This window comes from Oncorhynchus kisutch, linkage group LG17 (assembly GCF_002021735.2).
Source record: "Oncorhynchus kisutch isolate 150728-3 linkage group LG17, Okis_V2, whole genome shotgun sequence".
Taxonomy (NCBI): domain Eukaryota; kingdom Metazoa; phylum Chordata; class Actinopteri; order Salmoniformes; family Salmonidae; genus Oncorhynchus; species Oncorhynchus kisutch.
The window spans coordinates 42,752,449-42,896,627 of NC_034190.2; the positions used below are offsets into that span (position 1 = coordinate 42,752,449).

The 144,179-nt window shown below is 42.4% G+C and overlaps 5 protein-coding genes and 1 pseudogene across 22 annotated transcripts in view; 3 read left to right on the forward strand and 3 right to left on the reverse strand.

The window, feature by feature from the left end:
- LOC109907120 (tuftelin-like) overlaps window positions 1-11,384 on the forward strand; it is a 13,500-nt gene extending 2,116 nt beyond the window's left edge. Inside the window, exons 5-11 of one of the 2 annotated variants that reach the window (XM_020504899.2) lie at window positions 1,247-1,342; window positions 5,281-5,391; window positions 7,062-7,285; window positions 7,601-7,706; window positions 8,065-8,148; window positions 8,265-8,365; window positions 10,556-11,384. In XM_020504899.2, coding sequence (XP_020360488.1) covers window positions 1,247-1,342; window positions 5,281-5,391; window positions 7,062-7,285; window positions 7,601-7,706; window positions 8,065-8,148; window positions 8,265-8,365; window positions 10,556-10,664 — 831 coding nt within the window. In that variant the 3' untranslated portion in view covers window positions 10,665-11,384. The remainder of the gene's footprint in view (window positions 1-1,246; window positions 1,343-5,280; window positions 5,392-7,061; window positions 7,286-7,600; window positions 7,707-8,064; window positions 8,149-8,264; window positions 8,366-10,555) is intronic. The other variant, XM_031793864.1, reaches the window with a different exon arrangement.
- A 946-nt stretch (window positions 11,385-12,330) lies between these two features.
- On the reverse strand, window positions 12,331-16,189 carry LOC109907704 (uncharacterized protein C1orf43). 2 transcript variants are annotated; one of them, XM_020505828.2, is made up of 7 exons: window positions 15,741-16,189; window positions 15,194-15,295; window positions 14,933-15,041; window positions 14,765-14,818; window positions 14,481-14,647; window positions 14,342-14,400; window positions 12,331-14,189 (listed from the first exon to the last, which is right to left on the reverse strand). In XM_020505828.2, exons 1-7 carry the CDS (start codon window positions 15,798-15,800, stop codon window positions 13,982-13,984), a joined length of 759 nt encoding a protein of 252 aa, XP_020361417.1. In that variant the 5' UTR covers window positions 15,801-16,189; the 3' UTR covers window positions 12,331-13,981. The 2 variants fall into 2 exon arrangements, with proteins under 2 accessions (XP_020361417.1, XP_020361418.1); XM_020505829.2 differs by having other exon boundaries at window positions 15,194-15,308; window positions 15,741-16,153.
- An 11,007-nt stretch (window positions 16,190-27,196) lies between these two features.
- On the forward strand, window positions 27,197-104,637 carry LOC109907707 (ubiquitin-associated protein 2-like). Of its 14 annotated transcripts, none has more exons than XM_020505830.2 (30): window positions 27,197-27,433; window positions 34,936-35,082; window positions 43,385-43,462; window positions 48,338-48,448; window positions 48,670-48,844; window positions 49,098-49,193; window positions 52,695-52,749; window positions 56,986-57,030; window positions 59,701-59,807; window positions 65,213-65,275; window positions 65,396-65,448; window positions 65,804-65,889; window positions 67,984-68,161; window positions 73,242-73,437; window positions 73,686-73,975; window positions 74,220-74,392; window positions 74,587-74,695; window positions 74,898-74,934; window positions 75,269-75,467; window positions 79,609-79,675; window positions 79,821-80,142; window positions 83,585-83,685; window positions 94,659-94,712; window positions 94,888-94,969; window positions 95,394-95,614; window positions 97,050-97,155; window positions 98,738-98,863; window positions 102,925-102,995; window positions 103,169-103,372; window positions 103,484-104,637. In XM_020505830.2, exons 2-30 carry the CDS (start codon window positions 34,981-34,983, stop codon window positions 103,577-103,579), a joined length of 3,603 nt encoding a protein of 1,200 aa, XP_020361419.1. In that variant the 5' UTR covers window positions 27,197-27,433; window positions 34,936-34,980; the 3' UTR covers window positions 103,580-104,637. The 14 variants fall into 14 exon arrangements, with proteins under 14 accessions (XP_020361419.1, XP_020361421.1, XP_020361422.1 ...); XM_020505832.2 differs by having other exon boundaries at window positions 103,172-103,372; XM_020505833.2 differs by having other exon boundaries at window positions 83,597-83,685.
- An 878-nt stretch (window positions 104,638-105,515) lies between these two features.
- hax1 (HCLS1 associated protein X-1) lies at window positions 105,516-114,003 on the forward strand. Of its 2 annotated transcripts, none has more exons than XM_020505846.2 (7): window positions 105,516-105,895; window positions 106,285-106,514; window positions 106,910-107,142; window positions 107,306-107,369; window positions 111,841-111,971; window positions 112,274-112,388; window positions 112,725-114,003. In XM_020505846.2, the coding sequence occupies exons 1-7, from the start codon at window positions 105,822-105,824 to the stop codon at window positions 112,796-112,798; spliced, it is 921 nt and encodes a 306-aa protein (XP_020361435.1). In that variant the 5' UTR covers window positions 105,516-105,821; the 3' UTR covers window positions 112,799-114,003. The 2 variants fall into 2 exon arrangements, with proteins under 2 accessions (XP_020361435.1, XP_031649723.1); XM_031793863.1 differs by having other exon boundaries at window positions 105,680-105,895; window positions 106,285-106,538.
- Window positions 114,004-121,278: 7,275 nt separating this feature from the next.
- LOC109907710 (zinc finger protein 687b-like) lies at window positions 121,279-132,339 on the reverse strand. 2 transcript variants are annotated; one of them, XM_020505847.2, is made up of 10 exons: window positions 132,280-132,339; window positions 129,078-131,450; window positions 128,587-128,882; window positions 127,754-127,938; window positions 127,145-127,321; window positions 126,679-126,841; window positions 126,187-126,525; window positions 124,719-124,831; window positions 124,349-124,445; window positions 121,279-124,124 (listed from the first exon to the last, which is right to left on the reverse strand). In XM_020505847.2, the coding sequence occupies exons 2-10, from the start codon at window positions 131,434-131,436 to the stop codon at window positions 123,546-123,548; spliced, it is 4,308 nt and encodes a 1,435-aa protein (XP_020361436.1). In that variant the 5' UTR covers window positions 131,437-131,450; window positions 132,280-132,339; the 3' UTR covers window positions 121,279-123,545. The 2 variants fall into 2 exon arrangements, with proteins under 2 accessions (XP_020361436.1, XP_031649714.1); XM_031793854.1 differs by having other exon boundaries at window positions 121,580-124,124; window positions 128,587-128,843; window positions 132,280-132,328.
- Window positions 132,340-132,562: 223 nt separating this feature from the next.
- On the reverse strand, window positions 132,563-134,828 carry LOC109908493 (26S proteasome non-ATPase regulatory subunit 4-like; annotated as a pseudogene).
- Window positions 134,829-144,179: the final 9,351 nt, after the last annotated feature.

Below are 144,179 nucleotides of genomic sequence, written 5' to 3' on the forward strand. Positions count from 1 at the left end.
CATTTTGCCAAATTTTTTGCACGATTACTTTAGTGCTTTGTTGCAAACAGGATACATGTTTTCAAATATTTATATTATGTACAGGCTTCCTTCTTTTCACTCTGTCAGTTAGGTTAGTATTGTGGAGTAACTACAATGTTGTTGATCCATCGTCAGTTTTCCCCTATCACAGCCATTGAACTCTGTAATTGTATTGAAGTCACCATTGACTTCATGGTGAAATCCCTGAGCGGTTTACTTCCTCTCATGCCACTGAATAAGGAAGGGCGCATGTATCTTTGTTGTGACTAGGTGTATTGACACACCAACCAAAGCATAATAACTTCACCATGCTCAAAGGGATATTCAATGTTTGCCTTTTATTTTATTTACCCATCTACCAATAGGTGACGTTCTTTGCGAGGCATTGGAAAACCTACCTGGTCTTGTGATTCAATCTGTGTTTGAAATGTACCGCTTGACTGAGGCACCTAAGAGATAATTGCATGCGTGGGGTACAGAGATGAGGTAGTTATTCAAAAATATGTTAAACACTATTATTGTCATGCCTGCTCCTGCTTCCCCTCTCTGGTGCTCGAAGGCGCCAGGCTGCCTTTTATTACACACACCTGTCACCTTCATTACACGCATCAGCACTCATTGGACTCACTTGAACTCCTTCACGTTGTTGATTGCCCACTCTATATCTGTCTGTTCCTCAGTTTTGTTCCCCCTGTCAGCACTTTTGTCGTAATGATGTTTTGTTCCCCCGTCCAGACGCTGTTCTTGTTTTGTTTGATGTCCATTTTCCGTCAAATGTTCACTCCCTGTACATGCTTCTCGTCTCCAAAGTCAAACCTTACTCTTATTGCACACAGAGTGAGTCCATGCAACTGATTATGTGACTTATTAAGCACATGTTTACTCCTGACCTTTAGGCTTTAAGGCTTGCCATAACAAAGGGGTTCAATACTTATTGGCTCAAGAGAATTCATCTTTCATGTTTTATTAATTTGAATACATTTCTAAAAACAGAAGTACACTTTGACATTATGAGGTATTGTGTGTAGGCCAGTGACACAAAATCTCAATTGAATCAATTTTAAACTCAGGCTGTAACACAACAACATGTGGGAAAAAATATATATAATTTCTGAAGGCACTGTAGCTAATTTAACTAATTCTTATACATTCTAATACTCAAATACAAACAAAAAGATACAAATACTGATGAAATAACTCCACTAACCCCTGCTCTATCCTTCAGTTTCCAGCCAATGGTTACAAAGTCAGTGTCACCCTGCCTACCAACCCAGCAATTGTCACCAATTGTAAAATTGTTGGGACTGAGTCAGAAACAAATGTAAGACCTTATTTGCATATCAACATTTACTCAAACTTTTGTTCTCTTAAATATTTTGTTTGTTTGCATCAGTTCCACATTAGTGCTTTATAGAAAAAAAAGTATTTAACTACTGTGTAACCCTTAAAAACATACATTTTCACAAACTACATCCCTCTGTTTTTTTAAATGGCTGCTGGTCTCCATTTTAAAAGTATAGTGATATAGACTACCCACAGAGAGGTCACACACACGCTAACAACATATCCAATTTCAGTGCATCACAACATAGCATCCTGTAAAAGGACACCAGACAGCGATTACCTACAGTGGTGAGAGAACATCTGTAAACCCTTTAGAGTTTTACTGTATTTCTGCATAGATTTGACCTAGTCTAAATAATAGATCAAGTTAACCTGATTAAACAAAAATCAATTGTACTTTTTAAATGATCCAACATTTAACTTCTTTGTCTGAAAAAGTTTATGAACCTCTAAATTAATGAGCTCAATTAAGTGTATTAAAGTAATCAAAAGATTAGTATATGGTCCTGTATTCCTTGCATTCAATGACTACATGAAGCTTGTAACTCTTACCAACCCGTTGTATGCATTTGCATTTGGGGGTCACCATTCAGTTCAATACCGGAACTGAATAGTGAATGGTGAAAAATGTCCATTTTGGAGTCACTTTTATTGTAAGACAGCATGTTAACATGTTTTGTTGTAGTAGTGTTCAGAAACATCTTCTATTCTTACTCACAATAAAACTGACTCCAAAATGCCACAAGACATTATTCACCATTCAGTTCAGGTTGGGAAAAACTTAACCCAAAACACACACAAAAAAACCTGCAAATGTATACAACGAGTTTGTAGAGTAACAAGCTTGATGTAGTCATTGCACGCAAGGAATATGGGAACAAATACAAAAATGTTGATTACTTTATTGAGCTCATTAATCTAGAGGTTCACATGCTTTTTCCAACAAAGACATTGAATGATGGATCAATTTGCTCAATAAAGAAATATAAAAGTAATTTAATCAGGTTCACTTTATCTTAACAGCTCTTAACCAACCATGCTATTTTTGTTATTTTTTTTTGCATTGATCGTAACTTGTTTTACTCATAATGTTGCTGCTACCATCTCTTATGACTGAAAAGAGCTTCTGGACATCAGAACACTGATTCCTAACCTCAGATTAGACAAAGAGTTTTTCTTCAATGAGTCGGATGGGAGGGACACCCAACCAGGCCCAGATCCCCGTCATTCTCTAGAAAAGGAAACAGAGATTTTGCAGAAAAAGATCAGAGTGCCTTGTGAGGATCAGGAGACGAGTGTCTAATCTGCCTTTGCCTTCCGTCCTGCTACCTAACGTTCAATCGCTGGAAAATAAATGGGACGAACTGAAAGCACGTATATCCTACCAACGGGACATTAAAAACTGTAATATCTTATGTTCCACCGAGTCGTGGCTGAACTACGACATTACGAACTTACAGCTGGCAGGCTATACACTCTATCGGCAGGATAGAACAGCAGCCTCGGGTAAGATACGGGGCAGGGGCATATGCATATATGTAAACAACAGCTGGTGCACGACATCTAAGGAAGTCTCAAGGTTTTGCTCGCCTGAGGTAGAGTATCTCATGATAAGCTGTAGACCACGCTATCTACCTAGAGAGTTTTCATCTGTATTTTTTTGTAACTATCTACATACCACCACAGACCGGTGCTGTCACTAAAACCGCACTCAATGAGCTGTATATACCACCATATGCAAACAGAAAACACTCATCCAAAGGCGGCGCTCCTAGTGGCCAGGGATTTTAATGCAGTGAAACTTAAATTAGTTTTACCTCATTTCTATCAGCATGTTAAATGTGGAACCAGAGGGGAAACAATTCTAGACCACCTTTACTCCACACACAGAGACGTGTACAAAGGTCTCCCTCGCTCTCCATTTGGCAAATCTGACCATAATTCTATCCTCCTGATTCCTGCTTACACAAGCAAAAATTTAAGTAGGAAGCACCAGTGACTTGTCCTATAACAAAGTGGTCAGATGAAGCAGATGCAAAACTACAGGACTGTTTTGCTTGCACAGACTGGAATATGTTCCGGGATTCTTCCGATAGCATTGAGGAATACACCACATCAGTCACTGGCTTTATCAATAAGTGCATCGAGGATGTCGTCCCAACAGTGACTGTACGCACATACCCCAACCAGAAGCCATGGATTACAGGCAACATTCGCACTGAGCTAAAGGGTAGAGCTGCTGCTTTCAAGGAGCGGGACTCTAACCCGGAAGCTTATAAGAAATCCCGCTATGCCCTCCTGACGAACCATCAAGCAGGCAAAGCGTCAATACAGAACTAAGATCTAATCATACTACACTGGCTCCGACGCTCATTCGAATGTAGCAAGGCTTGCAAACTACTCTCACTAAGTTTGCTGATGACACAACAGATGACAACGACGAGACCTGACCATGTGGTGCAAGGGCAACAACCTCTCCCTCAACGTGATCAAGAAAAAGGAGATGATTGTGGACTACAGGAAAAGAAGGACCGAGCACGCCTCCCATTCGTATCGACGTGGCTGTAGTGGAGCAGGTTGAGAGCTTCAAGTTCCTTGGCATCCACATCACCAACAAGCTAACAAGGTCCAAGCACACCAAGATAGTCGTGAAGAGGGCATGACAAAACCTATTGCCCCTCAGGAGATTTGGCATGGGTCCTCAGGTCCTCAAAAGGTTTTACAGCTGCACCATCGAGAGCATCCTGACAGGTTGCATCACTGCCTGGTATGGCAACTGCTCGGCCTCCGACCGCAAGACACTACAGAGGGTAGTGTGTACAGCCCAGTACATCCCTGGGGCCAGGCTTCCTGCCATCCAGGACCTCTATATCAGGCGGTGTCAGAGGAAGGCCCTAAAAATTGTCAAGCCATAAGACTTCTGAACAGCTAATCAAATGGCTACCGGGACTATTTGCATTGATTTATTATTAGGACATAGATAAAGAGCTGATCACATGTTATGTGAAATCTATGCAGAAATACAGAAAATGCTGAAGAGTTCACTAAGTTTCTCTCAGCATTAGTAGGAATAACAATACATTCTAAGGGAATGCACTGTATGTCTGGACAGTGACTGTATTATATGACCTGTCCTTTGGTTAGAGTCTTGTTACGATGCCTTCCGATTAAATCAAATCACATTTTATTGGTCACATATGTTATTGCTAGTGTAGCGAAATGCTTGTGCTTCTAGCTCCGACAGTGCAGTAATATCTGACAAGTAATATCTAACAAATTACACAACATATACCCAATACACACAAATCTAAGTAGGAATTAATTAAGTCTATATACATAAGGACGAGCGATGTCATAGCGGAACGGACTAAGATACAGTAGAATAGTATAGAATACAGTATATACATATGAGATGAGTAATGCCAGATATGTAAACATTATTAAAGTGACTAGTGTTCCTTTCCTTATTGTGGCCAGTGATTTCTAGTCTATGCCTGTAGGCAGCAGTCTCTAATGTGCTAGTGATGGCTGTTTAACAGTCTGATGGCCTTGAGATAAAAGCTGTTTTTCAGTCTCCCGGTCCCAGCTTTGATGCACCTCGCCTTCTGGATGATAGTGGGGTGAACAGGCAGTGGCCTTGATGATCTTTTTGGCCTTTTTAGCCATTCTAAACTGTGTTAATGTTAGGGAACACAATACATGGTGTGGTATTTTATTGGGAAAACCAGTGTGTTTAGCTGGCACCTGACATTTACCTGACACACCAACCCATTTAGGTGGCCTTTTACCTCAAGCAAATATGGAAATGGTATGCAAATGGAATGTCAGCACCGAGCACTCTGTATGTTTGTGTTTACTCTGTGTTCAAGTTCATTGAGCTTGTACTTAGCCTAATCTATGTCTCTCTCTTTAAAGGTCAGGGAGAATTCAGAGGACAGTGCAAAGATAAGGGAGGTGAGCAAGCGCCTGTATGCCCAGCTGAAGGAGTCAGAGAAGAGACACAAGGAGGAGAGAGACAGAATGCAGGTCGGTGTATGGATAGATTCTCTCTCAAAAGTTTGGACACACGTACTCATTTTAATTTTTTTCTTTATTTGTACTATTTTCTACCATGTAGAATAATAGTGAAGACATCAAAACTATGAAATAACACACATGGAATAATTTAGTAACCGGCAAAAAAGTGTTAAACAAATCAAAATCAAAATGTGTTTGAGCCAATCAGTTGTGTTGTGACAAGGTAGGGTTGGTATACAGAAGATTGCCCTATTTGGTAAAAGACCAAGTCCATATAATGGCAAGAACAGCTCAAATAAGCAAAGAGAAATTACAGTCCATCATTACTTTAAAACAAGAAGGTCAGTCAATTCAGAAAATTTCAAGAACTTTCAATGTTTCTTCAAGTGCAGTTGCAAAAACCATCAAACGCTATGATGAAACTGGATCTTATGAGGGCTGTCATAGGAAAGGAAGACCCAGCGTTACCTCTGCTGCAGAGGATAAGTTCATTAGAGTTACCAGCCTCAGAATTTGCACCACAAATAAATGCTTCACAGAGTTCAAGTAACAGACACACCTCAGCATCAACTGTTCAGAGGAGACTGTGTGAATCAGGCCATCATGGTCGAATTGCTGCGAAGAAACCATTACTAAAGGACACAAATTAGAAGAAGAGAGTTGCTTGGGCCATGAAACACGAGCAATGGACATTAGACAGGTGGAAATCTGTCCTTTTGGTCTGATGAGTCCAAATTTGAGCTTTTTGGTTCCAACTGCCGTGTCTTTGTGAGGCGCAGAGTAGGTGAACGGATGATATCCGCATGTGTGGTTTCCACCGTGAAGCATGGAAAAGGAGGTGTGATGATGTGGGGGTGCTTTGCTGGTGACACTGTCTGTGCTTTATTTAGAATTCAAGGCATACTTAACCAGCATGGCTACCACAGCAGCGATACGCCACCCCATCTGGTTTGCGCTTAGTGGGACTATCATTTGTTTTTCAACAGGACAATGACCCAACTCATCTCCAGGCTGTGTAAGGGCTATTTAACCAAGAAGGAGAGTGATGGAGTGCAGCATCAGATGACCTGGCCTCCACAATCACACAACCTCAACCCAGTTGAGATGGTTTAGCATGATTTGGACCGCAGAGTAAAGGAAAAGCAGCCAACAAGTGCTCAGCATATGTGGGAACTCCTTCAAGACTGTTGGAAAAACATTCTAGGTGAGGCTGGTTGAAAGAATGCCAAGAGTGTGCAAAGCTGTCATCAAGGCAAAGGGTGGCAACTTTGAATAATCTAAAATGTAAAATATGTTTTTGATTTGTTTAACACTTTATTGGTTACTACTTGATGCCATATGTGGTATTTCATAGGTTTGATGTCTTCACTATTATTATACAATGTAGAAAATAGTAAAAAATTCAGAAAAACCCTTGAATGAGTAGGTGTGTCCTAACTTTTGACTGGTACTGTAGATTGACTGGTACATTGATAAGAATGACCTAGAAGTATTACTGTTGACCCCTAAAGACTGAGTGCTCAGTTATTCATCGTTGATATTAGTATTGGTATTTGCATTTAAGCCATCCCAGTCCACAATTGAATATCCACTGATCATGTAACACATTTGAACTATTTCCTGACCATTACTGTAACTAGATTTAATTGGGAACTTTACTTATCTGGCTCCCCCTGCAGGCTGAAAGCGATGAGTTCAGCCGGCGCCTCGACGAGCAGTCAAAGCACCTGCAGTGGGTGGAGGGGGAGGCGGGGGAGCGAGGTCAGAAGGTGGAGGAGTTGCAGAGGCTGCTGGGGGGCATGGAGCTGGAGGGTGCTGTCCTGAGGGGCAAAATAGCCGCCAGTGAGGCTGAACTGCTGCAGCTGAGAGCAGCCAAGGAGGGGGTGCAGGAGAAAAAGCAGAGGTGAAGAGGCTCTGTCAAATCAGTCATAAAACTGAAACGTAGATTGTCTGCACATAGTACCACATATACAACTCCTACACTACTGTACATGAGTTGTATATGAGATACTATACAAACATTACAGTCCTCAGCAGCAGGCATTGCTACTGTATGGACTACATCGTTAATGAATTGCCATATTTATCCAAGATACTTAAAAGGATACTGTATACTCTCTTTAAACTTTGGACCCATAAATATGGCAAGTTTATATATAGTGTAAATATTATGGTAATTATGCTTATGTAACCAGTGGGTTGTGGTGTGTGTTGTCAGAACTGAGGAGCTGGAGAAGGAGCTGGCTGTCCTGAAGGAGAAAATCCATCACCTGGACGACATGCTGAAGAGCCAGCAGAGGAAGGTCCGCCACATGATCGAACAGGTGAGAACACACACATATGGATGCATGGACGCACGTACACACATGCGGCAGATACACACAGGTGGATGTGCACATACAAGCACATACACACACAATCATACACAAACACAAACACAAACACACACAAACCCTGCATGCGTAGCAGTCATCAATGGGAAAATGATATTGAAAAGGAGGGATTAGAGGGTTCCTAATTGCTTTGGTTTGTAAAGGCAATAGAGAAGTTACTGTAAGCCAAGCTAAACTGTTTGCTGAAACAGAACACTCATCATGAATAAGTGATGAAGCATCCTCTTCTGTGGAAGTTAGAGTGAATGTTGGTTTTCCTCTAAGTATATTTGTTTTGTTTGTGTTACAGCTGCAGAACTCACGGACAGTAATACAGGAGAGAGAGAGAGTGATCAGGGATCTAGAGGAGAAGGTGGCTTTTCTGGAAGCTGAGGTCAGTACTCATACAGCTATTTGTGTTGTGGTGTGTGTATGTGTGTTTGAGGGATAGGGGTCCCTGTGTTTAGGTCCCTCTCTGTCTGAATGACCTTTGACCCCTCTCCTCTCCAGAACACAGAGATGCGTGACCAGATAGAGTACTTCCTGGAGGGTCAGAAGCCTGCTTCTCCGCCCACCAAAGAATGCAAACCCACTCCCCAGATTATCTACAGGTGACAACAACACCTTCCTGTCTCTTATCTCTATAGGGCCGGTTTCCCGGACACAGATCAAACCTATTCCAGGACTAAAAAGCTATTGTAATGGAGATTTTTCATTGAGTCAAAAAATATATATATATATTTACACAAAAATCAATTCAATTAATGTGTGGTTATCTTCATGAACAACACAGCAGCAACACAGTATAATGTTCCAGGATAGAAATGAGGGCCAAGGAAGTTGGTATATTTCTGTTCTTTTGCCCACCTTCATCAATGCACGGAAATAAGTCACTTCCTTCAATCTGAGTCATCGAGATCAAGTCCTGAGCAGAGGGAGATAAAGATCAAGAGAGATCGATAGAGGAAGTGATAAAATGAGCGAGACAGCTGGTTGGTGTGTGTGTGTATATACAGTTGAATTCAGAAGTTTACATATACTTAGGTTGGAGTCATTAAAAGTCATTTTTCAACCACTCCACAAATTTCTTGTTAACAAATTATAGTTTTGGCAAGTCGGTTAGGACATCTACTTTGTGCATGACACAAATAATTTTTCCAACAATTGTTTACAGACAGATGATTTCACTTATAATTCACTCTATCACAATTCCAGTGGGTCAGAAGATTACATACACAGTTGACTGTGGCTTTAAAAAGCTTGGAAAATTGGCTTTAGAAGCTTCTGATAGGCTGTGAATTTCAAGGCCTACCTTCAAACTCAGTGCCTCTTTTCTTGACATTATGGGAAAATCAAAAGAAATCAGCAAAAAGTCTGGTTCGTCCTTGGGCAGAACTGAAAAAGCGTGCGTCAGCAAGGAGGCCTACAAACCGAATTCAGTTACACAAGCTCTGTCAGGAGGAATGGGCCACAATTCACCCAACTTATTGTGGGAAGCTTGTGGAAGGCTATCCGAAACGTTTGACCCAAGTTAAACAATTTAAAGGCAATGCTACCAAATACTAATTGAGTGTATGTAAACTTCTGACCCACTGGGAATGGGATGAAAGAGATAAAAGCTGAAATAAATAATTCTCTCTCCTATTATTCTGACATTTCACATTCTTAAAATAAAGTGGTGATCCTAACAGGGAATTTTTACTAGGATTAAATGTCAGTACTTGTGAGAAACTGAGTTTAAATGTATTTGGCTAAGGTGTATGTAAACTTCCGACATCAACTGTATACACTACCGTTCAAAAGTTTGTGGTCACTTAGAAATGTCCTTGTTTTTGAAAGAAGCACATTTTTTTGTCCATTTAAAATAGATTAGAAAGAGGAGTGGGAGGTCCCCGGTGCACAACTAAGCAAGAGGACAAGTACAATACTGGCCTTCTAGGCAGAGTTACAAAGAAAAAGCCATATCTCAGACTGGCCAATAAAAATAAAAGATTAAGATGGGCAAAATTACAGTATTACCCTAGCATTGATATTGATATCTGTTGGTTCGTTGTGATTTGATGCCTGACATACTCTAGATAAACCCGATGGTAACAAAGCACTCTGGTTACAGTGACAGGCCCAGTTCCATCATTACTTTATTTTATTTATTTATTTTATTTTTTATTTTTTTTTACCTTTATTTTACTAGGCAAGTCAGTTAAGAACAAATTCTTATTTTCAATGACGGCCTAGGAACAGTGGGTTAACTGCCTGTTCAAGGGCAGAACGACAGATTTTGTACCTTGTCAGCTCGGGGATTTGAACTTGCAACCTTTCGGTTACTAGTCCAATGCTCTAACCACTAGGCTACACTGCTTGAGGCATAACCGCATTTGAGTTTTATGTGTGCGTTATTGTCTCTCTCAACTTTTCCCAAAATTGATATCTAGAATTGGTATCTAGAATGGGAATTTGGCCAATATATGGTATGACTTGATATAAGAAAGAGTGAGCTCATTTTCAAGTCGGTGCTCAATTGACACCTTTTAAAATAGTTGATGGCTGTGTTTTCTAGTTAACCCCTGGGAGAGACAATCAAGACAAAGCAGTTACTCACACACACTGGGGGAGTTTTCAGCACCCAGTTCCGTAGCCTATTTAACCAGGATACGTCTGCTTCAGGGTCCATAGGTCACATTCCTGTGTTTGCAGTGCACCTTACACACACAGTTGCTTGCTGTTGCATGTTAACAATAAGATGTCTCTGATTGACGGTATAATGTTTTTTTCTCCCCAATTTCGTGATATCCAATTGGTAGTTACAATCTTGTCCCATCGCTGCAACTCCCGCACGGACTCGAGAGAGGCAAAGGTCGGGAGACATGCGTCCTCCAAAACACGGCCCTGCCAAGCCACTCTGCTTCTTGACCCACTGCTCGCTTAACCCGCGACCCAGCCGCACCAATGTGTCAGAGAAAACACCGTACAACTGTCGACCGAAGTCGGCTTGCATGCGCCCAGTCGCTAGAGCACAATGGGACAAGGCCATCCCGGCCGGCCAAACCCTCCCCTAACCCGGACGATGCTGGGCCAATTGTGCGCCGCCTCATGGGTCTCCCGGTCGTGGCTGGCTGCGACACAGCCTGGGATGGAACCCGGGTCTGTAGTGATACCTCTAGCACTGAATGCAGTGCCTTAGACCGCTGCGTCACTCGGGAGGCCCCCATTGATGGTATAATTTCAAAGGAGGTAGTTTAACGGACTATTACACCCTGCATGCATATAACTTGCATATAACTTCTGATGATTATAGTGTGTCCCCCAAATGGCACCCTATTCCCCCTTTTGGACCCTGGTCAAAAGTAGTGAACTACATAGGGATTATGGTTGCATTTGGGACGCAACCATTGTGTGGTATTTTCCTATACCGTTAGTACCACTTTTGCTGTCTGGTTTAAGAGCTCTTATTTTGTGAAACAAAATATTTTTTTCTGTTACAGTTATGGGCCCTTTTACAAACCAAACATATTTAATGTGAAAACCGTCCCTCTGTCTATTGTAGATATAAGTTGTGTAGTAGCTTTGTGCATGAGGTCTTTGTACTTTTATCTGTGTCTTTGTTTGTCAAAATAAAGCTTATTTAAAGTAGTTGAAAAAAAGTTCTTCCCTCCTTTTTCTGTCCCATATGTTTGATGTCTTTAGAGAAATCAAAAAAGCATTATAATAGACACTTTATTATGGAGGGTGATCAGTGCCAATTCAAAATTGCAATTCTTAGATTCTGAATTGAAATGCGAAAATTATAAATGGGTTTATATTTTCTTATCAATGTTCATGATTCTTGCACCAATGAATTTTCAATGTTAAAATAAAATGAAAATGGCTGTTTGAAAATTGGAAAAGGTAAACGGAAATTCTAAATGAAAATGGTAAACAGAAAATGGCAAATGATTAAGGGAAAATTGTAAATGCAAAGTAAAATAGAAAGTAGTTGTTTTAATTTTCCAACTGCCCAATTTAGCATTTTCACTTTTTATTTTCAAATTCCTTCCTGGAGGTGTGAACCAGGAGAGCAACAAGACATCCATCACCATGCAGTGATACATCCTAGCCATGTGACACTCTGTGCATTGACTTTAGACTAGCGTAACTGACAGGGTTCGAACCTTGTGTCCTATACACCAGAAGAACAACTTAGCCTGCTAAACCAAAGCCTAAGAAATGTATCTTGGGGAGCCAATGCAATTTTTTTGGTCTCAGGCAAAGTTACTTATCACATGTGCGAGGTCATTTTGTCATGGCTAATCCTGTTCTTTTCGCTAAAACATATCAATACTGCCAAATTAATTGTTTTTAGGATTTTTTTTAAATTCTCCTTGACCGTCTAGCTTTTATTTTGGTGATTGTTAGTTCTCAAAGATTATATTATCACACCTATAATATATACAGTTCTGGCCAATTATGAGCGCACCCTTGCACTTTTAAATAATTCGCTATTTCTTCTCAAATAATAAATCATAAACACCATGGTAGTAGATTTTCAACATTGAGGAACCAATTTTATTTTTGTCAACTTAAGTTTCCATTTTGTTATTAAAGACAAATGACATGGACAAAATTATATGTAACCTGGAGCTAGTACAGCATAGCCTTTGGCCAAGAACACTCCAGGCTTCTTGTAGCCATCAATGAGCTTGCTGCACCTTTTAAATGGCAATTTGGCTCACTCTTCAGCAGCAAACTGTTCTAAGTCTTCAATGTTTGAGGTGTGATGTCCACTATACGTCTATTACTTCATTTGGTCATTGGTAAACATAGGAAGACACCACTGCTGAAGGAGACTAGAAAACCTGAATAAACTTGTCAAAAACCCACCCAAACAACCCTAAATCCCAGGTGAAATGTTGTGGACCAATGTTTGAGCTATTTGGCAGTATAGATCAGTGCTTTGTTTACCGACAACCAAACAAAGCAGTCAAGGAAAAGAACACCATCCTTACAATCAAAAATCGGGGAGGTTTAAAGATTCTGTGTGGTTGCTTTGCTGCCTCTGGTACTGGGGGCCTTGAACGTGCGCAAGGCATCATGAAATCAGCAGATTATCAGGTGTTTGAGTCCAATGTTCAACCCAGGTTCCAAAAAAATGGGTGTCCATTTGGCTCCCTGAGTCAATGCCTAGGCTTCAGCTTAGCAGGCCTATGCTTTTCTGGTGCGCAGGAGACCTGGGTTCTCACCCTGTGTGTTGGTTACTCTAGTCTAAAATCAATGTACAGAGAACCCACATGGGGGTGTGGTGTTGCTCTCCTGGTTCACGCCTCCAAGAAATAATATGCATACACTTTGAAAATGAAAATTGAAAAAGAGAAAATGATTAATTGGGTAGTTGTAAAATGAAAAACAGCCACTTTCAATTTGCCTTTGATTTTCTGTTTACCATTTGGCTTTTTCTATTAACCATTTTCACATTTAATTTTAAATTTGGAATTGAATTGTGGCATGAATCGTACACTGATATGAAAATAAAATGTATATCTACTATTTTCACATTCCTATTTAGCATTTAAGCTTTGCATTTTCTAACTGGCATCCATAGTTTGTAAGCACTGTTCCTTGAATAACTGCAGTGGACCATGTTGCTCCCCAACTTGCTAATGGCATCTAGTGGAAAAATCTAAACACACTGATGGAGAGTAATTTAGCTCCATTCCATGTGTTAATCTCAACACAAGATCACATACACAGTTCAGATTCTACATGTAAAAAAAAAAAAAGCTTTTGAAAATATAAATATATTTTCTTCATCTATACAAACAACCAATCAACACATACATACATGTGAAGTTTAAAATTCAAGTGCAGGGGAAACTAACAGTTGTAATGCATAACTGTTGTACAATGGTCTTTGTCCTTAGTGTATGTGTCAGCACCAATACATTGAAGTACCATAGACTCGTAGTAGATTCCTGGGATAAAGACCCTGATATGACGATAGGACTATTCAAATGCTTTGTATTATCGGACAATTCTCCTTATTGCCAATGGAAATAAAGTAAAACGTACATGCAATGTGATCTTCCGCAAGCTTTAGTATATACACTACATGCTTGATCTGTTACTATGTTTTTGGTAGTCCCCATAGCAAAGCTGTGGTCAATTCCATCACAATTCCAATTATTGCTATTGAATACAATTCCTATGGATTCAACAAGCAGGAATTGAAATGGAACTGACCCAACAGTCACCTCTCACAGGGTGCTCTCCAGTGTGTTGTAGTTGTCCTTGAAGCTCTTGAGCTCCAGGAAGTGCTTTGGCCTCTTGCTGCGCTGGCTGGTGGAGGGCAGGTAGGTAACTTGGATGGTGGGGGGGGTGCTGCGGGCTGGGGAACCGGTCAGGTCCTTGGCTGCTGACTGGTGATGCTGGTCCAGACTGGTGGTGCTGGAGTAGGCTTTCACACTGAGGAGAGAAGAGAGAGGGTAGTGTCAAACTCAAATTAAATGGCATGATAACGTGAGAGTGAAGATTTCTGTGACATGATGGAAGACATCTCTTCCTACTGATATATTTATTTGTTGAGCAAACACATTACTTTTTGTAATAATACTTACACATCAGCCAGTTCATTCAGAGCATCCTGGTATTTCATATATTCCTCTTCCCCAAATACCTAAAACACAGAAAGTCACTTCCACTGACGAACACTGTCAACACGAAAACAGTCAATTCACAAAAACAAAAATCACAAACCCCTGTGCCATGACGTGCACTGTCATATCCCTCCAACAGGTTGTCAATGAGGGTGCTACGGCTGCTCTTGATCAGAGAGTGGGAGTTACGCAGATCCAGCAGCCAGTTGCGGAAACTGCGTCCTGTGATGGCGTTCGGGTTGCGGCCCATCTCCTGCAGCGGGATCCCTGGGGTTGGAGAGGGGACAGATAATTACAAGAAAGAGGATAACGTATGCCAATTGGAATGTACAGCCATGCTTTAAACCATAGGTATCTTAAAATCTCTCTACTATCGGCTCTTACCCGAGTCCCGAATGGCATCTAGAGCCTTCATCCTGTACAGGTAGTTGTAGCAACCTGAGAATATCATGGAGGTCATTAATGATACTATTACAGTACTATAAAAACACAACATCTTGTCCACTACAGAGAACAAATTTGTTGCATGTATACATTTGAATGGGGACTTACTGAACTGTGTCCCGTGCTTCAGCCTATCATCCTCCTCAGAGAGCAGACGCGGCTCGAAGCGGATTTCCTGAACCTTGGACAGACGTGCGTCAATCTCTTCCCGCAAACCCTGCAGAAACACCAACAAGGCTCAAACCATCAACATACAAAGATAACACATACTATGGTATTAATCTGTTTGATTGATTGCAGCATAGAGTAGGATAATCATAAATGAGAGAGATGACCGAGAGGTTTGTCTCTGACAGCTGAGGGTCTTGCCTTGGGTGCATTGTGTCCAATAGGGGCATGGGGTCCTCTGCGGGACCTCATAGCAAAACGCATGATCTGCCTCTTGACGAAGATAAATAGCAATACAAACACCTGTGCAAAAAAACTATCCAAGTCAGAATGTCAAGACTATTAGCAATAAGCAATATTAGTATAGGCTACTTTTTTTTTAAATGCACAATTCATACCAGTTTGTGCTAATTATAAGTAATTTTAAGTAATGAAATATACCCCGATTGTCTAAGGCAGGGCTCTCCAACCTTGTTCCTTGAGAGCTACCGTCCTGAAGGTAACTCTCCATGAACAGGATTTGAGACCCCTGGTCTAAGGCATGTGACATGCAACAATATATCACAAAGAAGCTGTAACATTAACGTTAGATAGACCGCTAACTGTTGTTAACCTATTCATCAGGGGCTATTTGTATGCAGCTTAGCTGGCTGGCTAGCGGTACATCTCTCACGGATTGCACCCAATGATGTGTACATATAGCTAAATCATTGATTGCGCCTAGTAATGCATTTAAAATATCACTTACCAGGCTGCCATATGCCATAACTAGCACTACATTCACACCGGACAAAGGCGACTCGGCCATTCTGAAATGTCCTTCTTCAGAGGTGTCTTGGGTTTGCTACATTACCCAGATATACTTTTGATGAGATGGGAAACTCCATATAAATAGTGTTAACGCACAGGCGTTGTCAATGGGCCGCGCAGTGCATTCCGGGTGATTCTGGGACAAGGGGAGCTCTCTTGCAAGGCGTGAATGGGAGCGCTAGCTACAACAATTTCGTGAACAAGAAGTACAACTTTACAAATATTTTCAGAAATGTGAGATAATTAACGTTCTCTGTAATATCTTATAGTTTGGAATCATACTTTCGAGGAAAATAGCAGGCTAATCAACTCATATCCTGACTTTGAGAAGGGATTGAGCGACGCAGCATGACAACATGAACACGATTGGTCGACAGCCTGCTGGGTGGGTGGGGCGTTATACGTAGGTCCATATATTGCCGATGGGATTCCTATCTCCTCTTTTCTCATATTTTTGCGTTAGATACTAGATCTAAGGGTTGGCTGGCTTGATCCCAGGAGACAGTGAATCAAACATTGAGCCAATGTATGAGTGATATTCCAACGAAACAGTGTATTGATTTTGAGTCAAGCTAGCTACACATTCAATCAAATAACAATTGTGAAGAAGACACATAGCTAGCTAGAATTGTGTAAAAAGAGATGTTCTTCTTCGATGCGGTTTAAAAAATAAAAAAAGGGTTTAAATGTAACCTTTATTTAACCTAGGCAAGCCAGTTAAGAGCAAATTCTTATTTACAATGACGGCCAAAGTCGGACGACGCTGGGCCAATTGTGCGCCGACATAATGGACACCCAATCACAGCCGGATGTGATACGCCTGGATTCAAACCAGGGACTGTAGACTGTAAAAAAATGAATCTGTCCCAAATAGCATCCTATTCCCTAAAATGACGACGAGCTCATGTCTGAAGGAGACGACACCTGCGAGGGTAAAAAAAAAACGCCCTGTTAAGAACTTTTTATTTATTTAAATATTTTTTATATATATTGACTTTCTCTGGCACCAAGCTGCATTGCCTTAGACCGCTCCGCCACTTGGGAGCCTACTCTGGTTTAATGGCGTTTGGCATCCAATAAATGTTGCATTACCGCCACCAACTAGACTGGAGTATAACTCCCTTATACTTTGCATGAAAATAATAAGAATATATATATATATATATATATATATATATATATATATATATATATATATACATACATATTTATTTACCAGTCATCTAACCCTACACTCATTAAAAACCCTCCACCCTGGGCCTCCAGAGAGGCGCAGCGCTGTTATGCACTGCAGTGTGTGCGGCATCACTACAAACCCGGGGTCAATCCCGTGCTGTGACACAGCCGGCTGTGTCAGGTGACCTATGAGGCGCTGCACAATTAGCCAAGCGTCGTCCGTGTTAGGGGAGGTTTTGACACCCAGGATTTCCTTGTCCCATTGCGCTCCAGCGACATCTGTGGCGTGCCAGGTGCCTGCACGCTGACTTCGGTCACCAGTTGTGCAGTGTTTCATCTGACACTTTGGTGCAACTGGCTTCCGGGTTAAGCGTGCAGTGTTTTAAAAAGCAGTGTGGCTTGGCAGGGTCGTGTTCTGAAGGACGCATGGACGCAAGGACCTTGTTTGGTAAAAGTACCAAACAACCAAACAAAAAAAAACACCACCCTACTCCACTAAATCTAACTAGTCGTACCTCAGGCCACCAGCCTGAAAGGACGGGACACTACCACTTAATACACCCTGTAACTCCTCTGACGTCAAATCTTGTACATCCAAATAGTTCTCTGCAGCTGCCACCGCAACCTCAATTGTCTGCGACTAACGTCCCATCCCTGTAGTATAGTTTATAACCATTGCTATAAACAAAAAAAAATCCAATCTTACTGAAGCATACAGCATATCACTTGTTGGCTTATCCCTCTGTACTGGTACAGATCTACTATTCACACTGCTCCTAACTGATATATCCTAGCATCACTTTGTTGGGCAAAGACTCAACATCAAAACTCAAAAGAACAGACAAAGACTCTTCTGTTTCTCCACTCACGCCACCCTGTCCGTTGCACCAAACAATGAGCATCAAGAAGACTAGGAATCTTCCCCTTCAGTTGATCCTCTTTTATATTTACCGCTACCCCAGTAATCACCTCCTTTCAATGGCACCCTTTTCTTGAGCACAAAACAATTCACATCTCTTGTCCCCAGTCGTTTGATACGGAGCACCTGCTCCCTCTGACCAGCAGAAACACAAACAATTATCACAATGCCACTTTCGGGTCATAGTAGTGGGGAAGTAGTTTTGGGGTGAGGTGCTACTTGGGGAGTTTTTGCCCGCGCTGCATTCGGCTATATAGGTCCGCTAATACAGGACTATTGGTGGGGAGCAGGTAGCCTTGTGGGTAGGAGCGTTGGGCCAGTAACCGAAAGGTTGCTGGATTGAATCCCCGAGCTGACAAGGTAAAAATCTGTCATTCTGCTGCTGAGCAAGGCAGTTAACCCACTGTTCCCCGGGCACCGTGGATGTTGATTAAGGCAGCCCTCCGCACCTCTCTGATTCAGAGGGGTTGGGATAAATGTGGAAGACACATTTCAGTTGAATCCATTCAGTTGTACATTTCCCCTTTCCTTTCTTTAAACACCCAAAATACAGTTGAAGTCGGAAGTTTACATATACCTTAGCCAAATACATTTAAACTCAGTCCTGACATTTGATCCTAGTAAAAATTCCCTGTTTTAGGTCAGTTAGGATCACCACGTTATTTTAAGAATGTGAAATGTCAGAATAATAGTAGAGAGAATTATTTTTTTCAGCTTTGGTTTCCTTCATCACATTCCCAGTGGGTCAGAAGTTTACATACACTCAATTAGTATTTGGCGGCATTGCCTTTCAATAGTTTAACTTGGGTCAAACATTTTGGGTAGCCTTCCACAAGCTTCCCACAATAAGTTGGGTGAATTTTGGCCCAATCCTCCTGACAGAGCTGGTGTAACTGAGTCAGGTTTGTAGCCCTCCTTGCTCGCACACGCTTTTTCAGTTCTGTACACAATTTTTTCTATAGGATTGAGGTCAGGGCTTTGTGATGGCCACTCCAATACCTTGACTTTGTTGTCCCTAAGCCTTTTTGCCACAACTTTGGAAGTATGCTTGGGGTCATTGTCCATTTGAAAGACCCATTTGTGACCAAGCTTTAACTTGGTGTCTTGAGATGTTGCTTCAATATATCCACATCATTTTCTTGCCTCATCATGCCATCTATTTTGTGAAGTGCACCAATCCCTCCTGAAGCAAAGCACCTCCACAACATGATGCTGCCACCCCCGTGCTTCACGGTTGGAATGGTGTTCTTCAGCTTGCAAGCCTCCCCTTCTTCCTCCAAACATGACGATGGTCATTATCGCCAAACAATTCTCTTTTTGTTTCATCAGAACAGAGGACATTTCTCCAAAAAGTACGATCTTTGTCCCCATGTGCAGTTGCAGACCGTCTAGTCTGGCTTTTTTATGGCGGTTTTTGAGCAGTGGCTTCTTCCTTGCTGAGCGGCCTTTCAGGTTATGTCAATATAGGACTCGTTTTACTGTGGATACAGATACTTTTGTACCTTTTTCCTCCAGCATCTTCACAAGGTCCTTTGCTGTTGTTCTGGGATTGTTTTGCACTTTTCACATCAAAGTACATTCATCTCTAGGAGACAGAACGCGTCTCCTTCCTGAGCGGTATGAAGGCTGCGTGGTCGGTCCCATGGTGTTTACACTTGCGTACTATTGTTTGTACATATGAACGTGCTACCTTCAGGCGTTTGGAAATTGCTCCCAAGGATGAACCAGTTGTGGAGGTCTACAATTTTGTTCCCCAAGGTCTTGGCTGATTTCTTTTGATTTTCCCATGATGTCAAGCAAAGAGGCACTGAGTTTGAAGGTAGGCCTTGAAATACATCCACAGGTACACCCCCAATTGACTCAAATGATGTCAATTAGCCCATCAAAAGCCATGACATAATTTTCTGGAATTTTCCAAGCTGTTTAAAGGCACAGTCAACTTAGTGTATGTAAACTTCTGACTTCAACTGTACATATTTTTATTTTATTCAGATTTTTCAGGGGGTGTGGCAGCATCCTCAGCGCCCCTACTTCCCACGGCTATGCTTTGGGTTACCTTCACCGATTCCACAGCACTTAACTACGTTTTCACCCACCCTGAAACCACAAATGAATCAGACAAAAGGCAAGGGTCCACTTTTTCCAAAACTGTCACTACCGTCACAGACTCATCTTTATCCTGACGGTGCAAAGCCTCGGGCTCCAAGAACTTTACCACACCTACCACCTCTGATACTTCGCCCTCATTTACTTCCATTTCTCCTCATCTCTTTGATCCAGTGTACAGCTCACTCTGCTTACACTTTCTAACATTCTTCTTCAACAAACCATCTCCCTTTTTTCCTCAATTTTTAACCAATTCAAGCTCACCCTCTTCCTCCCTCTTCCTCTCTTCAACCTCCTCTGCCTCTCTTTTCCCCTCCATTCCTCTTCCGTAATCCAAGTATGCGTCTCATGATAATACAGCACTTCTCCTCACGGGCGCCACTTTGGTTTTAGAGGTAGGGTGTTCTCCCCCAGAATTTGTTTGGGTATCTAAAGCTAATTTTCAGAAATGTTACACATTCCAATATGGCATCTCTATTTAGAACAAAAAGTAAGCAAAAATGCCCACAGTCATCAAGCAGGTAAAATATCATTATTAAATATGTTTAAGTGATTCAGAAGACTGAACAAGATCAAAGGTAATTCAATAATAAATATTGTGTTGCACCTTTAACCAATAGCCTAACATATTAAGAACTCTTGAAAAAATACAAAGACTTTTGATTGTCTTTTGTAAAACGTCCTCTATATCAAATTTCAGCCAGACCGACCAGCCAGCTCGAGCCGCCTGAACGCCCGACCCCCACCAGTCTTGTCAATAACTCAATTCTCTCCAAACAAAATTTCCTTGCCAGTTCACACCTTCAATTTGTTTTATTCCCAAGGGAAAGATTTTGAAAAAACAACAACAAAAAACTCTGCACCTCAGACATTAACACACAGAAACAACAAATCCTCCATATAATTAATCTCATAGGACTAATAGTACTGTAGAGCTCTTTTTACTTTTTTTTTACACAATATAGCTCGGTAGCCTCGTCCTGACCCTAGGGGTCCACCACCCTGCAGTGCCCCAACCCAACACATCCCACTCACTTTTAGGATCTTAGTGAACATTCATTATTGGTTACGGGTGTGTTAGGCTGTTAATTGGTTACACAGTTTCTTCAAATAACAGTCTCCAGTATCAACATTTCCAAGCAAACAAGAACAGGGAGAAGGGAGACATGCTGAGATAAAATAACATACTCTTTGTCCATTTCAGCCAGCCTTCACAAGACCATAATATACAGTATGTACATATGTCCCGTTTTGTGTTTTACACCTCCGGCAGAGGAATTACATTTCTCAGTGCTTGATAATCAGTTTCACTGGCATATATGTTCTATGGATGGTCTTAAACGGCAGTAATTTATGTCTGAGATGATATGAATATGACTGGTCATTCTAACATATCTGATCTGTATTCATTCATCACCATCAATAGCTTCCAGGTCCAGGTCTTCCTCACATTTTTGTTTTACATGTTTTGTGTCATCGGGAAAAGCCTCTATCAACCCTTGATAAAGTTTTGAAATCAACTTTGGAAGTTTGTCAGACTGCCTTAAAATAACATCTGTCTTGTCCAGTGTTTACTGCACAGAGAGAACAAAGTATTGTATCTCCAAGAATTCACCTCACCTCCATCACAGACTGGTCTTCCCTGGCTGCCTGACCCTGTTGAGACCCCTGTCACCATCTGATCCCCCTACGGTCAGACAAACGACTTTGATATTAAACATTTTTTGTTGTCTGACAGATTATTTGGAATCGGTCTTCTTTCTGCTTTGTATGCGTTAACCTTGTGAAGTCTCTCCCAATCTGTCTGCTGGGATTTCCTGTTTGGTACTCTGCTTGTTGCAGGAGGCCAGTGGACAGAGCTGGGAGGATCGTCAGCTGATGTGGGGTGGCCACATTAGCCAACACTCTCTCTCTCTTCCCTGACTGGCAGGCTGGCTTCCATCTCCTTTAGTTTTTTTGGTCTGTTTCCACAACACCCACACACTGCATACACTACTGATCATACAGACATACACTGCTTATGTTACATTTTTGTATTTCTTACTTAGTTTAATAAATGTATTAAGTTTTACCTTGAGGTCATGTGTGGTCTCCCTTTGTTGTGAGCCAGGTTGTTGTGAGCCAGGTCGTAACACTGTGGGGGCTCGTCCAATTGGAGACTTTGGTTATATGGGAGTATGTTACTTGTAAATTTGGCTAATTTAATTGGGTTGGCATTTGGTTTGGACCCTGTTTTGTGTAGGGGTAGTAATTGGGGCCAAATTGGGTTCAGCTGTGTTACTGTAGTTCTTAGAATGCAATGTGGTACATTTGTTTGGCAGTCTTTGTTAAACAAAGTTTGGGCATGTCACTGATTTGTCGTAGGATTTTTCCTTGATTGTGTAAGTTTTGGTGGATGCCGGATGGGAAGCAGCTCTTGTCCCCAGTGTTTGCCATTTTTTCTATTTCCATTGGTGTTTTAGGTGCTGGTACATGTGTTACATTGCTTTGGTAAGGATGTCTACTTCAGTTGGTAGGAACCACATATCACCTTGTAGGTTTCAGGAGCTGATCTCCTTTTAAGATCAAGTCATTTTGTTTTCTCCCTAGTGTGGTGGATACTGCAGGTAGGGTCAATTTGTGATACATTGCCTTGGGAGCACTTCCTTGGCTTCAGATCAGTCACTGTATTTTCTGTTGCCTTTCTGATGGAACCAGTGCATAAATACCCCCTGGCGGTATCTGCACGAAGACTAGGTTTGCAATTATATGGTCCGTTAGGTTTATTAGTTAGAATAGGGCTGGGGCAGTACCATTTTTGTATTGGTTGCCCTTCACATTATCAGTGTACACTATATACCAACACTAGTTATGTTGTCTTTTGTCTCAGTCTAAATTGGTTCTTTTATTTGCATTTATCATGGCTAGTAAATTGATTGCCCGTCTGAAGCACTTTTGGAGCAGTGCACTAAAGAGCAGAAAGCACAGACTGCTGAGCACTACAATATTGGATCATAAGCAATTGAAAGACATTATGAAGACGAGTCTAAAAGCCAAGAATTCAGTACCAGTGTGATGCAACTTTATATTAGTGAGCAAAAGGTGAACTCCTAGTGTGGCAGCAGTTCTCAGATGAGTGTCTTGATCTGTAAAAAATGTTTTTAATGGATCCTGGTAGTCATACTAAAACTGCCCTTAAGGAGTATGCCTCCCCTCGCCAAAAGTTTAAAGCTGAGAGCAGATCAATGTTCTAACGTTGATCGTGCCGTACGAGATAGAAATGATCTGAACAGAGTTTGTAACTTCTGTCAAGGTAAGGGACATTGGAAAAATGAATATCCTGTCCTCAAAGCAAAAAATTCTGGTGGCAACTCAAAAGTACAGTTCTGGCCTAGTTATGTCACTTAATCCAAGTTCTATATCTCAGCTTGAGAAGCATGCAGAACCTTCTGGAAAAGCCAGGGCTTCTGACTGTGCTGCACACGTTTCTGAGGATTCCATCTCCCTGGTAGGACGTGATGAGAGGATGCATGTCAAAATCTTGAGACGCATGCTCTGTGGAATAATTTGTTTCTGAATCTGTATTGCCGTTCAGATGCAGGTGATTCTATACTAATTTGTGGGATGGGGTTTGTTTTTCCTGTGCATACATTGCAACTTGACTCAGATCCTGTGAAAGGAAAGGTTGGTGTCCCCTCATCTACCAGTGGAGGGTATTGAGCTTAGTCTGGGTAACCAGCTAGCTGGTGTACAGGTCTGGGCTGGGGTGCCACCAGGTTGTGTGGTTATACAGCAACCCCCTGTTATCCCTGCTCCTGAGTTAGAGAACTCTCCGGACAGTCCAGTTATCTATCCAGCTTGTCAGCAACTGAACAAAATTCTATGTCTGTTATAGATCCACTTGACTCGCCTTTGCCTCAGCTTCTCGTGGTGATTTGGAGAAGGAACATCAGGATGACCCCTCTTTGAAGGAGCTATTTAAGTGTTCCCAGCTGATAGGATGGAAAGCTCTGCACAAGGTTACTCGATTCAGAACAGTATGCTAGCTAGCAGGTCTGTGCTTTATGGGGAAAACTTTGTAGGTGATCCCACCATGCAGATTGTAGTGCCCTCTAAGTTTTGCCAGACAATGCTTCAAATCTCCCATGATCATGTTGCTGGACATTTGGGATTTAGGAATATAACTGTATTTTGCATTACTTTTCTAAGGTTTAAACGTGACATCTCTGCTTACGTTAAAACATGTCACACATGCTAGTTGACTGGTAAAATTAGTCAATTAAACTTGCTGCTCTGTATCCTATTCCTGCCGTTGGTCAGCCTTTTGAACATTTGGTCATTAACTGTTGGTCCTTTGCCCCGCTCTAAGTCTGGCAGTAGCTATTTGCTTAGTGATGTGCCTTGCAACCAGGTACCCTGCTGCTTATCTGCTACTCACTAACTACCAAGTCTGTTGGGAAGGCTTTATCTCAGTTCATCTCTGTATTTCATATTCATTCAGAGTGACAAAGGCTCTATTTTACCTCACACATGCTTGCACAAGTGCTACAGCAGCTTTGTGTCAAGTGTAACAGTCCTCTGCCTATCATGCACAGTCTCAGGGTGCATTAGAATGTTTTCATCAAACCCTGAAGTCTCTCCTGTGCATACCATATAGAGCTAGATTGTGATTGGGAAGGTTTGCCATGGTTACTGTTGGCAGCTAGAGAAGTTGTCCAGGAGAGAATAAGATTGATTTGTTTTTTGGAAATTCAGTGTGACCCTCTAGCTGTGTTGCAGGACAGGTGGGGAACAGAGCCACCACTAAATGTATTCTTCTGTCAGTGGTTTAGACTGGTAATATACTGTTCTCTGCTGGTGAAATGGCAAAAGAGAAACTAAAGTGCACAAGTAAAGATAAAGCATATTTATGACTGTTGGTCTGAACGTAGACAATTTAGCCCTGGTTTCCAGGTTTTAGCTGTTACCTATTGTAGGTTATCCTTTTCAGGTGATGTTTACTGGTCCTTCCATGGTGGTGCGCAAAGTGTCTGAACAGAACTGATTGCAACTCCTAAGTGCAGGAAGGCCACCCAACTTTTTCATGTGAATTTGGATTGTTGAAACCTTAGTACTCTTGTGCATCGACTCCTGTTAAGTCAGGTGATTATTTAACTTAGTTCTGCTCTTTCTGCATTCTCAGTACGTTGTATGAGGAGAGTTCAGCTCCTGATGCTGTTTTGCAAGGCCGTTTGAGACGTTCAGGTTGGGGAATTTGCATGCTCTGCTGCATTTGGATGATGGTAAACATACGGTAGTTGGTTGAACACATTGAAAGTTATCCTGCACCATTTTCTGATACGCCCTCTCGTACTCATCTCATTGACCATGATGTTGGAGATGCTCAACCAATAAGGCATCGCTTCTACCATGTTTCTCCTGACAAGCGCAAGTACTTGACTTCTGAGTTTAAGTGCATGATGGGTAACAATATTACTGAACATTCTTCTCGTTCCAGTTGGGCTTCACCTTGTCTGTTAGTCAAGAAGCCTGCATCTTTTAGGCCATGCAGACTATCGTGAAGTTAACATTCCAAAGCCTGATTCCTTTCCTCTTCCTCGTATTGTGTTGATCAAGTGGGTTCTGCACAATTTGTGAGCACGTTTGATGTTCTAAAAGGGTACTGGCAGGTCCCCTAGTTTCTGAGAGCAAGGGAGATATATGCTTTAATCACAAACTCTGGACTGTGTTCTTATACACAGTTATGCCCTTTGGTTGCGTAATGCACCTGCAACATTTCAGGGCCTCATGAACCGTGTCTCTGGTCTGGACAGATGTGGGATGTATTTGGATAATGTGGTCATTTTATAGTGACACCTGGTCTCTGCATGTCCAACGTATACAAGCACTGTTTGATCGTTAATCTGGCCAAATGTGAGTTTGCACTTATCTGGGCAAAGTGGTCTGTCAGAATGTGGTTCGTCCAGTGCATGCCAAAGTGGAAGCTGTTGAGCAGTGTCCCATCCCATGACTATGAAGGAGCTTATGCATTTTCTCGATTATGGTTGGTTATTAATATGAATATGGATAGTTATGAAAATTGGGTGTTTTGCAAATGTTGAACTTATAATATGGCTACTAATACTGGAAAAGCTAAATCAAAGTTCAAGTATACAGATTTGATGATATTCTTGCAGAAAAATATAACAGAAATGTCTCCTTCACGATTTGCCTAAATATACCTGGGTGACTTCACACTAAATGTCATGTAGTTTCCTCATACTTCAAGTTATCTGCCTGAACCTTTGCACATACACTGATGCCATCTTGTGGACACCATCAGAATTACAACCAGAGTGATGGCTAGATTTGGGACCTTTCTGTTGCATTTCAAAGATTGTGGTAGAAAAATGATTTTTTTTAAAATTTTCTTCTACCAGATCTATTGTGTGATATTCTCCTACATTCAATTTACATTTCCAAAAACTTCAACGTTTCCTTTCAAATGGTACCAAGAATATCCTTGCTTCAGGGCCTGAGCTACAGGCAGTTCATTTGGGTATGTCATTTTAGGCAAAAATTTGAAAAAAATGGAGACTATCCTTATTAAGGCTTGGGTGCAGTATATTTGGTTGGACAGATGTCAAGTTGCATTTTTGAGAATGTGAAGACACTTGTGTTCTGCCCCAGTGCTTGTTGCCGCTGGTTTGAATGATCTGTTCATACTCCATGTACAGTACGAGTCAAAAGTTTGGACACCTACTCATTCAAGGATTTTTATTTGTTTATTTCAACATTGTAGAATAATAGTAAAGACCAACTACATGAAATAACACATGGAATCATGTAGTGACCAAAAAAGTGTTAAACAAATTAGCTTTGCGCACACTTCCGAAGTGTGCAAAGCTGTCAAGGCAAAGGGTGGCTACTTTGAAGAATATAAAATATATTTTGTTTAACACTTTTGGTTACCACATGATTCCATATCTGTTATTTAATCGTTTTGATTTCTCCGCTATTATACAATGTAGAAAATAGTACAAATAAAGAAACCCTTGAATGAGTAGGTGTCAACTTTGGACTGGTACTGTACATTAGCCTTATAGTGGTCCTGCTAAACACCCAATCAATAAGACATATCGGACAGTCTAGGATAGGTAATCACTATAAATATTTTAGTTGATCTATTTCATTGCAGTTCTTAGAGGTGGGTGACCACGTGTCGAATGTCTAGCTTCCTTGAAGCTCCCAGTCAACCACATGACGGAGCTATATGTAGAGTCAGAGTGGAAAAGAAACAGGTACATTCCAAGTCCCTCGCTTATTGTCTGCGCGAGTCGGTTCGGCATAATTCCTCACATAGATACGTGTATTACTCTAGAGGTTTTATTTAGTCGAATTCCGACTAGGAGGTCGACAGAGAGACCGCTTGGTCGGTTGTGTTGCAGAATCAGACTTCAACTGGGTTTCTGGTCAGTACATCATTTATTTACATTATTTTGGGCCTACGGGCCTACCTAGAGCCTCTGTGTCGTGTGTGTGTGTATATACAAGAACACATCGGTAGCGTTTCTAAAGGGGTGTCTTGGTTCTGCATAGTGCAATTTGTGCGTTAATTACCACGTTAATGTGCGGCCTATGCGTCTGGGCTCAATAGCATGCGGTACGAATGAACATGTGGATAAGTTAAGCTAACGGTGATGATTTGAGTGGTTGAGAACAATCTAGTTAGCTAGTTGCAATGCTGATTGTTAGTAAGTCTTATTTTCGCCATCGTCGAGGTTGAGAAGAACGGAATCTCATCGACAACTTCGATAAAGCTAACGTTAGCTGGATGTCCCCTAAAAAATGACATGGCACCTTAGCTAGCTATATGTTAGTCAACGTCAGGTATTTCAAGAAATATAATTGTTTCGAAAACATTGACTAACTCGTGGTTTTAGTTAAATAATATTCATGGAGTTTATGTAACGTAAGCTAGCCTAGTTAAGCCAAAGACACCAATAGCTAGTTAGCGCGCTAACGTCAGCTAAATAAAAACATGTTGAGAATATATCCGTAGTGATGTTGCATCGTTCGCTAGTAGACACCATTAAAACATGCTTAGCTAGCAAGCTACCTAGTAGTTATTTTTAGTTGTCGTTAGCTAGCTAACTTCCCAGCAAATGTGGGACAAACGTCATTTGCCTGGTCTCAATTATTTAACGAACTCCCATTTCATCGGACAGCATTTGCATATACGAGTTAACGTTACCCATTTAAAGTGAATTAGTTAACGTTAGCTGTCCAATTAGCTTACTTGGTTACAACCAAATTGTTTAAAATTAGTTAGCTAGTTAACCATCACTTTGCATGGGTCGTTACCACAACCAAAGTCATAAACCATGTCTATTTCCACAAGTTCACTAATGAAAATTAGGGCTGGGAATTGCCATGATACGATATTCTCAGGTTCTTAAGTGCTACTACGATTTAATTTAACATTTTATTTAACATTCATATTTACAATGACGGCCTACCAAAAGGCCTCATCCTAGGATTAAAAATAAAATATATAAATATAGGACAAAACACACATCACGAGACACTACATAAAGCCAGACCTAAGTCAACAACATAGCAAGGCAGCAACACATGACAACACAGTATGGTAGCAACACATGACATGGTACAAACATTATTTGGGCACAGACAACAGCACAAAGGGCAAGAAGGTAGAGGCAACAATACATCACACAAAGCAGCCACGGAACTGTCCAGTAAGTGTCGATGATTGAGTCATTGAATAAAGAGATGTGGGATAAAACTGTCCAGTTTGAGTGTTTGTTGCAGCTTGTTCCAGTCGCTAGCTGCAGCAAACTGAAGAGGAGCGACCCAGGAATGTGTGCTTTGGGGACCTTTAACAGAATGTGACTGGCAGAACGGGTGTTGTATGTAGAGGATGAGGGCTGTAGTAGGTGTCTCAAATAGGGGTGAGTGAGGCCTCTGAGGGTTTTTAGAAATGAGCATCAACCGTGTGTCTGTCTTGCGATAGGTATAAAGAGATGACCAGCTTCCAGAGGAGTATAGAGTGCAGCAGTAGCGTGCCGTGGTTCTGGGGCCTGGGCCTTCAGTGAAGTCCTACACAGTCCCACCCGAATTAATCCACCTCTTATTACCATCATTATGATGCCATGGCTCTAGACACTATACATTTAGACAGAAATGCAGTATAACCAGGCGTTGCGTCACCTTGAAATTGACATTTTTATTCAGAGAATTGCAGGGGAAGAGTACAATACCTTTTCATTGTGCAGCTTCGTTGCCCTGTGCGCTTGTTCGTTGAGCTGTAGATCCACTCGGGTGTCCCCAAAAGTTTTCAAAAGCACCATTTCTTGTAAGTGCCCAGCAGTGCTTTGGTGTCTCGTTGCTGCCTTGGTTAGACAACTCAGGTTTGCAAAGCCAGTGTGGCTCCAAACACCAAATCGATCACTTGCAAATAATAGGCATTCCCAGCAGTACAGTTTGCAGTGCTTCTCGGAGCCTGTGAGTCATTGATAGCGCCCACAATTGAGTGGCGAACGAACCCCTTTCCCGCCTGTGACAGGCTTTGTAGCGTCGGCGTCTACCTCTCCTGACAATGTTGAACTTTTCTTGAAAAGTTTGTCTTGAGAATGGCGTTATAATTATATCCTTGACCAAATCGATATCTTCTCCTTCTGCCATTGTGGGTTGAAAAAACAGCTTAGTAGTACGCGAATTAATTTGTTCAATTTCAGTTTCCTAGTTCTGAGACCTGCCCATATAGGACCTGCCTCTCAATATTGGTAATCCAATCAAAAGACGTGCACGCACTACGCCTGCTAGCTGGCTCCTGTGTAACACTGGAGCCAGCCAGCAGGTGTACAATAGCCAACTCTAAAGCTGATTGGTTGACACTAAATTTTAATTTCCATTCACTTTAAGCTACAAGCGCCCCGCACTGTTGATTCTGAAGGCCTGAGGGCAGATTTTAGACCCCTGGCAACACATGATGGCTGAATATGATTGGATAAAAGATATAACATAAAGACCAGCCCTCAATCTCAACCTGGGGCTGGAAGCAGTGCAACCAAGAGGAACGCTATGAAATGAAGAGTGTAACTCTTACTCTGGGGAATAATTTAATACATATTTGTGAGAAAATATATTTAAAAAAAAATTATATTCTGATGATGTTTAGGCCAGCAGAGAAGGCCTTGCTGGCCCTGACGGCCCACCACTGGAGTGTAGTGATTGTGTCCTATAAGGAGCATTGGTGGCAAATCTTATGGCCGAATGGTAAATAACGTCTGTCTGCTTGAGAGCACCCTTACCTGCCAATCTATAAATTGTCTCTGTAATCTAGCGTGGGTAGGACGGTCATTTGAATCAGGGTTAGTTTGGCAGTTGGGGTAAAAGAGGAACAATTACGATAGAGGAAACCAAGTCTAGATTTAACTTTAGCCTGCAGCTTTGATATGTGCTAAGAGAAGGACAGTGTACCATCTAGCCATACTCCCAAGTACTTGTATGAGGTGACTACCTCGTGCTAAACCCTCAGGTAGTAATCCCACTTGTGGGGAAGGGCATTCTTTATGCCAAACCATATAACCTTTGTTTTGGAGGTGTTCATAACAAGGTTAAGGGTAGAGAGAGCTTGTTTGACACTAAGAAAGCTTTGTTGTAGAGTATTTAACACAACATCTGGGGCGGGGCCTGCTGAGTATAAGACTATCATTTGCATATAAATGGATGAGCGCTTCCTACTGCCTGAGCTATTTTGATGTAAATTGTGAAGAGCATGGGGCCAAGGATCGAGCCTTTGGGTACTCCCTTGGTGACGGGCAGTGGCTGAGACAGCAGATTTTCAGACTTTATACACTACACTCTTTGAGAGAGATTGTTAGTAAACCAGCCCAAAGACCCTGCCGAGACACCAATACTCCTTTGCCGGCCCACAAGAATGGAATGGTCTACCGTATCAAAAACTTTGGCCAAGTGCTGCTATTTTTATTGACAACATTGCTTAAAATCAAGGGCAATGGTGACATCATTCAGGACCTTTACAGTTGCAGTGACACATCATAACCTGAGCGGAAACCAGATTGCATACCAGAGAGAATACTATAGACATCAAGATAGCCAGTCAGTCGATTATTGACAAGTTTGGTCAACACTTGATAAACAGAGCAAAATGGTAATAGGCCTATAACCGTTAGGATCAGCTTGATCTCCCCCTTTAAATCAAGGATGAACCGTGGCTGCATTCCAAGCAATGGGAACCTCCCCAGAAAGGAGAGATGGACTTGGCGATGATAGGGGCAGCAACCTTAACTTCTTAGGGCTGCAATCCCGTTAACGGGATCTCTATGACAACAGCCAGTGAAAGTGCAGGGCGCCAAATTCAAAACAAGAGAAATCTCATAATTAAAATTCCCCACATGTATCTTATACCGTTTTGAAGGTAATCTTGTTGTTAATCCCACCACAGTGTCCGATGTCAAATAGGCTTTACAGCGAAAGCACCACAAACGATTGTTAGGTCACCACCAACTCACAGAAAAACACAGCCATTTTTCCAGCCAAAGGGAGGAGTCACAAAAAGCACAAATAGAGATCAAATTAATCACTAACCTTTGATTTTCATCAGATGACACTCATAGGACTTCATGTTACACAATACATGTATGTTTTGTTCGATAAAGTACATATTTATATACAAAAATCTCAGTATACATTGGCGGGTTACGTTCACTAGTTCCAAAAACATCCGGTGATATTGCAGAGAGCCATCATTTTACACAAATACTCATAAATGTTGATGAAAATGCAATTGTTAGACATGGAAATATAGATATACCTCTCCTTAATGCAACCGCTGTGTCAGATTTCAAAAAAACTTTACGGAAAAAGGAAACCATGCAATAATCTGAGAACGGCACTCATATTTTTTATTTTTTTTAATCCGCCATGTTGGAGTCAACAGAAATCAGAAATAACATTAAATATTCCCTTACCTTTGATTTTCATCAGAATGCACTCCCAGGAATCCTAGTTCCACCATAAATGTTTGATTTGTTCGATTATGTCCATTTATTTATGTACAAGTAGCTACTTTTGTTATTGCGGTTAGTACACAAATCCAAACGATCGTGCAGGTCCAGCCGAACGTTGGACGAAAACTTCAAAAAGTTATATTACAGGTTGTAGAAACATTTCAAACTAAGTATAGAATCAATCTTTAGGATGTTTTTTTATCATAAATCTTCAATAATGTTCCAACTGGAGAATTCCATTGCCTGTAGAAAAGCAGGTCGCTTTCATGTGAAATGCGCATGACCAGGACCTAGTTCTCTGCCAGACCACTGACTCAAACAGCTCTCATCCGGCCCCACATCACAGTGGAAGCCTCATTCAAGTTTCTAAAGACGGTTGACATCTAGTGGAAGCCTTAGGAAGTGCAACAACCAATATCCCACTGTGTATTCAATAGGGGCTGGGTTGAAAATCGACCAACCTCAGATTTCCCACTTCCTGTTTGGATTTCTTCTCAGGTTTTTGCCTGCCATATGACATCATTCAAACAGTTTTAGAAACGTCAGTGTTGTCTACCCAATACTACTAATACTATGCATATATTACCAACTGGGACTGAGGAACAGGCCGTTTCCTCTGGGCACCTTTCATCCTAGCTACTCAATACTGCCCCTGCAGCCATAAGAAGTTAAAGAAAGGGTCTAAACCATCTGAGTTTCAGGAGCTCCTTGCGCACCTCGGACTCAGTGACTGCTTGCAGGGAGAAACTTTGTTGCGGGGCAGGGGAAAAAGAGGGAGCAGCATCGGGGATAGTCGCATTAGAAGGTGTGGAGGATGAGAATGTTGGACGGGATAAGGAAATGTTGGACGGGGATGAGGAAATTTTGGATGGGCAAGGAGGCATGGCGGCGTCAAATAGGAATCCTGACTTAATGAAGTGGTGATTAAAGCTCAGCCATGTGCTTCTTGTCAGTAACAACCACATCAACATTAAAGGACATGGGCAGTTGTAAGGAGCAGGGTTTATTCTCCAAGTCTTTAACCGTTTTCCAGAACTTCTTGGGGTTAGTCCCACAGAGAGAGAACTGCTCCTTAAACTAACTAACTTTGGCCTTCCGGATAGGCTGAGTGCGCTTTTCCCCCTCATTTGCCTGAACGATATGTATTGCTATTCTCACGATTCTATACAGAACAGAAATATAAACGTAAGATTCAACAAGTTCAAAGATTTTACTGAGTTACAGTTCATAGAAGGAAATTAGTCAATTAAATTAATTGGGTTGTAATTGATGGATTTGACATGACTGGGCAGGGACGCAGCCATGGTGACTTGGCAATGCATAGGCCCACCCACTGGGGAGCTCGGCCCAGACAATCAGAATGAGTTTTTCCCCACAAAAGGACTTTATACAGACATAAATACTCCACCTCATTCCGACTATCCTGCAGGTGAAGAAGCCGGATGTGGAGGTCCGTGGTAGCGGTTGTGTGTCTGGTTGGATGTACTGTTAAAGTCTCTAAAATAATATTGAAGGCGGCTTATGGTAGAGAAATTAACATTCAATTCTCTGTCAACAGCCCTGTTGGACTTTCCTGCAGTCTCTGCATTCCAATTGCACACTACCTCAACTTAAGACATCTGTGGCATTGTATTGTTACAACTGCACATTTTAGTGGCCTTTTGTCCCCAGAACAAGGAGCATCTCTGTCATGATCATGCTGTTCAATAATTTTTTGATATAACACACCTGTCAGGTGGATGGATTATTTTGGCAAAGAAGAAATGCTCTCTAAAAGGGGTGTAAACAAATGTGTGCACAACATTTGAGAGAAATACACTTCTTGTGCATAGGAAACATTTCTGGGATATTTTATTTCCGCTCATGAAACATTGGACATGTTGCATTTTTATATTTTTTGAACAGTATTTTTATGGCTATTTAATGTTCCAAACAGATTGCTCACCATATGCAGCAAAGGTAAAAGGAGAGCCAGGAGAATGAGTTTTGAACTGTCATGAAAACAAATTATCTTCCTATTTAAAAGGATGGTGGACAAGCTATGAAGGAAAAATAGAGGTTTTTGGTACAGGAAACTTGTGCTATTTTTTTTTGTGATATTACAAAAATGAGACTAATATATATATATATTATTTCTAAGTATTTAGTCAGCCACCAATTGTGTAAGTTCTCCCACTTAAAAAGATGAGAGGCCTGTAATTTTCATCATAGGTACACTTCAACTATGACAGACAAAATGAGAAAAAAAAATCCAGAAAATCACATTGTAGGATTTATAATGAATTTATTTGCGAATTATGGTGGAAAATAAGTATTTGGTCAATTAAAAAGTTTATCACTACTTTGTTATATGCCCTTTGTTGGCAATGACAGAGTCTAAATACTTTTTTGCCCCACTGGACAGTATTTACTGTGAGTTTGTCAAACCGTTTGGGGGGGGACGACGAAGTTGTTCCTGTGAGAAGTACAGGCAGGGTGCGCATTACCCTGTGGCTGATTACCCCAAGTTACCCTAAGAGTTAGGCCTACATTATATTCCTGTGTTTATGCAAGTTTTTTGGGACATACAATTCATCAATAGGATGCTGATTAGTTAAAATATTTACTTTTGGGATCTCGCTAATGATTAGTCCAATAGGGTAAATGTAGCCCCATGCTTCAGCCAAATTATTTATAGCCACTATGCTGCATCATTTGGACTACATGTGATAATGTTTATTGCTAATAGCATACCTGATAGTATAAGCATGGTCCTGTATATTACGAATTTGACCCATCTTATTGTAGAAATCATGTTTCGTTCATTTAGGTTGTGGAATGTCCTTTTAAAGTCACCATAACTGAGCTTCTTAGTCTGGGAGGACCCTGGACCCCTTCTATTTGCCACAGAACCTCACTCTCCCATTTTTCTTTTGCAGGTGTTATTCCTTTGTAAATACTGTTATTTGTATATACTGTAAACTATGACCCCAGTGGGCGGAAACCGAGCCCACGGCAGCTGGGAGCAGCAGACGCAGACAGGCCAGACGCAGACAGGCCAGACACAGCACAAGCAGAGGCCTCAGGTTGGTACCCGGCCCTCGACCCTGCTGCCCACACAGGATGTCATGCACTTAGTCACCTCACACACTGACCCAACAGCTGATGCATTTGTTTTCATGGTGAAACACATTGGAAGTGGTTCTGGATGATTTTACATTGGGGTGTGTCCCACATGACACCTTATTTCCTAAAGTGCACTACGAGAGCCCTATGGTCAAAAGTAGGGCCAAGACAAAACCAGTATCGCGATACGCATTAGTATCATGGCAAGGAATCACAACACAAAGCAGATTGATCTTCTTAAGGAAAACAGCCCTAAAGTTTGAAACAAACATGTTGTCATCCAAACTATAGCACACAATATTTTACATACAGCAGGTTTTTAAAAGACCGAAGAGACTGGTCTGCTTCGTGTCTTCATTTTTGCCATGCAAAAAACATTGCAATTACAGCCCTAGTCAAAATCAGTGCACCATTTTAAGGAATAGGGTGCCATTTCGGGGAGCACACACCAACAGCAGACGCTTTAGTTTTCATGGTGCAATGCCGTAGTTGGAAGTAGTACTCAGTGTTGTCCACAGGTATCTGGAGTAGCCAGCCAAATAAAAAAAAAGTAACCAGCCAGGCCTCCCCTGAGCAAAAACATTTTTTGCCGCCTGACCCATATTTTGGTGCCTCTGGTACATTCTAAGGGTTCCATCTGAAATACACAGCAAAATGATTGAGTACTTTATCAAATTTACCTCCCAGATTAAGAAATGTGATATTTTATTTAACCTTCATTTAACTAGGCAAGTCAGTTAAAGAAAAACTGTGAGAGCTGGAATTCTTACTTGATTGGTAGGTGATCAAATACTTATGTCATACAATAAAATGCAAATTAATTACTTAAAAATCACACAATGTGATTTTCTGGATTTTTGTTTTAGATTCCGTCTCTCACAGTTGAAGTGTACCTATGATAAAAATGACAGAACTCTACATGCTTTGTAAGGAGGAAACACTGCCGATTTTGCAGGTTATCAAATACTTGTTCTCCCCACTGTGTGTGTATACATACATACATACATACATACATGAGGTTGACCGATTTATGATTTTTCAACGCTGATACCGATTTATTTGATGATCAAAAAAGGCCGATCCCGATTAATCGGTAGTTCAGTTACCTTTGTTCCTGTACCCAAGAAATCAATGGTGGACATATCGAAGCAAGTTGTGACAGCAGACTGGAATAGGGAGAGATTGAAAATGCCGTTAACACTCCAGCCAGCTGGTCTGCGCATGCTCTGACATGGAACCCAAACCATCTGTGCTCGTGCACTATCGTGCATAAATTAATTTTGTCCCCCCACACCAAACACAATCACGAAACACCGGTTAAAATATCAAAACAAACTCTGAATCAATTATATTAATTTGGGTACAGGTCAAAATGCATTAAACATTTATGTCAATTTAGCTAGCTAGCTTGCTGTTGCTAGCTAATTTGTCCTGGGAAGTTATGTTACCTGAAATGCACAAGGTCCTCTACTCCACCAACTCTACTCTAATCCATACATAAAACGGTCAACCGACTCGTTTCTAGTCATCTCTCATTCTTCCAGACGTTTTCTTCTCATGACTTTATATTGCGGTTGGAAACTTTCATAAATTCGGTGCATTTCCGCCACTGACCTCGTTCGTCTTCAGTCACCCAAGTGGGTATAACCAATGAGGAGATGGGAGAGGCAGGACTTGCAGCGCAATTTCCCTTTGTAGACCTTGCCGCTTGTCTCGTGTCTAAGCTGTTGAATTGCGACTCCACTTTGTCTCTACTGACTTTTTGCCTGTTTGTTTGCCTTACGGAGGGAACTACAAATATACTTTTCGTATTTGACCATATACCCAGTCACCTTGCATTGGTTAAATGCGGTGGATCGCGCTTTCAGGTTTGTGTGAATGCTGCCATCTATCCACGGTTTCTGGTTTGGGTAGGTTTTAATAGTCCCAGTGGGAACAACATCCCCTATATACTTCCTGATGAACTCAGTCGCTGTGTCCGTGTATACATCAAATGTTTTTCTGAGGCTACCTGGCACATGTCCCAGTCTGTGTGACCAAAACAATCTTGAAGCATGGATTCCGATTGGTCAGTCCAGTGTTGAATAGACCTTAGCGCTAGTGATGCACCGATATGACATTTTTGTCCGATACCGATATCTGATATTTTCCATGCCAAATAAAAACAATACCGATATTTAACATTTTGCGCCCTCTTAAGCATTCTAGTACAGTTAAATAGTTAACACACAAATGGAAGCAGCGGTCTAAGGCACTGCATCTCAATGCAAGAGGCGCCACTACAGTCCCTGGTCGAATCCAGGCTGTATCACATCCGGTCGGGATTGGGAGTCCCATAGGGCGGCGCATAATTGGCCCAGCATCGTCCTGGTTTGGCCGGGGCAGGCCGACTCAAAACCAATTTTTTTCACTTACTTGCTGTGCTGTTTCGTTGTTCAGTCGTTTCATTCTCAACCAGGATTTCTATGGAAGGCCGTTTGGGTCTTTGCGTGTCAAAAAATGTTCTATTTAAGACTATTTGACATGTCAAATAAGCTTGTTGACCAATCAGGACCTGAATATGATTGCGTGTCACAATTTAACGCGTTCATACATTTTTTAACGTAGTTATTACACATTGATTACACTCGTATTTCAGATGTCATAACGATTCATCGATACGTATGCTATGATGCTGGTAAAGTTGTCTCGTGCACCTAGAGTACTGGTCATAAATAAAGCTAGCCAGCTCATGGATGCAAACAATCTGTTTCAGTTGCTATAGTTAACTAGCTAACTATAGCTAGGTGTCATCTAAAATAATCCTAATTTATAAGACGGTTCTTATTTGATTAATGGTGGTCGGACCATCTATGTTGTAGCTAGCCACAAAAAGGATTAGCCACAATAGTGGACTTTGAGGTTAGCCTTCAAAATAAAATGATGACATAATTATACTATTTGTATTAATTTGCATCACTGTCAATTACATACTTGTATTTTGAAGGCAAACTGCAAATTCCGCTATTGTGCCTAATCCTTTTTGTGGCTAGCTTCACAACACAACCCAGTCCGGTCGAGCCTCACTAGCCAGATGACGCTAGCTGACTGCTTATACCGTTAGCTTTGGGCAACAGGGTTAAGTAGCTGACTAGCTATTTATTTTCATGAACTGAAGTTCAATTTCACTAGGCGAACAACAAGTGCATTTTACTCACAAGGATTCCTAAATCATTGCTAAGAATAATGAAAATGACTGCAGTTTCTACTGGTCATTGTTTTCAGGCTAGTTGTATTGGTGCTAGCTAGGTACCACGCTAAAGCTAGCTACCCCCAGAAGTTGCGGTCGAACAAATGGTGCTGTATTACCAACGCGGTATTGTAAACACATCGTTCGAGGACGGTGTTTGCTGACTTTTTTGTACAGCTTTGACCGTGCTAATATATATTTTTTGACACGCAAAGACCCAAACGGTGTTCCATAGTATGTATGTCGTGAAGCTAATTACCGTGATGCTATTACTGTGTAACTCTGGTAGGGCAACATCGGAAAAATAGCGCACTTGGTAGATTTATCCGGTGCTCGACCAGTCGGCGAAAGCCAACATCACCCACGACAGGGAGCGGTTGATTGTCAATGGCAATGAATTCCATCATCTTGGCTTTAATGGATTTCGCCTTTTGAGTTTTCTCGCTGACATTTTGTTACTCTTTCAAAAGACTCCTTGACTTGTTGACTGCTTAACACACAGCACACATTGTGGGCTAGTTTAGGAATGCTGTGTTGCACGTATTGCGCAACATTTTATGTGGGGTCATTACGTCATGTAGTTATATAGGTAAGCACGTCAGCTTTGACATCGGTTTTGCACATCGGGCGTTAAACTAGACCTGGGCCGATAACGATGTTGGCATTTTTAGCTAATATCGTCCGATTCTGATAAGTTCGCCGATATATTATGCATCCCTACTTAGCACGGGTACCTTGTGTTTCTGTCTATAGGAAGGGGGGAGCAGAATGGAGTTGTTATCTGATTTGCATAAGGGAAGATTGAGGGCTGTAGCCATGCCAGGAGGGAGGGTAACAATGGTTGAGAGTGGGGGAATATACATGGCTGTGACTAACCAAAGATAATTCTCTTTGGAGGTAATACGGTCAGGCATTTCATTGTGAGGTATTCTAGGTCGGGTGAACAAAAGGACTTGATTTTTGTACGTTATCACAATCACATCATGAGTAGTCAATCATGAAACGGAGAGTTCCCGGAGAGTTTTTTATTCCTGTCTGTGCGATGTACTGAGAACCCAGCTGGCCTTATGGATGGGGACAGTTCATCCGGAGAGAGCCATGATTTTGTGAAACAGTATGTTACAGTCCCTGATGTCTTTCTGGAAGGAGATCTGGGCTCTGAGCTCATCTACTTTATTGACCAGGGGCTGAACATTAGCGAGTAATATACTCGGAATCGGTGGATGGTGTGCACGCCTTCTGGATTCAGACTAGAAGTCCACTCCGTAAACCTTTTCTCCACCGGTGGCGTCTTGGAGCAGCCTCTGGGATAAGTTCAATTTCCTTGAGGGGTACGTACAAATGATCCAATTCATAAAAGTCATGTTTCTGGTCGGAATGCTGGTGAGTTAACGCCCCTCTGATATCCAGTGGTTCTTTCAGGTTGTGTGGAATGACACAAACGTTAATATAAGAAATAACAACAACAACAAAAATCAGTTGGCACACATTTTAAGGCCTATACAGTGCATTCGGAAAGCTTTCAGACCCCTTTAATTATTCCACATTTTAAGTTTCAACCTTAATTTAAAATAATTTTTAAAAATCAATTTTCAAATATCTAAACACAATATCCCATTATGTTAAAAACAGAAATTTTTGCTAATGTATTTGAAATAAAAAAATTATATCACATTTACATACAGTTGAAGTCGGAAGTGTACATACACCTTAGCCAAATACATTTTAAACTCTGTTTTTCACAATTCCTGACATGTAATCCTAGTAAAGATTCCCTGTCTTAGGTCAGTTAGGATCACCACTTTATTTTAAGAATGTGAAATGTCAGAATAATACTAGAGAGAATGATTTTTCAGCTTTTATTTCTTTCACCACATTCCCAGTGGGTCAGAAGATTACATACACTCAATTAGTATTTGGTAGCATTGCCTTTACATTGTTTAACTTGGGTCAAACATTTTGGTTAGCCTTCCAAAGGCTTCCCATAATAAGTTGGGTGATTTTTGGCCCATTCCTGACACAGCTGGTGTAAATGAGTCAGGTTTCTAGGCCTCCTTCCTTGCACACGCTTCTTCAGTTTTGCCCACACATTTTCTATAGGATTGTTGTCAGGGCTTTGTGATGGCCACTCCAATACCTTGACTTTGATGTCCTTAAGCCTTTTTGCCACAACTTTGGAAGTATGCTTGGGATCGTTGTCCATTTGCGACCAAGCTTTATTAACTCCTGACTGTCTTGAGATTGTTACTTAAATATATCCACATAATTATCCCTCCTCATGATGCCATCTATTTTGTGAAGTGAACCAGTCCCTCCTGCAGCAAAGCACCCCCACAACATGATGCTGCCACCCCAGTGCTTTAACAGTCTGATGGCCTTGAGATAGAAGCTGTTTTTCAGTCTCTCGGTACCAGCTTTGATGCACCTGTTCTGACCTCGCCTTCTGGATGATAGCGGGGTGAACAGGCAGTGGCTTGGGTGGTTGTTGTCTTTGATGATAATTTTGGCCTTCCTGTGACATCGGGTGTTGTAGGTGTCCTGGAGGGCAGGTAGTTTTCCCCCGGTGATACGTTGTGCAGACCTCACTACCCACAGCCTTACGGTTGTGGGGGTAGCAGTTGCTGTACCAGGCGGTGATACAGCCCGACAGGATGCTCTCGATTGTGTATCTGTGAAAGTTTGTGTTTTTGGTGACGAGCCACATTTCTTCAGCCTCCTGAGGTTTAAAGAGGCGCTGTTGCGCCTTCACCACGCTGTCTGTGGGTGGACCATTTCAGTTTGTTCCTTGATGTGTACGCCGAGGAACTTTAACTTTTCACCTTCTACACTACTGTCCCGTCGATATGGATAGCGGGGTGCTCCCTCTGCTGTTTCCTGAAGTCCACGAGCATCTCCTTTTGTTGACGTTGAGTGTGAGGTGGGCCCTCACCTCCTCCCTGTAAAGCCATCGTGTCGCTGTTGGTAATCAAGCCCACTACTGTTGTGTCATCTGCAAACTTGATGATTGAGTTGGAGGCGTGCATGGCCACGCAGTCATGGGTGATCAGGGTGTACAGGAGAGGGCTGAGAACCCACCCTTGTGGGGTCCCAGTGTTGAGCATCAGCGGGGTGGAGATGTTTCCTACCCTCACCACCTGGGGGCGTCCCGTCAAGTCCAGGACCCAGATGCACAGGGCAGGGTCGAGACCCAGGGTCTCGAGCTTAATGACAAGTTTATAGGGTACTATGGTGTTAAATGCTGTCCTGTAGTCAATTAACAGCATTCTTACATAGGTATTTATCTTGTCCAGATGCTTTAGGGCAGTGTGATTGCGTCATCTCTGGACCTATTGGGGCAGTAAGCAAATTGGAGTGGGTCTAGGGTGTCAGGTAGGGTGAAGGCGATATGATCCTTGACTAATCTCTCAAAGCACTTCATGACGACGGTAGTTTCCCATGATGTCAAGCACAGAAGCACTGAGTATGAAGGTAGGCCTTGAAATACATCCACGTGTACACCTCCAATTGACTCAAATGATGGCTAGGCTATCAGAAGCTTCTTTAAGCCATTACATTTTCTGGAACTTTCCAAGCTTTTTAAAGGCACAGCCAATTTATTGTATGTACACTTCTGACCCACTGGAATTGTGATACAGTGAAATAATCTGTCTGTAAACAATTGTTGGAAAAATGATTTGTGTCATGCACAAATTAATGTCCTAACTGCCTAAACTATAGTTTGTTAACAAGACATTTGTGGAGTGGTTGAAAAATGAGTTTTAATGACTCCAACCTAAGTGTATGTAAACTTCTGACTTCAACTAAGTATTCAGACCCTTTATTCAGTACTAGAGTTGAAGCACCTTTCGCAGCGATTACATTGTCGACTCTTCTTGGGTATGATGCTACAGGAGTGAGAGTCCTTTTAGGTTCCTTTTGACGTACTCCAAGAGGGCTATCCTGTGCCTTTTAGTAGTGACTTCCGTTTGGCCACTCTTCCATGAAGGCTTGATTTGGTGGAGTTCTGCAGAGATGGTTGTCTTCCTGGAAGGTACTCCTATATCCACAGAGGAACTCTAGAGCTCTGTCAGTGACCATTGGGTTCTTGGTCACCTCCCTGACCTTATACACAGGTGTGTGCCTTTCTAAATTATGTCCAGTCAATTGAATTTACCAGAGTTGGACATCAATCAAGTTGTGGAAACATCTCAAGGATGATCAATGGAAACACAATGCACCTGATCTCAATTTCAAGTCTCATAGCAAAGGGGCTGAGTACTTATGTACAGGTTTTTCTGTTTTTTATTTTGAATAAATTTGCAAAAAACAACAACCTGTTTTTGCTCAGTCATTTATTTAGAATAAGACTGTTACGTAATAAAGTTGAGAAAGTCAAGAGGTCTGAATACTTTGCGAATGCACTGTATATGAGTAAAATGGTAGTACAAAAGAACCCTGAAATTCTCTCATGAACGATGAAGCATTTTTCTCTCCACTCCGTGTAATGAAATTGAACTTACAACCAACCCCAGTGCACAGATAACACTGCCCCGTGATGCGGGGCAGACTGTCAAACCAGCAGTGTTTTTCTGTCATCACTCGCTTGATGACTGACAGGGCGACACCTGTCCTAACAATGGATAGCTAGGAGATGCATATTGTTCCTTCTAGTGGAGAGGGCTCGGACAACTTTTATTTCTGACTAGCGAATTGAAAAATTACCTAAGTCATTTAAGTGGAAAACACTGAGTTCTGTATGATTTTATGTTGTCAGGATCACCCACCTGTGCATTTTTTGACTTGGGGCTCTATCCAATCTGTATCGCTGAAGCGTTAGATTGCGCAATAGAAATGTAAAGGTAATTTCCGATTGAGCAGTCATGCAGCATTTGCCGGATTGAATAGACCCTTTAATAGTGATGGAAAAGGTACACGTAGTACCGAACCAATTCTTAATGGGTGGATAAACGATTGTCATTGAGATGACATAAGAGACGCCTTTAAACAACTTTGTGGTGACTTAGAAGTTGATGTTTCACCCTTTCTCCACACAGGCCACTGCTGAGCAGATCCGACTCGCGCAGATGATTTCGGACCACAATGATGCTGACTTTGAAGAGAAAGTCAAGCAGGTGAGAACTTAGCCTTCCTTTCATCACATGTAGCATCCCACTGCACTTTTAGACCCTTTTTGCTGCCTGAAGGGAGGTCCGTTACATTGATGTACATTCAAAGAGATCTAGTATTGTTCCAGGGTTTCCCTTTAGGAAATTTTGGCGCCAGCCAACGTGTCCGGGAAATTTTTTATTTACTAATCATTTGAGAAATTTAACGGACCCCTTCATTACTCATCTCTAATGTGTATATACTGTATTCTATGCAATCTACTGCATCTTGCCTATGCTGCACGGCCATCGCTCATCCATATTTTTTATATGTGCATATTCTTATTCATCCCTTTACGTTTCTGTGTATCAGATAGTTGTGAATTTGTCAGATTACGTGTTAGATATTACTGCACTGCTAACCATGTGTATGTGACCAATAAAATGTGAATTGATTTGGTGCACAGCCCATTAATGAGTCCGCCCACTGTGCTTAGAATGACGGAAATCACATTTAGATTATGGTAATGCATCTTAACAGAACATGCAACTCATGTAATGAAGCAGCCAATAAAACATCACTTTCAAACATTTGCCAAATTTTAATTTGCGGGGAGAACAGCTCACCTGGGAAAACACCATTTGAAACAGCGCATCTGATAGCGTTCCATATGTGACCGAAGAAAATCGCTGTTAGAAACCTAGATAGAGGGGGAATCTAAGATGCAACAACTAGGATGGGTTGCTAATACGACTAGGCTTGTGTCTTTGGCTTCTAGACAATGAAAAAATGTTGATAAGAACCAATAGAACAGGAGAGAAATGGCATAGCTATGAGTCCAATAGGGAAGTAAATGGAAGTACTGTTGCCAAAATTATGTAATTACTCCAGTCTATACAGAAATAATCATTAAAAATACTTCACCAGAAAGCATGTCTTAGCCACAGAGGAATTGAGGATCATTAGCTTCTATAAAAAAATTGCTGTGGATTGTTTGAAATCACTAGACGTAGGTCTATGCCAATTCTCCATTTACATATTTCACCAGTAGTAAATATGTCGTTAATCCCCATTTGTGTAATGCATGTTAATTAGCCAATTACAGTTATCATTCTGAGTGGAAATGTTGTTTGCAGAGTTCACAACCTGCTGCACATGCGATAAACCAGTTTGGGTTTATTTCATAACCATAATCTACGAGATTTGTCAATTATTTCATTGTCTTTTGTTTTGAGTGCGCAATGTGCAAGTGTCTGTTTTTTCTCTGTCCTGATAATGTTGAGAGAGTGCGTGCAGCTGAACACGCATAGAAGTACCTGACCTGCTGTGTGGAAATGTAGGAAGCCGTTTTTTTTTTCTCCATCCATTGCGAATTATATATTGAAACTATAGTTCCTCACAGTAAGTTTTTAGAAAAATCTTTACAACAATCTCCCCCTCGATAAATCACCCATCCTCAGTGTGAAAGGGCAATGGAAGTTGTAGGCCTACTGCTGTGGTTCCATTCACTCATATCTTTAGCCGCCAATGGATCACAATGTCTCAATGTGTCTATATGGCTGGTGATCTCGCATACGTTGACTTTTAGATTTGTATCATTTTGATTCAGATTTTTATGATTAACCAGGGGGCAATGATTTTGAGAAAATAAAACGTTATTATTGAAATGAAACTGTTCCACGAAAATGTGTGTGAATTGTAGAGATCGTAGGAAACTCACACGCACCTATGAAGTCTTTTTTTTATTTTTTATATAAAAGAATTGCCTCCACATTTCCATGGTTGGAGTTTGCCTATTGGCTACTTTGATGCCAGGTAAGACATGCCTCATAATATGAAATAAAAATTCAGGTTTCAAACAATTAAGTATGTCTCCAACTCACATTGTAAAGTGGTGGGTAATGTGCTGATAGCCTGTTGCTTGCACTTGAATTGTGAATGGGAGGCGCTCTTCAATTACCCGTTGAGAAATAAAAATATTAATGCTTTAATCATGCACCAAAACTGTTTTTAACACGCAATAGTATTTAGAATTGTTGTGCTGGGCTTATAAAACACACATTTTACTCTAGCAGCAACCAGCTGAAGAGCTGCAAAAGAAATCCTTCTCAAAATAGCCTTTGTATGCTTTTCGCATGTGATAGTTGTTGAATAAATAAGATGCATGATGACAAATTTTATTTTATTGGCCAAAAGCTGCCAATTGCCAACTAATGGAAACCCTGTAGTAGAGGTCGACCGATTTTATGATTTTTCCCATGCCGATACCGATTATTGGAGGACCAAAAAAGCCGATACCGATTTAATCGGCTTATTATTATTATTATTATTATTATTATTATTATTATTATATTTTTTAAATGCGTATATATATATTTTTTATTATTATAATTTTTACTTTTTTAAATTATTTAAATTTAAATAAAAAAAATATATGTATTATTTGTAATAATGACAATTACAACAATACTGAATGAACACTTATTTTAACTTAATATAATACATAAATAAAAATAAATTTAGCCTCAAATAAATAATGAAACATGTTCAATTTGGTTTAAATAATGCAAAAACAAAGTGTTGGACGTAAAAGTGCAATATGTGCCTTGTAAAAAAGCTAATGTTTGAGTTCCTTGCTCAGAACATGAGAACATATAAAAGTTGGTGGTTCCTTTTAACATGAGACTTCAATATTCCAAGGTAAGAGGTTTTAGGTTGTAGTTAATATAGTATTTATAGGACTATTTCGCTCTACCATTTTTATTTCATATACCTTTGACTATTGGATGTTGTTATAGGCGCTATAGTATTGCCAGTGTAACAGTATAGCTTCTGTCCCTCTCCTCGCCCCTACCTGGGCTCGAACCAGGAACACATCGACAACAGCCACACTCGAAGCAGTGTTATACATAGCTCCACAAAAGCCGCGGCCCTGGCAGAGCAAGGGGAATAACTACTCCAAGTCTCAGAGCGAGTGACGTTTGAAACGCTATTAGCGCACACCCAGCTAACTAGCTAGCCATTTCACATCGGTCACACCAACCATTAGGCTGATAGGCTTGAAGTCATAAACAGCGCTGTGCTTGCGAAGAGCTGCTGGCAAAACACATGAAAGTGCTGTTTGAATGAATGCTTACGAGCCTGCTGCTGCCTACTGCTCAGTCAGACTGCTCTATCAAATCATAGACTTAATTATAACATAACACAGAAATACGAGCCTTTGGTCATTAATATGGTCGAATCCGGAAACTATCATTTCGAAAACAAAACGTTTATTATTTCAGTGAAATACGGAACCGTTCTGTATTTTATCTAACGGGTGGCATCCCTAAGTCTAAATATTCTTGTTACATTGCACAACCTTCAATGTTATGTCATAATTACGTACAATTCTGGCAAATTAGTTCACAATGAGCCAGGCTGCCCAAACATGCATGACTCTGCGTGCAATGAACGCAAGAGAAATGACACAATTTTACCTGGTTAATATTGCCTGCTAACCTGGATTTCTTTTAGCTAAATATGCAGGTTTAAAAACATATACTTCTGTGTATTGGTTTTAAGAAAGGCATTTGTGTTTATGGTTGGGTACAGTCGTCCAACGATTGCTTTTTTTCGCAAATGCGCTATGTGGATAGGGCTATATTGAAATCTTTCTTACAGAATAAATAGGAAAGGCATAAGCATGGTAGCAATTGAAAGGGAACAGTTCTGAGATTATGGGACAATTTATTAGACAAGCTGAGGACACAACAGGTTCACCTACCACAAGACTGAATCCAAACATTATACGGTTTTATGTGGATTTTACATTTACTGTACTTTTTGCCGCATTTATTGATTACGAAATCTGAAAATACTCCATTTATTCAGTAACATAACAATATTCCTGGAAAGTATGCGGTAGGAGCAACATAAGACCAAAAAATTACAAGGGTTTGACAGAGGACTAACTGGTGTCTCCCAAGTGGCAACACACCTCTCCAAAGTGTGCACAGTTCCTAAGTAATTTCAATGTACTTTTATGACTCAAAGAAGAGTGTTCAACTACAAGGTCCTTTTTTTTTTTTAGCTGACCTAGCTGTGTGGTTTCGGGACTAGAGCAGGCACACTTGTAGTTTTGTTCGGAATTACAACCCTACATCCCCGCCATTGCACCTATTACTTTTTACGCAATCCAAAAACGGACCATTTTAAATTACAAACTGGGTCAGGTGGGCGTCATTTCAAAGCTTGTTCTATTGCCAACATGACTAGCTAAGTTATCAAATACAATCATAGTGTTAGGCTTTCACAAAGCAATTCAGAGATACTCATTTGTAATTGTGGTGTGCATAGGAGTCATGAGTGCATTCAGGTGCGTGTTACTTCACAATAGACAAACGGGCTCATTCTGTTCAGATCAACCCAGGGTATGATGCCATCTCATCTTGTATCTACATCAGACATAGTAATGATAAATGTTGACACTGTATATGATATAGAAATGTGAAGTGCACATTTGGAAGGGTGTTTGGCTTGTTTGTATGACATCAAAGTGGTATTTGTTAAAATTAGTCTCATCTTTCAAAATGCATCGAGTCCTCTTAATTTACAGCATTTCCCTAATTTCCCAGTCAATTCTTTTTGCAAAAGTTGCCAAATTAGGAGGAGGTATGTGGGCAACTTCTTGTCATGTGCAGTGTTCAAGTTCAGAACGGCTGTCAATCAAAATCCATATAGCACTGTGAAGCGCAGAGCCTAAGCTCTGATGTAATTTATAGCATGTACAATCGCTGCGTTCCAATTTAGGTGCTTATCAGTGACCAAATCTGCCATTTTCAACCCATATATCGGTACGAGTGTATTGGGCTACATGGCAATATACTCACTGAAGATTCTCATCTGTTTTCCCCGTCCAGCTGATTGACATCACAGGCAAGGACCAGGATGAGTCCATGATCGCGCTGCACGACTGCAACGGAGATGTCAACAGAGCCATCAATGTGTTGCTGGAGGGTAGCCCAGATACTGTGAGTTTGGCCTTTGTCAGGGCTTATGAGTTGGACCAAAGGGAGGGAGTTAACAAGGTTACCCATCTAGCTCACTACAGGGCGAATCCTAACTTCCACTTAAGTCAATTTTCATTTAGTCTTGCATTCCTGTCAGTGGGAGACTACGTACAAATTTGACTTAAGTGGAAGTTAGCTTTTGCCTAACTGAACCCTGTCGGTCACCTCACCGGTCTCCTCAGGACTCTTGGGAGATGGTGGGGAAGAAGAAAGGAGTGTCTGGTCAGAAGGAGCCTGGCCACGCTGAGACCGGAGAGGAAGGAAAGGATAACCGGGAGAGGGGAGCAGAGAGGGACGTGGCACGTCGTAGAGGTGGGGCCCCACGCAGGGGCCGAGGGGCCAGCAGGGGACGAGAGTGTGAGTAGAGAGCGCATACCTTTGCATTGTCATGGGAAGTGACACTGGCACCCCAGTGTAGACCCTTTGTGGCTCCTGCCGTTGTCATGGAGGGGCAGTGTGTGCCACAAATATTCTCACCGTAGACTTCTGAAGAAAAAACCATTCCCGCATTATAGCGACTTAACCGACATTCTAACTTTCAAACCTAATTTCTGACTTCACACGCATCTGTTTTCCCTCACTACCTCATGCATGTTCCCTCTCCTCTCAGTCCGTGGACAGGAGAATGGTCTGGATGGCGGAAAGGCTGCTGGGATAGCAGGCAGGGGTACAGAGCGAGGCCACAGGGGGAGAGGCAGAGGAAGAGGTAAGTTTCTCCACTACATAGAGTGCATTCGGAAAGTATTCAGACCCCTTGACTTTTTCTACATTTTATGTTACAGCCTTATTCTAAAATTGATTAAATAGTTTTTTCCCCTCACCAATCTACACACGCTATCCCATAATGACAAAGCAAAAACTGAATTTTAGAAATGTTTGGTAAAAAAATAATATTACATTTACAGAAGTATTCAAACACTTTACTCAGCACTTTGTTGACGCACCTTTGGTAGCGATTACAGACTTGAGTATTATTTGGTATGACACTACAAGCTTTGCACACATGTATTTGGGGAGTTTCTCCCCTTCTTCTCTGCAGATCCTCTCAAGCTTTGTCAGGTTGGCTTGTCTCTCAGTCCCTGCTGCTGGAAAAACATCCCCACAGCATAATGCTGCCACCACCATGCTTCACCGTAGGGAGGGTGCCAGGTTTCCTTCAAACGTGACGTTTGGCATTCTGGCCAAAGCGTTTAACCTTGGTTTCATCAGATCAGAGAATCTTGTTTCTCATGGTCTGAGAGTCCTTACAGCCTACTCCACGTGGGCTGTAATGTGCCTTTTACTGAAGAGTGGTTTCTGTCTGGCACTCTACCATAAAGGCCTGGTTGGTGGAGTGCTGCAGAGATTATTGTCCTTCTTGAGGGTTCTGGCTCTCCCGTCTCCATAGAAGATCTCTGGAGCTCTGTCGGAGTGACCATTGGGTTCTTGTTCACCTACCTGACCAAGGCCCTTCTACCCAGATAGCTCAGTTTGGTCGAGCGGCCAGCTCTAGGAAGAGTCTTGGTGGTTTCAAACTTCTTCCATTTAAGAATGATGGAGGCCAGTGTGTTCTTGGGGACCTTCAATGCTGCAGACATGTTTTGGTATCCTTCCCCAGATCTGTGCCTCGACACAATCCTGTCTCGAAGCTCTACTGGCAATTTCTTCAACCTCATGGCTTGGTTTTTGCTCTCACGTGAACTGTGGGACCTTATATAGACAGGTGTGTGCCTTTGCAAATCATGTCCAATCAATTGAATTTGCCACAGGTGGACTCCAAGTTGTAGAAACATCTCAAGGATGATCAATGCAAACAGGATGTACCTGAGCTCAATTTTGAGTCTCACAGCAAAGGCTCTGAATACTTATGTAAATAAGGTATTTCAGTCTTATTTCTAATACATTTGCAAAAATATCTTACCCTGTTTTTGCTTTGTCATTACGGGATATTGTGTGTAGATTGATGACGATTTTTATTTATTTAATCCATTTTAGAATAAGGCTGTAACGTAACAAAATGTGGAAAAGGGGAATGGGTCTGAATACTTTCAGAATGCACCGTAATATGGTCCATGGGTTTCGGCGTGAAGAGCTTGTTGATTGGACTCCTGAAACGAGCTGTGTTCAAATACTCACACTAACCGCACTATTTGTGACACAAATTGAGTATATAGTATGCTTATTGGCCATTGTATGGATATAGTTAGTATGCCAAAAGTTCCCGGATGTTGTGCTAAATTTGCCAAAATATGAAGTATACACGCAGTGGACACTATCTGTGCTTTTTGGGCCCATAATGTAATTCTTCAGAAAATGGGCATTGCTTCACAACGTTTTCAGATTTGAAGAAATTGTCGGAAAATATGCAGCCGACGAGAGCGGATACAAATTCGTTGCTTTAACTAATTATGACAAATGTTAACAAAATGTTGAGCAGTGTAATTAAGTAATGTCTTTTCAAATAAGTTATGTTACGTGTTATGTTGGCTGACAATTTGTTAGCTACGCTATCGTTACGAACCGCACAGCATATCATTACAACAGTATGTACCAGGTATGTTAGTTACCTACTGTAACATTAGTAGGCTGCTCGTACAACAAACTTGCCAGTATATTTTCTTTATGCTCTCAAACTAACTACTCAACTTTTATTTACTTGATTATTCACATAATTTATAGCTTAGCTAAATGGGATAGTCGTACAGGTCGTAAATTCGCTCTGGCTACCTACCCAGATTTCAGAGCACTCTCATCTGACTACCAGAGGCAGAGCGCAGAATAACTGATGAATTTACAAACGCTCAACACCTGTTGAATGTGGCTGGTATCATTAAACATCGTCAAAAAAAGTTATTAAATTGTTGGCAGCATCAGTTAGTCACCAACGCTCTGGATAACATGAAAACAGGTTAACCAGCTCTGCTAAGGCGAGTAAAATGATCAGCTTGAGATGTTAGCCAGTTAGCTTGGGTGCTTGATTGCCGTTGTGAGTTCAGAACGCTCAGATCAACCCTATTCCACAGCCATAGTGTCAAGTGTGCGCTCTGTCCGTTCTTAAATTCAATCTGACAACGCCCTGAATTTACAAATGCTCAGAGCGCACTCTGGCATTCCAGATTTGAATTTACGAACACACCCGAAGTCTAGCTAGTAATTTGTTATGCTAACAAGCTAGCAAGAGGTTGCATAGCAACAGCATCAACTTCTGATAGACAGGCAACTGAAAGGATACCGTTTGTTTACAGAATAATAAAATGAACTAATAGTATGTAGTGTATACTCATTATGTTAATATGTATTCAAACACAGCTAAGGTCTCAACATAAACTAAGATTAATGTCCCCTCTAGAGTGTCAAAACAAAGATATCATAGCATTCCAGGGCTCCAGACTAACCTTTTACCCTGGTGGCACTGGTGCCACTAACTTTTTCATTTGGTGGCACCAGCCCATGATTTTGTAGCACCAAACATAATTTTCTTGTTGTCACGCAATATAAATAATTGGTTACCATCTCATAAAGTCACTCCCAGATCTTTATAAAGTGTAAATAGACTACTGAGATGGTATTCAAGAAATATGTGTTTTTTTCCTAACGTCCAAGCAGGAACGCATGAGTCAATATATTTTTATGTTCACCCTAATCTCATGATTGTCATTACATTTTGGGTTGACAATTAGGTTCTTACATTTTACTGTCAAAATAGGGCTCCAAAATGTTCAAAATAAATAAATATAGCATCCATCTTTATGTGCACTAATATGACAGGCTAATTCACCACCTGAGGAAGTAAACTCAAAACACATTAGCTAGATTGTAAACTCTAAATATAATACCTACTGCTAGTAGCCATGTATTATTCTAACAGTAAATTTGAGGCCTGTTATATTTAGGCAATGGCCTGTGTGCATTTTGCATGCTCCGTAGCTCAATGCCATATCTGATATCTCGATTGTAAAACTGTTCCCTATTAGCTCAATATTGACGTATGACAATAATGCACTTTACTGTTTCACCAAATCATGGTTTTAGCCGCCCAAAAAACAAGACTTTGGAATGCGGTGACTAGGTAGAATGTGCAGCTTGCACCGATTCCACTGTTGTAGGGTGCGCAATAAGATTTGAATATGCATTCAAGCAGGCAAATGTTCCACAAGGACAATGCATTGTATTTTCTGTAGTGTTATGTTTTTTTTCAATAGTGTAACTTGCCTGTCCCTCTCTCTAGGGGAAGAGCGTGAGCGAGGCAGGCGAGGGAGCAGGTTTTCAGCACAGGGCATGGGGTAAGTGAACACCTTTGCTGCTCACAGAGAGGGATTTATTTTCCTGCATACCTGTTGCCATGGTCACCAGAGAGCAGGACCTCAGCCTATTGTTAAGGCTTAATACATTGGCCAAATCAAGTTGAAATGCGGGGCTGTACATAAACCCTCATGTAACTCCACTGAGCTCTTCTGTCTCTGATTAACGGATTTGCATTAAAGTCAAATATAGATAGACCCACACCATATCTGTAACTCAATGGGTGGGCATTGAGATTGTTGCACATAGGGTTCTGCTCTGTGTCTGTGGCATATGGTGTGTTCTAGTTCCTTGTCCCTTCCCTTTGGGTTAAATGGGGCACAGGTTTGTATGTGTGAGTTGTGTGTTTTGTCTGTCAGTATGCATCATCTCACCCAACCCTGGTCATTGAGTGCCCTAGATGTCATCACATAAGGAAGCCTATATACTTTCAATTGCTTTGAAGTTGATCACAGTGCTGAGATTTTAAACCAGCTTTGATAATGAGTAGTATCAAATTCACTCAACATAAGACATATTAGTGTATCTTGTACAGTGGGGCAAAAAAGTATTTAGTCAGCCACCAATTGTGCAAGTTCTCCCACTTAAAAAGATGAGAGGCCTGTCATTTTCATCATAGGTACACTTCAACTATGACAGACAAAATGAGAAAAACAAATCCAGAAAATCACATTGTAGGATTTTTAATGAATTTATTTGCAAATTATGGTGGAAAATAAGTATTTGGTCACCTACAAACAAGCAAGATATTTAGCTTTCACAGACCTGTAACTTCTTCTTTAAGAGGCTCCTCTGTCCTCCACTCGTTACCTGTATTAATGGCACCTGTTTGAGCTTGTTATCAGTATAAAAGACACCTGTCCACAACCTTAAACAGTCACACCCCGAACTCCACTATGGCCAAGACCAAAGAGCTGTCAAAGGACCTGCACCAGGCTGGGAAGACTGAATCTGCAATAGGTAAGCAGCTTGGTTTGAAGAAATCAACTGTGGGAGCAATTATTAGGAAATGGAAGACATACAAGACCACTGATAATTTCCCTCGATCTGGGGCTCCACGCAAGATCTCACCCCGTGGGGTCAAAATTATCACAAGAACGGTGAGCAAAAATCCCAGAACCACACCTAGTGGATGACCTGCAGAGAGCTGGGACCAAAGTAACAAAGCCTACCATCAGTAACACACTACGCCGCCAGGGACTCAAGTCCTGCAGTGCCAGACGTGTCCCCCTGCTTAAGCCAGTACATGTCCAGGCCCGTCTGAAGCTTGCTAGAGAGCATTTGGATGATCCAGAAGAAGATTGGGAGAATGTCATATGGTCAGATGAAACCAAAATATAACTTTTTGGTAAAAACTCAACTCATCGTGTTTAGAGGACAAAGAATGCTGAGTTGCATCCAAAGAACACCATACCTACTGTGAAGCATGGGGGTGGAAACATCATGCTTTGGGGCTGTTTTTCTGCAAAGGGACCAGGACGACTGATCCGTGTAAAGGAAAGAATGAATGGGGCCATGTATCGTGAGATTTTGAGTGAAAACCTCCCTCCATCAGCAAGGGCATTAAAGATGAAATGTGGCAGTGTCTTTCAGCATGACCATGATCCCAAACACATCGCCCGGGCAATGGAGTGGCTTCGTAAGAAGCATTTCAAGGTCCTGGAGTGGCCTAGCCAGTCTCCAGATCTCACCCCCATAGAAAATCTTTGGAGGGAGTTGAAAGTCCATGTTGCCCAGCAACAGCCCCAAAACATCACTGCTCTAGAGGAGATCTGCATGGAGGAATGGGCCAAAATACCAGCAGCAGTGTGTGAAAACCTTGTGAAGACTTACAGAAAACGTTTGACCTCTGTCATTGCCAACAAAGGGTATATAACAAAGTATTGAACTTTTGTTATTGACCAAATACTTATTTTCCACCATAATTTGCTAATAAATTCATAAAAAATCCTACAATGTGATTTTTCTGGATTTGTTTTTCTCATTTTGTCTGTCATAGTTGAAGTGTACCTATGATGAAAATTACAGGCCTCATCTTTTTAAGTGGGAGAACTTGCACAATTGGTGGCTGACTAAATACTTTTTTGCCCCACTGTATGTCACTTTGTATTGAATTATAATTAACACTTAGTTGGCTATATAATTCGTCCTAGGTGTTAGGACTAGCATTTCGCGAGATGAGATGACAGTCTACTATTTCTAGGGTTGTCAAAGACCGGGCTTTGTGGGGTTTAGAAGGCTTTGTGGGGTTTAGAAGGCTTTGTGGGGTTTAGATGGCTTTGTGGGGTTTAGATGGCTTTGTGGGATTTAGATGAATGGGCGATGATAGGTTGGGCTCTTTCCCAGGGAGTGCAGCAGGTTTAAACGCTTCCTCAAAGTAGGGCTGGGCGATATGGCCTAAAAATCACATCTACATTTTTTTCAAACTTATGGGCGATTTTGTGTGTGTGTGTGTGTGTGTGTGTGTGTGTGTGTGTGTGTGTATAGATAGAGTATATGTGTGTGTGTGGACCCCCCTTCAAATTAGAGGATTCGAACATTTCAGCAACACCCGTTGCGGACAGGTGTATAAAATCAATCACACAGCCATGCAATCGCCATAGACACACTTTGGTAGTAGAATGGCCTTCCTGAAGAGCTCAGTGACTTTTGACGTGGCACCGTCATAGGATGCCACATTTCGAACAGGTCAGTTTGCCAAATTTCTGCTCTGCTAGAGCTGCCCCGGTCAACTAAGTGCTGTTATTGTGAAGTGGAAACATTGAGGAGCACCAACGGCTCAGCCGCAAAGTGGTAGCTCACGGAACGGGACAACTGAGTGCTGAGTGAAGCTCCAACATCTGGTGGACAGCCTTCCCAGAAGATTGGAGGCTGTTTGTAGGAGCAAAGGGGAGGACCAACTCCTAGACAGCTAGCACATAAGTCTGTGGCTAAAATGCTGCTAGCATACATGGTACTGCAATGCTGCGCTTGACAAACTGAGCATACATTTCATGTTCATTGTTACTCCCAAGTACAGTCTGCTAAGTTCTGAAATGTGGGAGTTGAGACCTAAAAAGGGTATTGTTACAAAGGTTAAGTTTTCCTCTATTACAGTAAAATGTCTCAATGTGTTTCGGTTTCTATATGACCGATTTTGTTGGCCCGAACCTCAAATGCAAATAGCGAGTTGAAACCGCTTGTCTGAGAGGAAGAAGTGATCTTTAGTTTCTTTGTTGTTGTGGGGGGCAGGGGGAGAGACTTGGAGTCTGTGTGCAAGTGGGAAGGTGCACACCGCACAGAAGGAATGAAGGAGATGAGCCCAAAAAGACACGCTCATAAAAACTGTTCGTTTTTTTTACCTTGACTCTTGCGATACAGGCATTAGAAACATTGCTCTGAAACATACATTCAAATTAATTATATATATCGCCCAGCCCTACCTCAGACAAACCTGCATGTAAATTTCATCCCTTTCAAATAATTAACACAGATTTATTTCTGAGGCATCTGGTTTGTGGGACATGAAAGAAAAATTAGCTGATCATAAAATATAAATAAATAATAATTTGCTTCAGCTGCGTCAGTCCTTAACTTGTTTCAACGTTAAAAAAAATGTCTTAATGTTCTACGGTTTAATAGGGAGACGTTAGCGGAGAGGGGGCAATGCCTTTGCTGTGGCAGAATGGCTCCAGTCAGCTGGCTTGTGTATGTGTCCGCAAGTTTGGCTTGGTCCGGATAGCAACTAACCTGGCGCGTGAGTGAGCCAGCGCCATAGGCTTGCATAGATGGACAGCCAGGCAGTTTGTTGCGTTGTCCCCAACATGCCTCTTTCTCATAGGTTGTGTCGCTTCCGCAGCTGCTCTTGTGTGGCCTTTGGGAGCCTGTGTTTGCAGTTTGCATGAGTGTGTTCTGATGGTTCTAACTGTGCTTCCTATCCTGATCATAATGCAATTATTGTTACTTATGGAACACAGTTTTCAGTTTGAGTGTTTGTTTGGCAGCCATGTTTCCCCTTTTTTAGTCTACCAGCTACACCTATAGAAAGTGACACTGCCCCAACAATGCAGTGGTTACAGATAATGTGTGTTGCAAAAGTGTGAGTGTAGTGACTTATCCATGCATGTGATTTCCTTACATTCCTCTGTAAAATAATGAATACTCTAAAACTACACACTGCATCCCCTACTGTCCCCGTTGTGCTGCTTGTAATCGTTGCTGTTGTTTTTCCTCTAAAGCCAGATTGATAAGGGGCCCAGATATGATTTTTCAGGAGAAGAGAGGTGAGTGCACCGCCACTGGTGTGTCAATCTTGCTATCTGTTGGGGGGGAACATTCTGCCAAATGCCACGAGAGAGAAAGATGGAGACAGACATACATGAAACAGGGTATCAGGGCAGACTAAACCAAAATGACATGCACCCTGGTAACACGATATGGAATTAAATGACAGCTGTCTTTTGAACATCGAGGGTATAACTGTTCACACAAGCCCCATAAGAAATCTAAGTGTATTGGTTGTGTACACAGCTTAGCAGGTGTTATAGTGCTGTAGTGAAAATGCTTATTTTTACTAGCTCCTAACATTGCAGTCGAATGTCAAAGAACTCAAATGTAAGGATGTTAAATAAAAAGCAAGAAATCAAGAATGGCAAGACGAATCCAATTAACCCAAATAGCACTGTAGCAGTATCAAAATGCAATCTTTACATAAGCACACTGGGTGGACTTTACACAAGCCTAACTAAGAATATGTACAACAGTAGATGTATTAGTGAGCTTTGTCAAGAATCCAGTATATACAGTGCATTCGTGTATACAGTGCATTCCGGAATTGCAATATACTTGACTTTTCCCACATTTTGTTACATTACAGCCTTATTCTAAAATGGATTAAATACATTGTTTTCCTCCTCAATCTACACACAACACCCCATAATGACAGTGAAAACAGGTTTTTAGAAATGTTTGCAAATGTATTAAAAATAAAAACGGATACCTTATTTACTTAAGTATTCAGACCCTTTGCTATGAGACTCAAAATTGAGCTCCGGTTTATCCTGTTTCCATTGATAATCCTTGATGTTTTTACAACTTCATTGGAGTCCACCTGTGGTAAATTCAATTGATTGGACATGATTTGGAAAGGCACACATAGAACAAACGCCAAACCATGATGTCGAAGGAATTGTCCGTATATCTGTGCCTCGACACAATAGTGTCGAGGCACAGATCTGGGGAAGGGTACCAAAAAATGTCTGCAGCATTGAAGGTCCCCAAGAACAGTGGCCTCCATTCTTAAATGGAAGCAGTTTGGAACCATCGACTCTTCCTAGAGCTGGTCGCCCGGCCAAACTGCGCAATCGGGGTCGAAGGGCCTTGGTCAGGGAGCTGACCTAGAACCCGATGGTCACTTTGACAGAGCTCCATAGTTCCTCTGTGGAGACGGGAGAGCCTTCCAGAAGGACAACCATCTCTGCAGCACTCCACCAATCAGGGTTTTATGATAGTGGCCATGACGGCCTGCTTGGAGTTTGCCAAAAGGCACCTAAAGGCTCTTAGACCATGAGAAACAAAATTCTCTGATGAAACCAAGATTGAACCCTTTTGCCTGAATGCCAAGCGTCACATCTGGAGGAAACTGGCACCATCCCTACGGTGAAGCATGGTGGTGGCAGCATCACGCTATGGGGATGTTTTTCAGCGGCAGGGACTGGGAGACTAGTCAGGATCGAGGGAACAATGCACCGAGTTATGTACAGCGAGATCCTTACTCCAGAGCACACAGGACCTCAGACTGGGGCAAAGCTTAACTTTCCAACAGGACAACGACCCTAAGCACACAGCCAAGACAAAACAGGAGTGGCTTTGGGACAATTCTCTGAATATCCTTGAGTGGCCCGGACTTGAACCCGATCGGAAATCTCTGGAGAGACCTGACAAAAGCCGTGCAGCGGCTCTCCCTAGCCCACCTGACAGAGCTTGTGAAGATCTGCAGAGAAGAAGAATGGTAGAAACTCCCCAAATACAGGTGTGCCACGCTTTTAGCGTCATACCCAAGAAGACTCAAGGCTGTAATTGCTGAAAAGTTCCAACAAAGTACCGATTTATAGGGTATTTTTTTGCTTTTTCATTATGGGATATCGTGTGTAGATTGAGGGGAAAAAACTATTTAATCCATTTTAGAATAAGGCTGTTAATGTAACAAAATGTGGAAAAAGTCGAGAGGCCTGAATAGTTTCCTATACGCTGTAAATAAATATGCAGTGTAACTAAAATGCAATGTACAGTAGTGCAAATATTAGAATAAGCTATGTTGGGGATACTGTATTTAAATACATTATGTGGAACAGGAGTTAGCAGTGGTTCACTCAACAGTCCCTCCCTACCGATATACAGCACCCCTGTTATTGTTGGTTCTCATTGGCAGCTCGTCAAACATGAGTAGTCTACATTCCAGTCAGATCCTGGAAACTTCTGAAGTCAGTCTACTAAACTCCGCTAGGTTGTAGTGCACTGTACAACTTGGTGCGCCGTACCATTTCTGTACCTGAGCCTGAAAGAAGCAAGAGAACAAAGTTAAGGATGTGCTTTTTTATTTTGCTCTATAATTGTCTCTGAAGCCATGACATGCGTCGAAAGACTTATGGAAGATGTTATGGTTTTTTTGCCACCGCACACAGTGCCAGAGAAAGAGTTGAGGAAAACGAAGCACTGACTGGATTATTCTTCCACTCCTTGGTTGTCCTCCAGTCTTTGAATCTGTTCGCCTGACATTTCTCCGATGAACTTTGTCTAACTGCGACACATCAGATCTCCTCAAAGACTTCCTCTCCTATCGCTCTGCTTGCTTACTTCCTCCTTTTAAAGTATATCTCCCCACAGTCAAATGTTCCTATTGGTAGACCCATAGGAAGTGGTTGTGCTCAAAACCACGGCTTCTTCTCTTGCAGAACGTTCAACCCGGCAGACTACGCTGAGCCGACCCAGACAGAGGAGAGCTACGGCAGGGGAAGCACCTGGAACAACACGGGCAACCTGGAGCCAGAGGAAGGAGCCAGTAAGGAACCCAGTTACTGCTCAGCCCCAGTCCAAAACCACCCCAACCTAGGCCTAGACACTTACTGTAGATCTACAAGATGGTGTTTTAGCAAGTGAGTGTTAGCAAAATGGTGGAAAGTCCATCTAGCTTATCTAGAGCCAGAGGAAGGAGCCATTAAGAAACCAAGCTACTGCTTGATCAAAAACACTCTTGGGATCTGATGGAGCTTAATCTGCCCGTCTTGGGAATGATCTGAGGTGTACTAGGATGCATGCAAGATCTATTCAGTTTTTTCTAAAGCTAGACAGCGTCAGTTAGCTTCACATTCCAGCTCAGGCTTCATCCGTACTACAATGGTGGATATTGCTTGTCCGCCTGCTTCTAACTCTAGCAGACTTGTAACCCCGTGTGCGTTTTGCACGTGGCTAGTTGAACGCCAAACTCTTCATTGAGACAATGCTGAAACATCAATCCATGGGCGACTCAATGCCACATTTTAATGTGTCAAAATGAAATAAAAGCTATTTTGCAAATTCATCAAGCTATGGTGTGAAATAGGCTTTTAGAAGTGCTGTCTTTATTGTATTGTTAATGCCGTCTTTGGTGTGCTTATTAATGCACAAAGCACCTTCTTCCGCTACTGTCGATTTTAATGTAATTTCATTAACCTGTCTGGGAACGCTAGTGGAACACCTCGCTAACCAATGAAATTACAGGGCGCCAAATACAAATCAACAGAAATCTCAAAAATCAAATTTCTCAAACATAATATTATTAGGCACCATTTTAAAGATACAATTCTCGTTAATCTAGCCAGTGTCTGATTTCAAAAATGCTTTACAGAGAAAGCTCCACAAACGATTGTTAGGTCTGCACCTCGTCACAGAAAAACACAGCCATTTTTCCAGCCAAAGAGAGGTGTCACAAAAAGCACAAATGGAGATAAAATGAATCACTAACCTTTGTGATCTTCATCAGATGAAACTCATAGGACTTCATGTTACACAATACATGTATGTTTTGTTTGATAAAGTGCATATTTATATCCAAAAATCTCAATTTACATTGGCGTGTTATGTTCAGTACTTCCAAAACATGCAGTGATTTTGCAGAGAGCCACATCAATTTAGAGAAATGCTCATTATAAATGTTGATGAAAATTCAAGTGTTATGCATGGAACTTTTAGATAAACTTTTCCTTAATGCAACCGCTGTGTCAGATTCCAAATGACTTTACGAAAAAAGCATACCATGTAATAATCTGAGTACGGCGCTCAGAGCCCAAACCAGTCAAAATAATTATCTGCCATGTTGTGCCGTCAACATTAGTCAGAGATAGCATGATAAATATTCACTTACCTTTGATCTTCATCAGAATGCACTCCCAGGAATCCCAGTTCCACAATAAATGTTTGATTTGTTCGATAATGTCCATATACCTCCTTTTGTTAGAGCGTTTAGTAAACAAATCGAAACGCGCATGCAACTTCCAGCGGAAAGGTCGGACAAAAATTCCAAAAAGTTATATTACTGGTCGTAGAAACATATCAAACGATGTATAGACTCAATCTTTAGGATGTTTTTATCATAAATGTTCAATAATGTTCCAACCGGAGAATTCCATTGTCTGTAGAAAAGCAATGGAACGAGAGCTAACAACATAGTGGGATATCGTCGTGAGCCCTTGGCTCTCTGCCAGACCTCTGACTCATTCCCTTCTCATTCAGCCCCCCTTCATAGTAGAAGCATCAAACAATGTTCTAAAGATGGTTCACATCTGGTGGAAGCCTTAGGAAGTGCAACATAGTGGGATATTGGTCATCTTCAATAGGGGCTGAGTTGAAATCTACAAACCTCAGATTTCCCGCTTCCTGTTTGGATTTTTTCTCAGGTTTTTGCCTGCCATATGAGTTCTGTTATACTCACAGACATCATTCAAACTGTTTTAGAAACTTCAGTGTTTTCTATCTAAGACTACTAATACTATGCATATATTAGCATCTGGGACTGAGTAGGAGGCAGTTCACTCTGGGAACGCTTTTCATCCAAAAGTGAAAATGTTGCCCCCAATGACGTTAAGTCATAGAAAAGTTTTACTGTGTGCGAAGTTTCAAATGCATTCTTTCATTACTAAATGTGAAAGGTATTTTAATAGTGGTGTAACGGTTCGGTACGTATTGCGGTTTTGGGGTCACGTTTTGATACAGCAGGATAATTAAATGCCATTCACAATGTTCCTTGCATTGTCTGTTGTGACTGGATTATTATGTTGGGCCTCAAGTTTCCACTCTGATGCTGCATGTGTAACCATGTGGGAGTAAATACCAGTTGGATGCATTCATGTGATTTGAAGTCGTTGAGAAACCATATGGTGTCAACCATAAACTAAAAGTACAGCAAGGGCCTAACAGGGCCACTCAGATTTTTTTACCAGCCAGTTGAAGCAGCAGACTAAAACTAATGTTGAAAACAACTGAGTTTATGAACAAAACAATGTAAATGAAAACGAGGACAGTCTCACTTTGTAGACTTTTGAGTAAATTAGACCAACTTGTATACCTGTGCGCAGCCCCCCAAAAATGTATTAACACTTCACTCATTGCACACAGGTCTCCTGCCAGGCAGCGTTTCTGCGCAGGGGGTGATTATATAGGATTTATATTTCTTTGTGCATTAAGCAGCTATGAAACAAAAGCAGAAATAGTTCTGCAGAATTTTTCTAGCTTGAACATAAGATTCAACAACTGAGACATGAACTGAACAAGTTCCACAGACATGTGACTAACAGAAATGGAATGTGTCCCTGAACAAAATCAAAAATAAGCCACCAGCTGCATTAACCTCTTGCAGCTCCCCCCCCCTACTTTGTGCAATTTCCGCCTGAAGACATACCCAAATCTAACAGCCTGTAGCTCAGGCACAGAACCAAGGGATTGGTACCATTTCAAAGAAAACACTCTGAAGTTTGTGTACATCTGTATATCTAGACTTAGATTTAGCTTTCCCTGACTTAGTCGCCATAATGATTGATATATAAACAGCTGAATCTGCGCATTCACCAAACACTGCAGTGCGTAATATGTGTAGCTTCTTCCGGTATGAAACTTCAATAGCGAATTACTCACTTTACGCTGAAGCTTATTACATGGGTTTACGCTGAAGCTTATTACATGGGTTGGTCTTGCAACACATAAACATGGCGTATTGCCGTTTAGCTCAGCTCATTGGCTATCTACCCAGCTAGATTTCAAGACAATCAGTGGTCATTGGGTTAAAAGACAGTCAATCAACGAAACAGTGGGCAAGTCATTGGTGCACAATAATGTCATGACTTGTTGTCTTCAAATCGGTTTATTTCAGTCAATACGTCCCGCGAAATGATTGTGTTTACAAACAAACCAGTTGATTGCAGTGAAACCAAACATGACTGGAAAAGTCACGTTCTGTGTGGGTTATTTACCTGGAATGTGTCGTCGAAAGTGGAATGAGACGGAATTCACGACACAGGCGGTTCACAAAATGTTTTGTGTTAGGCTATAAAAACGGATTTTATCAAACAAAAGATCATTCATTGTGTAACAATGAGCATTGGAATTGCAAACAGACGAAGATCGTCAAAGGTAAACTATTTATTTTAATGCAGTTTGTGATTATGTTACGCCTGTGCTGTTTTAAAATTGTATTTTTTTTTATGGGGCTCTATGCTCAGATAATCGCATCGTATCCTTTCGCAGTAAATCCTTTTTTAAAATCTGACAATGCAGTTGGATTAGCAAGATTCTAGGCTTTCGATACATGTGAGACACTTGTATTTTCATGAATGTTTAATATGACTGTTTATGTAGCGATCACCGTATGTTGTGGAATTTCAGCCCGCTAGCGGGTTCCGTGCGCAGAGAGGTTAAGTACTGTAGTGCATCTCTTCCTCATGGACTGCACCAGCGTTGCCAGTTCTTGCTGTGAGATGTTACCCGACTTTTCCACCAAGGCACCTGCAAGTTCCTGGACATTTCTGGGGGGGAATGGCCCTAGCCCTCACCCTCTGATCCAACAGGTCCCAGACCTGCTCAACTGGATTGAGATCTGGGCTCTTTGCTGGCCATGGCAGAACACTGACATTCCTGTTTTACAGGAAATCACGCACAGAACGAGCAGTATGGCTGGTGGCATTGTCATGCTGGAGGGTCATGTCAGGATGAGCACAGCGTTGAGATTGAGCTTGTTGTCATTGCAGGCAGTCTGATGATGCTGTGACACACCACCCCAGACCATGACGGACCCTCCATCTCCAAATCGAAACTGTTTGTTGCCATCCTGTACCTGTCCCTCAGGTGTGATGTTCGGATGTACCGATCTTGTGCAGGTGTTGTTACACATGGTCTGCCACTGCGAGGACGGTCAGCTGTCCGTCCTGTCTCCTTGAAGCGCTGTCTTAGGCGTCTCACAGTACGGACATTGCAATTTATTGCCCTGGACACATCTGCAGTCCTCATGCCTCCTTGCAGCATGCCTAAGGCATGTTCACGCAGTTGAGCAGGGACCCTGGGCATCTTTCTTTTGGTGTTTTTCATAGGACACTAAGAGGCCTTTCAACTGACTAAGTTTTCATAACTGTGACCTTAATTGCCTACCGTCTGTAAGCTGTTAGTGTCTTCACGACCGTTCCACATGTGCATGTTCATTAATTGTTTATTGAACAAGCATGGGAAACAGTGTTTAAACACTTTACAATGAAGATCTGTGAAGTTATTTGGATTTTTACGAATTATCTTTGAAAGACAGGGTCTTGAGAAAAAATCTGTTTCTTTTTTTGCTGAGTTTAGTTCCCCGTTGCTCCTAACTAATGGACTGTTTGAAATGTACCAATTAAGATTATAATTTTGATAAATGTTTGCTTAGGCTCTTGTTATAACGGAATAGCCTGACATGTTATTTTCAGCTCAGATTTACTCAAGAGGCACAGGCCTACAACGCAGTGTAGGCATAGCCTATAGGAGTTTTTATTTTGTAAAAAAAAAATGTACGTATTAATTTGGGTTCAGCGCAACCCGAGGTCTCAGTTCAACTGGACCAACTGGTATGAACATGTGTACAGTTACACCTTTATTTATTTTTTAAAATACACAATGTTTTTATAAAATATTTAATCAGTTTTCCTCAAATAAAGCGCATGAGGAGGTAGTCTTTGCAAGAAAGAGGGAATCTGATTTAATTGCTCCTCAACTCACGGCTCAGACACGTCATTCAGGATAAATGGAGTTAGCCAGGTTAGTTCTGAAGGATTTGTTGCTATAGAAATTTGCCTGGCTAAAAGGTGAGCTGCTTTCGTGTTACCGGTTATCCCTAGTTGAACTGAGAGATGACCAAAGTTCTCGCTAACTCCTCAATCACAGGTCTCACCTCTCACTTCTCCTTTCTTGTAGGGATTGAGTACACAGCGGGAGGAGAGGGAACAAATTACCAACCCAAATTTGACTCTGTCCCTAGTAAGATTGAACCACCATCTTCTGAGGCCCTAAACATCGCATCTCCTTTTCTGTTTGATGCCTGTTGGTTTGAAACCTAGTATTCAGTACAGTTTGTTTCTTTCTTTTACATTCCTATAGGTGCCTGGAGGAGTGCAACAGAAGAGTGGGGTACTGAGGACTGGAATGAGGACGTGAGTACCTTTTTTTACTATGCCTATTTATTGATTTGGTGGTATGCCTTGATGTACTGTCCATATTTTGGCAGATCCTCTTTTGACCAGTTTTTTTACACATTTTATGGACATTCTGCATATGTACCCAGATGTTCAAATAAGCCTGAACACTAAACTTGGTGTTGCTTATGCCCAAATAGCTACAGATCTAACAGAGGGTCTCTGGTGTTATATAGGGAACACTCCGATTGAAATACTCCAGCCATCTGCTTTATTCTTCTGTTTGTAGTTTTAGGTTAATGCATTTAGTTATGGCTTGATCCCTTTAATGCTGATACATTGATCTTAATCATTTCTCTGTCGTTCTCTCTAGCTGTCAGAGACCAAGATCTTCACAGCCTCCAGTGTGGCCTCCATGCCACTCCCCCGGGAGAATGTCACCATCACTGCAGGACAGCGGTGGGCAGGCCTGATGCGGCATGCAGACACACAAACAGCTAGTCAATCTACAGTCATGCTATCACACATATACAGTTGAAGTTTACATACACTTATGTTGGTGTCATAAAAATTTGTTTTACAACCACTCCACAAATTTCTTGTTAACAAACTATAGTTTTGGCAAGTCGGTTAAGACATCTACTTTGTGCATGACACAAGTAATTTTTCCAACAATTGTTTACAGACAGATTATTTCACTTATAATTCACTGTATCACAATTCCAGTGGGTCAAAAGTTTACATACACTTAGTTGACTGTGCCTTTTAAACAGCTTAGAACATTTCAGAAAATGATGTTGTGGCTTTAGAAGCTTCTTGACATAATTTGAGACAATTGGAGGTTTACCTGTGGATGTATTTCAAGGCCTACCTTCAAACTCAGCGCCTCTTTTCTTGACATCATGGGAAAATCAAAAGAAATCAGCCAAGACCTCAGAAAAAGAATTGTAGACTTCCACAAGTCTTGTTCATCCTTGGGAGCAATTTCCAAACGTGTGAAGGTACCACGTTCATCTGTACAAACAATAGTACGCAAGTATAAACAGTATGGGACCAGGCTGCCATCATACCGCTCAGGAAGGAGACGGGTTCTGTCTCCCAGAGATGAACGTACATTGGTGCGAAAAGTGCAAATCAATCGCAGAACAACAGCAAAGGACCTTGTGAAGATGCTGGAGGAAACAGGTACAAAAGTGTCTATATTCACAGTAAAACGAGTCCTATATCGACATAAGCTGAAAAACCGCTGAGCAAGGAAGAAGCCACTGCTCAAAAACTGCCATAAAAAAACAGACTACGGTTTGCAACTGCACATGGGGACAAAGAAATAGAAATGGAAAAATGTCCTCTGGTCTGATAAAACAAAAATAGAACTGTTTGGCCATAATGACCATTGTTATGTTTGGAGGAAAAAGGGGGAGACTTGCAAGCCGAAGAACACCATCCCAACCGTGAAGCACGGGGGTGGCAGCATCATGTTGTGGGGGTGCTTTGCTGCAGGAGGGACTGGTGCACTTCACAAAATAGATGGCTTCATGAGGGAGGAAAAGTCTGTGGATATATTGAAGTAACATCTCAAGACATCAGTTATAGCTTGGTCACAAATGGGTCTTCCAAATGGACAATGACCCCAAGCATACTTCCAAAGTTGTGGCAAAAAGGCTTAGGGACAACAAAGTCAAGGTATTGGAGCTGCCATCACAAAGCCCTGACCTCAAGCCTATAGAAAATTTGTGGGCAGAACTGAAAAAGCGTGTGTGAGCAAGGAGGCCTAGGAACCTGACTCATTTACACCAGCTCTGTCAGGAGGAATGGGCTAAAATTCACCCAACTTATTGTGGGAAGCTTGTGGAAGGCTACTTGAAATGTTTGATCCAAGTTAAACAATTTTAAGGCAATGCTAACAAATACTAATTGAGTGTATGTTAACTTCTGACCCACTGGGAATGTGATGAAAGAAATTAAAACTGAAAGAAATGATTCTCTACTATTATTCTGACATTTCACTTTCTTAAAATAAAGTGGTGATCCTAACTGACCTAAGACAGGGAATTTTTACTAGGATTTAATGTCAGGAATTGTTAAGAACTGAGTTTAAATGTATTTGGCTAAGATTTATTTGGCTGAACTCCTCACCCACTCACTGAAAGCCATGCATTTTTGTTATAAGGGTGTGTATCTTGTCTCATGTCCATTTAAACAATTCATCTTCAACATCACCAAACTGCAGTCTAGTCATATGGCCAAAGTTACTGAGAAAATCAATTTTTGTAATTCAAGCACTTGTGTTATGCCTATGATTTTAAGCTCTGTATCTGGTTTCATCAACCCCAAAATGTACTGTACTATAATACATACAATTGGTTAGCTAACACGAATCAGAACAACGTCTGTTGCACAGACCCTGTAATAGGTTAGCATTCTGTCCAGGGGGTGTACTTGTACATCAAGCTGACTCGCGCTACAGAAGCAAGAGATGAACTACTGCCCTATGGGCCATTCTGGCTTGGACAAGGCTAATTACTAATGATTTCTGACCTCTGTCCCCTGCAGGATTGACCTGGCTGTGCTGCTGGGGAAGACTCCCCCATCCTCCTCAGAGGCCCTGGGCCCCATGAAAGCCAGCCAGCCCCCCTCTCTCCCCCAGTCACTGGTTTTCAGCAACTCCAAGCAGGGTGTGCCGCTGTCACAACCCCCCTCCAGCAGCACCCTTTACAACCAGCACAGCGTGGTGAGCCCACAGGACACACACTAGCTTCTTCTCAATTCTAAATTTTTCTGACTGTACTTAAAGTGGATCTGACCGCGTTTTAACTACTTTGTCCAAAAATATAAAATTCACAGTTTCTTCTACCAAACCAACTTGAGGTTCTAAAAATATGTTCTATTTGACTCAACATTCCAGGATGTACAGTAAGGCATTGTTGGCAGAATAGATGGCTGCAGTTCAGTGTATGATTAATATCATTCTCCAATCCATTTCTTTGTAGTCCAGAGAATATTTTGCTATCTGGTTGTAAATCACAGTTGGCCTGGTACATTGTTTGCTGCCTTCATTCAGGATGCGCTGTTTGTTTCAATGACTCAATATTCTGGCCAAAAACTGACATGTAACTAAGCCTGGGAATGTCAATTAGGGCTGAGGGGTATACTGTATTTGACAATATACCGGTATTGATGCACAAACTGGTTTGTTTACCTTCTATAATGGTATTTGAATGTTTGGTTTGCTAAATGTGATATGCTGTGTGTAATGTCTATTTTTATAGTTTACTCCACTACTTGAGTCCTCTCTCTTTCTCCATGCCGCTTTCCACACAGACCTAGTCCCTCCCCCTTTACTCAAGGAGCTCATTTGTTGTTCCTCGACCAAGAGACACTTGCGTTCAGTGGTCAATGCAGCACATGCAACAATGATGACAACGATGCTGTTTTCACTTTGCTTCTTAATATAAATCCACTAGCGTTCTATAATTACACTATTAGTTTGTTTCTTACATCTGCAAATGGCTAGTTTGTCTTAGCAAGATGGACCTAAATCGTGTTAGCCGCTAATCGCTAGCCGACTGGCTATCTAGCTAGCTAATAAATGTACTAAGTCAGAGCAAATGTAACTAGCTATACAGCCTGATAATACCAGTGATGGTGTCGACCCAATCGGCATGTTTGTGCAACAGTAAATGTTTGTGCAACTTCTAAATCAAAGAGGAATATGCATTGCATGAATGTTAGCTACATGAATAGCTAAGAGAGAACATTCAATGTAGCCAAATATTACAGGGTCCCCTAGGAAACACTTGTCAACAGTTTGGTTGCTACCCTGTCACAATAACTGTTCACTGGAATTTTCATTCGTTATGTCAGACTGTATTCAAAGTGCCCACTTTTAAATTCTAACTATAGATTTAGAGTAATTCCATTTCCAAGATTCCTACAGTGTTTTGCTCAAATCGGAATTGCAACATTTGGTTAAAAATAATGCTGAGATTGTTTTCCCATATCGTGAAGCCCTTACGTGACAGTGTGAAAATGATCTCAAATGAGTGCAGGAAATGCAGAGCTTGATAATGCTGAAGATAATTGTTGGTTGAATTGAACAGTATAAAGCAATCAGAATAGAGAAAGACCCATTGAAATGACTTAATATTAATACAACATAATATTGTCTTATTTTTTTATACCCAATATGATATTTTAGCCATATCGCCCAGCCCTAATGTCAATACAATCAAACTAGCAAGGGCAATGATCCCAAGTCAGTCATAATGTAGCTAATAGGCTAGCATATCTATTTATGGAGCAAGCTAAAAACACAGAGCCTAACGATAGCTAGCTTCTAGGAGGATGTCATTGGAGCAGTTGGTGAGTGAGTGACTTTTTCCCCTCATAACATTTTTCACTGGCTACACAGCTAGAGATGCAGCTAGGTTAGCTAGCCAGAAATGTGAATCACTATGCTGAACCTTGAACGACTGTTATCCAGTTAGCCAGAGTCAATTTGCGAATGCAAGATATGCTATCAACTCCGATTTCAGAGCACTCTCATCTGTGTGCCAGAGTGAAGAATAACAGATACATTTACGAACGTGTAACACCTGCAGAATATGACTGGTGTCAGTAAACAAAGGCAAAATAAAAAGGTTATGGTTAGTCAAGAACGCTCCAGATAACATGTAAACAGCCTAACCAGCTCTGCTATGGCAAGTAAAATGGTCAGAGTGAGGTGTTCTCTCATTTGTGTCCGGAAGTAACAAGCTAGCCAACTTTAGCCTGTTAGCTTGGGTTCTTGGTTGGGATAAGAACATTCCTATTAGCATTAGCAGGCAAGCTGCAGAAGGAAGAACAGGCTACTTACTATTTATTCCCCATTGTTTATTAGTGCAGTTGTGATGGCCCACTAGCAGAAAAAGTTTGAGGGTTTATCTAATGTTCCTTCGTTAGATTTTAGCTCATCTTCCTCTGGCTAGCATTAGTTGTTGATCTTGTTGGCCTGCCTTTTTATGGTTGTTTGATCAATAGGACTGTAAAGTTCCCAAATGTAAGAGGACTCCCATGGTATTTACATACAGAACCAGTCAAATGTTTGAACAACTACTCATTCAAGGGTTTTTCTTTATTTTGATTATAGACATCAAATCTATAAATTAACACACATGGAATTATGTAGTAACCAAAAAAGTGTTAAACAAATCCAAATATATTTTATATTTTTGACTCTTCAAAGTAAATCAACTTCACCTGGAATGCTTTTCCAACAGTCTTGAAGGAGTTCCCACATATGCAAAGCAGTTGTTGGCTACTTTTCTTTCACTCTGCGGTCCAACTCATCTCAATCATCTCAATTGAGTTGAGGCCAGGTCATCTGAAGCAGCACTCCATCACTCTCCTTCTTGGTCAAATTGGCCTTACACAGCCTGGAGGTGTGTTGGGTCATTGTCCTGTTGAAAAACGAATTATATTCCCACTAAGTGCAGACCAGATGGGATGGTGTGGTAGCCATGCTGGTTAAGTGGGCCTTGAATTCTAAATAAATCACTGACAGTGTCACCAGCAAAGCGCCATCACACCTCCTCCATGCTTCACGGTGGGAACCACACATGCGGAGATCATCTGTTCACCAACTCTGCGTCTCATAAAGAAACGGCGGTTGGAACCAAAAATCTCAAATTTGGGCTCAGCAGACCAAAGGACAGATTTACACCAGTCTAATGACCATTGCTCGTGTTTCTTGGCCCAAGGAAGTCGCTTCTTCATATTTGTGTCCTTTAGTGGTTTCTTTGCAGCAATTAGACTATGATGGCCTGATTCATGCAGTCTCCTCTGAACAGTTGATGTTGAGATGTGTCTGTTACTTGAACTCTGTGAAGCATTTATTTCGGCTGCAATCTTGAGGTGCAGTTAATTGCTGATTTCTGAGGCTGGTAACTCTAATGAACTTATCCTCTGCAGCAAAGGTAATTCTGGGCCTTCCTTTCCTGTGGTGGTCCTCGTGAGAGCCAGTTTCATCATGGCGCTTGATGGTTTTTGCAACTGCACTTGAAGAAACGTTCAAAGTTCTTGAAATTTGACTGACCATGTCTTAAAGTAATGATGGAATGTCATTTCTCTTTGCTTATTTGAGCTGTTCTTATTTGAGCTGCCATAATATGGACTTGGTCTTTTAACAAATAGGGCTATCATCTGTATACCACCCCTACCTCGTCACAACACAAATTATTAACAAGTTACACCTGTTAATTGAAATGTGTTCCAGGTGACTACCTCATGAAGCTGGTTGAGCGAATTCCAAGTGTGTGCAAAGTTGTTATCAAGGCAATAGGTGGCTACTTTGAAGAATCTCAAATATATAATGGATTTTGATTTGTTTAACAATTTTTTTGGTTACTATATGATTACATGTGTGTTATAGTTTCATAGTTTATGTCTTCTACAATGAAGAAAATAGTGAAAATAAAGAAAAACCCTTGAATGAATAGGTGTCCAAACTTTTGACTGGTACTATATTTGCAGAAATCTGTGTATTTGGTGGCTTTCGCAGAATGCTTTCTAATCTAAAGTTGTGCTGTTGCAACTGCCTGTAAAGACACAGTCCCATTCAAAGTGAATGATGGCAGGCCCATGTGGCAAATGGCTTGTTTTATAAAGGCCTACTGTAGCTCTGATTTGGCTATGGTGCACCGGTCTGCGTAAACTTGGGTCATGGACGAGACAAATGTTTTTATTAGGTTTTATATACTGTAGTGACTATTAATTGTCCAATCGCACGGCCGCTTTCCCACTCTATATTAATGTGAGGTCAGGGGCATCCTGTTTTCAATGATCATCCTTGATGTTTCTACTTGATTGGCGTGCATGTCAGAGAAAACACCAAGCCATGAGGTCGAAGGAGATGTCCGTAGAAATTTGAGACAGGATTGCGTCAAGGCACAGATCTGGGGAAGGGGTACCAAAACATTTCTGCAGAATTGAAGGTCCCCAATAACACAGTGGCCTCCATCATTCTTAAAGGGAAGAAGTATGGAACCACGAAGTCTCTTCCTAGAGCTGGCCGCATGGCCAAACTGAGCAATTGTGGGTGAAGGGCCTTGGTCACGGAGGTGACCGAGAAAGATGAATGGAGCAAATTACAGAGAGATCCTTAATAAAAACCTGCGTCAGAGCGCTCAGGACCTCATACTGGGGTGAAACTTAACTTTCCAACAGGACAACAATCCTAAGCACACAGCCAAGTCAATGCAGGAGTCTCTAAATGTCCTTGAGTGGCCCAGCCAGAGCCTGGACTTAGCTGTGCAGCGACGCCCCCATCTACGTGTGCAGCGACGCTCCCCATCCAGCCTGACAGAGCTTGAGTGGATCTGCAGAGAAGAATGGGAGAAACTTCACAAATATAGGTGTGCAAAGCTTGTAGTGTCATACCCAAGAAGACTCAAGGCTGTAATCGCTGCTAAAGGTGCTTCAACAATATACTGAGTAAAGGGTCTATATACTTATTTAAATGTGCTATTTCAGTAGATAAAAAAAAATATATATAAATACTTTTGCTATAATTTTAAACTTTTTTCTATGTCATGGAGTATTGTGTGTAGATTGAGGGGGGGGGGGGGGGGGGGGAGGAACAATTTAAGTGGAAAATGTCAAGGTGTCTGACTACTTTCCGAATGCATAATAAGACTTACGGCAATGTTATTAAAATCCAGTCAGTTCCACTTTAAGTGTTCAAGCAATAAACCAGCACAGCTGTTCTATTCTGTTCCACACTCATTCCTAAAACTTGCAGAATGTCAGTTCCTCCTCTTTTCTTCCCATTGCAGGTGAGCATGCTAAGCAAGGGCTTCAGTGAAGTAGGGGACCCTAAAGGAGGCAGCACAGGGACGACCAGCGGCTCCCAGTTCTTGGAGCAGTTTAAGACTGCCCAGGCCTTGGCTCAGCTGGCTGCCCAGCACTCCCAAACAGCACAGCCTTCCCCCTCCTCCTGGGACACCAGCCCTGCAGCTCTGGGCCAGTATGGTAAGAGGACACTCAGGGAGATACTGGGACTATAGAGGCAGTTTGGATGGTTGTCAAGTAAAGTAGGGGGTGTATATAGAGGCTAGACTGACTTTGGTTTGCAGAGAGTTAGAAATGCCTACATGACTGGTATTTCTGTTTATGAAGAGGACACAGGTTAATTGCCCTATGCAAGGTTCAGATTCAGATATTTGTTTTAAGTTTATAGCCATTTATAGCCACCTTCCTTTCTCTAATCACCTCCCCAGACATGAACGCCCAGCCGGAGCCTGCGGCCCATAGCCCCTTCACAAAGCGCCAGCCCTACCAATCCACCTCCGTGTTGGATGCCTTCCTCCCCCCTTCTGTCTCCTCCCTTCCCCCACAGAGCACCCCCTCGTCCCTCATGGCGCCCCCCATGTCCTCCCTCCCCAAAATGACAGTGCCCCCTGGGCAGCAGGTGTCCCCTAGCTCGCCGGACGCCCAGGGCTCCAGCCCCCTGCCATTGCAGCAGCACAAGCTCAAGCAGCAGAAGAAGAGGACCTCCATCACCACCAAGGTAACAGCTCAACACTGATACAAAGACGATGTAAAGAGAGTGAATGGCCGATCATGCTGAACCCAGCTTCTAATTATTTTCCTCAGGTAACACTAGCTCACTCGCAGCAAACAGTGAGCACAAATTCACTTTACTTTCAGCACTCTTTGCCTAACACCTATGTATCCCTACCTCTCCCTACTTTTTCATAACTTAATTTCCTTGCTTTCACTGACATCAACCATTTTATTATATTTTATTCCAGATCCCAGCGACGCCGGTGGAGATGCCTGGCTCGGCAGACATCTCTGGGCTCAACCTGCAGTTTGGAGTGCTGCAGTTTGGCTCTGAACCCGTGCTCCAGGAGTACGACATCATCCCCGCCACCACCTCACCAGGCTGCCAGGTTCAGAACTGCCTCTACACAAGCCCCAGCAGGTGAGCACTCATCTCAGTCATACCAGACACAGCACAATTTGTGTAAGATGGGGTCTTGTACAACTATAACACCACAAACAGACCCATGTGAAGCATCTCTTGTCACTTGGCTCCACTTGAGTTTTGAGACTGGACTCCTTCTCCTTTTTCAAAGTAGCCTTTGGCTTTATATAATCACCCTGCTTTTCCTCCAGTGAGGCAACTCCCTCCCTGTCCAACCCCAGTCAGATGGACATGTATGACCAGAGGGCTCCTCAGGCCCGACGCTACCCCACCGTCTCCTCCCCGCAGAAAGACATTGAGGTGAGCCTCCATTCATTCATTGCGCCGTTCATATCGCTATTCCTCCACTCATATTGTGTTTATTCCTAGATAAATACAAAATAAATTGCTCTGTTCACTTTTCTTTGAACAGCTCCCTCTGTTACTGAATGGACTGTTGCTATGGAAATGTCTCATCTATGTTACTGTACCCTACCAAGCCCACTTGAACTTGTTTTTTCAGAATGGATTCAGTTCAGTACATACGCAATCTGTAGAAGGTGAGTCATTTTGGTAGTTGTGTGGGTTTGCAGTGAAGGAAGTCTGAATATATGGGAGTTATGGCCGTCATGGCAACTGTGTGAAGTGGTACTCCGCTACCATGCATTTCCTGGATGTAGGTTAAGTACTCTGGAACCATGGCCTGTTATTTTGTGGTCCTCGGTTAGTATTATGGCTATTCATTCAAAGTAACCCTTAAAGAGGAAACGGCTTGGAATGGCAATCTATGGACAATCTCCCCAATCAGACTGTATGTGTATTGTAGAGCTTTTGTCGATCTGGGTTGGCACTAATTCCAGAATCCATCTCTCCCTCCATCTTGTCTCTGTTCAGTCTGCCCACCTGCAGCAGGATCTGCAGTGTCTGTGAAGTCAGCCTCTGATTCGGCCACACCCATGTCAGTCTCCATGGCTACACTGACAGACAGTGGCTCAGGGCCCGCCTCTTTGTTGACCACATCAATGCAATCGTCACTCAGCGCTCTGGGGCACAATGAAGACCTGCCCCCGAATACCATGTCTCAGCACAGCAAGTAAGGAGGGTACCCTGGATGGTTTGAACAAAGGGCTTGAGTGTCATTTTTATATAAATATATATTCCGTTTTTTCAGCTTTCATTTTGCAGAAATATTTAATATACATTTCATGGCTTACAATATCAGAATACTTCACACAGTCATGTCTTTAGATGGGTCATGTACATTTATACATTTTTAGAAGGAAGTGCTTGGTCCCAGGGACCCAAAAGGGTGCACCATCCTCATACACCCAACCCCAATGAGAGGTTTGAGTCCCGAGGGCCAGCACCAGCTGAGGTATACGGACAGATATGGTAGCAGATTCTCAGCTGTACCAAGCCATCCACACAATGAGTGCAAATGACAACAAAAGAAACATCAGTCAGTCAAGCAATTTATAAATCGAAAGGAAGGTCTGGCATTTGTAGGTCTATGAAGGCCCCCCCAGGTGGAATGAAATGCATAATTTCCTTTTTAAAGTATAATATATATTTTCTAGTTTTAAAAAGTGAATTAAATACTGCACTCACTTTCCACTCAAGAATTTGTCTCTTGGCAAGGATAGTAGAGAAAGCAATTGCAGCCTGCACTGCCTGGACAGCATTAAATCAGTAGGTGGTAGACCAAAAGGTGCCACCAAATCAAATTTTATTTGTCACATGTGCCGAGTACAACATTTGTAGATCTTACCGTGAAATGCTTACTTACTAGTCCTTAAGCAACAATGCAGTTTTAAGAAAAACGAGTTCAGAAAAATATTTACTATATAAATTGAAGTAAAAAAATTAGAGGGCAACAATAAGATAACGTGGCTATATACAGGGGGTACCGGTACTGCGTCAATGTGCGGGGGTACAGGTTTGTCAAGGTAATTGAGGTAATATGTACATGTAGGTAGGGTTAAACTGACTATGCATAGATAATAAACGGGACCTAGACTTTTTGGACCTAGACTTGGCGCTCCAGTGCCACTTGCGCCAAGTCTGGTATAGAGGTCCTGGATGGCAGGAAGCTTGGCCCCAGTGATGTATTGGGCCGTATGCACTACCCTCTGTAGCGCCTTGCAGTTGGAGGCCGAGCAGTTGCCATACCAGGCGGTAATGCAAGCATGTAGAGGTCTGTAATTTGTATCATAGGTACACTTCAACTGTGAGAGACGGAATCTAAAACAAAAATCCAACTAAGGAGTGGCTCCGTAAGAAGCATCTCAAGGTCCTGGAGTGGCCTAGCCAGTCTCCAGACCTGAACCCAATAGAACATCTTTGGAGGGAGCTGAAAGTCCGTATTGCCCAGCGACAGCCACGAAACCTGAAGGATCTGGAGAAGGTCTGAATGGAGTGGGCCAAAATCACTGCTGCAGTGTGTGCAAATCTAGTCAAGAACTACAGGAAACGTATGATCTCTGTAATTGCAAACAAAGGTTTCTGTACCAAATATTAAGTTCTGCTTTTCTGATGTATCAAATACTTATGTCATGCAATAAAATGCAAATGAATTACTAAAAAAATCATACAATGTGATTTTCTGGATTTTTGTTTTAGATTCCGTCTCTCACAGTTGAAGTGTACCTATGATAAAAATGACAGACCTCTACATGCTTTGTAAGTAGGAAAACATGCAAAATCGGCAGTGTGTCAAATACTTGTTCTCCCCACTGTATGTATTGAGGGCATCCGAGATCTAGATAACCAGAAAAAATAAACCTGATCCAACTATTCTCCTACCACTCCAGCTGGCTTTCAAAGACTGCCATTACTCTCCTGAAGTTGCCGGTAAAAGGCTACACGAGGAGTCGGCAACCCTTCCCATGAGGAATGCAAATGTATCTTACCATTTATACCAATCTATTCATCTGCACATTTTCGTGAAACAATTGAATGTATAGGCATCTCAAAATCATTGTCATGTGGTTAATCAAAATTCTATAAAAATGTAAATGAAAATTATTACAAACCTATAAAGTAACTTCTATTGCCATTGCCTACTATATATAAAAAAAAAAGGTCTACTTAAACCCAACAAATAATATCTTACATGGCCTGTCTGCAATGAATTTGAAACATTGTATAAACTTTTAACTTTAGTCCAGTCTGAAGCTTGCTAGCAAACTTGCAACATTGTAAAAAATATTCTGGGCCCTCAGTTTTCCGCCCCCATGAGCTCGGGACAGACACAGCTGTAGGTTATTTGCGCAAGGGATAAGAAGCAGTGCTTGCCTTTGGCAGGCGCTCACCGGAGCAGAGTACCGGCACCTCAAATGTTCTACTGCTTGATCTCCCTGTTCCTCTTAAATAATATTAGCTCAAAAGTATTGTGGAGCTCCTCCACCTAAATATAAACAGTACCAGCCCAAAATGAGAACCGGAACCTATTTCAGTCTAGTCAAGCACTGATAAAATAGTGCTTATGACGTTTCCATTGGATCAGAGTATGACATTTTTTCCCTTTCACGTTGAGTGGTTATTGAAAAGAGAGCTGGAAAGATTTTTCAAATACATTGAGGAACTATTGTAATGGATGTAAAAACAGACCCTGCTTGCTGTTTGAGGTGAAGAAAACATTACTTTGAAAAGCTCCACAGGTCATTTCGTGGTGGTGTGTTAAGTCAATCAGAAATACTATCAGATCCCCAAATGGGCATATTTTGTATGCCTACATTTGTGCGCAGGCCAGGTAGCCTATAGGTCTACTTCTATGCATACGCGTCCTTACTCAACATTGACAGGAGAGCTCCAAACAAAAGAAAATGACTGAATTGACAAAACTCGTAAATGGAATGAAATAAACCAAAACGTGTTACTCAATTGTAGCACAGGTTGTGCACACTGCAAACAATGTGTCCACTCTGAAAAGGAGAACATTAAGACTGGAATGATAATATTGAATGTATTAAAAGCTCGATTTGGCCACTGCATGTCTCTAGAGACTCGGCAATTGCGTCACACCCTCGGCATGGAGCCTCTGACTGCCTCAGCAATTGATTAGTTCACTGAGATGTATATGTGTGTGTATATATAAACTCAGCAAAAACAGAAATGACCCTTTTTCAGGACCCTGTCTTTCAAAGAATTTGTAAAAATCCAAATAACTAAACAGATCTTCATTGTAAAGGGTTTAAACACTGTTTCCCATGCTTGTTCAATGAACCATAAACAATTCATGAACATGCACCTGTGGAACGGTTGTTAAGACACTAACAGCTTACACACGGTAGGCAATTAAGGTACAGTTAAACTTAGGACACTAAAGAGGCCTTTCGACTGACTTTGAACACCAAAAGAAAGATGCCCAGGGTCCCTGCTCAACTGCGTGAACGTGCCTTAGGCATGCTGCAAGGAAGCATGAGGACTGCAGATATGGGCAGGGCAATAAATTGCAATGTCCGTAATGTGAGACTCCTAAGACAGCGCTACAGGGAGACAGGACGGACAGCTGATCGTCCTCGCAGTGGCAGACCACGTGTAACAACACCTGCACAGGATCGGTACATCCGAACATCACACCTGCGGGATAGGTACAGGATGGCAACAACAACTGCCTGAGTTACACCAGGAACGCACAATCCCCCTATCAGTGCTCAGACTGTCCGCAATAGGCTGAGAGAAGCTGGACTGAGGGCTTGTTGGACCAGACAGGACTGGCAAAAAGTCTCTTCGCTGTTGAGTCACGGTTTTGTCTCACCAGGGGTGATGGTCGGATTCGTGTTTATTGTCGAAGGATTTAGCGTTACACCGAGGCCTGTACTCTGGAGTGGGATCGATTTGGAGGTGGAGGGTCCGTCATGGTCTGGGGCAGTATGTCACAGCATCATCAGACTGAGCTTGCTGTGCATTACAGGGAAGACATCCACCTTCCTCATGTGATACCCTTCCTGCAGGCTCATCCTGAGATGAGCATTTTCAATGCTCAGATGGCCCTTCCCTCGAGAGTACTATGTGTTATTTGTCTTGGAATCTCAGAAATCTTACGTAGACATTGCACGTGCACAATCTGTAGGTCAATTCGCGCGAGGACATGAGCTGAACAGGTTGAAGAATGTTTCAAAGAATGCTGCAGGATCATGATTTTGAGTGACATTTGAAGTTTGGATTTTAGTAGTGCAAGTGGATAATGGTTATTCAACTAAATTGATGGATGATTGTTTGTTCTCTCTCAGTTCCCTTTCTACACAACAGAACAGTCTTGCTCTGTCACAAGTCTGCATATCCAACGCCAGTCTAATGGTGAGTGTGTGAGCGAGAAGAGAGAATTTCCTGTGATATATTAAGTAGCAATTGATGCATCCTTTAACCTAGTGGGGATTTAATCCTGTTTATCATGATAATCTCCTCTTCTCTCCATCTATCCCCTCTTCATCCATCCTTACAGCTCCAGAGCATAGATAACTCCAGCTTGCACTCCTCCTTCCCCTCTGTCTCAGCGGGGTCCTCTTCCTCGGTCCCCTCTTCCTTGTCGGTGACTGCAGCAGCTCAGCAGGTCTCCATGGGGGCCCCTCAGCCCTCTTCAGTGAACACAGTTTCTCAGTCGGTCCCCTCGGGCCTGGGCCCCGTCAGCAGCCTAGTAGCTATGGGCCTCCACACAGCAGCCAACATGGGACCTCCAGCCATAGCTTCTGCAGCCATGTCCACTCCAGCCCAAGCCCAGGCTATCGCTTCCTCCGCCTCCTCACGCAGCTCTGCAGTCTCTTCAGGTTAGACATGGGTTTTTGGTTAAGGGGAGTGTGTCCTAAATGGCATCCTATTCCCTGTATATAGTGCACTACTTTTGACCGGAGCCTAAAAAGAAAGTATTCACACCCCTTGACTTATTCCTGATTTTGTTGTTACAGCCCAAATTCAAATTGGGTTAAAAAAAATGATCTCATCCATCAACACACAATACACCATAATGACAGTTTTTCTTTTGTTGACATTTTTGCAAGTCTATTGAAAATGAAATACAGGTCACACCCCTGAGTGAATACTTTGTTGAAAAACCTTTGGCAGTGATTACAGCTGTGAGTCTTTCTGGGTTAGTCTTTAAGAGCTTTCCACACATGGATTGTGCAACATTTGGCCATTTATTATTTTCGAAATTCTTCATGCTCTGTCAAATTGGTTGTTGATCATTGCTAGACAACCATGTTCAGGTCTTGCCATAGATTTTAGTCTAAACTGTAACTAGGCAGCTCAGGAACATTCACTGACTTCTTGGTAAGCAACTCGTGTAGATTTGGCATTGTGTTTTAGGTCATTGTCTTGCTGAAAGACAAATTCAGTGGCTGGTGGAAAACAGACTGAACCAGGTTTTCCTCTAGGATTTTGCCTGTGGTTAGGTCCATTCCATGTATTTCTTTTTAGCTGAAAAACTCCCCAGTCCTTAAGATTACAAGCGTACCCATAACGTGATGCAGCCACCACCATACTTGGAAATATGGATGGTGGTACTCAGTAATGTTTGGGGCAAATCCAGCACAGCACAACACTTTCAGGACAAAAAGGGAATTGCTTTGCCACATTTTTTGAGTATAACTTTAGTGCATTGTTGCAAACAGGATGCACGTTTTGGAATATTTTTTCATTCTGTACAGGCTTCTGTTTCACTCTGTCAATTAGGTTAGTATTGTGATGTAACTACAGTGTTGGATCAGTTTCTGTCACAGCCATTAAAGTCACTATTGGCCTCATGCTGAAATCCCTGAGCGGTTTAGTTCCTTTCCGGCAACTGAGTTAGGAAGTATGCATGTATCTTTGTAGTGACTGGTTGTATTGATACACAATCCAAAGTGTAATTAATAACTTCACCATGCTCAAAGGGGATATTCAATGTCAGCTTTATTTTTATTTTTTACCCATCTACCAATAGGTGTCCTTTGCGAGGCATTGAAAAACCTTCTTAGTTAGTCTTTGTGGTTGAATCTGTTTGAAATTCACTGCTCAACTGAAGGACCTTACAGAGATGTAGTCATAAAAAGATTGTTCATGAAATCAAATTATATTGTTCACATACACACACTTAGTAGATGTTATTGCAGGCGTAGCGAAATGCTTGTGTTCCTTGCTCCATCGGTGTAGTAGTATTTCTTTTAAATCACAACAATACACAAATCTGAAAGTAAGAAATGAGCAATGTCAGAGTGGCATTGACTAAAATACGGTATATAAACTCAGCGGGGGGAAAACGTCCTCTCACTGTCAACTGTGTTTATTTTCAGCAAACTTAACATGTGTAAATATTTGTATGAACATAACACTCAACAACTGAGACAGAAATTGAATAATGTGTCCCTGAACAAAGGGAGGGTCAAAATCAAAAGTAACAGTCAGTATCTGGTTTGGCCACCAGCTGCATTAAGTACTGCAGTGCATCTCCTCCTCGTGGACTGCACCAGATTTGCCAGGTCTTGCTGTGAGATGTTACCTCACTAATCCACCAAGGCACCTGTAAGTTCCCGGACATTTCTGGGGGGAATGGCCCTAGCCCTCACCCTCCGATCCAGCAGGTCCCAGACGTGTTCAATGGGATTGAGATCCGGGCTCTTCGCTGGCCGTGGCAGAACACTGACATTCCTGTCTTGCAGGAAATCACTCACAGAACAAGCAGTATGGCTGGTGGCATTGTCATGCTGGAGGGTCATCTCAGGATGAGCCTGCAGGAAGGGTACCACATGAGGAAGGAGGATGTCTTCCCTGTAACGCACAGCAAGCTCAATCCAATGATGCTGTGACATACCACCCCAGACCATGACGGACCATCACTCCTGGTGAGACAAAACTGCGACTCGTCAGTGAAGAACCCTTTTTGCAAGTCCTGTCTGGTCCAGCGATGGTGGGTTTGTGCCCATAGGCGACGTTGTTGCCGGTGATGTCTGGTGAGGACCTGCCTTACAACAGAACAAGCCCTCAGTCCAGCCTCTCAGTCTGAGCCAGCCCGACAGTCTGAGCACTGATGGAGGGATTTAACTGGTGTAACTCGGGCAGTTTTTGTTGCAATCCTGTACCTGTACCACCACCTGCGGAGGTGTGATTTTTCTGATGTACTGATCCTGTGACGGTGTTACACGTGGCCTGCCACTGCGAGGACGATCAGCTGTCCGTCTTGTCTTAGGTGTCTCACATTACGGACATTGCAATTTATTTCCCTGGCCACATCTGCAGTCCTCATGCCTCCTTGCAGCATGCCTAAGGCACGTTCACGCAGATGAGCAGGGACTCTGGCGGTGATACAGCCCAACAGGATGCTCTCAATTGTGCATCTGTAAAAGTTTGTGAGGGTCTTAGGGGCCAAGCCAAATTTCTTCAGCCTCCTGAGGTTGAAGAGGTGCTGTTGCGCCTTCTACACCATACTGACTGTGTGGCTGGACCATTTCAGATTGTCATGGTGATGTGTACGCCACGGATCTTGAAGCTTTCCACCTTCTCCACTGCGAGTGTGGCCACGCCGTCATGGGTGAACAGGGAGTACAGCAGTGGGCTGAGCATGCACCCTTGTGGCTCCACTGTGTTGAGGATCAGTGAAGTGGAGGTGTTGTTTCCGACCTTCACCACCTGGGGGGCTGCCTGTCAGAAAGTCCAGGACCCAGTTGCACAGGGTGGGGTTCTGACCCAGGGCCCCGAGCTTATTGATGAGCTTGGAGGGTACTATGGTGTTGAAGGCTGAGCTATAGTCAATGAACAGCATTCTTACGTAGCTATTCCTCTTGTCTAGATGGGATAGGGCAGTCTGCAGAACACTATTACACACAGTAAGTCCATGGAACTTATGTGACTTGTTAAGCACATTTTTACTCCTGAACTTATTTATGCTTGCCAAAACAAAGGGGTTGAATGCTTGACTGAAGGCATTTCATATTTTTGTTTTAAAACATATTGACATTGGTATTATATGTAGACAAGTGACGACAAATCTCAATTTAATCCATTTTAAATACAGGCTGTAACTCAACAAAATTTGGAAAAAGTCGAGGGGTGTGAGTACTTTCTGAAGGCACTGTGTAAGGAATAGGGTGCCATTTGGGACGCAGACAGGGGTCTCCGGTTTAGATGTGGGATATAAGCGTGTTGTAAATTTGAAGTGCGTTTTATGTGTTTGCTTTTTCTAATACTATAATTTCCATCCTATTATTTCATATGTTTTGTCTTTTGTTTCTGCTGGTCTCTTTACAGGGAAAGCACCTCCAAACCTTCCGCCTGGAGTGCCTCCTCTGCTGCCCAACCCGTACATCATGGCCCCCGGGCTACTCCATGCTTACCCTGTAAGTAGATCTTTCTATAAATAATGGGGCCAATGTATGACATTGGGATCAACATAAAAATAAAAATAAACTATTTTTAAGGAGTTTCACATGTGTACTAATAGGAATATAATTCCAATTGGCCTATAACTCCACCTACGTAGGCCTAGGACTGTACATCTTTTAAGAAGAGTACTTACAGACATTGGCAAGTCAAATTCAAAGACTTTCAGGGACTATTTCAAGCACTTAATTGTAATTTAAAGAACCTCAATGTAATACAATGGTATAATGTGTGAGTGGCACAGCAGTTTAAGGCACTGCATCTCATTGCAGTCCCTGGTTTGAATCCAGGCTGCATCACATCCAGCTGTGATTGGGAGTCCCATAGGGCGGCGCACAATTGGCCCAGCGTCGTCCGGGTTAGGCCGTCATTGTAAATAAGAATTTAGTCTTAATTGACTTGCCTAGTTATATTAAGGTAAAATAAATAATAATAATTTACAGTGGTTTCGGAAAGTATTCAGACTCATTGACTTTTTCCACATTTGGTTACGTTTCAGCCTTATTCTAAAATCGATTACATTTAAAAAAAAATCCTCAATCTACACACAATACCCCATAATGACAAAGCGAAACAGGTTTTTAGAAAAAATTTCTAAAGAAAAAATAGAATACTTAATTTACATAAGTATTCAGACCCTTTGCTATGAGACTTTAAATTGAGCTCAGGTGCATCCTGTTTCCATTCATCATCCTCGATGTTTCAACAACTTCATTTGAATGCACATGTGGTAAATTCAATTGATTGGAAATGATTTAGAATGGCACACACCTGTCTATAAGGTCCCGCAGTTGACAGTGTATGTCAGAGCAAAAACCAAGCCATGAGGTTGAAGGAATTGTCAGTAGAGTTCCGAGACAAGACTGTTGAGGCACAGATCTGGGGAAGGGTCCCAAAGCATTTCTGCAACGCTGAAGGTCCCCAAGAACACAGTGACCTCCATTCTTAAATGGAAGAAATTTCCAACCACCAAGACTCTCCCTAGAGCTGGCTGCCTCGCCAAACTGAGCAATCGAGGGAGAAGGGCCTTGGTCAGGGTGGTGACCAAGAACCCGATGGTCACTCTGACAGAGCTCCAGAGTTCCCCTGTTGTGAAGGGAGAACCTTCCAGAAGGACAACCATCTCTGCAGCACTCCACCAATCAGGCCTTTATGGTAGAGTGGTCAGATGGAAGACACTCCTCAGTAAAAGGCACATGACAGCCCATTTGGAGTTTGCCAAAAGTCACCTAATAGACTCTCAGACCATGATAAACAAGAATTTCTTGTCTGATGAAACCAAGATTGAACTATTTGGCCTGAATGCTAAGGATTCCTGGCACCATCCCTAGGGTGAAGCATGGTGGTGGCAACATCATGCTGTGGGTATGTTTTTCCGCGCCAGGGACTGGGAGACTAGTCAGGATCGAGGGAAAGATGAATGGAGCAAAGTACAGAGATCTTTGATGAAAACCTGCTCCAGAGTGCTCAGGACCTTAGACTGGGGCCAAGGTTCACCTTCCAACAGGACAACTACCTTAAGCACACAGCCAAGACAATGCAGGATGTGCTTCGGGACAAGTCTCAATGTCCTTGAGTGGCCCAGCCAGAGCCCGGACCTGAAGCCGATCTAACATTTCTGGAGAGACCTGTAAATAGCTCTGCAGCGACACTCCCCATCCAACCTGACAGACCTTGAGAGGATCTGCAGAGAAGAATGGAAGAAACTCTCCAAAAACAGGTGTGCCAAGCTTGTACCCAACAGTACTCAAGGCTGTAATCACTGCCAAAGGTGCATCAACAAAGTACTGAGTAAATGCTCTGAATACATCTCAATGTTCAAGACTAAGTAAGCTAAGGACCTTGGGACGAAACACCTCCCTCAGCAACTGGATCCTGGACTTTCTGACGTGCTGCCCCCAGTGGTAAGGGTAGGCAACAACACATTTGCCACGCTGATCCTCAACATGTGGGCCCCTCAGGGGTGCGAGCTTTTAGTCCCCTCTTGTACTCCCTGTTTTCCCAAACTGCGTGGCCAAACACGACTCCAACACCATAAAGTTTGCTGATGACTCAATGGTGGCAGGCCTTGTTACCAACGGAGGTGCCAGGACAAAATATTTTCTTAACTCTATTTTCTTACCTGCATTTTTGGTTAAGGACTTGTAAGTAAGAATTTCAAGGTACACCTGTTGTATTCGGCGCATGTGACAAATAACATTTGATTTGATTGGACGTATGTCTTTTTAATACATTTGCAAAAAGCTCTAAACCTGGTTTTGCTTTGTCACTATGGGTTATTGTGTGTAGATTGAAGGGGGAATAACTATTTAAGCCATTTTAGAATAACATTTGGAAAAAGTGAAGGGGTCTGAATACTTTCCGAATGCACTGTATATAATTATTCATGGGCCTAAAGGACCTAATATAGGACCTCTTTAAAAAAGAAACATGCAAGAAGTGTCAAAAGAATAATGAATTGTAGGCATTGCCAATGATTTGATATTCAAATTATCACATGTTAAAATGTGGGAATAATATGCACTTGCCTAAATGAATTGGATGCATTCATGGTGATTTCTGTAACCTGTGTGGCCAAGGCAGGCACACATAATAAAGTCATGAATAGCTGTTACATTAATCTCACTATTTTAATGTCACCATCGCTGTTTTTATAATGAGAAAGCGACCCATGTGTAATGGAAGGATTTGTATTGAAAACCGCACATGGTTTTACCTCAACAGAGTAAAACACCCTTCAATTGAAGCTGCGGGGAACAAGCAAAAGTGGCCACAACTCTCTCTCCGATAATTATGTAGGAGAACTTATTTGGCTACAATAATTATAGTTGAAGTCCGAAGTTTACATACACCTTAGCCAAATACATTTAAACTCAGTTTTCCACTGTCTTAGGTCAGTTAGGATCACCACTTTATTTTAAGAATGTGAAATGTCAGAATAATAGTAGAGAACAATTTCAGCTTTTATTTCTTTCATCACATTCCCAGTGGGTCAGAAGTTTACATACACTCAATTAGTATTTGGTAGCATCGCCTATAAATTGTTTAACTTGTGTCAAACGTTTTGGGTAGCCTTCCACAAGCTTCCCACAATAAGTTGGGTGAATTGTGGCCCATTCCTCCTGACCGAGCTGGAGTATCTGAGTCAGGTTTGTAGGCCTCCTTACTCGCACACGCCTTTTCAGTTCTGCACACAAATTTTCTACAGGATTGAGGTCAGGGCTTTGTGATGGCCTCTCCACTACCTTGACTTTGTTGTCTTTAAGCCATTTTGCCACAACTTTGGAAGTATGCTTGGGGTCATTGTCCATTTGGAAGACCCATTTGCGACCAAGCTTTGACTTCCCGACTGATGTCTTGAGATGTTGCTTCAATATATCCACATCATTTTCCTCCTCATGGTGCCATCTATTTTGTGAAGTGAACCAGTCCCTCCTGCAGCAAAGCACCCCCACAATATGATGCTGCTGCCCCCGTGCTTGACGGTTGGGATGGTGTTCTTCGGCTTGCAAGCATCCCCCTTTTTTCCTCCAAACATAATTATGGTTATTATGGCCAAACAGTTCTATTTTTGTTTCATCAGACCAGAGGACATTTCTCTTTCTTTGTCCATTTCTCTTTCTTTGCAAACCGTAGTCTGGATTTTTTATGGCGGTTTTGGAGCAATGGCTTCTTCCTTGCTGAGTGGCCTTTCAGGTTATGTCGTTATAGGACTCGTTTTACTGTGGATATAGATATTTGTGTACCTGTTTCCTCCAGCATCTTCACAGGGTCCTTTGCTGTTGTTCTGGGATTGATTTGCACTTTTCGCACCAAAGTACGTTAATCTCTGAGACAGACTGCGTCTCCTTCCTGAGCGTATGCTAGCTGCGTGGTTCCATGGTGTTTATACTTGCGTCTTATTGTTTGTACAGATGAATGTGATACCTTCAGGCATTTAGAAATTGCTCCCAAGGATGAACCAGACTTGTGGAGGTCTACAAAAAAAAATCAGTTCTTGGCTGATTTCTTTTGATTTTCCCATGATGTCAAGCAAAGAGGCACTGGCCTTGAAGTACACCTCCAATTGACTCAAATTATGTCAATTAGCCTATCAGAAGCTTCTAAAGCTATGACACAATTTTCTGGAATTTTCCAAGCTGTTTAAGGGCACAGTCAACTTAGTGTATGTAAACTTCTGACCCACTGGAATTGTGATACAGTGAATTAATGTCTGTCAAAAAATGTTGAAAAATTACTTGTCATGCACCAAGTAGATGTCCTAACTGACTTGCCAAAACTATAGTTTGTTAACAAAGAATTTGTGGAGTGGTTGAAAAACAAGTTTTAATGACTCCAACCTAAGTGTATGTAAACTTTTCAAGCGCCAAATTGAGAAAATGTCTGCCTATTCCAGTACTTCTGAGCTCCAAATTCAAGTGTGTGTCTTTAAGCCATTTGTATTGTTTAAAATTGCAGGTGTAACATGGAAAGAAATTGATGTGTCATGTTATTTTATTACCAGATCATATTGTGAAGAAGCCCACTAGGCTAATTTGTCAATATATTCAGGTTAATTCATAAGAATATAGCGTCGGGTGTTGCGCAATGGTCTATCCTATACAATTGCTCACAGTAGACTGTCCAATCTGAGATACAGAAACATATGAAAACATGAACTCATTACATTGATGCTTTCTTTCTTTGTTAAATTTCACGAGACCCTGCTGTAAACCAAGCAGACAGATGATTAACATCAATTCACTAGAGATAATAGATCCAACGTTGATCCAGGCACAGCTGTATTCACCGGCGTAATGAATGAGATTCCAATAGTTTGGACATTCCTCACCTTTTTTCCAGCTCTTGAGCTGTTGCATTGCATGTGCCATCACAACAGCTGTTCGTCACTTGACTGTCATTAATCTGGTCCAGGAAGAGATTTTCAGATGTGTGAAAATATCACAGCGTAATTAAACAGCTTACATTGTTACCCCCAGGTAATCTTAGGTTTTATTACATAGTCGGAATGAACTATTGGATATAAGCGCAACGTCGACTCACCAACATTACGACCAGGAATACGACTTTCCTGAAGTGGATCCTCTGTTTTGCCAACCACCCAGGACAATGGATCAGATCCCAGCCGGAGACCCAAAACAACGGCGCCGTAGAAGGGGCAGATGGAGCGGTCTTCTGGTCAGGCTCCGTAGACGGGCACATCGCGCCAGAGAAACATCAGAGACTGTAATGTTCTTTTGTTTGACAGAAACATGGCTCACTCGAGACACTCTATCGGAGTCGATACAGTCAGCTGGTTTCTTCACACATCGCGCAGACAGAAACAAGCATCATCTTTCTGGTAAGAAGAGGGCGGGGTGTATGCCTCATGATTAACGAGACATGGTGTGATCATAACAACATACAGGAACTCAAGTCCTTCTGTTCATCTGACTTTGAATTGCTCACAATCAAATGCAGACTGCATTATCTACCTAGAGAATTCTCTTCGATTATAATCACAGCCGCATATATCCCCCCCCCCAAGCAGACACATTGATGGCCCTGAACGAACTTCATTTGACTCTATGTAAACTGGAAACTACATATCCTTAGGCTGCATTTATTATAGCTGGGGATTTTCTGAGGCTAATCTGAAAAGGCTCCCTAAATTCTATCAGCATATCAATTGCGCAACCAGAGCTGGCAAAACCCTAGCTCATTGTTATTCTAACTTCCACAACGCATATAAGGCCCTTCTTTCGGAAAAGTTGACCACGACTCCATTTTGTTGCTTCCAGCTTATAGACAGAAACTAAAACAGGAAGCTCCCACGCTCAGGTCTGTTGAACGCTGGTCCGACCAATCGGATTCCACGCATCAAGATATCTTCGATCACGTGGACTGGGATATGTTCCGCATTGCGGCGAACAACAACATTGATGAATACGCTGATTCGGTGAGCGGGTTTATTAGCAAGTGCATTAGCGACGTCGTACCCATAGCGTCTTAAAACATTCCAAAACCGTGGATTGATGGCAGCATTCGCACAAAACTGAAAGCACCAACCACTGCTTTTAATCAGGGCAAGCTGACCGGAAACATGACCAAATGCAAACAGTGTAGCGAATTCCTCCGCAAGGCAATCAAACAAGCTACGCATCAGTATAGAGACAAAGTAGAGTCGCAATTCAACGGGTCAGACACAAGATGTATGTGGCAGGGTCTACAGTCAATCACGGACTATAAAAGGAAAACCAGCCCCGTCGCAGACCAGGATGTCTTGCTCCCAGACATACTAAACATGCTCGCCTTGAGGACAATACAGTGCCACTGACACGGCCCGCTACCAAAACCTGCGGGCTCTCCTTCACTGCAGCCGACATGAGCATAACATTTAAACTTGTCAACCCTCGCAGGGCTGCAGGCCCAGACGGCATCCCCAGCCGCGTCCTCAGAGCATGCGCAGACCATTCAATCAAGCCTTATCCCAGTCTGCTGTCCCCACATGCTTCAAGAGGGCCAAGGTAACTGAGCTATATGACTACCGCCCCGTAGCACTCACTTCCGTCATCATGAAGTGCTTTGAGAGACTAGTCAAGGACCATATCTTCTCCACCCTACCGGACACCCTAGACCCACTCCAATTTGCTTACCGCCCCGATAGGTCCACAGATTACGCAATCGCAACCACACTGCACACTGCCCTAATCCATCTGGACAAGAGGAATACCTATGTGAGAATGTAGCCTCCAAACTCATAGTACCCTCAACTCATCAAGCTCGAGACCCTGGGTCTCGACCCCACCCTGTGCAACTGGGTCCTGGACTTCCTGACGGGCCACCCCCAGGTAGTGAGGGTAGGTAATAACTCCACCCCGCTGGTCCTCAACACTGGGGCCCCACAAGGGTGTGTTCTCAGCCCTCTCCTGTACTCCCTGTTCACCCATGACTGCGTGCCCATGCACGCCTCCAACTCAATCATCAAGTTTGCAGACAACACTACAGTAGTAGGCTTGATTACCAACAACGACGAGGGCCTACAGGGAGGAGGTGAGGGCCCTCGGAGTGTGGCGTCAGGAAAATAACCTCGCACTCAATGTCAACAAAAAAAGGAGATGATCGTGGACTTCAGGAAACAGCAGAGGGAGCACCCCCCTACCCACATCGACGGGACAGTAGTGGAGAGAGTAGAAAGTTATAAGTTCCTCGGCGTACACATCACGGACAAACTGAAATGGTCCAACCACACAGGCAGCGTGGTGAAGAAGGTGCAGCAGCGCCTCTTCAACCTCAGGAGGCTGAAGAAATTTGGCTTGTCACCAAAAGCACTCACAAACTTCTACAGATGCACAATCGAGAGCATCCTGACGGGCTGTATCACCGCCTGGTACGGCAACTGCTCCGCCCATAACCGTAAGGCTCTCCAGAGGGTAGTGAGGTCTGCACAAGACATCACCGGGGGCAAACTACCTTCCCTTCAGGACACCTACACCACCCGACTGGAAAGCCAAAAAGATCATCAAGGACAACACCACCCGAGCCAGTGCCTGTATCCAGAAGGCGAGGTCAGTACAGGTGCATCAAAGCAGGGACAGAGAGACTGGAAAACAGCTCAAGGCCATCAGACTGTTAAATAGCCATCACTAACATTGAGTGGCTGCTGCCAACCTACTGACTCAACTCCAGCCACTTTTAATAATGGACAACTTGATGTAATAAATATAAGCCATAATAAGCCACGTTAAACAATGCCACTTCATATGTTTACATTACAAATGTTTACATTACTCATCTCATAGGTATATACTGTACTCTATACCATCTACTGCACCTTGCCATCTTGATGTAATGTTTCACTAGCCACTTTAAACAATGCCACTTTTATATGTTTTACATACCCTACATTACTCATCTCGTATGTATGTATATACTGTACTCTATACCATCACTCATTCATATTTTTTTATGTACATATTCTAATTCATTCCTTTACACGTGTGTGTGTGTGTGTGAGGTAATTGTTGTGAAATTGTTAGGTTAGATAACTCGTTGGATATTACTGCATTGTCGGAACTAGAAGCACAAGCATTTCGCTACACTCGCATTAACATCTGCTAACCATGTGTATGTGACAAATAAAATTGGATTTGATTCCATGTTTAATTTAACGCTTGTCCAGCATAGGAAATCCTCACTGGAACTCTAGTTTATAGGAAAGACATAGGTACTCCTCACTGTCCCTGTCAACTAAACCTGTCTTTAACCTCTAGCGTCGAGCAATCCCGTATCCGGGAGCGTAATCATAGCCTCAAGCTCATTACCATAACGCAACGTTTCCTATTCATGAAAATCGCAAATGAAATGAAATATATTCAAACACAAGCTTAGCCTTTTGTTAACAACACTGTCATCTCAGATTTTCAAAATATGCTTTTCAACCAAAGCTACACAAGCTTTGTGTAAGAGTATTGATAGCCTAGCATAGCATTAAACCTAGCATTCAGCAGGCAACATTTTCACAAAAACAAGAAAAGCATTCAAATAAAATAATTTACCTTTGAAGAACTTCGGATGTTTTCAATGACGAGACTCTTAGTTAGATTATTTGTGTAGACGAAATAGCTCCGTTTTGTTCATCACGTTTGGCTAAGAAAAAGACCGGAAAATGCAGTCACTTACAATGGCGAACTTTTTTCCAAATTAGCTCCATAATATCGACAGAAACATGGCAAACGTTGTTTAGAATCAATCCTCAAGGTGTTTTTCACATATCTATTCGATAATCTATCAGTGGTGGCAGTTGGCTTCTCATCAGAAGCAAACGGAAAAATACTGCAGCTGGAGATTACGCAATAATTGCGACGGAGGACACCAAGCGACCACCTGGTAGATGTAGTCTCTTATGGTCAATCTTCCAATGATATGCCTACAAATACGTCACAATGCTGCAGACACCTTGGGGAAAACATGGAAAACGTAAGCTGACTCCTAGCTCCTTCACAGCCATATAAGGAGTCATTGGCATGAGGCAGTTTTAAAAAATGCAGCACTTCCTGATTGGATTTTTATCTGGGTTTTTTCTGTAACATCAGTTCTGTGGCACTCACAGACAATATCTTTGCGGTTTCGGAAATGTCAGTGTTTTCTTTCCAAAGCTGTCAATTATATGCATAGTCGCATCTTTTCGTGACAAAATATCTTGTTTAAAACGGGAACATTTTTCATCCAAAAATTAAAATAGCGCCCCCTATATCCAAGAATTTAAGTCATGGAAATCATGAAGTCTATATAATGTGACTGACTGCCTATATGGGCATATAGTTCCATATTCCGATTTTTACAGTTTATAAAAGTTGCGATTTAGAGCTTCATAATTGTATAGTGGCAAGAAAAAGTATGTGAACCCTTTGGGATTACCTGGATTTCTGCATAAATTGGTCATCAAATTTGATCTGACCTTCATCAAGTCACAACAATAGACAAACATAGTGTGCTTAAACTAATAACACACAAATTGTGTTTTTCTTGTCTATATTGAATACATCATTTAAACAATGTATGTGAACCCCTAGGCTAATGACTTCTCCAAAAGCTAATTGGAGTCAGCTATCCTGGGGTCCAATCAATGAGACGAGATTGGAGATGTTGGTTAGAGCTGCCTTGCCCTATTAAAAAAAAACGCACAAAATTTGAGTTTGCTATTCACAAGAAGCATTGCTTGATGTGAATCATGCCTCGAACAAAAGAGATCTCAGACGACACAATATTAAGAATTGTTGACTTGCATAAAGCTGGAAAGAGTTATTAGAGTATCTCTAAAAGCCTTGAACACCGTAAGACGAATTGTCTATAAATTGAGAAAGTTCAGCACTGTTGCTACTCTCCCTAGGAGTGGCCATCTTGCAAAGATGACAGCGCATGATGCTCAATGAGTTTAAGAAGAATCCTAGTGTCAGCTAAAGACTTACAGAAATCTCTGGAACATGCTAACATTTCTGTTAACACGTAAAACACTAAACAAGAATGGTGTTCATGGGAGGCCCCCACGGAAAAAGCCACTGCTGTCCAAAAAAAACATTGCACGTCTGAAGTTTGCAAAAGTGCACCTGGATGGTCTACAGCGTTACTGGCAAAATATTCTGTGGACAGATGAAACTACAGTTGAGTTGTTTGGAAGGAACACACAGCACACCAGCAGCAAAACCTCATCCCAACTGTAAATTATGGTGATGGGGGCATCATGGTTTGGGGCTGCTTTGCTGCCTCAGGGCCTGGACAGCTTGCTATCATCGTCGGAAAAATTCATTCAGAAGTTTATCATGTTATTTTGCTGGAGAATGTTACGCTATCTGTCCGCCAATGGAAGCTCAACAGAAGTCGGGTGATGCACCAGGACAAAGACCCAAATCACAGAAGTAAATCAACAACAGAAGAAAATACGCCTCCTGGATTGGCCCAGTAAAAGAGAACTGACTTCAACCCGATTGAGATGCTGTGGCATGACCACAAGAGAGCAGTTCACACCAGACATCCCAAGAATATTGCTGAACTGAAAAGAAGAATGGTCCCAAATTCCTCCTGACTGTTATGCAGGTCTGATCCACAACTACAGAAATGTTTTAGTTGAGGTTATTGCCGCCAAAGGAGGGTCAACCAGTTATTAAATCCAAGGGTTCACATACTTTTCCACCCTGCACTGTGAATGTTTACACAGTGTTTTCAATAAAGACATTAACATTTATAATTGTTTGTGTTATTAGTTTAAGCAGACTGTTTGTCTATTGTTGTGACCTAGATGAAGATACAGATCAAATTTTATGACCAATTTATGCAGAAATCCAGGTATTGCCAAAGGGTTCACATACTTTTTCTTGCCACTGTATATTGCAATTGGAGAAGAATTGCAAACATTTATTTTCCTTCTGTCTCACCGCCTTTTGCCTCTCAGCCTCAGGTGTATGGCTATGATGACCTACAGATGCTCCAGACAAGAATACCACTGGTGAGTCTAAGTTATCTGGATCTAAACCCATCCATTTATTGGGTTGGCCAAATATGACTTCTGGCATTTACTAGTAACAACAGCTGCAAACTGATTTTTAAAGAAGGGAACTGTGATCTGTTGCGAGTTAATGATAGCCGTACAAGTAAAAACTGAGCCTCTTCTGTCTTCTCAGGATTACTACAGCATCCCGTTTGCCACCCCCAACACAGCACTGACTGGCAGAGATGGCAGTTTGAGCAACAACCCGTACTCTGGTAAGCACCATTTTATCCCCCATCTATGGTCTATAACTAACTCTACTTTCCTATTTTATGGACTGTGTACTGAATGCTAACACAGTGAAGATAGGGGTTTGTTAGGAACGAACACATCTGTTGATCCTGTCCTGCGTCGCCATGGCGAAACTGGACAGTGGTGTGCTAGAACAATGTGCAGCCACCACCAGATAGTCATACCTTCATCGCCGTGACTGACTGGAACTGATACGCTGCTTCAACGCTATTGTTCTGGTGTAGAAACTGATTTCTGAGAATCACCCACTTGTTGCTTGAACATAACGGAAGTTATTCTGTCACTTTTTGCTCATCTCTCTCCCACTCATCCCCCTTTCACACACTTTTCTTCACACTTGCCCCTTTTCTTTGCCTTTAATCTCTCTCCCCCGTTCCCCTCCGGTAGGTGACTTATCAAAGTTTGGTCGAGGTGACGCGTCGTCCCCGGCTCCGGCCACCACGTTGGCTCAGCAGACGCAGCAGAACCAGAGTCAGACGCACCACACCACGCAGCAGCCCTTTCTCAACCCCGCACTGCCTCCCGGCTACAGCTACACCAGCCTGCCCTACTACACAGGCGTGCCGGGCCTGCCCAACACCTTTCAGTACGGCCCTGCCATGTTCCCGGTGAGGTTTCTCATCATTTGTCTGGGTATTGTCATTTTGGATGTTTTTTCAATTATATGAAGTTATCAAGTGTATGTTCTCGTGATGCATGTACACATGCATTTTGCAGTCCCTCCAGGATTTAGATTTTTTTGTGTGTAATTTTTGCGGCCAAACATGCTTGATTTCGCGGCAGCTTTTCTGAAATTCTGTGATAGATTTTGCGATGTTTTTTCACGTTAATTTCATATAAAGCATTTAAAAGTCATATGTGCTCAGTTTTAGGTTGATTTTAAGCTGAATACATAATTCAAAAACCATCTAAATTGCTCAATTTAGTTTATTTTCCTGAACACTCACACACTCCTCTCCATCAGGCTTGGGGCTTGCTATCAACACAAGATGCACCTCCTATTCACGCTCTCTCACTCTCAAAAACCCCCAAATAGATTCAAAGCTGATCAATCACTTTCAATTTGAGGATCGATTTCTTTCTAATAAATTGTCTTCAAAATTCTTGATTGTGATTTTTTTTTTTTCTCCTGAAACGGTCGCAACGGAGATAAAGAACAGAACGTACAAATATAGAGTTGTTGTTGAAATGTACTATTCCATTTCTAAAAAATCCAGAAAGATTGTGTTTTCGTGATCCGTATTAAGTTTTACAGAGTTTAAAGCGGCAAAGCTGACAAATTGCACACAGTGCTTTGAGCAGTGCTCTCCATAGACAGACTGGGAAGAGCAGAGTGCTGACCACCCTACTAAAGCCAAGGTTAGCGGAGTAAAATTTTGAGTTAAACGCCACTCACCTTGATTCTTTCAGCGCTTGCCAGTCTTCCCTGCTACCACTGGTGGTGATCATGGTGATCTTCCGCTGCTGTGGGAACTGTTCTGACATTCTCATATTCTTTGCTGATTCGAAGTGACTGATTGTTGGCTTTCTCTAGTTTCCAAAAACATTTGGAAATTGTTTTGCACGGTCGTTAGCTGTTATTTTTGTTTGCAAATGAGATTGATTTGGGTTCATTGTACTGCCGGTCAGCCATCAACAATCACCCATCTTCGCACGTGAATATGCTGACAGGCCGGGGGAATACATGTTGTTGACGTGTGGTTGAATTGTGCCATTTTCCACGGTAACAGTGCAGTAATTGGTCAAAATTACGAGCTCTCACGTAATATGCGCTGATTGGTTGACTTTGCATTGAATTATGCAATCACGGAATCCTGGAGGGACTGATTTTGTAGTATGACATGCAAACTGTCCTCATTTATAATTGGGGGACACAAATATATTGCAAACTGTTTTTGGCAAAATGTCCTCTAATGCAGCTTCAATTGAGAGAATCCAGTATGCTGTAAAAGGAATTTAAATTGCATGTGTTAGCAGCTGATATGTTATATACTTTAGACAACTTAAGTATATTAGTTTCACCTCTAACCTGTCTGTTTCCAGGTTGCTCCTACCTCGTCGAAGCAGCACGGCGTGAACGTTGGAGTCAACGCCTCGGCAACAGCCTTCCAGCAGGCCAGCGCCTACGGTTCCCATGGCTACAACACTGGTAAGACTAAACACACCCTGTGGAACAGCATCTGTTCAGGGGTCATTCAGTTCAACTCTGTACATACTGATAGAATGGCTATCAACAACACTGCATGCAACTGAAAGTCAGTTTAGTCGACACTGCCTGCATTCACTTTTATATTTAATAAGCTTCTCACATTCAAAGGTTTTTTGGGTTTGAATGCAACTAATTTCAGTTACACCAAGTTGGAGACATTAACATTTGCCTGTGCCTAAGCCTGCTAAGGCTGACATTGCCCACATTACCGGTCTACATCAACCGCTCTTCAACATGGTTAGTAGATGAAATGGCACCAACTCCAACCTTTCTAATCAGGCACGCGTAGTCACAGCCACTGATGTTGTTGACCAGCTGTTATGGAGCGATTTCTGTTGCTTGGAGACACTGCCTGCTGCCGTTGTTACCAACAAATTATTCTAACCAACCAACCATGTGCACTGTCTGATATGGGCCAGCTATTCATGGGTTGCATCTCTGTCACTCGATCGCGTTGTTGGCATTGTTATCAATGTTCTACAGATGCTGCAGCAATATTGATGTTCAAAAGTAGAACTGGGACTAATGACTTGGAACCGGATCTAATGACTGTCATCTAAATTACACTATAGGAGCTTGGGAATACGATGACATTGCTAAAGTAGGCACATATTTAGGCAATGTTATTAGGTAGCAAAGTTTGTCAGAAGTAGCTAGCAATGCTAATGTTAGCTAGCTAAATTCTGGAGGTCTCCCCTCAATCTTACATAGCTAGCTAACGTCCTACTGCATCGAATGTCAATCTGGCAACTTAAATGATGACAAGGTTTTTGCACAAATTATTTGCCTTTAGAAATGTCATCGTGTTTAAGCCACAGTAATGCACTTTAGACCATCTTCATCAGCGCTCAGTGGGGCATCGGTCTTAACTTACGTTTAAAACAATATTGTGGCACAACGCGTAACCCAAGAATAGAGTTATCTGGTCCCAATATAGATTATTAGTTTTGAGGCTCGTGATGTTAATTTATTTTATAAAAATGTTTACAGGGTTTGCGTGAAGACTTGTCTAAAATGGGAGTGGAAATGGTAGTTTTATTATTGTGCAACTCACCATTCTTTTGAATGGGGAAGGAGATCTAGTTATCTTTTTGTTAGTACAGTAATTTGTTCTATTTTTAGTAGTTTTGGACTGGAAAAGTGGACTGTCGATATTTCCTTTGCCCTCCTACATGTATTACGGGGCAGTAAGGTGGTGGGTGTTCTGTTGCTATTGCATATCATTGCTTGCTTCTGCTCATTCAATAAGTGGAGTTGGGTTTCCGGCTACACCCTCCATCCCATGAGGTCATCTTAAAACCTGTTTCTTTCTCTCTCTCCATCTATCCACCTCTATCCTTTAGTCTTCCTCTATTTCTCTCTCCCTCTATCTACCTGGTCACACTGCATCTATTATCCACACCACCTACTGCTTCCTGCCTCCACCCCTCCCTCCCCCTGCCTGACGCCCCATCACCCACATCCTAACCCTGCTTGGTGTGTCTAACGCTGTGGGCTGCGGCTATGTGTCTGACTGTTGCAGGCTATGAGGATATGGGCCAGGCTTCGGGGAGTGGGGATTTCTGTAAGGGTGGATATGGCACTGCCGTGGCTGCCGCCGCTTCTGCTCAAAGCAAGCAAGCCAGCTCTGTCAGCGGGCCTGGAGTCGGTGAGTGCCGCCACACACCAACCCTCCCTTCCTCCCTCGCTCCGTCATCACCTCCATCATTGCTGCTTACCATCCACACCACAGAGAAGTGTGGACACCTGTTTTGCAGTCAACCGTCACCCTCTGTCTGCCTCCATTCTTCTGTTACTCCTCTGTTCTGTCCCCCAGGACTACTCATCATTAGGCACCAAGGTGCTGTAGGAAGGGTCAAATGTCCTCAGAATTAACACTGTCAATCGTATACCTTAGCCATAGGACAGCATTGGTTTTTGCTCTAGCATTTCAGATTAAAATATTCAAAGCTTGATGAGTTGATTATTTCAATCTGCTGCGTAATGCTAGGGCAAAAACCAAAATGTGCTCCTCTTTGAGTCTCCAGGACCAAGTTTGGGAAACGCTACCATAGAGGCTAGCTAATTATGTTCAATTCTTACATTTCTAAAGCGGTGAGGGGAAGCTAAAGGAGGGTTAACTAGGTAGCTGCTAACCATTTAACAATTGATGAGTAGCCCTGGTCCATGCTCCCCTCACACACTGTGCTGCTAGCTTTCCACCCATGGTGTGCTTGCTTAAGTGTATGCCAGAAGTACCTTGCTGCCCGCTGGCGGTTGACAGGATGTACACACACCCCAAGGGTGGGGAACGAGTGACAAAATGGAGGTCCTGCCTGTTGAACTGCCATACTCTGAAATGGGGATACTAAGACTATGGGGTGTGAAGGTAGCATGTTTCCAAAGTGATAAGGTCCCTCAAACTCAATGTATTCTCTCAATTACAGAAGATAAAAAGGAATGGATTTGTTATGTAGATGAACAGTGAATTTCCTGAGTGTGGTTGACAGGATTCGTACAAAGTGCTTAAGGTACTTTAATCTGGCACTCTAAAATTCAAGTACTGGAATGCCTTAAATCACATTTTCTCAAGTTGGTACTTGTAAAGTACTTGAATTAAAATGAGAGGAGAACAGAAAATGATCAAATATGTTGATTAGAAAACTATTAGAAAAATGTATTGGTCTTGCAAATTCATTTCCAGGCAGAGTACACAATTTTACAGCTCGCGCATTCTACCAACACGGCCACTCAGCCAGGCAGGTAAAGAAATGACTACTTAGGCGCCACCAAACGTCACATCGATAGCTAAAATGCCGGGCAAATGTAGATTAAATCCTGCCTGGCAGGATATCGTTTATGAATGGGTTTTGCCAGCCACAACCAGGGATTTAGTGGAGAGTAAACACTGTTTATGCACCTTTTTTGTTTGTGAAAGTGTTTACTCACCTTTTTATTTAGTTAATTATTGTTTACCCACTTATTGCTTTCCCAGCGTTAATCAATGCACAGAAGGCTTCTTGATTGGAGTTCTAACCGTGCCTACCTCTGCGAACGAGTGGAAACATTGAATGAGTCATGTATGCTCGTTATTTTCGCCTGCTCCCCCAGATTTGCCTGTTCCCACGACGAGAGGTGAAACTAACTACCTTAGCCCAGACCTACAGTGGCAAGTAGCAGAGACAGTGCTGGCAGTGGATTTCTTTTTTACATCCCTAGACTACTGCCGTGTCAACAGACATGTCCCAAACAAAGTAACATTTACTCTCAGAATGAGTGTTCAACCGGTAAATAGTCGCAGATATTTCAGTCAGATGTCTAGCTAGCTAGGTTGCTCAAGGGCTCTGGCTATTAGCCAGGTAGCTATCTATAAATAGCTGGCTAGAAAGATGAAGTTAGCTTCTAACGTTGAACGGAGCCTGACCTCCAGCAGGAGCATTTGACTGAAATTAGGCTAGCTATAAATCAAAAGATGGACGGACTACTCTAAGTTCTCATAACAAAATACCTTTTCTTTATAGAGAGTAGTGAGTCAGGTTGCAAAGGAGATACAGCGAGAGGAATCGTTGAAGCAAGCAGGGAGAGAGGTTAGTAGTAGAGTGGTTCCCAAACTTGGGGTCTGGGATCATGTGGTGTCCCCTAAAATTTAAATTGGGTCCCCTGAGAGAGTCTTTAATCTTCTCATGGCAATACAGGGGGACTAACCTAATAAAATATCACCTACTGCACAAAGGGAACTGTGAAGAGACAGCAATTTTATACATTGTATTGTAATTTGCACTGTACTATGTATTAAACCAAGATAGTGTGTATGTGCTGATATATAGGCTGTGTGACATTTAAAATGTATTTCAATCCTTGACTAATGTTCTGTACTATATCTTTTCATGTGGATCCCAGGAAGAGTAGATGATGCTTTTGCAGTGGCTAATAGGGATCCTAATAAATACCAAACGTAGCAGGCATAAAGGAAATGCCTGAGCATGGTCGAAAGAAAAATGTAAAGCTTCCAGTTTTCAGACTTCGCCTCCTCTCTTTTTTTCCTGAACGAGATGCTTCCGGTTCCTACTGACCTGCTGAGGGTGCAGGGGGACAGTCGTGTGCTAGAACAATACGTAGCCGCCACCAGATGCAGTCAGACCTTCTTTGCCGTGGATGACTGGAACTGATTGGAACTGCGCCATCATGTCATTCCTTCTCTGCTCTTTTTTGCTCTCCTTCCCCGACATTGATGCATCTAATACTTTAGATGAGCATCTAGTGACCATCTTCTAGAAAGTGCTGTATTGCTCCTTTACAGCCTTGTACTGAGAATGTTTCGATCCAAGGTGTATATAATTGATTAGATTTATAATGTTGCTTTTCCGGTGCTCGGAAGTGCTTTGCATAGTAAGGGGGGGTGCAACTCCTCTTCCACCACCAATGTGTAGCACACATTTGGCACACCCACTATTTTGTGCCAGAATGCTCACCACACATCGGCTATAATGATGGAGTGGTGAGGAGTGTAATGTATGCCAATTTGGGAGTAAGGGACCTGACAATCGATCCGTTTCGGCTCGAAACATTGTCTTGATTAAAAGTGGTGTAGGGGAAATAATGGTATAGGAGCAAATCATGTACAAGCCTTTTTGTTTCTCTGTGAGCACACGTCCGAGTAATCCATCTGGCTCCGCGGCTTTGTGAATGTTGACCTGTTTAAAGGTCACATTGGCTACCGAGAGTGTGATCACACAGTTGTCCGGAACAGCTGGTGCTCTCATGCATGCTTGCTTCGAGGCACTGGGCAGCTCGCGGCTGAGTTTCGCTTTGTAGTCCGTAATATTTTTCAAGCCCTGCCAGATCTGACGAGTGTCAGAGCCGGTGTAGTAGGATTCAATCTTAGTCCTATATTGATGACTGACTGTTCGTTGGAGGGCATAGCGGGATTTCTTATAATCGTCCGGATTAGTGTCCCGCTCCTTGAACGTGGCAGCTCTAGCCTTTAGCTCGGAGTGGATTTTGCCTGTAATCCATGGCTTCTGGTTGGGAAATGTACGTACGGTTACTGTGGGGACGATGCACTTATTGATGAAGCCGGTGACTGAGGTGGTATACTCCTCAATGCCATTGGATGAATCCCGGAACATATTCCAGTCTGTTAGCAACACAGTCCTGAAGCGTAGTATCTGCGTCATCTGACCACTTCTGAATTGATTGAGTCACTGGTGCTTCCTGCTTTAGTTTTTGCTTGTAAGCAGGAATCAGGAGGGATAGAACTATGGTCAGATTTTCCAAATGTAGGGCGAGGGAGAGCTTTGTATGCGTCTGTGTGTGGAGTAAAGGTGGTCTGGAGTTTTTTTCATCTGGTTGCACATGTGACATGCTGGTGGAAATGAGTTAAAACTGATTTAAGTTTGCCTGCATTAAAGTCCCTGGCCACTAGCAGCACCGCTTCTGGATGAGCATTTTCTTGTTTGCTTATGGCCTTATACAGCTTGTTGAGTGCTGTCTTAGTGCCAGCATCGGTTTGTGGTGGTAAATAGACGGCTACGAATAATGTAGATGAAAACTAGTCATTAGAATGTGATGTACATTTGACTGCATTACTTTCTATCTGGAAACTGCTGCCTTACTCCCGGACCATTCTGTGGATCTGACGCCCAGGGGTTTCCCTACCTCTTCTGCAGGGGTTGTGACCTGTAGACATGGTGAGGTAAATATGTCTGAACCCCTTTGTTTCCTCTGCAGGAGTCTCGGTCACGTCAAGCAACACAGGTGTCCCAGACATTTCAGGGTCTGTTTACACAAAGACACAGCAGGTGAGAATGATGCTACAGTGGTACAAACACTGGAATAAATGTATCTGTTCTGAGACATACGGAACGTTTATGACCAGTGTCTGTATAAAAGGTTGTATGTACGCAAACAAATGTAAAAAAAACGCACACTAGTAAAGACATGGCGACCAACGTTGTTGTGTTTAACCCTCCAGCAGCAATCTTTTGAGAAGCAGCAGGGTTTCCATGCAACCACACCTGCAACTTCCTTCAGCCTGCCCTCGGCCCTGGGCAGTGGTGGTCCCATCAACCCCCCAGCCGCGGCTGGTTACGCTCCGGCCCCCTTCATGCACATCCTGGCACCGCACCAGCAGCCCCTCTCTCAGATCCTGCACCACCATCTGCAGCAGGACGGACAGGTGTGTTGTGACTGCGTTTGTGTGACGGTGCATGTGTCACACTGTATCTTGGAGAGAAATAGCTAGCACTGGATACCTTGCCTATGATCTTTTCCTATTTTCTCTCCACAGAGTGGCACTGGACAGCGCAGCCAGAATGCTTCACTTCAACAGAAAACCCAGATCAACAAGTCTGCATACAACAGCTACAACTGGGGGGCCAACTAACACCTGGCCCCATGTGTCCCAAAGTCTGACACACCGGCAGTACTCACCCCTGTCATGGGTGTTGCTGAGCTGAGAGGCAGTCTTGTAAGGGGGGGATGGAGTTAAATGGTTATAGTAACAGACCATTAAGAGCAGAGTATTGAGTGTCTGGAATTTGTATCATGTCCAACCCCCCTCCCTTTCGCTCTGTTGTATGTAACATAGAGCTGTTTTCTAATATAAATGTTTTTTTTGTTTTTTTACTGATGGGAGAAACAAAGAAAATGTTGAAGGCGGGAGACAGGCTGGTTTTCTATTCTCACCCTCTCCCCCTTATACTTGGGCGAAATGTAACCTTCCCACCATAAACCCAGACAGATGAACTTTTTCCTTTGTTTCCCATTGAATTTGTACAACATTTTAGTTTTAAGAATGGATTTTCTAAATTGGCAGAGGAATCGTGAAGTGTATTTTTTACCATTATATATGTGTGTATGCACATGTGCGGAGTGTTTTTGTGTGTACACTGGTGGGCCTTGGTTGTGTACCGGTCCTCTCGTTAGTCCCAAACGCAGTGAGTTACACACTCATACCATGTAAAATGATTTCCCATGTTTCCTATGTTGTAAAATAGCTTTACCCCTGATTAAAAATGTAACATTTGTAGATTGTTGCTTATTCTGCAAGACAGCTGGAGTACAAAATGATGTCGTACTAGAGGCCAAGGGCACACCCTTACCTACTAATGTGTTGAAGTTAAGTTATTTTTCTAAACCCCCCCCCCCCCCCCCCCCCCAATATATTAGGAAAGCTGCAGCAATGATTACTGATGGACAAAATTGTACTATGGTTTTGTCTGATTTTGTTTTTGTACTGTGCGTTAAAATATATTTAAATGGCTTAACTTGTCTTGTACATATATAAAAAAAAAACAAGTACTGTAGTCCTTGTTTGTTCAATGGCTTCCCCCCTCCCCTTTCTCAGATCCTCACTTGTTAGCTTTTTTGTTTCATGTTATTTTTTATTTTGTAAAAAATATATAAATATGAAGTAAATAAAACAGGAAAAATACATTTTCATCATTTTGGATGTGAATGTCTTATTTTATTTTTTAGAAACTTTATTTTTCTATCATGTGGCTCGTAAATACGCCAGTCTTTTTTCTTCAATTTAGTCAGCTAAACATAGTGGTGCCCAGTCTTGGTCTTGGTTGGGGCAGTCATTCTGCAAGTTTCCCTTTCTCATTTCTATATAAAACAATATTGACATCATTTGGTTGAATACAGTACCTCATTCAAAAGACCTGGATTGAAGGAAACCCTCAAGGACAGTCTAAATTTACCAGGATTGGACATCACTGCTCTGTAGTCATCCAAGGAAGTGGAGTGGGCAGGGCTGTGTTCTTACACAGTTGGTTTGGAGGACCAGCAGTATCAAATAAAACTAAACTCTGTGATTGTTTCTCTGTAGAACTCTGCATGGTGCATCATTGTCTTGTTTCCAGAAAAAAAATAGTATTTTGATGAGCTAGAAGGTAACATTTCAAGTAATTTCATTGAGTCAAATTTGTGTATCGATATTTCCTTCGCAGACTAACCTGTTGCACTTCAAATTCAAAGCACATCTAATTTGTTAAATAAATCCATTGTATTGACCTGAAAGAAATTAACTTGCTACACAATTCTTTTGAGGGGCCTGCTAATCACTCACACCAGTGCTGCCGCTGGTCCTCTTGAAGTGGAGATTTAGGTACAACAAAATAGGTCTCCAGATTGTAGTCCTTAAAACCCGAAACCTTTTGGTTCGTTCAGCATCCCTATGCGAAAAAAATATGAATGGGGAAAGAATATGGTTTTGGAATAAACGCCGATATAAGGTAAGAGATAATAGAAGTCGGTTAACATGACCATTATGAAGCCTTTGTGCTTTTTTAAAAATTGCATAGCTAAATTACGTTTGCTAATTGAGATTATCGCAGAACAAAACATATAAAAAATATCCTAAACCTGTGTTTACCACATTATTTTCGTCGTTTATTCCAAAACGCCCTTAATTTTCCCAATAGGCTTTGTCCAAGCAAACCATGGAGTTGGTGACTACAAAAATACGCCATTACTATTGCCCTACGGTAAACTGTTCGGTGTGTTCCAAAACCGTCGATTGCTTTATTCTTCAGGGAAGTCTGGCTTTACGGCAGTCTTGAAGTCGTCCTTCGACTAGTTCAGCATGAAGTAGCTACATTTACATCAAACGTTTGATTCAAATGAGCTTATTTGATCTATTTCGTGGATTTTTTTGGGTACCTGGAGGAGGCCTTGATCGTGGTGAGGGCCGAAGGTGAGATACCTAAAGCCAACTAGCTTCAGGCTGGTTTACTAACTAACGTTAGCCACTTGACTAGCTAACTAGATAGCATAAATGGCGTTGCATAACCAGCTTCATAATTAGTGTCTTTGAAGCCAATTAAACCACCTCTGTAACTAGTATAGCTGACTAGTTATATGTTTGGCTAGGTATTTAGTGTTACGTATTTTATTTGCTTGTCTTCTACCGCGAAAGAAGTATTGGATTTGACATAACTTGTAACGTGTCATTTGCGCCAGAGACCAGCAGGTGGGGCTAATGTGTAGGTTAAATGGTACTTTCTTGTACAAGCACTGCTGTTAAGATGCTCAGTGACATGTCTTTAAAGTTTATCCTGGCTCACTTTTCCTAATCTTGCTCAGGGACCCCTTCTTCGATGGCATGACCCACGACGATGATGATGATGATGAAGAGGAGGATGGAATCTACTTTGATGGTTCACAGGGTGGTGGTGGCCAGCAGGACCTTTTTGATAATCAGTGGAGGTTTGGGTTCAGCATGGGCCCAAACGGAGTGAGGATCCAGGAGCCTGAGATGTTTGGCCAGTTCTTCAGAGAGATGGAGATCTTCTCACAGCTAGGGCGATACGATGGTCAGTTTGGAGTAGGACAGTTTGGTAGGAGCAGTCAGTCATCCTTGGCCTGGTCTCAATATTTTTTTTGTCATGACAAGGAGAGTTGGTATGACACAAAACCAAGACAACCTTCAGACATGCTTCTACCAAATTGATATTGACAGGGGAATGCTGATTCTGTGTAGTGTGAAGGAAATTCCCTGGTTAAAAAAATATATGGTTATAGATGAGCCATGTCGTTACTACTGGTTTAGTTATTTAACTAATAAATATGTGTTCACTAATGTTTGCCAATTGCCATAACCATAACTGAGCATCATCTCTGTAATAGACTGGTCTAATAAAACTATTACGCTAATTACTTTTTAATATTCTAAACACTATCCATCTCTGTGACCTCTCCCTCATTCCAGGTGTTACCAGTATTGAGGCACCCCTTTCCCAGGACAGGTCAGAGAAAGGTGGGGGAGGATCCAGTGGAAACTCCTTGAGGGACTTCATGTTGAAAGGCCCCAATGACTGCCCGTGTGGGTCGACTGGGCTACCCTCAGGACCATCAGAAGGCCCCAGGGTCGATAAGAACCCTCCATCTGGTGGCTCATGCTTCCCCAACACACCCTTTGATTACTGGACACCCTTTTCTAAGGTATAGGAGAGATCTATCCCAGTCATCATTCTCAAATTACAATATAGTACATTCTGAATAATAATTTTATGAGCTACACATCCTACGGGTGGTAACTTTTTGTGTACAGTTTATTCTCTTCATTAATCATGATTATCCTTTGATTATCTTATATTTTCTCCAGTTCAATGATAGTTGGAGAGGAAGGCTACAAAGGGGTCAAAAGCAGGAGCCAAAAGCAGACAGAGGTATGGGCATGTTATTGTCAAACGGTCAAGTTATTTGGATTTAGGCGCAAGGTCCTGTAAAATCACATTTTATTTGTCACGTGTGGCGAATACAACAGGTTGACTTTACCATGAAATGCTTACTTACAAGCCCTTAATTAACCTACAATGCGGTTTTAAGAAAATAAATAAATCAACTAAAGTTTTTAAAAAATGCAAATAAAAGTAACACAGTAAAATAACAATAATGAGGCTATATACAAGGGGGTACCGATACCGAGTCAATGTGCAAGGCTACAGGTTAGTCGATGTAATTTGTACATGTAGGTAGAGGTAAAGTGACTGCATAGATAATGAACTGTGAGTAGCAGCAGTGTAAAAACAAAAGGGGTGGGTGTCAATGCAAATAGTCCGGGTGGCCATTTGATTAATTGTTCAGCAGTCTTACGGCCTGGGGGTAGAAGCTGTTAAGGAGCCTTTTGGACCTAGACTTGGCGCTCTGGTACCGCTTTCTGTGCGGGTTATTAGGCCCACATTCTGACTCCGTTACACCAGCTCTGTCAGGTGAATTTTGGCCTATTCCTCCTAACTTATTGTGGGAAGCTTGTGGAAGGCTACCCAAAATGTTTGACCCAAGTTAAACAATTTATAGGCAATGCTACCAAATACTAATTGCGTATGTAAACTTCTGACCCAATGGGAATGTGAAAGAAATAAAAGCTGAAATAAATCATTCTCTATTTTTCTGACATTTCACATTTTTTAAATAAAGTGGTGATCCTAAATGACCTAAGACAGGGAATTTTTACTGGGATTAAATGTCAGGAATTGTGAAAAACTGAGTTTAAATGCATTTGGCTAAGGTGTATGTAGACTTCCGACTTCAACTGTAGGTCCTAGATGGCATGAAGCTTGACCCCAGTGATGTACTGGGCCGTATGCACTACCCTCTATAGAGCCTTACGGTTGGGTGCCGAGCAGTTGCCATACCAGGCGGTGATGCAACCGGTCAGGATGCTCTCTGGTGCAGCTGTAGAACTTTTTGAGGATCTGGGGACCCATGCCAAATCTGTTCAGTCTCCTGGGGGGGAAAAGGCGTTGTCGTGCCCTCTTCACGACTTGGTTAGTTTGGACCATGATAGTTCGTTGGTGATGTGGACACCAAGGAACTTGAAACTCTCAACCCGCTCCACGACAGCCCCGTCGATGTGAATGGGGGCGTGTTCAGCCCTTATTTTCCTGTGGTCCATGATCATCTCCTTTGTCTTGCTCACGTTGAGGGAGAGGTAGTTGCCCTGGCACCAGATTGCCAGGTCTCTGACCTCCTCCCTAAAGGCTGTCTCATTGTTGTCAGTGATCAGGCCTTTAACACCGTTGTTTTCAGCAAATTTAATGATGGTGTTGGAGTCATGCTTGATCACGCAGACTTGGTGAACAGGGATTACAGGAGGGAACTAAGCACGCACCCCTGAGGGGCCCCCGTGTTGAGGATCAGCATGGCAGATGTGTTGTTGCCTATCCTTACGCATGGCGGCCCGTCGGGAAGTCCAGGATCCAGTTGCAGAGGGAGGTGTTTAGTCCCAGGGTCCTTAGCTAAGTAATGGGATTTGTGGGCACTATGGTGTTGGAACACTGTTCTGTAGTCCAATTAACATCATTCTCACATACAGTGGGGAGTACAAGTATTTGATACACTGCTGATTTTGCAGGTTTTCCTACCTACAAAGCATGTAGAGGTCTGTCATTTTTTATCATAGGTACACTTCAACTGTGAGAGACGGAATCTAAAACAAAAATCCAGAAAATCACATTGTATGATTTTTAAGTACCGTAATTTCCGGACTATAAGCCGCTACTTTTTTTCCCACACTGTGAACCTCGCGGCTTATACAATGACGTGGCAAATTTATGGATTTTTCCCGCTTTCACAAGATTCATGCCGCCAAAAAACTGAGCACTGTCACATAATGTGACGTAAATAGAGCGCGCTCAAACTTCCCATCAAGGTGTCGCTCCGTGTTCCGTGGGAGGCTTGGATGACAAGTGGGGAGAAATCCTTCACTAAAACGGGGCCGCATGCGAAGAGCAACTTATGGTCAAGTCTGCCAGTGGGTTCTGACAGCGTGGAGCATTGTCAAAAAATCCACTATCATCAACGGGTTTCGAAAGGCTGGACTACTGCGTGTTGAAGAGGGCAGCATGAGCTCAGCGGGGAATTTGCCTCCGGATGAAAGTGACGAGAGCGACAATGAGAACGATCCAACATTGGATGAAGCAATTCTGAGGCTATTCAACTCCGACACCGAAGGAGATGACTTCAGTGGTTTCAGTGCACAGGAGGAGGAAGATAGTGACCAATGACTTTCTTGGTAGGCTACTGTTTACTGCTATTTTTTTTTATTTTTGTTACATGCCGTGTTTCGTTAAAGCCTATTTATTTTTGTTACATGCCGTGTTTCGTTAAAGCCTATTTATTTTTGTTACAAGCCGTGTTTCGTTTAAAGGATGTATAAAGTTCATTTGTTTCAATGTACCTGTAGGCACCTGCGGCTTATAGACATGTGCGGCTTATTTATGTAGAAAATACATCTTTTTTTTTTATTCAGTGGGTGCGGCTTATATTCAGGTGCGCTTAATAGTCCAGAAATTACGGTAATAATTTGCATTTTATTACATAAGTATTTGATCACCTACCAACCAGTAAGAATTCCGGCTCTCACAGACCTGTTAGTTTTTCTTTAAGAAGCCCTCCTGTTCTCCACTCAATACCTGTAAACCCTCTTAGGGATAGGCGGGACGCAAATGTCTCAACTGGCCAATTGCCAGGGAAAATGCAGAGCGCCAGATTCAAATAAAATACTATAAAATTCAAACTTTCATTAAATCACACATGTAAGATACTCAATTAAAGCTACACTCGTTGTGAATCCAGCCAACATGTCAGATTTTAAAAATGCTTTTTGGTGAAAGCATAAGAAGCTATTATCTTTATAGCCCGCACCAGCAGTAAACAAAGGAGTTAGCATATTTCAATCCTGCAGGCGCTACACAAAACGCTGAAATAAAATATGCATTACCTTTGACAAGCTTCTTTTGTTGGCACTCCAATATGTCCCATAAACATCACAATTGGTCCTTTTGTTCGATTAATTCCATCCATATATATCCAAAATGTCCATTTTATAAAGCGCGAAGGTCATGTGGTCTGATGAGACAAAAATTGAGCTTTTTGGTCTAAACTCCACTCGCTATGTTTGGAGGAAGAAGGATGAGTACAACCCCAAGAACACCATCCCAACCGTGAAGCATGGAGGTGGAAACATCATTCTTTGGGGATGCTTTTCTGCAAAGGGGACAGGACGACTGCACTGTATTGAGGGGAGGATGGATGGGGCCATGTATCGCGAGATCTTGGCCAACAACCTCCTTCCCTCAGTAAGAGCATTGAAGTTGGGTCGTGGTTGGGTCTTCCAGCATGACAACGGCCCGAAACACACAGCCAGGGCAACTAAGGAGTGGCTCCGTAAGAAGCATCTCAAGGTCCTGGAGTGGCCTAGCCAGTCTGCAGACCTGAACCCAATAGATAATCTTTGGAGGGAGCTGAAAATCCGTATTGCCAGCGACAGCCCCGAAACCTGAAGGATCTGGAGAAGGTCTGTATGGAGTGGGCCAAAATCCCTGCTGTAGTGTGTGCAAACCTGGTCAAGAACTACAGGAAACGTATGATCTCTGTAATTGCAAACAAAGGTTTCTGTACCAAATATTAAGTTCTGCTTTTCTGATGTATCAAATACTTATGTCATGCAATAAAATGCAAATTAATTACTTAAAAATCATACAATGTGATTTTCTGGATTTTTGTTTTAGATTCCGTCTCTCACAGTTGAAGTGTACCTATGATTAAAAATGACAGACCTCTACATGCTTTGTAAGTAAGAAAACCTGCAAAATCGGCAGTGTATCAAATACTGGTTCTCCCCACTGTAGATGTTGTCCAGGTGGGAGAAGGGCAGTGGGATTGAGATTGCGTCAGCTGGTGCTCTCATGCACGCTTCAGTGTTGCTTGCATCGAAGCGAGCATAAAAGGCATTTAGCCTGTCTGGTAGGCTCGCGTCACTGGGCAGCTTGCGGCTGGGTTTACCTTTTGTAGTCCGTAATAGTTTGCAAGCCCTGCCACATCCGACCAGTGTCAGAGCCTGGTGTGTTGGGATTCAATCTTAGTCCTGTATTGACGCTTTACCTGTTTGATGGTTCGTCTGAGGGCATAGTGGGATTTCTTATTAGTGTCCTGCTCCTTGAAAGTGCTTTAGGTTTGGGTTCTGGTATAACACTCATCATATTAGCAAATATCAAACTTTTTACCACTGTAGTTTGATAAAGAAGCTGTAACAAAGGTAGATGATGAAAATATCTGACTTCTGCAGCCTTCAGTTACCTGTCTTGTTTTTTTTGTTGGATTTCCATTTCAATTTCCCAAACGTCATCTCCTCAGATCTGGACTCGCAAGTCTCCTTTGGAGGGCTCGATCAGATTCTAGCGCCACCTGCTTGGTCTTCCACTCAGCCAAAGATGCGCTCTTACTTCCAGTCGGTCACTGTCACCAAAGTGGTGAAGCCTGATGGGGTAAGAGATACAGTTCACCTTGCAATGGTAAACAATAGAAATATATGCATACTTATTTTTTTATGTTGTATCTTGGTCTACAGTAAAATGCTCCCTGTTTTTTCCAAGATGGTCAATATGGAGGCACTCCATTTCTGCGCCCCTATAGGCCCTGGTCAAAAGTAATGCACTACATAGGGGATAGGATGCCATTTGGGATGCCATTTGGGCACACCATGTTCAATCCACTGTTCAGAACCATGCAGATTTATAGAACCCTTATAGAGTTTCTATGACAGTCTGTTTGAATGTGTTTTGTTTAGAGTGTTGAGGAGAGGCGCACAGTCCAAGATGGCCAGGGGAACGAGGAAACCACAGTGACTTATATAGGGGGGCGTGAGGGGGTACAGGATCAAGCCGGACCGCTCTTACCACCAGGTCAGTGTCCTCCAGTAGGGTTTATGTTTCTAGTCACCAAACTGATGCCCTGTTTACTGTATCATATCATAATGTAATTTAGCAGATGCAGAAATGGCATCATGAAATGGCCGATCATATTAAATTCCGTATACATGTGATTTGACACAATTGTATGTGAAAATACCTTGACACTGAGAACCTTACATGGTTATGGTTGGCAGCCATGTATTTATGGGGGAAACTGTATCTTATGATGATGCGTAAAATGCATTTTCAACCTCCAACAGAACGTTGTACAACAGACTTAACAGTATATTAAAACACATTCCCCCCCCCCCCCCCCCCCCCCCCCAGGTGGCACACACCCCTTTTCGGAAATGCACGATGATCTTTCCTTGTTTTCAAAATTCTTTGGAGGCAGGAGGTGAACCTATCGATTGGGAGCTCGGAAGAAGAATAAATGTCAAATAATTTCTAGACATTATTTCACTGTATTGCATTGTGGTAAAGTAATGTTTAGGGTTGGTTATATTTTCAGTGAGGATTTAATGTTGTTTATTGCCTCTCTCTTAACTATGGGCAGGCTGGATAAACTAAGCTTGGTCCCAGATCTGTTTGTGCTCTTGCCAACTCCATTGCTCATTGTCAAGCCAAAAATGACTTGGCATGACAAATGAGTGACAAGGAGTTGGCAATGATGGTACAACAGAATGGCACTCAGGCTAGAATCAACTATGATTGCCAAAATAACTGAGTATTTCTGTTCAGTAAAACATGTAGCATTGCAGTGTGATTCTTAATTGACCAATACCCACTAAGTGAGCTAGGCAGAAAATATTATGGACAAAATTGAAGAGTGAAATAACCCTTTTGTGAATAGTTTGCAGAAACAGCTCAACCTAAATCGAGCATAAGAAAATTCTGACTTGTCAATATGCATATTTTATTTTTGTAAAGTCCTTTTCAAATTCTGCAATGTGAATTTATGACTGAACAATAGAGGCGTAATATATTTACACTGAGTGTTTTTTATAAAATTGCGATGCTTCAATTGCCTCAATTTGCGTCCCACTACTCAGAAGCATTTACATTTTTTGTAGATCACACCAAAAAATTGTTTTGCCATTTCTATGAGGTAAGATTAAAATGAACTAGGCTCTTGCAACAATGAAATGGTATTTCCAGAAAACAAGCTACCTTTTTTTTGTTGCCTAATTTTGAAGGTTGTTGAACCTGCCTTCAACAAAAGCATTGCTACATGTACTCTGTAATATGGGTTAACTTTAATGTGATCTTCATGATGACACCTGCTACCACATTTTTGCTTTGCAAAAGACACACAATCTGATGTATGGCTGGTGTATGTTTTTGCCAGATACTTCTGTAGGTGTGGTGTTAACTGTTGCCTGTTAAACAATAGTCCAAGGCTTCTGAATTTAAAATGTACTTGATGTCATACACTTATTTCTTGAAGCAAGAGAGCTAGTAAAGTCTGTTAGAAAAGATAGGATGGTCATCTTATTGATGATGGATGATTATCATAATTTAGCTAAATGCTCACCTCTGACCTAATCTGTTCCATTATATGGTCAGAGACTCAACTGGTTTAAGAAATAAAAAAATGTAATCTGCAGTTTGTTTTTGACCTCGTGCTTGGCTACAGTAGTGTCAATTGTCTTACTGCAAATAACTTATCTAGCATAGTTGCAGACTTTATTTGCTAGATTCTCCTACTCCCAGTAACCTGCTTATTGTGTTCATAGAGGGGACATATTGAATGGACAAGCTGAGATATCTGGACAGAGACTCTACAGACAGACGGAGGCTCAAGGGGATGACAACAAGCATACTCAGCCGGTTTAATCCCAGATTACCAGTCTAGAGTTAGTTGTAAGTATTTTTGCTTTAACACAGGACCACCAGGACAGGAGACAATCGTAGACCTAAGAGGTTGATATGATAGAGAACAATTGGGGGTTATTGATTTAGTTGGGACAGATAGGTACGAAGGATGGAGGTACTGAAGGGAAGGCTGAGGATGAGGAATATGCCATTTAAGGAGTTAATGGCTGAGACCTTGGCTATGTTCGTCCTTATGGTGAGTACTTCATCTCAAAATGTCTTTCTTCAATATTATCAATGATCAAGGGTTGTTACTGTTTTATGCATTCTTAAATCTCATATGAATTTGTTTATTCTGTGTTTGAAAGTGCTTGGGAGCAAAAGCTACCTCACCACTATTGAGGAACATATTCAAAATGCTCTAGAGTAGCTGTTCCTCGACTCCATTGGCCATTCAAAGATTTGTTTCGACACGGTCAAGACTTGAGTTGGAATGAGATCCAGAAACGTGGAACTGAACAGAGCAACCCTGGGTTAAAACGGAATCTTCTAGAACGTACTTAACTCTTCTATCACCTCCTCCATTGCAAGGGACTTGCCTAGTTAAATAAAGGTTAAATTAAAACTAAAACAACAAAGTCTACGTGCTGCTTTTAGTTCTCGCCAACCTTGTTGCAATTTACATATTTTTTGTCTTCATCTTTATTCCTTTATCAGTGTCTTTTGAAGATGTATGGCAAGCATGCATGGTGACTACTAATTTGACCTTGATCTCTCTTCCCCCTTTCTCGTCCACCCTTCCTCTTCTCTCCCTACTCCGTCCCTCTCTCCTTCCCCGATCTCGCCCTCAGCGATGGCCCAGGTGAAGTTGACTCGATGGGCCAAGGGCGAGTACCTCTCTGTCAATATGGCCTTCTCAGTGGGCGTCATGAGTGCCATGTACATTGCCAGGGACGTCTCTGGTAAGTGGTAATTCAAGACAACTACCGGTAGCCTCATAAATGCATAACCCTTCCCAAGTATAAGACAGAGAACCCAAATTGTAGTGATAATTCTCACTGCTTTGACTTGATTTTCATTGAACTCTTCTGTTACCCTACTGTTATTAACCTGACCCTTATACTGTAGACTCACTACATATACTGAATGTTATCAATATCGTACCATACATAACAATATGGTAGACAGTGCAAATGGTGCTTTATCAGATTATTTATCATCTTCAAATAGATACAGATTTTTATCTTACCTCTTCTTCCCTCCCTCTTTCCTTTCCCCTCTCTCAGGAGTCCACCTGAACCCAGCTGTCTCCCTTAGTAGTTGTGTACTTGGGAGACTAAGTCTAAACTGCTGCCCTACTGCATGTCTCAGGTTCTGGGGGCCTATATAGCTGCTGCTGTGGTCTTCTTCGTGTACTATCGTGGGTCTGATAAAACGTGTAGAAGGAAACACTGCTGAAATTACAGTTGTCTTAGATATTTCTAACTCTCTTTCTTGGTTTTCCTCTCTCTGTCCCTCTATCCATATGCTATTATGGACTCCAGCGGTGGCGTCCTGACTGTGTACGGCCCAAATGAAACGGCCTCCATCTTTGCTACCTACCCATCCGACTACCTTTCTCTATGGGGCAGCTTCTTTGACCATGGAGGAGAGAGGGAAAATAATCAGTGCATACAGTAATGCATTCTTGAGGATTGTGGGTATTGTACCTCTGAGGATATTTTACAGATGGATCTTAATTTGACCAGTATTGTACCAAGAAAAATAATCCTGCAGCAACACGATTTGAACGTTTAGTCCATGTTGCTTTATTGGTGGTTAGAAGTAGGCTAAATGAAAAGTGCAATACTGTTAATATAACCGTGTGTTATTGCGTGTTTTCAGTTAATTTATGTCAATCATGACTCATCTGCGTTTCCTGTGGTTCAGGAAAATTCTCAGCAACAGAAGTGATCAAATTAAGATCCTACATCTGTACGTCTAACTTCATCACTAATCCTTTACACTGTACATGCTTTTAGTTTTATATGTTATGTCTTGTTGTATCTACCATTCCTTCCCCACGCACAGTTAGTTCCCTCTCAGGAAATAAAACCTATTTGAAAATGTAACTAATCCATACCTTTCTGTTGTTTCATTCAGTTGGTGGGCACAGGTATGATCATGATGTTCCCAGCCCCTGGATGAACGGCGGAACAAGCCTCCCACCAAGAAAAATAAATAATATAGTAAGTGCATTAATGTAACAGGGTTCAGCCATAAATCCCCTTGTGACAGGGGGGAATGGAAGCTTGTTGTGTGGAATAGGGAGGGGCAATTGAATGCAAGCTTCACAAAAATGTTTTAACAATTACAAACATTTGTGGCCCATCTATGGGTAACAGTTTTGACTCAGTTTTTCACCACAAAACACCAGAAATGGCAAAGAGTAGAACCAGCTCACGTGCTTTTAAACTCATTTGAGTATATGTATACTTGTTTACGTGCTGCTGTGCGTTTTGTTGCTAACGTTACCTGCCAACTTTATGGTTTTTACTTTTAAATTACCGTTTATATTTTTTGTTTTTCCCTCGCTCTACTTTTTTCATTCAACTTTTTCACTCCGGACGCGAATCTGGTCATGGTTCGTCAGGACCTCCAACAGCCGAAGCTAAGTTGTAACATTAGCACGATGCCTTCCAAATGCAGTCGCTGTACTCATAATAATACAGGAGAGCGATCGCCTTACGGCGAGGATAGCTGTGCTACAAGCCCAGCTTCAGACGCAAGCTTTAGGCAAGGGTAATTTAAGTGAAGGAAAGGATGAAACAGCGTCTGTGCCACCAGTAAGTACAGATAGTAGTATAAATCCCCTCGCACAGTCCCCGCAGCCGGACAACTTTCTCATGGCTTCTGGAGGGAAATGCTGTAGGAATGCTCAGCCGGTGTTGCTCATTCAGCCAACCGAAACTTTCATCCGGTTCTCCCCATTAACTTCTTATGGCTGGGGGCAGTATTGAGTAGCATGGATGAATAAGGTGCCCAAAGTAAACTGCCTGCTACTCAGGCCCAGTTGCTAATATATGCATATTATTAGTAGATTTGGATAGAAAGCCCTCTGAAGGTTCTAAAACTGTTTGAATGATGTCTGTGAGTATAACAGAACTCATATGGCCGTCAAAAACCTGAGACAAAATTCAACCAGGAAGTGGGAAATCTCAGGTTTGAAGCTTTTCAAGTCATTGCCTATCGAATACACAGTGTCTATAGGGTCATATTGCACTTCGCAAGGCTTCCACTAGATGTCAACAGTCTTTAGAACCTTGTTTGATGCTTCTACTGTGAAGGAATAAGAGCTGAATGAGTCAGAGGTCTGCCAGAGTGCCGTGAGCTGATCATGCACGCTCACGTGAGAGTTAGCTCTGTTCCATTGCATTTCTACAGACAAAGGAATTCTCTGGTTGAAACATTATTGAAGATTTATGATAAAAACATCCTAAAGATTGATTCTATACTTTGACATGTTTCTACAAACTGTAATATGACTTTTCATCTGAACTTTCGCCTGGACTTGCCTGCGAGTCTGGATTGTGTACTAAACGCGCGAACAAAAAGGAGGTATTTGGACATAAATGATGGACTTTATCGAACAAATCAAACATTTATTGTGGAACTGGGATTCCTGGGAGTGCATTATGATGAAGATCATCAAAGGTAAGTGAATATTTATAATGCCTTTTCTGACTTCTGTTGACCCCACAACATGGGGGATATCTGTATGGCTTGTTTTGTTGTCTGAGCGCTGTACTCAGGTTATTGCATGGTGTGCTTTTTCAGTAAAGCTTTTTAAAAATCTGACACAGCGGTTGCATTAAGGAGAAGTTAATCTAAAGCCCATGCATAACACTTGTATCTTTTTATCAATGTTTATTATGAGTATTTCTGTAAAATGATGTGGCTCTCTGCAAAATCACCGGGTGTTTTGGAAGCAAAACATTACTGAACGTAACGTGCCAATGTAAGATTTTTGGATGTAAATATTAACTTTATCGAAAAAAACATACATGTATAGTGTAACATGAAGTCCTATAAGTGTTATCTGATGAAGATCATCAAAGGTTAGTGATTCATTTAATCTCTATTTCTGCTTTTTGTGACTCCTCTCTTTGGCTGGAAAAATGGCTGTGTTTTTCTGTGACAAGGTGCAGACCTAACATAATCAGATGGTGTGCTTTTGTCGTAAAGCCTTTTTGAAATTGGACACTGTGGTGGGATTAACAAGTTTATCTTTAAAATAGTGTAAAATACTTTCATGTTTGAGGAATTTTAATTATGAGATTTCTGTTGTTTTGAACTTGGCGCCCTGCACTTTCACTGGCTGTTGTCATATCAATCCCGTTAGCGGGAAAGAAATTAATTAATTGATTAATTGACTGTGTTAAACGAGGCCACACCTCCTGGTTACACTAGTGACCTCATCCCGCGGAGGTGTTGCAAACATTTATGATAGCAATTTACAATTGTCAATTTACAATTTTCTTCTTTTGAGCTTTTAGTCATGAAATCTATGCAGCCTACTCAATCACTTTGTATAGCTACAGTTCATAGGCCTCCTAGGCCATATACAGCGTTCCTCACTGGGTTCCCTGAATTCCTATCGGACCTTGTAGTTATGGCAGATAATATTCAAGTTTTTGGTGACTTTAGTATTCACATGGAAAAGTCCACAGAGCCACTCCAAAAGGCTTTTGGAGCCATCATCGACTCCTTGGGTTTTGTCCAACTTGTCTCCGGACCTACTCACTGCCACAGTCATACTCTGGACCTAGTTTTGTCCCATGGAATAAATGTTGTGGATCTTAATGTTTTTCCTCATAATCCTGGACTATCGGACCACCATTTTATTACGTTTGCAATCGCAAAAAAATAATCTGCTCAGACCCCAACCAAGGATCATCAAAAGTTGTGCTACAAATTCTAGATGCCCTTAAGATCCTAGATGCCCTTCCAGACTCCCTCCGTCTACCCAAGGACGTCAGAGTACAAAAATCAGTTAACCACCTAACTGAGGAACTCAATTTAACCTTGCGCAATACCCTAGATGCAGTCGCACCCCTAAACACATTTGTCATAAGAAACTAGCTCCCTGGTATATAGAAAATACCCAAGCTCTGAAGCAAGCTTCCAGAAAATTGGAACGGAAATGGCACTACTCCAAACTGGAAGTCCACTGACTAGCTTGGAAAGACTCTCTAGAGACAACAGGAGCGGTCGAGATACTCTGAATGAATGGCTATGAGGTGCTGACCTGTTGCACCCTCGACAACCACTGTGATGATTATTATTTTACCCAGCTGGTCATCTATGAACATCTTGGCCATGATGTTATCTCCATCCGGCACAGCCAGAAGAGGACTGGCCACCCCTCATAGCCTGCTTCCTCTCTAGGTTTCTTCCTAGGTTCTGCCCTTCTACACCTGCATTGCTTGCTGTTTGGGGTTTTAGGCTGGGTTTCTGTACAGCACTTTGTGACATCAGCTGATGTAAGGGCTTTATAAATACATTTGATTGAGTATTATATGTTCAGTGTTTCTTTTATTTAAAAAATATTTTAAAAGGAATAGTTTCACCATATTCAAATTTGAATATATTTCATATAGCAGGGTTGGATGTAAAATGAGGGACAGGTGTAAATTAATCACTAGGCACATTAAATAAATAATATTCAGAAATGACTGTGAAAGCAAAAACATAGCTAGGGGCTTCACAATGATAGTTTTCACCATCATAAAATATTGGGGTTAAGGGTTTTTGATCTTTCGTAGAAAAACATGGTTTTCTCATCGTTGTTGGTGATCAGGCCTACCACTGTTGTGTCGTCAGCAAACTTAATGATGGTGTTGGTCGTGTTTGGCCACGCAGTCGTGGGTGAACAGGGATTGCAGGAGGGGACTAAGCACACACCCCTGCGGGGCCTCAGTGTTGAGGATCAGCATGGCAGACGTGTTGTTACCACCTGGGGGCAGCCTGTCAGGAAGTCCAGGATCCAGTTGCAGAGGGAAATGTTTAGTCCCAGGGTCCTTAGCTTAGTGATGAGCTTTGAACATTGAACATCTCAAGGATGATCAATGGAAACAGTATGCACCTGAGCAAAATGTTTAGTCTCATAGCAAAGGGTCTGAATACTTATGTAAATAAGGTATAGCTTTTTGTTTTATAAATTTGCCAAAGAAATCTAAAAACCTGTTTTCACTTTGCCATTATAGGGTATAGAATAAGGCTGTCGTGTAACAAAATGTAGAAAAAGTCAAGGGGTCTGAATACTTTCTGAATGCACTGTAGATGACAAAATGATTTTAGTACATGCTGAAATAGTGGTTGTATTGTTTTCTCAAAGGTGCTCACCTGAAACCTGCAGTGTCTCTCAGCCTCTGCTTTCTGGGCAGGCATCCTTGGATGCCTACCTTTCTATGTCTTCTTCCAGATACTACCTTTATGGCTGCTGCCACCGTTGGCCTATGGTAAGGGAATAAGGACAAAATGTAGAATATCAAAATCTACAATACTAGAATCTAGTAGTGGAAAAAGTACCCAGCTACCATACTTTTGACTAAAGATGCCTTAATAGAAAATCACTCAAAAGTGAAAGTCACCAAGTAAAATAATACTTGAAAAAAAGTCTAAATGTATTTGGTTTTAAATATACATTAAGTATCAAAAGTAAATGTAATAGCTGAGTATCAAAAGTATAAATAATTTCCCATTCCTTATATTAAGCAAACCAGACAGCACCATTTTCTTTTTAATTATTTAAGGATAGTCAGCGGTACACTCACACTCAGACATAATTTACAAACTACGTATATGTTTAGTGAGTCCGTCAGATCAGAGGCAGTAGGGATTACCAGATGTTCTCTTGATAAGTGCATGAATTGGACAATTTTCCTATCCTGCTAAGCATTCGAAATGTAATGAGTACATTTGGGTGTCAGGGAAAATCGATGGAGTAAAAAGTAAATTATTTTCTTTAGGAATGTAGTAAGTAAAAGTTGTTAAATATAAATAGTAAAGTACCCCAAAATACAAATGAAGTAGTACTATGGTGGAGCTGGAGGGGGTACATCCAGAAAAGAAAAAAACATGTGACCATGTGAAAGGGGAGAATCCAATAGTGGCATTTGGGATTTTGAACAGTTATATCCCAAAGGACTGTAGTATAAGATTAGTGTCTTGCAAAGGTAGTAATGTTTGTGTCAAGATTATGAGTAGAGGAATGATGTATTTCTGTATAAAATTGTTGTACATAATGTAAACTTGCCTAAATTAAATATTTCATGCCATACTCTAAACAGTTCTATAACGCTTATTCAAAAGACTGGACAGAAGTAAAAGTTCTCCTTTACACATTTATTTTGAAACGGCACAAAAACTGTATGGGAATTCAGCAAGCAGACTACAGTCATAATGGAAAATAATAAAATGAAGCTTGTGGAATCATTTTCTCTAATATATATCGGGCAACATTTTTTAAAGGCTTTCACGTGACGAGGTTTTTGAGACAGATACATAAAGAAAGTGGGGTACAGCAAGCATGGATTCTGCAGTTAGAAATCAATCATACACATCATTAAAACACAATACAGGGCCTCCCGAATGGCACAAGGCACTGCATCGCTGTGCCACTAGAGATTCTGGGTTCGTGTCCAGGCTCTGTCACAGCCGGCTGTGACCGGGAGGCCCATGGGGCGGCGCACAATTGGCTCCGCGTCGTCCGGGCTAGGGAGGGTTTGGCCGGCAGGGATATCCTTGTCTCATCACGCACTAGTGACTCCTGTGGCGGGCCGGGTGCAGTGCACGCTGACACGGTCGCCAGGTATACGGTGTTTCCTCCGACACATTGGTGCGGCTGGCTTCCGGGTTGGATGGGCATTGTGTCAAGAAGCAGTGCGGCTTGGTTGGGTTGTGTTTCGGAGGATGCATGGCTCTCGACCTTTGCCTCTCCCGAGTCCGTACAGGAGTTGCAGAGCGACGAGACAAGACTGTAACTACTACCAATTTGGATACCACGAAATTGGGGAGAAAAATACACACAAAAAACACTACAGCCCCTCACACTTTCCCTCTGCTTAATTGTGAGTGACAATATAGCTAGCTACCTTCCATAAAAATGTTTCAAATTGGTAAAAAAAAAAAAAAGTTACGAGTACAAATACTATACTTAAATTCACATTTTCATAAGAATTAAAACCAAAAAGCTTTCTTTTAGTGTATAATATGTATTTACAGCGCAACATACACCCATGTGCACCACAGGTAAAATCTCTCGTCCTAGCTACAATTGACGACACAATGTACCACTCAAAATAAGACCGGTTACAATAATCTATGTAAACTCGTCTCCTACAGAAATGTGTATGGAACACAGATATAATTCTCGCGTTTCACTGTCTGTGGCATCCATTTCAAACTACTTTTACCATTTAATCTTGATATAAGATTGGTGGCAAATGACTCCCACAAACAACAACAATGTGTTTCATATAAATAAATAGAACAATGTTATTAGTACTTAATCAGTGTTTAAAACTCTCCAAATACTCCCTTTTTTTGTTTCAGATACCTCTAAGGTTACTGATTTGAGAACAGTTTTATCCAGCCCTCACTAAAGAGATGTACCCATAGAAACTGATCTAGGACCAACCAAAGGAGTGCTTTCTTTGTACAGTGTGTGTGTGTGGATGTGAGCTTGACAATGCAATGCAAGACAGAATACCTTTCAAGACACATGGCTCGGATAAGGAAATTAGTAAGAAAGACATGGACAAAAAAAAAAAAAAAAAATACAGAAGGAAACGCATGTAGAAAAAATATAGTATGGTTCACATAAAGATACAATAATATTAAAGGCAGAAAAATAATAAGTCATCGAAAAGTTGATGATGGACACATATGGCTTAAGTAAATGCTATGATCAGGTGGTCTTGACCCTCAGAACTCCCATCCACATGCGTGTCCAGTCCACTGCTCAGCATGCGAGTTTTACTGCACAGTTAGTGACAAAGAAACACAGAGCTCAGATGGCTCAAAACAGCACAGAAGTAGATCTGGGTCTGCTTTTATCCATCCAAATTCAGCTACCCAAGTATGATTCCAAGTCAAAACCCCTCATCTCCCAGGCCTGTCCGTCACCCCCGAGGCCTCACCCCTCTCCATACTGGGGCTTGTCCGGCTCTGGGGTGAAGTTTCCCAGAGTTACAGATCTAGGATCAGCTTCCTCTCCCCAATCCTAACCTTAAACATTAGTGGGGGAAATGCAAAACTGACCCAGGATCAGCATCTAGGGGCAGCTTCAACCTACTGGGGCTTGTCTGTCTTGTGGGCGGTGATGAAGGCCATGCCGTGGGTCCTCAAGTGGGTGTTAAGGTCAGAGGCCCTGTTGAAGCGCCGCCTGCACACCCTGCAGCTCATACTCCCCTTTCCGTCCTCTCCCTCCAGGGGGGAGGGTGGTGAGCCATCTGGGGAAGAAGGGGTGCGAGGCGGCCTGCGATCGGACTCCCCCTGGGGGTCTCTCACGCGGTGGGTGATGAAACGGTGGCGTCCCAGGGAGCCGGCCGAGGCGAAGCACACGCCACACTGCAGGCACTGGAAGGAGGCAGCATCGGCGCGATGCTGCGGGATGTGGCGCTGGAACTCGGTGGCGTCCTCTGTGGCGAAGCCGCACGGCACGCAGTGGAACACGTTGTCGGCCTCGGGAGGTGCTGACGCGCGAGTTCTCTTCACGGGACTGCAGCCCTCCTCGCCCCCCTCCTCTGTGGCCTCTCCGCTGTCCGTGCCACCCCCTTCCTCGTCCCCTGGTGGCCCCCCCTCCCCGTCAGCTTCAGACGAGCTGCCTGGCCCCTTACCCGGTGCTGAACGCTTCCTGGTCTGAGGGCCCTGCAGGTGGACAGAGGGGCGATGGGAAAAGGAGAGAACGTTCAAAAAGCATTATCTTGATTTTTGGTTTAACATATTCAGATCCAAGTCACCACACAATGGGTAACATTATAGACCAAAGTTGCAGAGAGCACACAGGAAACAAGAGTACAGTTTTCCAATTATGACTGAGACTGAAATGTACCCCCACCAAGTAATGGAAAGAAGAATGGATTCTAACTGACCTGTCCATCAGTGGATCTGACCCCGTGATGATGGACCTGGATATGCTTCTCCAGTATTAGCCGACTGCTGAAGGTCCGCTTGCCCTCAGTGCAATATCTGCAAACACACATGTATACACAGAGGCTCTGAGGATGCTGTACACTTTACCTAGGTGGGCTGATATTAGACTGAACATAACATTCTCAATGTCCCTGCTAATTGTCTTGTCCCATCCACTCTTAGACATTTTCAAATATAATATATGCCATTTAGCAGAATGTATGGGTGGTCCCATGAATTGAACCCACTATCCATGCTCTACCATCTGAGCTACAGGGAACCAAATATGGTGCTTTTGTGGATGTATAGATGAGTATGGGGTTCACTCACTGGCAGTGGAAGACTCTCTTGTTCCCCTCGTGGATGACGCGTACATGGCGCCGCAGGCTGGAAGAGGTGCAGAAGGAGCTCTCACACACACGACACAGGAACTTCTTCATAGCCTACAGAGGCAGATACACAAGGAAATAAGAGAGGGTGAGTCCTTTCGTAATCTCCCCGTGTGTACACAGACACTGACATTACACTTCGACCATACACATTTTATTTACTGTATAACAGATTTTTTTTCGCCACAAAATTGAAGCGAAGAAAATAAAAAACAAATCAAGAAGTCGTAAAAATACTAAACAACCTTGGTACAAACACCTAGTGACCTCAGCAAGAGATTTTAGCCTAGTGACAGTCACTTTTCAGAGGACCAAGGTTTGAGTCCCAGTCAGATCTGGGTCTGCTCCTAATTAACTACATTGGTGTCCATAATTGATAATATACACTCCGTGTACAAAACATTAGGAGCACCTTCCTAATATTGAGTTGCACACCCTTTTTGCCCTCTCAACAGCCTTAATTCATCGGAGCATGGACTCCAGGTGTTGAAAGCATTCCACATGGTTGCTGGTTCATGTTGACTCCAATGCTTCCCACAGTTGTGTGAAGTTGGCTGGATGCCCTTTGGGTGGTGGACCATTCTTGATACACACGGGAAACTGTTGAGCGTTAAATTACCCAGCAGCGTTGCAGTTCTTGACACGCTTAAACCGGTGTGCCTGGCACTTAATACCATACCCCGTTCAAAGGCACTTACTTTTGTTTTGCCTATTCACCCTCTGAATGGCACGCATACTGTACACAATCCATGTCTCAATTGTCTTAAGGCTTGAAAATGATTATTTAACCGGTCTCCTCCCCTTCATCTACACTGATTTAAGTGGATTTAACAGGTGACATCAATAAGGGATCATAGCTTTCACCTGGTCAGTCTATGGAAAGTGCAAGTCCTCCTAATGTTTTGTATACTCAGTGTATAGAATTCTATTTACGATATCGAACTGCTTCAGCTTTTATTTAGCTAGAATTCTACATTTAACACATCTCCCACTCCCGTAATCATACAAATATTTTTAGACAGCAGAAGCAAGTACACCCTGTCTCCAGGAAATGTACCTATTCTAGGTTAGTCAGATTTATCTGACTTTAGAAGTGTTCACTGCATGCTGACTAGCATCTATTTAGTTGCAATTCCCACAAATCAACTTAATGTATCTACAAAACAAGTCTAACAGCAACATAATCCAAAAGGAGGGCTACTAAAAAAATCCCTTTTAATTTTTGCGATTCACAAATTATTATTTTGATTCCCGTGATTCAATTCACTGAGCTCTTACCGAATCCCAACTACTACAATAGCGAAGCGAATCATTCAAAATAATAGTTTAATAAAAGAGATTGACATGAATCAAATGAAGAAAAAAAAAATCTATTTTTTTAACAATTAATTACATTTGTATGGCCTTACCTTTCCATGCTCTGTTTTCATGTGAGAGATGTAGTCGTCGCTCTGTGTGAAGCTCTTCTGACATTGCTGGCAGCTCCATTCTGAGGGGGTCCCACGATGGCTGCCTGCCTCCATAGAACTACACTGATTCTCAGGTTTCTCATAGTCCTCATCCCCCTCTTCTTCTCCTTCCTCCTCTTCTTCTTGGTCTCGGCCCCAGTCCTCTCCATCTGAGTTGTCTGTTTTTTCAGAGGGCTTAGATTTGGGGGGGGATGGGGGGGAGGGGTTGGTGGGGGCTGTGGCAGGTGCGGAGGCATCGGATTGTCCCTCCTGTTTGACTGACAGTCCTCTGTGAGCAGTCTGGACAACAGTATAAGAGGAAGTGAGAGGAATGACCAATGTCAAATGAGAGAATATAAATTACTATTTACCATACCATTGAACAACTAACATATCACTTTCCTTTACTGCAATCATATGTTTCCCTGTGAGTTAGAATGTAACTAAACAAACCTTTATGTGTTCCATCATGGAACCTTTCTGCGCGTAGAGTTTGGTGCAGTCAGGACACTTGAACACATGCACTTTCTGCTTGGCCAGGTGGGTGTCGAAATGCATGTACAGTAACGGTTTCTGGGTAAAAACTGTATCGCACATCACACACTTGTAGATCATTCTGCAAATATAGAGAAAGAGGCAAATAGTGGCGTGAATGTAACGTTTTTATCAGGGCTCAAATTTGGACGAAAACTGAGTGCTTTAAAATACACAAAACCAGTGTTTCCCAATCCTGGTCTTGGGGACCCAAAATATGCACATTTTTGTTTTAATACACCTGAACACAGTTGAATTAAGTGTGTTAGTGCTAGAGCACTAGGACAAAAACGTGCACCCCTCTGGGTCCTCAGGACCAGGATTGGAAAACACTGCTCTAAACCTAAAGAGACATAACATGATTCAGTGACTGTGGGGCACTTACTTAGCCTGTCCCCCGGTGAGGGTAGGGTGCTGGGTGCTGATGTGTCCCTGTGCACTAGGGGCAGACTTGAAGGCCATGGGGCAGCTGGGGCACTTGTGGAACACCTCGCAGTGGGCCGTCTGGATGTGGGACTTGATGGAGTTCAGACCCCCGAAGACCACCTGGCAACTGGAGCACCTGGGGAAACGGATATGAACAAAAACAAAATGTTAAACACATAGGTTTAGTCACTGTTGTCAATGATGCTAATATAGTGTCCATTGACAATTGGGTGGCTTGATTGTCATGTAACTACGGCGAGAATCTTCAACCACAAAAGGGTCTTTTCACAAAGAATGTTATCTGAGGCATATTTGCATTTGATTATTGTAGTTTTCTCTCACTCATACATCCACCTGACAATGCTGCATCTAAGCAGTAGTTTGTGGAATGTAGACATGCATGTATTTGTAGCACGTTTGCATATCAGTGCAGATTACTTGCACACTGAAAAAGGCTGCTAAGCCGAAACGTCTGTATAAGCTAGTGAAAATACTTTTTGCAACATCCTTCATGTGCAGACCTATCACATTTGTTGCTGACTTATCAGTGCAGACACTATCTCTTCACCTGTATCCGATGCGGCGGGCGAAGTGCAGACAGGCCTCCTCCAGGTGGGTCTGGAAGCTGGCTTGCCGGGCAATGCCCCCACACTCTGGACAGACGTGGGGTGCCCGGTGCTTATGAATCCTCTGGTGAGCCGACACACTGCACCAGTTAGGCAGCATCATGGGAGGGGAACACAGGGTACAGGTCTGGGCAGGAAGATGAGCGGGAACAGGTTTAACAATTGACATTTAGTACACACAGAGGCATTAATCATAATTCGTTTTCATAGTAAACATTAGCAGCATCATGGGAGTGGAGCACAGCGTACAGGTTTGGATAGCGAGGAGAAAAGGTCTAAAAGTTGACTACGGCATAACACTATGAATACACTACTACTTCTAATACTGCAAAACTTCTACTAATACTAAAACTAGTATTGCGTAATAAGACAGTCATCACCCACATGTCTTAGAAGGGGAGGGAATATTAATAAAACCATTTTGAGCCATTACTAATGACTTGTTTTCATAGTAAACACTAGTACTTTGTAATAGTATTGACTAATAAAGTAAAGCAGGCCATTAAACATATTAAAGTGGTTTCCCAAACACAGATTAATCCTAATCCTGGACTAAAGGGCATGTTCAGTGGAGGTTCTCCATTGAAAGTGTTTCTTAGCCCAGGACGAGGCTTAATCGGTGTCTGGAATACCACTTTAATATGTTTAATGGCCTGCTTTACCTTAGTCAATACTCATTCAGTCATTATACATGACTAAGCTTGACACTAGTAGTTCGTTACTAGCCTGTAAGTAATGCACACCCATACTTCAGGCTCTATATCAAAGGACTCACCGAGTTGGGGGTAGCTCTGATCTGCTGGAAGTGGGCGACCAGCTCGGCCTTGCCAGAGAACTGGGCCTGGCACTCGGGACACTTGAAGTTGTGGTACTGCAGCACCTCGCCCTTCTTGCAGGGGAGGGGCATCAGTGCCTGGGGGCTCTGGAGCGCGCGGCGGACTGGTCTCGGCTGTGCGGCGGAGGGAGACCGTGTGTCCTTCAGTGGGCTGGAGCTGGACGATACGGCGGGGACTCCGGACGTGGGGGAGGAGACTGGGGGAGGACAGGAGATTGAAGAAGGGGAGAGCATGCCTTGTCAACAAAGCAAAGCAAGAACACAAATAAGATGAAGGTGAATTGAACTTACTGACCACATCCTGACAGAAATAAAGCATTGTTTGTGAAGCCACATCCTAAATGGCTTTTACTTTTTTGCACTACTTTTGTCCAGAGCCCTACGAGACGCAGCCACTGTCACTAAAAACTATTCCGAAAGAGATGCCTTACCGATGGGTGTGGTGTCCTGCTGGCCAATCATCTGCTCCATGTTGACGGGCCTCATGACAAGGTGAGAGCACTGCATGACCAGCCCGCGTTCTTTATGCTCCCTGGCGTGGAGCAGCAGGCTGCACTTGTTAAAGAAGGCCAGCCGTTTGGCACAGTGATTGCAGGTCACTTCGATGCGCAGCGAGCGCCTGTCGTAGTGACGGGCCAGGCTGCGCTCCAGGGCGAAGGCGTCGCCACATTCCAGACAGCGGTAACCCGTGGCAGGCAGAGGAAGCCCCCACTCTGGGGGCAGAGGAGCTGAAAGGTCGGGTTTATAACTGGGCAGCAGGTTCTTGCTGTTGAGGATCTTGTTGAAGGCCTCCACCAGGCTAGACTGACTGCGGGAGATGACGGCACCCGTACTGTTCACGATGGAGGCAGGCTTGTTTGGCTGGTGAGTGCCGGCTAGGATGCTGGCGGTGCCTCCGTTAGCTGTTTTAGCACCGACAGGACGTACACACAGCCCACCAGTGGCTACTGAGAACTTAGGAGAGGAGACACAGGGAGCGGCAGGCAGGGCGGCAGATTTAGTGAAGCTAACAGCAGTGGCAGATACCATGGCTTTGTCTGAGGCAGCCATCTTGTTCTGAGCCTTGGTTGCAGCAACTAGCATAGCGCTACTGGCTGCTAGTGTAGACACAGGTAGTGTGTTGAGGCTCTTTACTTTCTGCGTCTGGGAGGCTACCATACGACCAGAGGGAGTGTCAGGCTTCCGGGACCTGTTGGCTGGGGCCTTGCGACCCCCTTGATGAGCCTTGCTGGGGTCCAAACCCTTGGCTCCGGCAGCACCTGCTTTGGGTGCGACCCTGGTAACAGTTCTGGTGATTCCACCAGTGGAGGTTTTGATGGTCTTTATCCGCACTTTGAGGGGCCTGGCAGGAGCCGCAGGCCCTCCTGGAATTGAGGTGCTACCTTCGGTGGTTGGAGGTTTAGACTTGCCATCATCCATCTCCATTTTCTCCTCTCCTGTTCTTGCACCCTCTTCCTTTCCAAAATCTGCCTTGCCATCCATAATAGCCTTCTCTATTCCATTCCCCAACTCCATCTCCTCCTCCTCCTTAGGCTCCTGAAGGTCTGAGGGGGGCGGTGTGGAGGCTACTGCAGGGCTGGAGCACCTCTTGGCAGTTACTGGTGCTGCCGATTTGGGTATCTCTGGCTCAGGACTTTCAGGCGAGTCCCGCTCTTCTATAACATGCTCTGGGTGTTTGTCTTCCTGTGGTGGACTCTTGGTGGAGCCTGACTGGGGAGTTGAGGTCACGATAGTGCCCGAGGGAGTGTCCCCTGGTTTGGGGTGAGCTGCCGAAGAGGCCATGGGATGGGTGGAGTCAGAGATGGCAGCAGGGGATCTAAAACGACGTGCCAGTTTGGGAGGGGTGCGGGAGGGGGAGTCAGGGGGTTCCTGGATCAGCAGCGGGGGCCCTAGGTCCGGATCGGAATCATCCTCCTCTGAGTCTCGGGGACTAAATAATGCCGGGCCGGCTTTAGGTGCCCCGTTAAACGGCTGAGATGAGTGCAGCGGGTGTGAAGAGAGGGCTGATGACGGAGACAGGAGCAGAGGCTTGGAAGGCGGGAAGAAAGGAGAGGACAGTCCAACTGACACTGCTGGGACAAGAAGAGCAGACTCGACAGATGAAGAGGAGGATAACGATGCTTTGTCCTCATCTCCTCCTCCTTGGCCCGTCTCTTGCTGTGTATGCTGCTGCTGCTGGTAGTGCTGCTGCTGTAGAAGCTGCATCTTTCTCGCCTTCCCTACAGGGTCTCCTGACCCCTGCACCATGAGAGGCTTCAGTCTGTTGAATATATTGCCAACCTGCTTGGCAGATTTAGTTGATCCAGCACCGCATCCTCCACCCTCTGAAGCTGTTTTGGGTTTACACACGGACCACGGCTCCCCATTAGATTGGGCATGAGCCTGGGTTAGGGGCGGGGTCACACCAGAGACCCCAAACCCATTGTGGTTGAGTGGTTCAGATTCCGCCATGCCTGGGGTACAGGCACCGAGCCGTGGACCCACAGCGACCCCAGCAATGCCGTCCATAGTGTCCTGGTGTGTGTCCCCATCCCCTCCGTCGATGGTGTCGTGTCGCACACGGTTCTTTACAATAACGCTGACAATAGGGGTGTCAGCTTGGGGGTCTGGGGGGCTAGGTGGTCTCAGAGACGGTCCTACACCAACCCCACCGTCTGGCTTTCCCAGAGGAGCACCGCCTGGCCCGTGTGGGCCCTCAGCCTCATCAGGAGCAGACTGGATGGCCTCAATGTCGGGAATGTCAAACGCTGCCAACAGGTCATCGAAATCTGGGGTCTTCATGTCCCCCATGCCGGGACCTAATCCTGGAAGACAGAGTACACCAAGCGGACAGAGAATGAGTGACATGATGGCACGATAACGTCCTGTGTTTCTCATTGTACCTAAATCATGTATACAAAAGTTTAAATAAAAAGGGATATAATCCTTCATGTTCCTGTTCAGTAATTATAACTAGCTACCTAGTTAATACTTAGGCAAGCTAGCTAGTTAGCAGCAGATCCATGTCGATGGACAACAGAGCAGGATTTCTTTGACCCGAGCAGTGGTAGCTACGACTGTTCGACACTAAGATTACTAGCCAGCTTCTCAAAGTATTGCATACAGTAAACATTGCGAGTAGGGGGCTATGTTGCCTAGCTAACATGAACACAATACCGTTTCTGAAACAGACATCGTGTTGTCTACGATTGTCAACTAGCTAATGCTAGCTAAAAGCTACAACATAGCTAGCTTACTATTGCTAGCTAAGAAATAAATGCACTTCTGTTGATCTGTTTAATAGTTTTAATTCACTGAGTGAGGACATTAAATGCAGATTTTGAGATGCGTTACATATGGAATAACCTACAATGGTTTCACAATGATGAATAATTTAACACCACAAACGTCTTGCAGCTGTGAGTTTATTTTCGGCTTCCCCTTCATCATATTCAGCCAGGCTAACTGGCCAATGAGCCCAAGCAGCGCGAGGGTTTCTTTAGCGGAGGCCATTGTATCCATTCATAACGGGTTACTGGGGAATAACCATGCACTCGACTGTCAATAAAGTGATCTTATGGGTTGATCATTGCCACTGTGGACAATTGGTGGGACCGGTATTTTCAATCTCAATTGCACATTTTGATTGTTTACCTGGATCTGTGATTCCCGACTATAGTCTCTCGCTCCAGACGAAGAGCCCTTTTACTTCCCGTCACATGATGAAAATAGCTCCTATCAGATCATTGTATCGATGCAATTTCTTTTTTTACTGCCGATTCCACAAAAATAAGTTGTCAAGGGAATGGTGCCAAAAACGAACAAATGTGATTTTTTTCATTTCTAAATGGGACACTAAACTGGTGTCTACAGTTTGTATATAATAAAACCAGATATGTTAATTATTGCCACAGATCACACATCTCTCAATTCAATTTCAATGTAAGGGCTTTATTGACATGGGAAACATGTTCTCTTATTAAAACGTTCCTATTCTAGCTATATGGAGTAGAGGGTCATAAAAGAAAACATTCATACAAACAAGCTTCATCCATCTTTTTTATTGCAACAGAAAAAAAAATGAAAGATGGATACTGTTTAGTTTACAAGCTTGGGGACCTGTCATTAAATGCCAGTTGGCGAGTAAGTCAGTTAGGACAGGTTAAATCAGTGAGAAACCAGAAATGATGTCTATATTAAACTGAGATTATATGCAGATAAGAAGATCATATTCAATTGAATGGCAGTAAAGACTGGTGGCATCCCAGTGTGGTCTTACTGTTGTCTGGTCTATTTGTGTGTGCTTGTGGGTTTCTTGTGGATATTGTCGACAGTCCGTCATCAGTAAGTCATATCATGCATTCGTGTCCGTCCAACTGTGTTCCCGTATGTCAGTGTCAACCCTATATGTGTCATGTCTTTGTCTGGTTGTCCATGGTTTAATCTGAAATTGTACCCTATTCCTTATAGTGCACTACTTTAGACCAGTGCGGTGCCATTTCGGATGCAGCCCCATGGGTGTCGTCAATCTGTCTGTCCCCATTCCTTCTTCTCCTCGTCCTTCTTGCTGTCAGGCTTGGGTGGGCCTGTCTGGGAGGCCAGGGAGCCCATGGCGTTTCGGATGGCCTCATTGTTAGGGTCGACACCTGGCAAGTTCTCCAGAACGCTCTGGAGGTACTCTGGGTCCTGCATTACATCATAGTCATCATCCTCCTGAGGAAGAGCCACAAGGCACATTATTAATGAAAGGCACTGATTGTATATTTTGTTTATTGTTGTCAGAATAATTTCATCAGGTCAAATTCCTGGTACCTGTAAATGTACTTGACCAAATAAATGTGATTCTGATTGGAAGGGAGATAGAGAACATACACAATCAAGAGAGAGCACGTTTCATAAATGCAGCTGGGAATTTTTTGCAGACCGATATCACACATGAATGTATTGAACAACAAATTGTAAGGTTCCTGATTTCATTGATCATGTGAGTTACCTACCTTGGCAGTCTCAGTGTCCATGGGGGCACCTGTGTCCATAGCCATCACATCTCCATACTCTAATCACAGGGACGGGTTGGTAGGGAGTGGAGGGAGAGTCAAAATCAAATATAATGTATATCATATGGAAAATTGAAATCGATATGTATCTGGCAATGGTAAGTGGCCGCATCTGTCTCTTTGTTTTGGTTTGCAGTGCGTCATTCTGGGTGATTGGTAGGTCCCAAGCTTTGAACCAAAAACAGTTTTTAAAAAAGACCTACAATCACTTTTTAGAATCACCCACACAGCTAACACGTGTGTGTGTCAGTGGGTGCTATTCAGAAAGCATGAGTGTGGATGGTGATTTATAACCCACCTTCTCCGGCCAGGGACATCTGCATGGCATATGCAATCTGCTCCTCCTCGGTCATATTGCTGCAGCTCTACCAGTCTCAGGCTGAGTCACCGACATCTTTAGCAGGGCATCCTCAGATTCTGAGAGCAAGCGAATTGTTCAATTAAACCATCATACAGTACAAACATCCGTATTCTCTTCTTTTATACCCTACATACTTTAGAAATGAGAATGGTTAGGCATAAAAATATATATCAGACAAGGGATACAAAACCTACTCACTAGAGAGACATCTGTCCCTACCCTCCCTCTCCTTACCATACACTGGTGACATCGGCTGCAGAAGCAACAGCCACTCGGCGAGCCTCCTCCTCCTGCCTCTGTTCCTCCATGGACACACGCAGAGCCTGAGTAGATGGGCACACAGATGCCAGGGAAACAATAATAGAGCTGGTAACTCCGGTTCACTTGACTAAGTCACTCTGGATAAGAATATCTGCTAAATGACAAATGTTTTTAAAAAATTTAAAAATATTGCCTTCTTACCAGAACAAGCTCGGGGTCACCGCTGGGGTCCACGCCAACGTATTGACACGTTTCTTTTAAAATTGAGAGATGACAAAATTGAGGCCAAGAAGTTGGAGCTCTTTTCTGTCTGCAATAAAAAGGACTACACACAGATCTTTCCATCGTATTATTTTTTGTGTGCAAATGAACAAGCTTACGGACAATGTCAAATGTGCTATAGCGAAGCAAGTGAGTGAGCTGGAAGCGCAATTACGCAGGTACTTTCCCAAAACGGACCACACAAACAACTGGATTTGTTATCCCTTTCATGCCCTGCCTCCAGTCCACTTACCGATATCTGAACAAGACAGCCTCATCAAAATTGCAACAAGCGATTCTGTGAAAATTGAATTTAAATCAGAAGCCACTGCCAGATTTCTGGATTGGGCTGCACTCATGAGTATCCTGCATTGGCAAATCGCACTGTTAAGACACTGATGCCCTTTGCAACCACGTACCTACGTGAGAGTGGATACTCGGCCCTTACTAGCATGAAAACTAAATATAGGCACAGACTATGATTGGAGAATTATTTAAGACTGAGACTCTCTCCAATACAACCCAACATTGCAGAGGTATGTGCATCCTCAAGCACACCCTTCTCATTAACCTGTGGTGAGTTAAGCACCATTTTTGATGAACAAATAAGGTTTTATATGTAAGATGGCTAAATAAAGAGCAAAATTATTGATTATTATTATTTGTGCCCTGGCTCTGTCACTTCCCACGAGTCGGCTTGTGACAAAAACTCAAACTCATTCTTATGTTTAATTAATGTATCGTATAGTGTGTGTGGCAGGCTTACAACGATGGCAAAACATTTGAGACTAAGCTGACTATGGTGCTAGAGGGGGTACGCAGCTGGTGGTTGAATGTTTGAAGGGGTACGGGACTATAAAAAGTTTGGAAACCACTTGTCTAGAATATCGTTGTCTGCTGTAGCATTAAGATTTCCCTTCACTAGAACTATGGGGACTAGCCCGAACCATGAATAACAACCCCAACCATTATTCCTCCTCCAAACTTTACACTATGCATTGGGGAAGGTATCGTTCTCCTGGCATCCGTCAAACCCAGATTTGTCTGTCGAACTGCCAGATGGTGAAGCGTGATTCATCATTCCAGAGAAGGCGTTTCCACTGCTCCGAAGTCCAATGGCTTTACATCACTCGTATGGAGATCTTAGGCTTGTGTGCGTCTGCTCAGCCATGGAAACCCATTTCACGAAGCTCCTGGCGAACAGTACTTGTGCTGACGTTGCTTCCAGAGGCAGTTTGGAACTCGGTAGTTGCAACCGAGGACATATTATTTTTTGGCCTAGCACTTCACGGCTGAGCAGTTGTTACTCCTAGATGTAAAAAGGACTTCCAGTTGACTGGGGCAGCTCTAGCAGGGCAGAAATATCACAACTGACTTGTTGGAAAGGTGGCATCATATGACAGTGCCACGTGGAAACTCAATGAGCTCATCAGTAAGGCCATTTTATACACCTGTCAGCAATAGGTGTGGCTGAAATAGCTGAATCCACTCATTTGAAGAGGTGTCCACATACGTGTACATACAAAAGTATTGCAGCACAAATAAATGCTTCACAGAGTTCAAGGTAACAGACATCTCAAGATCAACTGTTCAGCGGAGACTGCGTGAAATCAGGTATTCATGGTCGAATTGCTGCAAAGAAACCACTACTCGAGGACACCAATAACAAGAGACTTGCTTGGGCCAAGAAACACAAGCAATGGACATTAGACCAGTGGAAATCTGTCATTTTGTCTGATGAGTCCAAATGTTAAATTTTTGGTTCCAAACGCCTTTGTGGGAGGCAGAGTAGAACAGAAGAGATGATCGCTGCATGTGTGGTTCCCACCATGAATCATGGAGATGTGATGGTGCTATGTTGGTGACACTGTCAGTGATTTATTTAGAATTTAAGGCACACAGCATTCTGCAGTGATACGCCATCCCATCTAGTTTGTGTTTAGTAGGACTACATTTGTTTTTCAACAGGACAATGACCTAAAACACACCTCCAGGCTGTGTAAGTGCTATTTGACCAAGAAGGAGAGTGATGGAGTGCTGCATCAGGTGATCTGGCCTCCACAATCACCTGACTTCAATCCAATTGAGATGGTTTGGGATGAGTTGAACCGCAGAGTGAATGAAAAGCAGCCAACAAGTGCTCAGCATATGTGGGAACTCCTGCAAGACTGTTAGCAAAGCATTCCTCATGAAGCTGGTTGAGAGAATGTCAGGAGTGTGCAAAGTTGTCAAAGGCAAAGGGTGGCTTCTTTGAAGAATCTAAAATATTCTCCCACTTAAAAAGGAGAGAGGCCTGTAATTTTCATCATAGGTACACTTCAACTATGACAGACAAAGAGAGAAAAAAATCCAGAAAATTGTAGGATTTTTAATGAATTTATTATGGTGAAAAACAAGTATTTGGTCAATAAAAAAGTTTCTCAATACTTTGTTATATACCCTTTGTTGGCAATGACAGAGGTCAAACGTTTTCTGTAAGTGTTCACAAGGTTTTCACACACTGCTGCTGGTATTTTGGCCCATTCCTTCATGCAGATCTCCTCTAGAGCAGTGATGTTTTGGGGCTGTTGCTGGGCAACACGGACTTTTAACTCCCTCCAAAGATTTTGTATGGGGTTGAGATCTGGAGACTGGCTAGGCCACTCCAGGACCTTGAAATGCTTCTTACGAAGCCACTGCTTCGTTGCCCGGGCGGTGTGTTTGGGATCATTGTCATGCTGAAAGACCTGCCACGTTTCATATTCAATGCCCTTGCTGATGGAAGGAGGTTTTCACTCAAAATCTCACGATACATGGCCCCATTCATTCTTTCCTTTACACGGATCAGTCGGCCTGGTCCCTTTGCAGAAAAACAGCCCAAAAGCATGATGTTTCCACCCCCATGCTTCACAGTAGGTATGGTGTTCTTTGGATGCAACTCAGCATTCTTTGTCCTCTAAACACGACGAGTTGAGTTTCTACCAAAAAGTTATATTTAGGTTTCATCTGACCATATGACATTCTCCCAATCTTCTTCTGGATCATCCAAATGCTCTCTAGCAAACGTCAGACGGGCCTGGACATGTACTGGCTTAAGCAGGGGGACACGTCTGGCACTGCAGGATTTGAGTCCCTGGCGGCGTAGTGTGTTACTGATGGTAGGCTTTGTTACTTTGGTCCCAGCTCTCTGCAGGTCATTCACTAGGCCCCCCTGTGTTGGTTCTGGGATTTTTGCTCACCGTTCTTGTGATCATTTTGACCCCACGGGGTGAGATCTTGCGTGGAGCCCCAGATCGAGGGAAATTATCAGTGGTCTTGTATGTCTTCCATTTCCTAATAATAGCTCCCACAGTTGATTTCTTCAAACCAAGCTGCTTACCTATTGCAGATTCAGTCTTCCCAGCCTGGTGCAGGTCTACAATTTTATTTCTGGTGTCCTTTGACAGCTCTTTGGTCTTGGCCATAGTGGAGTTTGGGGTGTGACTGTTTGAGGTTGTGGACAGGTGTCTTTTATACTGATAACAAGTTCAAACAGGTGCCATTAATACAGGTGACGAGTGGAGGACAGAGGAGCCTCTTAAAGAAGAAGTTACAGGTCTGTGAGAGCCAGAAATCTTGCTTGTTTGTTGGTGACCAAATACTTATTTTCCACTAGAATTTGCAAATAAAGTCATAAAAAATCCTACAATGTGATTTTCTGGATTTTTTCTGTCATAGTTGAAGTCTACCTATGATGAAAATTACAGGCCTCTCATCTTTTTAAGTGGGAGAACTTGCACAATTGGTGGCTGACTAAATACTTTTTTGCCCCACTGTATGTATGTAGGTAGGTAGGTACACACAAGGGCTCATTAAAAATATTGGCATAAGGAAACCATTCTTACCACTTCCCCAAAATGTATAATATCCACATTGACCTTCTCTTTCTTCAAGCGCTTGCCATTTTTACAAGCTGTGGGGGAGATAGATTGACAGGAGCAGAGGGTGATAAAAAGAGAGAGACAAGTAACCATGGTGACAAGCTGCATGTCTATTGTTGAAAACACTCAATACACTACCTTGTGTGGGACCAGCCATACTGTACATGAATTTCACAAGTACTTTATACAAATATTATGTGACAGAAAATGGTACCATTGTGAGAAAAATGATCAATTTGAGAGAAATATATTTTTAGAGAAGATACTGGTAAGTGGCAAACCCACATCCTTGTCATTGTCCTCCACAGGGCTTCCTATAAAGGCAATGATCCTCATCTTGTGGTTCTTCCCTTGTCTGTGCTTTAGGGCCAGCTACATAGACACATGGATGGAAACCCATTATGCATGAAACACATAACACACACCCACAAACATTAGCCTGCTCAATTGCACACTTTGTGTAACTCAGAATATTGAAAATAAAAAAATATGACATTTTCTAAGAAATGTTCTGCAGGGGCAATGACACTCACATGGGCCACCCGGATGCCAGTGCAGAAGCAGATCTTGCCTTTGGGCTGGATAGCCATTATTTGATGATAGAGGATTAATTTTACAGGCCACACAGTTCAATTTGTCTCAGGCTCAATGTTCATATGAAATAGAATAATTCCAGAATTGTTATTTTGTTCTACCAGTTCTGTCAGACAACTCATGTTTTGAACACACACAAAAACACAAGCTTACTTAGCCATCGAGATGAGGCCAACATTGTTCTCTGGGTTTGCCCGAGTTTTGGAGTGACAGACGATATTGACTGCATCTTGCTGGGCTTGTAGTCTAGTGGGCAGGAAGTCTCCATTGCGCATATACTCACTATTGTCCACACTGGCGATGAGAGAGGGACATAAATGAGTCTGACTGAAGAACATATGATTATCAGAATGGTTAATGCTGCTATGTAGAGCTGGGACAATAAACTGTAAATTATCAACACCGATCGCTTAACACAGGCATTTTGCTGATAACGCTGCCTGCCTATACTAGAGAAATTTGAAATGAAATAAGTGTGCTAATATGGGTTATTTGTTAAAGGTGCAATATGCAGAAATCGCTTGGCCATTTCCTGGTCGGTAAAATTTGTGTGAGAAAACAAGAGTAGAGAATAATTCTACCGCTGTGCAATACCTTTCCAATAACCAAAAATATTGTATTTTCAAATGTTTTAAGCTGGTGTACAAAACTGAAAAAAGCTCAATTAAATTTAAGAATTGGGAAGAATAGAAATAGCACACATACAACAGATCTACCACTTCTCAGACTTGCTTTCAATGAGAATGAAATATCTATAACTCACATTTCGTGAAAGGTCGCCCAAAAAGTTGTTGCAGCTTTGTTGCGGCTTTAAAAATGGGACAATTGATGGTACTACCACCATCAAACTAACCATAGTAGTCTAAAGGATCATAAAAAAAAACTCATGCAAATTAATGTTATAAATGTATCGTTCTATTTACCATTTCAGGCAATATGGCTGTCGGTGCGCTTGGTTGGATTTTTTGTCCATATCGCCCAGCTCTTATTGCTAAGCACCTGTTTTCACAATGGTGACAGTGCAAAAAAGAGTAGCTAATGAAAGTTAATGTAGACAGCTAGATGAATCAACAAATGCCATTCTTATGCCAATCTGGACTCTAGAGACAAGAATGTAGGACAACAATAAATGGGAGGTCTAGGAGAATTAATCCAATTTAGAGCCCGGGATGATAGTCACAGGGCCAGGGGACTAGCATAAAAACCAAGCTAACGTTTAGCTAAATTGCAGGTAAACGGGCACCACTGGTTTGTTATCAATTTGTCAAGTGACAAGTAACGTTATGTGGTAATGAAAACTGTTGACGAATTTTGCCCTTGATGTTGCCGGTCACCGACACTAGTGATGGTTTATGACTCAGCCAGGACAGTGAGAATGCGCACCGACAGCCAGTCCAGAACAATCCCGCTATTTCACAGATGAACTAGAATCAACAATTTTATCCCAAAAGATATACAACTGCATCGACGTTTCCAGCCATTCTTTTGTATAATGAAATCATTTATGAAACATATATAAATCAAACGAGATGTGTGTTGTTCTTACCAGACCATAGTACTTTCGAGACCCATTTCGAAAACTTTCTGGTCTCTCTGACGAAAATGTAAGAACGTTGCTTGTCTATTGGACACGTCGGCACCAACGATGTTAGGATGAAACAGTCAGAGATCACCAAGCGCAACATAGCTTCTGCGTGTAAATCAGCTAAAAAGATGTGTCGGCATCGAGTAATTGTCTCTGGCCCCCTCCCAGTTAGGGGGAGTGATGAGCTCTACAGCAGAGTCTCACAACTCAATCGCTGGTTGAAAACTGTTTTCTGCCCCTCCCAAAAGATAGAATTTGTAGATAATTGGCCCTCTTTCTGGGACTCACCCACAAACAGGACCAAGCCTGACCTGCTGAGGAGTGACGGACTATAACCTAGCTGGAGGGTTGCACTCATCTTATCTACCAACATAGACAGGGCTCTAACTCCTCTAGCTCCACAATGAAATAGGGTGCAGGCCATGCAGCAGGCTGTTAGCCAGCATAGTGGAGTCTGCCACTAGCACAGTCAGTGTAGTCAGCTCAGCTATCACCATTGAGACAGTGTCTGTGCCTCGACCTAGGTTGGGCAAAACTAAACATGGCGGTGTTCGCCTTAGCAATCTCACTAGGATAAAGACCACCTCCATTCCTGTCATTATTGAAAGAGATCATGATACCTCACATCTCAAAATAGGGCTACTTAATGTTAGATCCCTTAATTCAAAGGCAATTATAGTCAATGAACTAATCACTGATCATAATCTTGATGTGATTGGCCTGACTGAAACATGGCTTAAGCCTGATGAATTGACTGTGTTAAATGAGGCCTCACCTCCTTCCTACACTAGTGACCATATCCCCCATGCATCCCGCAAAGGTCAGGTGTTGCTAACATTTACGATAGCACATTTCAATTTACCCCCCCCAAAAATGACGTTTTCGTCTTTTGAGCTTCTAGTCATGAAATCTATGCAGCCTACTCAATCACTTTTTATAGCTACTGTTTACAGGCCTCCTGGGCCATATACAGCGTTCCTCACTGAGTTCCCTGAATTCCTATCGGACCTTGTAGTCATAGCAGATAATATTCTAATCTTTGGTGACTTTAATATTCACATGGAAAAGTCCACAGACCCACTCCAAAAGGCTTTCGGAGCCATCATCGACTCAGTGAGTTTTGTCCAACATGTCTCTGGACCCACTCACTGTCACAGTCATACGCTGGACCTAGTTTTGTCCCATGGAATAAATGTTGTGGATCTTAATGTTTTTTCCTCATAATCCTGGACTATCGGACCACCATTTTATTACGTTTGCAATTGCAACAAATAATCTGCTCAGACCCCAACCAAGGAACATCAAAAGTCGTGCTATAAATTCACAGACAACACAAAGATTCCTTGATGTCCTTCCAGATTCCCTCTGTCTACCCAAGGACGCCAGAGGACAAAAATCAGTTAACCACCTAACTGAGGAACTCAATTTAACCTTGCGCAATACCCTAGATGCAGTTGCACCCCTAAAACTAAAAACATTTCTCATAAGAAACTAGCTCCCTGGTACACAGAAAATACCCGAGCTCTGAAGCAAGCTTCCAGAAAAATGGAACGGAAATGGCGCCACACCAAACTGGAAGTCTTCCGACTAGCTTGGAAAGACAGTACCGTGCAGTACCGAAGAGCCCTTACCTGCTGCTCGATCATCCTATTTTTCTAACTTAATTGAGGAAAATAAGAACAATCCGAAATTCCTTTTTGATACTGTCGCAAAGCTAACTAAAAAGCAGCATTCCTCAAGAGAGGAATCACTTCAGCAGTGATAAATTCATGAACTTCGAGGAAAATATTATGATTATTAGAAAGCAAATTACAGACTCCTCTTTAAATCTGCGTATTCCTTCAAAGCTCAGTTGTCCTGAGTCTGCACAACTCTGCCAGGACCTAGGATCAAGAGAGACGCTCAAGTGTTTTAGTACTATATCTCTTGACACAATGATGAAAATAATCATGGCCTCTAAACCTTCAAGCTGCCTACTGGACCCTATTCCAACTAAACTACTGAAAGAGCTGCTTCCTGTGCTTGGCCCTCCTATGTTGAACATAATAAACAGCTCTCTATCCACCGGATGTGTACCAAACTCCCTAAAAGTGGCAGTAATAAAGCCCCTCTTGAAAAAGCCAAACTTTGACCCAGAAAATATAAAAAACTAATCGGCCTATATCGAATCTTCTATTCCTCGCAGCAACTCACTGCCTTCCTGAAGACAAACAATGTATACGAAATGCTTCAGTCTGGTTTTAGACCCCATCATAGCACTGAGACGGCACTTGTGAAGGTGGTAAATGACATTTTAATGGCATCGGACCAAGGCTCTGCATCTGTCCTCGTGCTCCTAGACCTTAGTGCTGCTTTTGATACCATCGATCACCACATTCTTTTGGAGAGATTGGAAACCCAAATTGGTCTACACGGACAAGTTCTGGCCTGGTTTAGATCTTATCTGTCGGAAAGATATCAGTTTGTCTCTGTGAATGGTTTGTCCTCTGACAAATCAACTGTAAATTTCGGTGTTCCTCAAGGTTCCATTTTAGGACCACTATTGTTTTCACTATATATATATATAGTATATATATTTTTTTTTTTGACCTCTTGGGGATGTTATTCGAAAACATAATGTTAACTTTCACTGCTATGCGGATGACACACAGCTGTACATTTCAATGAAACATGGTGAAGCCCCAAAATTGCCCTTGCTAGAAGCATGTGTTTCAGACATAAGGAAGTGGATGGCTGCAAACTTTCTACTTTTAAACTCGGACAAAACAGAGATGCTTGTTCTAGGTCCCAAGAAACAAAGAGATCTTCTGTTGAATCTGACAATTAATCTTAATGGTTGTACAGTCGTCTCAAATAAAACTGAAGGACCTCGGCGTTACTCTGGACCCTGATCTCTCTTTTGAAGAACATATCAAGACCATTTCAAGGACAGCTTTTTTCCGTCTACGTAACATTGCAAAATTCAGAAACTTTCTGTCCAAAACTGATGCAGAAAAATTCATCCATGCTTTTGTCACTTCTAGGTTAGACTACTGCAATGCTCTACTTTCCGGCTACCCGGGTAAAGCACTAAATAAACTTCAGTTAGTGCTAAATATGGCTGCTAGAATCCTGACTAGAACCAAAAAATGTGATCATATTACTCCAGTGCTAGCCTCCCTACACTGGCTTCCTGTCAAAGCAAGCGCTGATTTCAAGGTTTTACTGCTAACCTACAAAGCATTACATGGGCTTGCTCCTACCTATCGCTCTGATTTGGTCCTGCCGTACATACCTACATGTACGCTACGGTCACAAGACGCAGGCCTACTGATTGTCCCTAGAATTTCTAAGCAAACAGCTGGAGGCAGGGCTTTCTCCTATAGAGCTCCATTTTTATGGAACGGTCTGCCTACCCATGTCAGAGACGCAAACTCGGTCTCAACCTTTAAGTCTTTACTGAAGACTCATCTCTTCAGTGGGTCGTATGATTGAGTGTAGTCTGGCCCAGGAGTGGGAAGGTGAACGGAAAGGCTCTGGAGCAACGAACCGCCCTT

Coding starts and splice junctions, on each gene's coding strand:
- LOC109907704 (XM_020505828.2), bottom strand. CDS start 15,800: ATGGCCGAGTCGCCTTTGTCCGGTGTGAATGTAGTGCTAGTTATGGCA. Junction 14,401..14,480: donor GTGCACGTCATGGCACAGGG/GTTTGTGATTTT, acceptor TCTGTGTTTTAG/GTATTTGGGGAAGAGGAATA. Junction 14,190..14,341: donor CTGAATGAACTGGCTGATGT/GTAAGTATTATT, acceptor TTCTCTCCTCAG/TGTGAAAGCCTACTCCAGCA.
- LOC109907707 (XM_020505830.2), top strand. CDS start 34,981: ATGACCCCAGTGGGCGGAAACCGAGCCCACGGCAGCTGGGAGCAGCAG. Junction 52,750..56,985: donor TTTTCAGCACAGGGCATGGG/GTAAGTGAACAC, acceptor TTTCCTCTAAAG/CCAGATTGATAAGGGGCCCA. Junction 79,676..79,820: donor TATCCAACGCCAGTCTAATG/GTGAGTGTGTGA, acceptor CCATCCTTACAG/CTCCAGAGCATAGATAACTC.
- hax1 (XM_031793863.1), top strand. CDS start 105,822: ATGAGCTTATTTGATCTATTTCGTGGATTTTTTTGGGTACCTGGAGGA. Junction 106,539..106,909: donor GTTTGGAGTAGGACAGTTTG/GTAGGAGCAGTC, acceptor CCCTCATTCCAG/GTGTTACCAGTATTGAGGCA. Junction 111,972..112,273: donor AAGTGGTGAAGCCTGATGGG/GTAAGAGATACA, acceptor TGTTTTGTTTAG/AGTGTTGAGGAGAGGCGCAC.
- LOC109907710 (XM_020505847.2), bottom strand. CDS start 131,436: ATGGGGGACATGAAGACCCCAGATTTCGATGACCTGTTGGCAGCGTTT. Junction 128,883..129,077: donor GCAGGACACCACACCCATCG/GTAAGGCATCTC, acceptor TTTGTTGACAAG/GCATGCTCTCCCCTTCTTCA. Junction 124,832..126,186: donor TGAAAACAGAGCATGGAAAG/GTAAGGCCATAC, acceptor CTGCCTCTGTAG/GCTATGAAGAAGTTCCTGTG.